The following is a 144,179-nucleotide window of genomic DNA, read 5'->3' as shown; positions in this document are numbered from 1 at the left end:
TCATCCAGGCGCAGCTCCTGGAGCAAATGGTGAAACTCACCAAACTGCTCACGCCTCTGAAGGACCTGATGGACCCAGGTACGGCGAGGACGTCTTTTACGCCGCTGCTCTGCTCTCCACAGTACATAGAGAAGGGAGACTCTCTTCAAGCGCTAGCTCGACAGCTGCCATCTTGCAAAGATACCGGTCTGGCACAACTTCCTCCCACATTCCTCTCCCACATTTCCGGTTCACGCGCGTTAAAATATGATATTTTGGGGCGCGATGGATTTTTCTTGGACACGCGTGGAGACGCGAATGTGCACGCGTCAAATTAGGGGCGTTTGGGGCGTTTTGTTCGCGTCCATCGCGTTCGGTGTGAACACACCGTTAGCCTCCGCGAAACGTGTTAGTGACATTCGCGAACTTTCAGTGCACCCATCATCGGTTTACCCTGGGGCAGACCAGGGTGTCACTGAAGCCCAACCCGGCCTATGTGCTTAAGGCAGTTGGGGCACGTGTGGTTATTGTCCTGTCAGCATTCTCCCCACCCCCTTCCTGTTCAAATTTTGTATGCATATTTGGACAGGACTAAGGAGTTTCAGAAAAATGACCAGGTTTTCCTTTTATGGGCAGGCCCTTATAAGGTCAGGCCTATAAGTAAGCAACATCTCTCACTTTGGATTGTGGAGGCGATTGCTCTTTGGTATAGGAGTATGGGGCAGCAGGGACCAGACGGCCTGTGGGCTCACGCCGCTCGAGGTCTGGCAGTGTCCTAGGTCATTTTCAGAGGGCTGTCAATCCAGCAACACAACATTAGATTTTTTTGCATTGTCTCACTGTCTGACCTTTTTCATTTTTTTTCTCATTAATTTTACAATTGCAACAAGAAGTCATGTATATATTTTAGGGGTGCAACGATACTCGTATCGATATTGAACCGTTCGATACAGTGCTTTCGGTTCGGTGCACATATGTATCGAACAATACAACATTTTTAATTTATTTTATCAACTTTCCTTCTGACGATGCTGTCTGTGTTGAGAGCTCAGTGGATCTGTGTTCGACTACTCCGCCTAGGCTGCACTGTCGAGCGCAGATCCACTGAGAGCAGCGCAAGCTAGCGAGACAGAAGTTAAGCTCGTTGCAACATGGCACATTGAACCTCCCCCACCCTCATTCAGATCTGGCGTTTGGAACTATTTTGGTCTTCATGTGACATATGACCCTGAAGGTAAGCGCGTCATGGACAAAAGTAAAACAGTATGTCGGATGTGCCACACAATGCTCAATTACATGGGTGGGAACTAGTGTGTTAGCGCAGTTAGGTCGTTAACGTGTTGGCTGTCCACCCCCACGCACGGGGCTGGTAGCGTGTAGCTCGTTAACGGAGATTTGCCGTATTGTGGCGTTAACGTCATTTCAGATTAACGCTGACAGCACTAGTGGGAACACAACGAATATGACTGCACATTTACGCCGACATCATCCTAGTGCAAAGACAAGTGGAAGCAGACAAAAACAACAAGCAGCATGCTACAAACTTTACCCGAGTCATTTAGACAGCCGTTAGCACATGACTCTCCTTATGGATGTCATGGTCCTGGGTAGGTGACCCAGCTCTTTAAGTTTATTATTAGCATTTTCCAATTTATTATCATGATTATTATTATTGTTTGAGTTCTACGTGTTATATTCGGTCTGTGTCTGTATCTGTCTGTCTATGGTGTCACCCCGTCTGTTTGTGAATCTGTCTGTTTAGTTCAATGTCTTGTCTGGTTCCATGTGTCTGAGTTTCCTGTTTTATTGTGAAGGTCTGTGTCGTATGTGAGTGTGCTCAGTTTACGTTTCCCCTGTCTCGTCAGCTGTGATTTCTCCCAGGTGTGTTCCCCTCCTGTCTCTCATCCCTTGATTACTGCCATCTGTGTATTTAAGCCCTGTGTTTCTCTGTGTCAGTGTCGCGTCGTACCCTCAGATTATGCCTGTGTGTTTCTGTTCTCCATATTCCGTGTTCACTTCAGGTTTTGTTTTTGTACCAGCAATAAAGCTGAGGTTTTGAGTTTCACGTTTGTGTCTGAGTCCTGCGTTTGGATCCTCCTCTCCGCCTGCCCGCACACAGAGCCCTGACAGAACGACGCGTCCAGTAATGGATCCAGCGGATTCACTGAGGAAGCGCAGCTCCCGTTTTGACGGGACCCGGCTTGCGCTTGGAGGGCCTCCGTGCTGCCGTTCCTCGCTAGCAGCCTACCCTTCAGCCCACGTACCTGCTTATTCCCCCCGGACGCCCCGGTCTCACAGAAAACGCTCCAGCCGGTCCCGGGAGGAGTACTATGAGACCGCAAGCAATCAGCTCACGCCTGCACAAGCTTTTTACAAGATGTTAGGGATTATTATCGTGCCACCTGACTCACCCAGCATTTCCACATCACAGCAGGAGCAGCCACAGCAGAGTCCTCCCTCGTCACATTCCGCCAGCGCTGCTCCCTCTTCAACAGGGAGGCAGCGAACACGCCGCCAGCACTCACAGCTCCAGCAGGAGCCTGGGATTCTTTTCAAACAACCACCTAGGGTGAGTGACAGAGTCTCCCTTCATTCACTTTTTGTGCCTAGGGATAAACAGACTGTTTCCCCCAAAGCTGTGAATGCCAGCTTCGTGAACCCTAGAGCTCATGTTGCTCCTGTTTGGAAAAATAACAGTATTAGTTCTGAGAACGTGTATTTTCCTCCTGGTTCAAGAGACTGTGCTCCTGATGTTCCTTCGGACCCAGGAGTTAGGACTGTTTCGTCTGGAACTCTTTATTCTGGGGCTATGTTTATTCAGTCAGCTGATCAGCAGCCACCTGTAGCCCAGTCACCAACTCCACCACCATCACTTTCATCTCAAGTTCAGTCTTCACCCCCGCTGTCCATAGCTCAGGCTCTACCACAATCAGACTTTCTCCAAACCTTGTTACAGTCCATAGCCCAGTCAGTAGCGCAGTTAGTGGAGGAATCATCAGCTTTGTCATCTGCTAAGTCAGCCACTCATCTTCACCCTCAGTCAGGGGTCCCTGTTGCCTCTGGCCCTGCATCTGCTCCAGCTGGAGGGCTCAAGGAGCCCGTCCAGCCCCAAGTTTCGTCAGCTGGAGGGCCCAAGGAGCCCGTCCAGCCTCAGGTTTTGTCAGCTGGAGGGCCCGAGGAGCCCGTCCAGCCTCAGGTTTTGTCCCTGCCAGAGGCCCCTGTGCCTGCTGGTTCTGCCCTGTGTGTTCCAGGGGCCCCTGTGCCCACTGGTCCCGAGACTGTTTTCGCTGGAGGGCCCGAGGAGCCCGTCCAGCCTTTTGCATCGTCAGCTGGAGGGCCCGAGGAGCCCGTCCAGCCACCAGCTGCTCCACCAGCAGCCTCATCCACGCCTGCAGCAGCAGCCGCATGCACAGTTTCGTCCATGCCGCCGCCTGCTGCAGCGCCTCCGTCTCCAGCTTCCACGCCGCCGCCAGCTGCAGCGTCAGAGTCTTCATCCTCGCCAGCTGCAGCCTCCGTGTCTTCATCCTCGCCAGCTGCAGCCTCCGTGTCTTCACCCACGCCGTTGCCTGGTCCGGCCTCTGCATCCGCTTCAGCCTCGCCTGGTCCGGCCGCAGCGGCTTGTCCTGCCTCGTCTGGTCCGGCCGCAGCGGCTTGTCCTGCCTCGTCTGGTCCTGCCTCGTCTGGTCCTGCGGTTGCCACACCATCATCAGTTCCAGCTCGTCCTGTTCCACCTCGTCTCTGCCGGCCGCTTTCCTGGCCTCTAGTTGGGCGTCGTCGCCGCTGTGGACGACCTCCTGAACGCCGCCGCTGCCTTCCACGTGGCCGGCCCCCGGACTTGCTCTGTTGCCACCGCTGCCATGCGCACGGTCGGCCCCCAGAACTGTTTGCCCGTCACCGCCGTTGCCGTCCGCACGGCCGGCCTCCAAACATGCCCCGCTGCCGCTGCCTTTCGCACGGTCGGCCTCCCGAAATAAACTGTGCTGGCCTTCTGACCTATCGGTCCCCAGGCCGACCTCCTGACCTACGTTTTGGACTCTGCTCCCCTGTGTGGTTTTTGGACATTTTTTTTTTGGTTTTCTGGGGGGGCTCTTCTTTTGTTCTGTTCTGGGCCCTCCGTCCTGTGCCTCCCGCCGCCCGCCCTGGCTTGGTGGTCTGTTTGTCTTTTGGGGCTGTCGGGGGCCAGCCCTTGAGGGGGGGGGGGGTACTGTCATGGTCCTGGGTCGGTGACCCAGCGCTTTAAGTTTATTATTAGCATTTTCCAATTTATTATCATGATTATTATTATTGTTTGAGTTCTACGTGTTATATTCGGTCTGCGTCTGTATCTGTCTGTCTATGGTGTCACCCCGTCTGTTTGTGAATCTGTCTGTTTAGTTCAATGTCTTGTCTGGTTCCATGTGTCTGAGTTTCCTGTTTTATTGTGAAGGTCTGTGTCGTATGTGAGTGTGCTCAGTTTACGTTTCCCCTGTCTCGTCAGCTGTGATTTCTCCCAGGTGTGTTCCCCTCCTGTCTCTTATCCCTTGATTACTGCCATCTGTGTATTTAAGCCCTGTGTTTCTCTGTGTCAGTGTCACGTCGTACCCTCAGATTATGCCTGTGTGTTTCTGTTCTCCATATTCTGTGTTCACTTCAGGTTTTGTTTTCGTACCAGCAATAAAGCTGAGGTTTTGAGTTTCACGTTTGTGTCTGAGTCCTGCGTTTGGATCCTCCTCTCCGCCTGCCCGCACACAGAGCCCTGACAATGGGGACCTGATATGTTTAATATGCTGCTGAGAATATAGCCCAGAAGAAGCGTATAGTAGAGCTTTTATTTTGGAAAGAGCCATTTCTCTGTAATAAACTCTCTTTTCCAAAGATGAGTGATTTCTCAATCAGATTTATTTTTTTTATTACTTTGTTGTTTCAGCAACATTAAATTTAAAAACTGTACTTTCGAGTTAAAATATATATTTATAATTTTAATAAATGACAAATTAAAAAGGCATGAACATTTTTTGTATCGAAAAAAATCGAACCGTGACACCAAAGTATCGAACCGAACCGAACCGTGAATTTTGTATATTGTTGCACCCCTAATATATTTGTATGTGTGTGTCCCAAATAAAGGAATTTCATGTACATTAATGGTTGTCTTTACCCATGGGACATGATAAATTTCTGTATCATTTTTGTAATTGCAACTATATTCACATGAACAAAATCCCAACTAATCATGTAACTCATATATGTACTGTGAATGTCTACTCCAGTGTTTCTTTACATTTCTTTAGGATTTTTTGGACCGATGGCTAGAGATCCAGAGCAAAACATGGAAAACTTGTGCTTATGTATTGAAGTGTTGAGTGAATGATGTGGGAAATGTCAGGCATGCTGTCGCTTGATGTTTGTGTTTTCATGTAGGAAGAAGGATCACATGCAGAGGTTCCCCTTGCCTTTGATCTGCAGAGAGTCAAAGGTCACTGGGAAAAAGGCTTTCAAGTAAACTGAGACAAAATTAGCTATGATGTAATCCTGATTAGGACACTCCAGCGCTATATATCAAATAGATAAAAACAAAAAACAGGACTTCGCTAACTCACAGGAAACCCTCGTAGAGCAGCTGTCTTCCTTTAATACTCTACCTGCCTGCAGTCAGCTGAGACTGAAGAAGTCACTTGGATGAGTGACAAAATGTTTCTCCCACAAAACGCTACGTCCAGATGAACAGAATCCACTTTTGGAGACTACCTCAGGTGAGTTTCTGGAATAGCCTACATCTGAGGTTATCAAACCATGTGAAAAACTACATGACACAATAAATACATATTTCAGTATATACAAATATACATATATACAAAATCCCTATGAACAGCACACATACTTTAATCAGTTACATATATAACAACACACCATGACAAAACTCTACTAACCCTGTCACAGAGGCTCTTAAAGAGGTGACTGAGCTACTGCAGCCATCTATCACAACCAGCTGGGAATAAAGGGAGGAGGCAAACTGGGCATTTGACTGGTCAGTTAACTGGAGTTTTCCACTTCACCTCAGTTCATCTGTAATTAGCTCAGAAAAAGTGAATGCACTTCATATTATTATTTATAATTTTTTGCATGGGTTGAACTTGCACAATGAACAACAATAAACTACACATTTAAAATAACAGGTGACTGGTGAGGAAATTATACTGTGAGATAGAGCAGGAATTTATATATATACAACAGTGATAAAAAACAAACAAACCCCAAAGACAATTAAAATGAATTTAGTTAAAAACAGTGAAAGTAAGACTGACGTTGTGTATCAGAGAAGTGCAAATTGCTTTAATAAATAATCTGTACACTATAGATGTAAGATAAACGGCTGCATGAAGCTATAATAAACAATATGTTTGGCATCTTTTGCCTGACAGGCGTGTAAACCTGTCCCAGAATGAAGTTATTTTACAGCTTTATAGAGAGAGGTTTTCTAAAGTGTTCTTTATGGCAGCGAGGCTGAATCACTCTGCTGCCTCAGAGGTGTGGAGTGGGTGTGATGGGCTGTCTGTGATGGAGAGGGTAGGTTCAGTGACCTCCTGGCCCAAATTCTGACCAATGATGCTTCCGGCCTCGCAGAGTAGTTTGTTCATCCTGCTGGCATTTCTGGCACTGACGCTGCCCCCCAGCAGACAGCAGCAAACTAGATGGTACTCACTACCACAGAAGAAGATCTCCATCATCAAAGGATATGAGCTTCATTAGAAAGTACAGTCATTCTTGATCTGTTTAAAAAATGTTCTCTCAAGTTTTGGCAATGAGAGTAGGAATAATCAGGGATAGCTCAGTAGGTAGAGTGGTGGCCCCATGATCGGAAGGTCGGGGGTTCGACTCCACTGAACGGCTACCCTGAGGTACCCCTGAGCAAGGTACCGTCCCTACACACTGCTCCCCGGGCGCTGCATTGGTGGCTGCCCACTGCTTCACTGGGTGAATGGGTTAAATGCAGAGGAACTATTTCCCTATGGGGACTAACAAACACATACACATTATCATTCCTACATGCCTGAGTCTACTGTCTACCATGTATAGTCCAGTTTGGAGATCCTTCCCAGATGCCTTAACCCCCCCCCCCCCCCCCCCCCCCCCATCTTGGGTCAATTGTTCTCAGTAAATCACATGACAGGGTGGGGCAAGGTCTCACAGTGGGTTCACCTGAAGCCTTGGCTGATTGTGACCCACACCCGTTTTCACACCTTGGCTCGTGTGATTAGGCAGAGGATCAATAGGGGGTCCATGACCCTCTTTGAGACACTCCCGATAGGGCTTAAAAATCAGGGACTCTTAAAACTAAAGAAGCTTCTTGGATAAGAGGTGAAACAGCTTCAACAAACTTAAAGACGTCCAGAGACTTTTCTTTCCAAGCTCCTCAAACAATGCCTGAGTCTAAATTGTCTCCAAAAAGTCCTTTTTGCTTGTCACTGAATTACAGGTTTGGCATTGGGGTAGTTGCTGATGATAACTTAAGAGGGATGGTCGTTTTGCATTAAATTTTTTATTGGAACCCATTAACAGCAAAGCCTTCTTAAACCCTAAACCTTAATCTGACCTCCACCTACCCATTACAAATGTAACTACATGTTGTGTTGACACAGTCCTCTCATCCATTTCTGGCCACTCAGCAGTTTTTTAATTGACTGGAAGGAAACAGAGAGGTAAACTCCACCAACAGTTAGTGTTTTGGCAGAAAACTGCAGTGCAACAAAGAAACACCACACACAAGTAGAAATGCTGCCAATGGTGTCGGCCACTTGTGTAGGCTCTATGGATTCGACACTGAAGTTAAAGTCTCAAATGAGATCTCGGTGTTAATGAGCACATTCATTTCTTTGTATAGGTTTCCCATCATTCAGATCATGGCAGACTTAAGCACTTGAGTTGAAGGCAACTGGACTTCTTTTTTAGGTTCTTAGGGATGTTTCCCCTACTCCTCTAAAGTGTTTGATGAAGTAGCCTTTTGGATGAGAGGTTACACCTCATGTAACCTTACTGCATTTCAGATCTCCAATTGTCTACCTCTCCCACTGAAGATTTGACTAAATGCAGCTCATGTTGACTGTTGTCCAGAATGCAAAGAGTTCTGTGCTCCTAAATATTTGCCTACAGCGGCCAGTCATACACTGGCAAAACAGGATACATTGTTCTGCTTTTTCCCTCTTACTTCCTTTACCTCATTGCCTCCATCATCTGACTGAGCAAATGAGGCACATCATGATGTCTTGAAGCCTGACTGGAGAAATGATGACTGTAGGGTCTCTACCTTACTATGTAGAGGCAACTATAGTTGTGATTTGCCACTAGATAAATAAACTGAATTGCGTGAGCATTGCCCAACAATTCTTGCTTTTGGGACCAAGGTCACCTCTCTAATTGTTTCTCTCTTTCATAATTGAATGTACAGAACTTCTAGGCTCACCCAAGTAGGGGCTGACTCTGGTGGCTTATCTCTGCTACGTCTCTGCTTTTTGCAGATGATATGGTTCCTTTGGCCTCCTCGGGCTGTGATCTTCAGCTCACACTGGGATAGTTTGCAGTCAAATAGAGCTAAAATGGAAAAAAATAAGCTGTTGAATGACTGGTCAATTGTTTATGTTCCTATGTTGTATCAGTCTGTGTTTCTACCCTGAACTATGGCCATGAGCTGTGGATGGTGTCCAGGACATGCTGGCTGATTTGTGGTGTCCACCCAGTAGATCTGGAGATGATGACCAGGAAGAATGAGATCTGGGTGTCTCTGTAGAAAATAGATGGATAAATGGACATCTATATGATGGCTCACGGGTGTTTTTAGCACCAGTTTTCTACACTGTACTTATTTCTAATCAATTATGCTGATTATTCTGTGCCTTTGGGCTTTACCTGCATTTAATAAACTTGAAAATACATGCTAATTTTAATGCAACTGGGTATATTATCACTTTAAATTTAATGGCTTTCTATTACTATCATTTTTAAATACTTTCCATTTCTATAATATTTTACTTCAAAAAGTAGGTTTTGGTTGAATTACTGCCAGTTGTGTTATTGCTTTCTATTGCTATAACTATTCATACCAGTGAGAGGAAAATGATCATTTCAGCTCAGCAGAAGTCTGAATAGAAGGGAGGGAGGTCTACAGTTTGCCTGGTAACAGCAGCTTAATTCTGGGATTGGCTTCTGCAGTGTTGATGTCAGATGTGCCTGGCAACGAGACTGGAATGCAACAGAAGGATTTAACACCCACTCAGCGTCACACCGATCTCCTAAACAGAACTGCTTTAACACTTGTTGCCTTGACACTGCAGAGTTGATTATTTAAATCCGACGATTATTTTTTCACTGTCTGCATCTTTGGTATTTAGAAAAACACTTGGAGCCCTGCAGACAAAGATAAGAATTGAATGAAAAGAGGTCCCACTCTGCTTCAAACTCCACGCATCCCTTTTCAAACCAAGTATAATATGTCGTGAAGCAGGTCGGTGCCGGTGTCATAAAAAACTGCATTTGGAACCAGACACAGCCTTGTTTGTCATGTTATTGTCTTTTTACATGTGTAGTGTCATTATAATAAATTTAAATTACACACACAGTGACTGTATTTAACTGGTTGTTGCGATTTTAATGTTGTTGTTTATATTTTTCAGGTTATAAGATAAGATAACCTTTATTAGTCCCACACGTGGAAAATTTGTTTTATACTGTTGTATCTCTAATGTTTTGCTATTTTACCACCAATAGAGAAAGAGTTAAATTTGCATATTAGTACAACAGAACAAAGTAAACATGGCACCTCCGTGTTGGCTTCATCTTTCAGCTCTGGACGTTCCTGCTTTGTAAAAACACTCTGTAAGGTCTGAGGGGTGTCTTACAAAGGAAGTTCAACACAGCCGGGCTTTCTTTGTGTTAACTGGTTTAACAAAATCTCTCAGGTCACATGGCTCAAGGAACACCTTTCAGAAAAATATCCTTTGAATGCTGCTCACTCCATCGAAGACATTATCAGATGATGATAAATTGAAATCTTTAAAGAACATTAAAAATTAACAGTAAAAAGAATCAGTGTTGCAATGAAGATAAGAAATTGGTCTGTTTTCCTTCTCTCAACCGGTCGCAGCAGATGGCCCCGCCCCTCCCTGAGCCTGGTATATATATATATATATATATATATATATATATATATATATATATATATATATATATATATATATATATATACATTCTGTATGTATTATTGTAGGGTCTACCTTACAATATAAAGTGCCTTAAAGCAACTGTTGTTGTGAATTGTATAAATAAAATTGAATTGAACTGAAATTAATGCTGGAGAAAATCTTTATTCTAGTGCTGTGAAACTTTAAATTGGATCATTTAAATATGAAAGCTTACAGTCCCACAGGCTGGCAATGTGGAAATGACTTCAGTTTGACACAGATCAAAGTGAAATGATTTTTCTTAATTGAACAGGTGTTTTTGGTGTGTTTTAGGAGCCGCAATTCCTGCCGAGTGAAAGAGACCCAGCAGCAGATTAGATTATAATCAAGTATACACACTTTCTGCATGTAATGTGACTATGTGTGTTGCTTTTCAACATGCTGTAAATAACGGGGTTTTTTTATATGATGAAAAGCAAAGTGAGCCGGAGTCAAATTCCTTGTTTGTGTGCACAAACTAAAAAATAAAGATAATTCTGGCTCTACGATCGCTGCCGTGTTTTATTACACTCCCAATAAAACACAGAGCGGTCCCTCTTCGCGGGTATACAATATCTTCAAACGTAAACGCTCCGGACAAAGGGTCCCGCATGCGCGTCGTCGAAGAATCCAGTAAATAGAACCCAGGAGCACGAGCAGTGTCTGTGCTGACGTCACGGCCGTACGTTGAGAGCTGGAGCGGAGTTGTAAGCGCGAGCTCAGACGGAGGCGCGCCGAGGGAACAGCTACAGCTATGGTGCTCTGTTCTTCTTCGTGAGGACGAAATCAGCCAATTTTATTCTCGTTGACGTCTTTTTCTCCGTCTTCTCCGCGACGTTAACAAGCCGTCGGACATTTTGAAATCGCTTCGGGGATACAATATGTCTTCCACGGTGGTCGCTGCCTCCAGAAGGCAGTCCTGCTATTTATGCGATCTGCCCCGCATGCCGTGGGCGATGATCTGGGATTTTACCGAACCCGTCTGCCGTGGTTGTGTGAACTACGAAGGTGCCGACCGGATTGAATTCGTTATCGAGACTGCCAGGCAGCTAAAGAGAGCACACGGCTTTCAGGAGGGCCGCTCTCCCGGCCCGGGGAAGCCCCAGCACGCCGGGAAAGAGATCAATCACTCGGTTGGGGACCTGGGCTCTCGTCCCCCTCAACCTCTGGATCGTTATCCGCTGTCAGACAGGCCGCCGCGGCTGGGCCCGGAGTACCAGGCGGGCAGGCAGGCGAACGGCCTCCCGATGCCCAACGGATTTCCCAAACCCGACGAGCCCCCTGAGCTAAACCGCCAAAGCCCCAACCCCCGCAGGACTAGCACGGTTCCTCCTAACTTGGTGCCTTTGGTAAACGGCGCGATACCTGCCATACATCCACTCAGCGGCCGCCCGACACAGATCTGTCTGCCCGGCGCTCTGATCGCGCCTGTCCCCGGGGAGCACGGCAAGCGCCCAGAGGAGCTGAAAGACAAGCACCGGGCGGACAGCATGTCGGACATGTCGGACAGCCACAAGGACTGGATAAACAAAGGCAAAACTGTCAGGGACCTGATGCTGCACACGTTCGACGGCAGGGTAAAGAAGGACCACACCGCCATGCAGCGGGTCATGGCGTACGAAATGAGTGGCACTTCCTCAAAAACAGGTAGGCTGTTTGTTTTGTGTCTGCACTAGAATGTGGTGAGCTGGCACGCGCCATGAAAACGGGAACTAAACAGCAGGGAACTAATGTGTCAGCACTTCACACACGGTGTGTCGTGGATTTACGCCATCGTGACGGGTCCGCCCAGCCACGCTGCTGGCATGCACCCGTTCACCTCTTGTGTGAGACAGCAGTACGGGAGCAGGTGTGTGTGTGTGTGTGTGGTTGTTGGGGGAAGGGTGTTTAGAAATTTCCTGCCTCGTAGTCTGCACAGGCCGGGATGTTAGTGTGGCTGTTAACCCTGCTGCTTTTCCTTTGCACAGACAGAGGGAAGCACCCTCGGCCTGGGAAGAGGAAGGCCTCCCCTGAGCCAGACTGTGAGAGCAGTGTCCCCAAGATGAACGGCAGTGAGGGCCAGCCATGGCTCCCCTCACCCTCTGAAGTCCTGAAGATGCCCCCAGCTGCCCTGCCAGGCTTCTCTGCAGCGCCTCCATCAACCATCTCCCCCCACTCCCGCACCACACCACCTGAGGCTGCCACAGCGCAGAATGGCCAGTCTCCCATGACTGCACTCATCCTCGCCACCGATAACGCAGGCAGCACGGGCTCACCTAAGGACGGCAGCCAGGTACATTCCACCGTGGCGGGGGCACGACGGAACAGCGGGAGCCCCCTGTCACCCTCACAGAGGAGGTTGGCCCAGAGAGAGGGGCCTGTGAGTGCCAACCCCTCTGCTCCGCATGGTCCCGGCAGTATGGAGCCACCGCCACAGAGCATTCCGGATTCCTCTGTGCCGCCGGGCAGCGTGCCGCTGTGCTGCACTCTGTGCCATGAGCGGCTAGAGGACACTCATTTTGTCCAGTGCCCTTCAGTGCCCTCTCACAAGTTCTGTTTCCCCTGCTCCCGGGAGAGCATCAAGCAGCAGGGGGCCACCGGCGAGGTGTACTGTCCCAGTGGTGAAAGGTGCCCGCTGGTTGGCTCCAATGTACCCTGGGCCTTCATGCAGGGGGAAATAACCACCATATTGGCCGGAGATATAAAGGTAAAAAAGGAGCGGGACCCTTAAAAAGTTCTCCGACTGCTTCTCGTGAACTTGTTTCCCTCTTGTAACCCAAGTATGGCAACAACAGCAGGACATAAAGTAACAGACACAGCTCACCCAGCAAGCCTCAGAGGAGCTGGCAGACATGTACATAGTGAACACAGGGGAGTGTATACTTCATAAATGTGGCTGTAAAATTTGACTTCTTTCTTTAATACATTGTGTTTCTTACTGTGTTTCCAGTAAGACTTTTCCTTTTTCCCACCACAGCTGTTTCTTCTCAGTCTGTCGTTGTACTTTAGGTCTGCAGACAGTCCCTGTCGAGCATAGAATGTGACTAATTTGAGCACTTGGCAAAATCCTTTAATAAATGAAACAAAAAATGCTTCTAGCTGTACATGTATGCACTTGCCAAATACAGTTTCAGAACTTGTAATAATACCCCCAGTGTCTCTGTGGTTTGCTTATTTTCCATTATCCTGGAGTTGGTCGGAGAGTCATGGCCTGATTGTGAATCAGTCATGATGCAATCCCTCCCAGCAGGAACAAATTGGCTTCCAGGGAACAGTGGGTGGAAGGGAAAAGTCAGGGAGCGAGGGAGATGGAGGAGGGGGGATGAAGGCCGCAGTAGAAGTGCGTTGCATAAATGCTGTGTACTGTAAATCGCACGTGGGTGAGCCGAGGCTGCTCAGCGCTGAGGCCTCGTGCCCCATGAGTGCGGGGGGAGATAAGGAGGGCCTAAAAATAGTCACCGTGGCTTCAAAGTGACGCCCGCTCCGGCGTTTGTTGATGTCAAAACAACTGCCTCACATGTCCTGTTTGGGCACTTTGTCTGGATCTAGAGGTTTTCTCTTTGCTTCTCCTCCATGCACCCAAATCAGCCTGACATCTCGTCAGATGCTGGCAGCAGATCAGAGCTGTTGCTGACTGAACACACCCTGATTCCAATGAAAGCACATGGGAGACGTGAGGTCATGAGCGGCGGAGGCCCACTGGGACTGTTAGCGCAGGAACTGAGCGATCAACCCTTTGCTTTCCTCCTCCTTTCCCTTCTCTCTCCTCACGTTACACCCTCTGTCACGCTGTCAGGATGACGGAAATACCTCAGGGCTCTCTTTTCTGTTTCAGACAGGCTTCGTTCTCCACAACAAAGCGGCTTCATCAGACAAAATGGCTGCTGTCAGAGCGGATTTGGACGAACCTTAAATCCCCCCACGCTCTCGCCCCCGTGTCAGCGACGTTTATTTGTCTTATTTGCTTTGCTTTCACTTAAACGTGTATATCGAAGCGTCATCTGTGGATACTCTCTCGCTGTCACGTTTGACTGCTTTGACTTCAGGAAGAAAATAAGGAGGGGGCCCTGCTTCAGAGTAGGGGGGTGGGAGTAAATGCCTTGCTCAGGGGTCACGTGCTCCTTAGTGGAATTCCTGAGTCACTGTCCTCCCTCCCTCCTCTTCTAATGTCTCCTCCCCCCTACTGCAGTAACTTTTCAAGGCTGCTGAGCGCACAGACAGATGAATGGGGGCCTGTATGTGTTTATGCCAGGACACCGTGCAGGGAGGAAAACGTTAACCCTTCCCCAGCTTTCTCCCTCCACAGACAGCGTGTTTAGTTTTATCCTGCAGCACATTTAAAAGGAATGCAGTTTCCTTCCTGGTAGAGCTGTATCTGTGCTGGAGGGTAGACTGTTCTTTCAAACTTTCCTGATTGTCAAACTTTCATTTTTAAATCAAGATTTTCAGAAAATTTTATACCACAAACATCTATAACTTGTTTTTGAATGTCTTAAATGGGCTTAAAGAGGTTTTATAATAATTGCGTGCTGACCTGAACTGCGATTAAATCAGTCCAGGTCAGCAGACTAGTAGGTCAGTGGTGGGTTTGGTTATGCAATGGCTCTTTTTCTTTAATGAAATTCCTCTTACTTTGTAATCAGCAGTAGACAGGCTTTTACACTCCTGTCAGTCTGTCACTGGGACTTGCAGACAGCGTCTTAGGTCTAACAGAGTTCATATGAGTCACAGTTATTTGATACTTAGTGGTAATAAGGAACATCACGCTTCTGCATCACTCCCGCGTGTAGTGGGGAAACCTGAAGTAACATTTAATGCCTTGCATTAATATCATGGCCAAAGTAACCTCAGGATTCACTGATGTGCTTCTCATTGCACCTTTAACATTTTACAAGTTTGTCATCAAAGTATAGTTCAATAAATGCAAGTACTTAAAAAAGAGGTCAAGTAAAGACTGATAATTTCAAATTGTGTTCCAGTACAGTAGTACAGGTTTCATCCTGTCAGCGGGGAGAATATTGCTTTTTTAAAATCAGAAACACTTGGAGATGTGCAGCGACAGTTACCCAAAACCCAGTTTTTGTTCTGTCAGACGGACAAGTTCACAGACTGATAACAAAGCAACACTGATGTCAGTTTGTAATGATTTGTTTTCTTAAATTTAATATATTATTCATGTTAAGATTGGTGTCAGGTCTGCCACTTCACTCTGTGATTTGGCTGCTGAATATGGAAGCTGCTGTTTGACTTCAGTAGTGAATGAAACCCAACAACCCCCCCAAAATAGAGACTTGTTAAAGTTTTTTGCAGATAATGACGCTTCCCTTTTCACAGTCCTGAAACCAAACAGTAGCCTTTGAGTTAAAACTACTCGGACTTCCTCCAAGTTCTGGAGAGTCTGGATTATTCTTCAGTGCTTCGTGCAACACTTTCACTTGAATGCATTTTTGGTGTTTCTTTAGTAACAATTGTTCCTATTTTTGTTGGCCTGTAAGGTTGTGATAACATGCCAGTTAAGACCATAATGAAATGTTTACAATTAACTTTCAGCTTTGTGAAACTGAGTCGTATCTGTAAATGCTTAAAAATAAACTTCAACCTGACCACACCAGGTGAGGTTCAGCTCAGACCTCAGGCCTGTGCTACGAAGAAACAAATCTAGAGTAAGTGATTATTAACTCATTGTGAGGTCATACCGTGCAAAGGTTTATTATACTTCTGAGAATTTCACACTTTAAGTTGCAAAAAGTTGATTACTGTGAACTTGAAAAAGTTCTAACGGAACAATCCTGAATCGGAGCAGTCTTTGGTTTGTCCTCCATCTTCAAAATAACACCAAACCTTTCAAGGTACTTTTAAGGATTTTAAACTTGCCACAGCTCTTCTGTAAACTCAGGCAGTATCAGTGCCTCCTGTCTCTTCATGATGCTGGACTATTATCTCTATGGGGATCTTCCTCTTCTTGTGACTGAAGTTCATCTTTTCCAGGCTCTGCCTGTTTACGCTCATTGTTTTATGTACAAATTAATTTGGGAACATCTACAGTATCTGAAAGTTTAGTCACAGTGCTGAAATATTTAAAGGAAACTTCCACACAGTGCTACTTGTTAGCTCCTTGTGTTATTGTCAGTTATGCCAGCCTTATGTTGCAGAAAAAATCTACTTGCAGAGTGGGAGCCCTGCCTCGATACAAAGGCCCTTCAGCCTACGGATCCTTTTGATGTCTTTCAGCCAATCAGATGACCATATCAAAATAGATCCAAAACTCCGCCCTCTCTCTCAGGATGGTTCATTTTTGGCACGAGGTCGGCCTCAGATTCCAGTCGAACCAGCCGCGTTTTTTTTCATCTGTCACAGAAACTCAACACCCCAAGGGCCCGAAGAGCCAACGGCCCCAGATTAATGGGTTTGCTCAAATTACGTGGCGCACACAGGAGAAAAACTCTGGGTTTCTCTCTCCTCCTGTCTCCCTCTCTACACTCTGTTTGTTCAGCTGTTCCTCACCCAAAGCTCAACCCCCTCCAGCACCAAACCGCCTCCTCTTTCCTGACTCTGAAGTCCAGGATAAGGCTGTTGTCTTGATTTTACATCTGCAGAACAGCAAACACACCGAGAGCAGGAACAACAAACCTCAGCTCTTCACACCTCCGTGAACACTGCCAGTGACAGTAGCTTGGATAAAAAACACTGTGCCATGCAGCTATTTTTAATAGGTAGGAAACTCTACCTGCAGGGCAAATAAAGAGACTTATGATGCTTGGAAACTAGGTCATAATCGAGTGAAAAAGACAGCTCTGTGATCTTATATATAAAACATATGAAAGCTGTTTTTAACTTTGAAGCTTTGTGGTCTGTCCAAGCTGGAGTCAAACTGTGAAGTATAGTATACAAAATAACATGGCAGTGAGCTTTTACTGGATTCACATTAACATTACAAATGACTTAAGAAAGTCATTTACACAACAATGATTCATTTTATGTTATTTAGAGGCAATCATTATGATTTAAACTGGTCAATAGTAGTTGTTGGTGGTGGACGGCTGTTTACATCCACTTATTATTGGTCGTAAAGGTCAGGAACATTTTTTTTTAATGGTTTTCTTAAACTGTTGTTTTCCAGGGTGAAATGATTGTACAGCATTCATGTTTAATGACTTCAAAAAACATGAGTCATGGTGAAAAGCTTTTAGCATAATTTTTGCTGGATATTTGACCACTCCTCTCGACGGAGTTGTTAGAGTTCATTTAAAGTGGTTGGTTTCTTGGTTCGAGCCGGCTCAGCCCTACTTTCAACAGGGTTGAGGTCAAGATTTTGGGAATTCCATTCCAGAAGCTTAATGTTAGCCTGCTTTATCCTTTCCAAAACCATCTTTAATGTGTATTTGGTATCATTGTCCCGTTGGAACTTCTCATTGTATCCCAAGTCTCAAACTGCACATTTAAGGTGAAGCTGAAGAATTCGAAGGTAACCTTCCAGTATTCCATCTACTTTGTGCAGCATACCAGTGCCACTGGCAGCAGTACATACCCCAAGCATGATGCTGCCACCACCATCCTTGACAGTTTATAAAGTGTTCTTGGGTTTCAAAGCTTCAACTTTACTCCTCCAAACTTATCTCTTGTCATTGTGGCCAAACAGTTCCATCTTTGTCCGTAAGGTAGTTAGCTTGTCTATGTGGGCAACGGCAAATATTAGTGTAGTTTGAAGGAGCGGAGCTTCGTTCCTGGTCCCTACGCCCTCGGTCCTGACTTCACTGTGAACAGTGCTGCTGGTGTTCCGGCAGGCTTGAGGCTTGATAGTTTCTGAACAACCTAACCAATTTCTTCTCATTTGAGGGTAGCCATGTGGGTCTTGATCCACTGACTCTTATGTTAAAATGACCAATTTTACTTTAAAAAAGCATGTACACACTGCTACAAAAGGCTTCTTGGGGCTCCACAGATAGCTTACCCCTTCATAGCAACTGAATGTTATTTCATAACGTATCTACTGGGATACAGTTGAAGCTTATAGAGAGGGGGGTATCTGCTTCAAGCGACAGTGTTTCTGTCTACTAGGCCTCACCACTTGTTGGATTTTTCACTGTAGTGGATCTCTTAATTGTATTTTTTGCTGCTGGTGAACTTTTTGAAGCGTTTTTAAAGTAATTATCTTGCAAGAAGTTTGTGCTTCAGTTTTGGTGAGTATAATTCCAGTATGATATTATTCCGTTACCCACCAATTAACCAATACGTCTGTCTGTGAGACAGTTTGCCTCAGCCCAAGGCCCAGAGAGGAAAGCAGCATTTCTAAATGTCATGTGTATAATAGCTTGCATTTGTATTCACTCACACAGGTGAAATAATAAAATGAACAAAAGTAGTTTTGTAGTAATTCTGTGGAGCAGCAACTGAAAATAATTTTTAAAAACTTTAATTTTAAACGTCCAGTTCTCTGAGAACTCGGTCCTTGCTAGTTGCCTAATTTTGTCAACTAGCAGCTAAATATTAGCAGTAAGTGTTGACATCAACCCCATGCTGATGTGCTGTGCTGGCTTTAGGGTGAGCTTGGGTTAACCATGTGCTCCAGGGTCATTGTGTCCAAATGAGTTGTTTGTACATCCAGGGCTGGGGCCTCTCTTCATTTAGACTGTGTCCAGATCCTAATGCTGTTCAAAAGGTCAATCAGTCCCCGCGTGAAAAATGACCCGAGCTTAGACCAACATGCTGCTGTCACACAATTCGTTGGTCAGGCCCCCACCGCGTCAGCACTTTCCTGTGTACCCTGGGGCATTACAGACCACCCCCACATCCTTACCTCGTGGCACACACATACATTGTGTTCTGTCAAAATAAAGGCCTGAATTCTTCTGTTTCTTTCTTCTGCTGTGCTGCGTTTTTCCAGCCCAGGCTGCCATTTCAGGTAAACCTTTTCTTCATCTTTGGTATTAGTGGAAAAACATGCATGAAAACAAACATTTAGATTAAGAAAATAAGAATACATATAAATACTAAAGGTAAAACAGAAATGCTAATGTAAGACGTAAGAAACTAATGACACAAATAAAAGTTAGAATAAAGGTCAGAAGAAATGTGACGTCAATTTGTAGAATCAGCAAAAACATCTGAAGACATTTGTGTCAGAAAAGACAGTTTTGTTGTAGTTTTTCCACAAGTCAAACTTTTGTCTTTGTTTTTCTTTTTTTTTTTAGTTGGTGTTTGGTGATTTTTACTTGGTAAAATGTAGGAAAAGCAAACAAGTAATAATTAGCAATGCACTAAACCACTGCAGCTCAATCACCATGCAAAAGCAAACATACTTCACAACCTCTTCCCCATCATTCCAGAGAAAGGTTGGTCACCAAACTTCTAAACAACACAGTGTTTAGAAGTTTGACTTCGTTTTTCTTGGTTATTAATGTGTTTTGCAAGTTTTTCCAAGTCCATGCACTGATATCCACTAGAGAAGATCACAGCCTTTCAGAAATGGTTTCTGGTCGTATTTCTTGCATACAAACATTTCTTGTTACTAGCTTGTCAACATTAGCCTGTAGCTAAAGTTGTCCACCCACACAAAAAATGAACACAGTTGTGATTAGTTGCCTGAAAAGGATCAACAATGAAGACAACATCATCTTTCTGAGAAGATAGATGTGAATCAATAGTAAAGCTCAACATTAAAACTTATAGACCTCTCTGGTGAAACGTTTTCTACCCTCACTAAATTTGACATAGATTTACTAATTCATATTTGTATACAGTTTAGTCCACATAGATTGCAGGGTAATACAGGTTACGGATAATGAAGTAATAACACCAAGTGCATCAGCTGGGTTATAAAATGTGCCACGTGTTAGTTTGTAGCCAAGTGAAAGTATATAGCTAAAAAAAAAACTAAAGAAGACCGAGAATAGAGCTTTGAAGTACTCCAGTGCTTACAGCAGACTTTCACTTCCCAAGAAATACATGTAAGTAGAATCAGTTCTGTATGTTTTTCAATAGTTGAATGATTATTACTGCTGCATGATATTTGCATACAAGTAACTACATGCACATGGGATCAGCTGTCTAGTTAAAAATTTCACTTTGCTAGAACTTTATCTTTAGATAATCAAGTGTGTTAGAAACCAACAATAGATTTAAACTCCCAAAGTTTAACATAGCATCTGTAAAACCTGTCAAAATCATAAAAGGGGTGGAATGTGTGTGCTCAGGTTTTTTCAGGTGGAGTTTTTTCTGTGGAAACACAAATGGAAAGTGACCAGTCTCACTCAGCATCCAAAGTGCTTTTACAGCTCATTCACTCAGGCAACTGTCAGTGTAAATAGTTGGCACTATTTAGAGAATTGAGTTGTTTACATGGCACTGCAAGAGCTTTGTCCATCTTACTAACACACCCACAGCTAGTTTAAGAATCATCAATTAACTTAACAATTAGCAGTTTTCTAAAATACTTTGTTTTTGCTGACAGTCATCGTTTGGATCGATGTAACTCTAAATAAATAAGCTTGTTAGTGCCACAACAGTTACTTTTCTTTGGTTTCACTTCATTTGAATCTTGCAGCCCCAAAATCCCCAAAAGTTTCTACTACACAGCAGAAAAAGAAGATAGCGAGAGAGATGAAGATGTGAAAGGTGTGTGATGTTTCCTGAGGTTGCAGATAGACACTGCCATCTAATTTTAGAGAGTGCAGCTGCTGTTTGATCCACCAAAGGATCCTGTGCCTTTAATCAGCAAACACCCAGCAGTGAGCACCAAGAAAGGAACACAGTGTTATGTTGACTCTGTATCTGGAAAAGAGGTTTACAGAGCAAAGCCCAAATATAGCAGCTAGTTCTCAGAGCCGCAACCCTGTTGCCTGGATATCCCTGCTGGAAAGTAAACAGAGGGGATGTTGGATTTGCCACGTCAATGAACTGGCAGGAAGTAAAGGCCACACTGAGGGGGGAGGGGGAGGCAATCTCTTTTATTAATGCTGAAACTTTATAACCTGGGAACAGCAGGCTGGACTGTTTCCTGGCTGGAGAGGGAGTTTTACAGTAGAGCTGTGTTTAGAGGCAGTACGCACCTTATCTGGCACTTTTATTACAAAGCACAGGGAGCCAACCAAATGTGATATTGATGACATCACCCTGCAGAGATACAGAAAAGTCTCTGCAGGTTGAAAACACACACAAATTAAAGGACAAAGGAGAGCTGTGTCATTCAGAGGAGACTTGTGAGTTTCTGTAAGTAGAATGGGAGGCAGAGCCAGCTCACAGTTTGGATACGGGTTAAAACTTTCCTTTTCAAATAAGGCTTGAAGACTTCCGATGATGAACTCTGTATCTGTTTATACACTGCTAATGCAGCTCATTAAATTATGTCTTCTCTGTCCCACAGTTGTCTTTTGTCCGTCTCCCTGTGCTCCCGCTTTATTCTTCTCTCCTCTCCCAAACTGGTCGCAGCAGATGGCCCCGCCCCTCCCTGAGCCTGGTTCTGCCGGAGGTTTCTTCCTGTTAAAAGGGAGTTTTTCCTTCCCACTGTCGCCAGGTGACAGATTTTGATTTTCGAGGTTTCCTCTAACATTATTAAGATAAGATAAGATAAGATAAGATAACCTTTATTAGTCCCACACGTGGGAAATTTGTTTTGTCACAGCAGGAAGTGGACAGTGCAAAAGTTATGAGGCAAAAATTAGAATACAATAAGAATAAATACAGTACACAACTGTACAGAATATTACTGTTACCTTTCAGTACTAAGCACCTTAACCCTCCTGTTATGTTGCGGGTCAGATTGACCCAGAACAGAAGAGATGTCACATGTCATCTGCATCACTACAGAAAATGAAAAAAATCAAAATTATAAAAGAAAATTGTAAAATAATCAATGCCAGTGTTTCTGACACTTGTGGATGAGTAAATTTGCCCCGGGTCAAATTAACCCAGGAGCATAATTGGTGTTCCTGGAAACCAACATAACAGGAGGGTTAAGGCAACTTGTATGATATATAAATAAAATCTAAAGAAATATTACTCACTCACCGCTGGTGCTGTGCTGTACCTGCTGTTTCAACACCTCTGCCACCTTATTATCCACCATTTAATGTTAATTTATTGAAGTATTTAAGTTCCCAATTTTATTTACAACATATTTTTGGAGAGTGACAAGCTCACTGTTAATTGTTAATTGCCCCTTGGGGATAAATAAAGTCTTTCTGCCTCGATACAAACCTCATTAATTATAGTTAAACATTTCAAAGACATTACAAAGACATAATAATTAATAAAGTCTGGTTAACTATATCATCCTGGGTTAGGTCATCCATGTTGCTAATCATGTTTAAACATTAATTTTGATCATAAGCTTTCACAAAGAGAAAATCACACTTTCCCTGATCCAAGGAGCATCCCATTTTTCTTTTGTCAAATTTACCCTTCCTTGTTTTTTAATCTGCTTTTGGGCTAATGTCTCGGAGATGTGCTTTTTAAAGGGGAACACTCCCATCCTTCCAGCTCTCTGTTTAGCCTTAGCTTTGAGCATTAACTTTTAAGTACACTGTGGTTTGTGCTGTGCAGGGCGGAGCTGGGCTCTTGGCTGTGTTTGGAAGGCCTGGATCTTCTTCCTCAGATCTGCTTTGTAATTAAATATCCCCCACAGCAGCACAGGGCCACTTAAAGAAGGGGAAGAGCCGCTTCCCTGCCAGCCTTCCTCTGTTAAATGTGTAACAGCTGCTCAGCACTTTCATCCTTGCTTGCTTAATATTTAGTTTGTTTTTAAAATCAGAGCCGACCTTTGATCCTCCACCCTCGCCTCCAGGCAGTTCTATATTTGATCTGCTAACGTCAGCATGCTTCCTCTTATCTACACTTTCACAAGTAACGCTAAAATCTGTTTATGTCATTTGTGTATTGAGGAGTCACGGGGTTTTCCTGAGGCTTCTTTTAGACTGCTCTCCACACAGCTGAATGAATAAGATGTTTTGTATTGTAACCTGATTTAGATCCTATGTGCAAAATAAAATTATGAAGATGACTTTCAAAGGAGACTAAGAAAAAGATATTTTGAAATTTAAGCAAAATATGTTAATTCCATAGCAAACTTATGCCATGCCCTACTTTAAAGCAGGAAAAATCCCTGCGAGACAAACTGGAATAATTAGGGCACTAAAAGTGTGGAGGATCCATTGTATCCGTGTAATAATAATTACTCGAATTAATCACGCTAAACATGCTCAAAAAGTCTTGAAACGTTGCACACACATGTGTAAATGTATGTGTTTCATTGGTTTTGGACATGGATGTTTTAAAACGGCTCTAGAGCGCCACCCTGTGCATTGATTTTGATGGATTTTATAATTAATCAGTGTAAACTACAGTTTGTATCGTGGGGCGTTTCCATGGCGCCACAGTGAAATTCAATGATAAATTATAATTTTCTGTCAATCACACATACATCGTCCAATCCGGACCAAACTTTTCACATGTGATAATGACTGGCTTTTACATTTCAATACAACATTTGAAAATGGGCACAGCGCCACCTGGTGGAAAAACATAAAATTACATGTTTTACACTTTGAGGTACAGCAAGTGAATGACCCAAGAAATCTCAAATTTGGTGAGGAAGCCTGAAAAAGTTGGTCGTATGTTACATTGAAAACTGTAAGTTTTCGCAAATGACCGTGAACCTGGTGGCAAGGCAAATTTCAATGTTTTGCCATGAAGAATGAAAGTACTCTTGTTTAATGTGCCCAAACTTCACAGATTGATGAAAGCCCAGCCCTGAACAGACCTTGATGACATGCCAGTGCTAAACTTGAGTTATCACTATCGGGTACGTACAGGAGCAGCCGCATCCAGCTGCATCCAGGAGGCTTCATGGTGCTTCCCTAACTGGGCCAGCGGCCATTTTCTGTATCTAATCCCTTTTTTTGCCTGTGTTTTCTTTTCTGGTCCTGGTAGCTATGGACACTTTGCCCCACTCACTGGGAGCCACATGAATGTTGGGGCAGTAGTGCTGGAGGCGTGGGTGCCTAGGTCAGCTGTTCAGTGTCACCGGCTCATCCTATTGGCTATGGTGGACTCCATCCAACCCTGGTTCAGCTGGGGGCTTTTTTTGGAAGTTAAATGAGTGGGAATCAGATGTGTGCCAGGGGATATTCACAAATATCCCATTGTTCCAGTGGAAGACAGCTGGGAGGTCTGGGCAGCTGCTGTACTCTTAGGCATCCCTTTCTTCAGCTCTGATAGTTGGCTTTCTTCAAAGATGTAGTCCACCTGTGTGTACCTCCCTCCACTCTTATACATCATCCTGTGTATAAAACTTACATCTGTTCGTACGATGGTCTTTCGTTCTACACGGTGCATTTCAAGGTCCTGCACCCATCCGTCGGTAAACTGTACCTGGGCTTGTTGCAGTGACCTGAAGTTACTAAACTTCATGAGTGTATGCACTCACTCCAAGAACCGTATGATTATAAATCTGAGCGTGGTGAAAGTTGGGCAGCACGCTGACGTCTTTTGTCCACTCTGTGTGCTCGTAAGGGTCTGACCCTTTCACTCCTTTGATTTTTTTCCTCGTATCTTTTCTTTGTCTTTTCGTCGAGTCTGTCTTTGTACGGACCGGCATTGTTCTCCTTTTGTTTTGTACATTCCTTTTTTGTGCGGCAAAGAAAAAACAAGAAGGTATTGGAACCGGAGAATGAACGTTTTGCGGTGCTGCAAATGTTGGCCAATCCAACACCTTTCATTATATATACCCTTCCTAAAAAAATTTTTAAAAAAATCCACCGGCCCATAAAAACAAAAAATCGCCAGCGGCCCACCGGGCAAATGCCCGGTATGCCCGATGGCCAGTCCAGCTATGATGGGTGGTGACCATGGTGGCCATTTAGAAGTCGGCCATCTTGGATACAACTTTTGTTTTTTCAATAGGAAGAGGGCCATGTGACACATCAAACTTATTGGTAATGTCACAAGAAAAACAATGGTGTGCTTGGTTTCAATGTAACTTTATTCTTTCATGAGTTATTTACAAGTTTCTCTTTGTTCACAGCCATTGACATGTCGAAGAGGTTAACACGTGAGGAGCGGATCGAAATTGTGTTGATACAGTTGTGGTCAAAAGTTTACATACACTTGTAAAGAATAGAATATAATGGCTCTACCGAGTGTCCCGTTATTTCTAAAACTCTGATTTTTTTTCTCTGATAGAGTGATTGGAACAGATACTTCTTTGTCACAAAAAACGTTCATGAAGTTTGGTTCTTTAATGACTTTATTATGAGTTAACAGAAAAAAGTGATCACATTTGCTGGGTCAAAATTATACATACAGCAACATGAATTAGCAATTTTGGTGACTTAGAAAGTTGTCAGTGAACTGAGCTTCATAGCATGGCCTCTTAACTTCTTGTGAGTGATTATGAGTGACTACAGCTGGTGACTTCTCTTAGGCCAGTTAAATAGGGCTCATTGGATAGAAACGCCCACAAACGCTACAATGGGAAAGTCAAAGGAGCTCAGCATGGATCTGAAAAAGCGAATTATTAACTTGAACAAGTCAGGAAAGTCACTTGGGGCCATTTCAAAGCAGCTGCATGTCCCAAGAGCAACAGTGTAAACAATTGTTTGTAAGTATAAAGTGCATGGCACTGTTTCGTCATTGCCAAGATCAGGAAGAGAATGCAAGCTATCACCTGCTGCTGAGAAAAAATTGGTCAGGAGGGTGAAGAGTCAACCAAGAATCACCAAAAAGCAGATCTGCCAAGAATTTGAAGCTGCTGAAACACAGGTGTCATTGTCTACAGTCAAACGTGTTTTGCATCTCAATGGACTGAGAGGCTGCCGTGCAAGAAGGAAGCCCTCGCTCCAAAAGCGGCACCTTAAGGCTCGACTGAAGTTTGCTGCTGATCACATGGACAAAGATAAGACCTTCTGGTGGAAAGTTCTGTGGTCAGACGAAACAAAAATTGAGCTTTTTGGCCACAATGTCCAGCGATATGTTTGGAGGAGAAAAGGTGAGGCCTTCAACCCCAAGAACACCATGCCTACAATCAAGCATGGTGGTGGGAGTATTATGCTGTGGGGCTGTTTTGCTGCCAATGGAACTGGTGCTTTACAGAGAGTAAATGGGACAATGAAGAAGGAGGATTACCTTCACATTCTTCAACATAAACTAAAATCATCAGCACGAAGGTTGGGTCTTGGGCACAGTTGGGTATTCCAACAGGACAATGACCCCAAACAGACATCAAAAGTGGTAAAGGAATGGCTAAGTCAGGCTAGAATAAAGGTTTTAGAATGGCCTTCCCAAAGTCCTGACTTAAACATGTGGACAATGCTGAAGAAACAAGTTCATGTCAGAAAGCTATCAAATTTAACTGAACTGCACCAATTCTGTCAAGAGGAGTGGTCAAAGATTCAACCAGAAGCTTGCCAGAAGCTTGTAGATGGCTACCAAAAGCGCCTAATTGAAGTGAAAATGGCTAAAGGACATGTAACCAAATATTAGCACTGCTGTATGTATATTTTTGACCCAGCAGATGTGATCACTTTTTTCTGTTAACCCATAATAAAGTCATAAAAGAACCAAACTTCATGAATGTTTTTTGTGACAAAGAAGTATCTGTTCCAATCACTCTATCAGAGAAAAATCAGAGTTTTAGAAATAACAGGACACTCGGTAGAGCCATTATATTATATTCTTTACAAGTGTATGTAAACCTTTGACCACAACTGTATGTGGTGAACGCAGTAACCGGGTCATTGCAGCAGATTTCAATGCAAGACACCCTACGAGACCACCCATCTCCCATGCTACAGTCAGCAAACTGCTTGCTAAGAAACTGGTTCAGTGTTGGATTTGCCAAAATGTGGACGCAAGAAAACTGTCACTAAATCAAATCAAATCAAATCACTTTTATTGTCACATCACATGTGCAGGTACATTGGTACAGCACATGTGAGTGAAATTCTTGTGTGCGAGCTTCACAAGCAACAGAGTTGTGCAAAATACAATAACATAAACAGGCAAAATACAAGAATGGCTACATCTGAAACTAATAAATATATGTACAATATATAATAGTATATGCATTTCTGGATGTGTATACTAAATATTTTTCTACGTGTGTGTGTGTGTGTGTGTGTGTACACATATTTTACAAATTAAATAGAGTAAACAATAAATAAAATATATAAAATAAATAAAATAAAATATACAGAGTGAGACATGTGCAAAACAGTGGCGTTACTGTACAGTATGGAGTGCATAATGTTAAAGTTCCAGTAGTGAAGCTGAGGTGTCTATGAAGTATCAGTGGCTGTCCTAGCTTCATTCAGCAAGAGCCCACAGCGTAGCACTCGCCGCATGTCACTGGAGAGTGGCATTAGTCGAACATCCCTTCGGCAGATATTAGCTACTCACAAATGTCACCCTTACAAACTCCAGCTACTGCAGCATCTCAACGAGGATGACCCACATCGGCACACAGAATTTGCAGAATGGGCATAGACTCACAAGTTAAATGGGCAGGGGATCTTGACTTGTTCGTTTGTCTTTTGTTTTTTTGGCAGGATTTTCTCCAACTTTGCTATGGAATTTATGTAAATCTAACCATGTGTGAAGACTAGAGAACTTTTGATTATCCACACACATCTGTGACAATTGGCACCTTACACAGTTTAAAGTTGCATTATAGAAATATAAAATATAATCAATCTGTCTCTATTAATGTGCCACATACCACAGGCCTTTAAGGTGCAGTAATTAAACCTTTACTTAAAAAGCCACCATTTGACCCAGCTGTCTTAACCAATTATCTCCAACCTTCCTTTCATATCAAACATCCTTGAAAGAGTAGTTGTCAAACAGCTAACAGATCATCTGCAGAGGTTTATTTGAAGAGTTTCAGTCAGGTTTCAGAGCTCATCACAGCACAGAAACAGCTTTAGTGAAGGTTACAAATGATCTTCTTATGGCCTCTGACAGTGGACTCATCTCTGTGCTTGTCCTGCTAGACCTCAGTGCAGCGTTCGATACTGTCGACCATAATATCCTATTAGAGCGATTAGAACATGCTGTAGGTATTACAGGTACTGTGCTGCAGTGGTTTGTATCATATCTATCTAATAGACTCCAGTTTGTGCATGTAAATGGAGAGTCCTCTTCACACACTGAGGTTAATTATGGAGTTCCACAGGGTTCAGTGCTAGGACCAATTCTGTTTACATTATACATGCTTCCCTTAGGCAGCATCATTAGAAGACATAGCATACATTTACACTGCTATGCAGATGGCACCCAGCTCTATCTATCTATGAAGCCAGATAACACAATCTTCACTTCACTTTTTTTTTTTTTGAAGAATTCTCACGGCACTCTTATGTCCCACATCGGTGTGGGTATAATCCCAACCCTGTGTGTGGTGCAGTGATTGGAAAACACTGATCTAGAGACAGCCACCAAAACAGTCTCTGCAGAAAGCTAATGATCTGCTGGACTCCAGGATGACATATCTTAGACCTCAGTTAGCACAGTACCTAGACTGATGATAGAATGATCAAGCGGTTATGTGGGCCACTCTCTGGATCAGGCTCGTTCTGCTGTGCTGTATGGATGACTTAATCTCATAGGTAAGGGACCCAACACTAAAGCATGAAAGAAGGATGGGTTCTTTTTCAATGGGAGCATCTGGGGTAGAGAACTGGCGAGAGAGGCCCTCCGGCTTGGTGTTGAAATTAAAGCAAGCAAAAAACAAGTACCATCAGACTGGACATGCATTTTATAAACACTTATCAGTTTGAATTTAAGCCAAGTTTTTCTGATCTGTACAAACAACAAAAGGATGTTCTGCCCCCTCGAGCCAGTGCCTCCATACCACTAAAGCTACCTTGATTGGCAGCTGCTCCCAGTCCTCTATGTCCTAGTTCCATTCTGCAGGGGATAAACGGCAGAATGCTCCACTGTAATGGTCCCAAGGGAAGCTGAAGTCCTGCGAGGTGAAATTTCCTGAACCTGGTGGGTCCTGCAGCTTTGGTGTTTACTCGTGTGGTCATCTAAATAGATGACATTGGAAACAAGTCTGATCAAGGGTCTCATAAAATTCTTTGGTTGCTAACTCACTTGTGATATTGTCATTTAATTGATAGAGGAATGCGCCCTGAAGAGCTCTGTCTTCTCCACCACCAGAATCCAAAAATTGATGGAGAAGTCAGCCACACTTTGCTTTCCTTCCCTAGTTCCTTTCACAAACACACACGCTCAGGGGGCTCCGATGGAGTGGATCATGGCAACTAGGTGAGTGGGGCCAGCAAAGCTGATTCAGTGGGTGGATCTAATTGTGCACCTGGAGCAGTTGGAGCCTGACAGACACCAGGAGTGGTGTGTGAAACTGTGGAAACAGACTGGAATTGTCCAAAACACACCTGAAACGTTCTACTTGTTTCTACTAAGTAGTCCTGAAGTTCTTTGCCCAGTTTGAGACCACCCCTCCCTGCACCCCCTGCACCTATCACCGTCTGTAGTCATGGAGTGAAGAGCAGATAGTTTCTCAGTACATCAGAGAATGCCTGCCCTCCTCTCTCGACTCCCAAAGGTGGGACCAAGTCACTGTTTGCAAGTCTCAAGTCTTTGTCCTTGGGTCTGGATTGACACATCACAAGTCAAGTCTGAAACTTTGAATTTCAAGTCTTTTTTCTTTTAACAATGTTGCAGGTATATGTTAAATGTAAGTAACAGACCATGTGTTCTTTTTTATATCTGTATTTATCTCAACACATGATGAAACAGGTGTGACTGAACCCACAAAATATACACAAAGTCATTCTGAAATTGCACCTCTATATTGGTCAGCTCAGTTAAACTTAGCTGCAAGAATAGTCTTCCTTTAAACTATAATTTCACAGAATAAACATTCAATGAAAAATACAAAAGCAGAACCTGAATGCACAGGAATGTGCACTTTAAGTCATTTCAGTTAACTATTCTGCGTTGCATTTCCAAAAGACCAAACCATCCAAAAGTCTGTCAGTCATTTGTGCACGATGAGGCCATAAAATGATGCTGCCATAGCTGAAAACTCGCTCCACAGCAGCTCTACATGCAGGCACTGCCAAAACTCTGGTGGCCACATGAAACAGTGAAGGAAGAACAAGAGGGTGCTCTATCCATCAGCAGTATCCAGGTAGTGACTTAGCTGCAGCACTGGACTAGTCCCTGCATCCTTCTTCGGCCTCTTACAGGAAGCAGCAGAGTCCTCCGTCTTCACAGTCCTCTGATGTTCCTCACCAGGAGTCACAGGTTTGCAGGATCTGCAGCATCTTGCAGGATCAGATCTGACAAAACAAATCAACAACAGCAAAAGAGCCCTTATTAGAATTTTAGACAAAAAAAATACAGAAAAAAATACACACTAAATTTAGTCTCTACCTTTAACTTTTTGTGCCACCTCTATCTTTATGTCCCGACAGCCCAACACATGGTGTTCCACCCGTAACAGAGAAACTGAAGGATCCAAAGCAGCTGCTTTGAGCTACACTGGATCTGAGGGGGCAGTGATCTTCTGCTCTAGCCATTCGCACACGATAAAGATTCCAAGAAATCTTTTGTTCACAGACGCTTGGAGACTCCTGACCAGACCCTTCAGGAAACAGACTTGAGGCTTCAGTTTCTCCAGGTGGTGATTGAGGGACAGCATGGATGGAACAACATCACTGATCGTGACTATTTTCTCACTTTGTGTCAAATCTGTTTCTTCTCCGAAAGGCTTCTAGATGTCCACCATCTCGTTCAACGGGTTCCACTCTGTTAAAGGAGATGAAGGAGTTTTCAAACGAAAACGCATCGTTTTCTCTCCGTTTCATCTCCCGTCCACACTGAGACGGCGTTTTCGCTTATGGAAAACGTATCATTTTCAGCAAAAGATTAGTGTGGACGTAGCCTATTTTGTCAAGTCATAAAATGAATGAGTCCAAGTCATGTGACTCGAGTCCACACCTCTGTCAACCCCTATCAGTTTGCATTACCCTTCACACCCGCTCCCGGATCTAAGCTTTCTCCACCAACCAGCCCCAACCTGTCAGGCCTCCACCTCTCCCCTCAACTGTCACTCAGCACCAGATCTCTGCAGGGCCACATTCTCAGCTACCCTACTGGACGCCTGTAGCTCTATAACTGTACAACAACACGCCCAACTAGTGTCATCGTGTAGTATGCCAATGAAACTGCTGTGGATGAGATAGAGCTCCAACAATTCTATTCTATTCTCTAACTGTAAGTTTAACACATGGAGTCACTTCCAGATCTCTTATTTACTTACTTTGGAAACAGGCCCATCCTGGTCATGAAAACATTTGTTAGTCACTTGCACAGTCACTTTGTGTGTGTGTAATAATGGTACTTCCTAACGAGTTGATGCAGTATTTTTGTTAAAAAGTGATATAAAGCTGATAGTCTGCACTTCAACCACATCTTGACCGTTTGATTTGAAATACATTGTGATGGTATAAAAAGAAAAATGAGTTATGGAGCTAACTTTATTTAACCCCATCAGTGTGTCAGAGCTGCAGTCTCTGGCATTTTAACAATAACTAAATTTGTTAGATAGATTCCTTTTTAAAATACATTTTAAAGCATTAAATTGGCTTTAGAGCCAACCTGCTCTGACAGTTTTGCCACAAAAAGAAGAAACTGGGCCATTGTACAGAATAACTTAGACGTGTTGTTTCTAATACTATGACAATGTGTTGCTGCTGTGTGTAAACAAACTCTCACGCCATTTTTCTATTCTCCCCTCTCCGCGGTATTTTATCTGGAGGAAGTGAATACATGTGTTTCTAATTGTGCTGGAGGTTGAAGCCAACCAGCCAGTCTCCTGCTCTGATCATTTCCTACAGTCTGGTACCGTAAATACGGAGAGAGAGAGCTGAGGTGAGGGGAGCATTTTCTCCACGGCTTGTTTCACTTCATGTCTCATTTCTGGAAGCTGGGATGTTTCAGACAGACATCAAAGAGCTGTGGCTGTTCCCGCTCAGCTTTTTGTCTTTTAGGCCGCCCATATGCTGCTCACGCTGTTCTCCTAACATAAATCAAGGGAACGTGTCCCTGCTGGATGTGCAGGATGGGGTTGGGGGTTGGGGTGGGAGGTGTTCACCTGGTCTCACTTAATGCCACATTTCATTTCCCTGGTTCTCTACAATGGTGGTGGACAATGAGAAAATGAGGACTTTACATGACCCACGGAGTAAAAACGACCTCATGTGAAATATGCCGTGTAGACACTGAACTCTAAGAGAAAATATATATATTATATAATATATATATATTTATATAATATATTTCTATAATATATATATTATAGAAATATATATATATTATAGAAATATATATATTATAGCTCAGTCATTGCCTGCTATCTTTACTCACTGAAACCAGTCAAGAGATTTTCATCCTGTCCAGTGTCATAAAATGCTCTCATGGCTCTGGCTCGTCAATGAAACTGAATTCAATTCTAACTCAACTGATGAACACAGACGAAAACTGTATAGAAGAGAATACAATGCATCGTGCCTTAAAGCTGTATTATGGATGGGACAACTCCTTTGGTTGCAAAAACCCATTTTGGTTGTACAGAAATCTATGGGAATATGTCCGTGTAGGTCCGAGTCATCCAGGTCATGGTAGTTTGAGGACCTTGTGAAACCGGTGTGTTCCTGCGTTGTGTCTGACAATGAAAAGTAAAAGAAACAAAGACCTCCAAGTCATTAACTTGCCCACTCCAGCTCTTACAACCAAATGCAAACAGTAGGGAAGAGGGTTAGCTCAATCCACCACAACTCCCAAGCTACCCAGAATTATCTATTCATGCTAGCATTAACTGTGCCTATAACACATATGCAGACTCGACTGTACACCGTGTTCGTGTTTTCCTCCGAAAACAATAAGTTCCGTTGGAGCAGTCTTTCAACGCCTCTCTCTGTCTCTCGCAAGAAAAATTGACCCACACAACAAAGTAAAGCTATTTTTCGGCTATGAGCCGACAGGGACCCCGCCGTATTAGTCAGAGGTCCCTTTACTACAGTTCGGAGTCGCGGACCTTCAGTAATAGTAATAAATCACAGCAATAGTACATTCATGTTGTTGTAAAAAGCACGATAATATATTAAGTAATCCAAAGTATTCAGAATACGTTACTGTCATTGAGTAACGTAACGGAATACGTTACAGAATACATTTTGGGGCATGTATTCTGTATTCTGTAACGGAATACATTTTAAAAGTAACCTTCTCAACACTGCACATATGTGGCACACACCTACTACACATTTACAGCATCTAGCAAAGACAGGCACAATGATGACAATAATTGAACTAAAGACACACAATCAGAAATATCAGGGTGGCTAAATATACATTATATGTGTGTTGTACAGTGTCTGGAAAGAAATGACATCCACCTCTCCCACAGGGGAACTGTAGAAAAGGGGAGAGGCCAAAGGGGTACACTGTATTTATAGGGTTGCACCAAAGAAGAAGAAGAGCAATGACGAGGGGCTCCAACTGATAATGAACATAACTACAGGCTTGAAGGTCCTAACAGTCAGGTATAACAGGAATGGTTTTGGGTCTAGAACACGTTTTGTGTAATTATAACAATATGTAATTTATGGCCCGGTTACACTTGGAAAGAAAGCGATTGAAAGAAAGTGGTAGAGATTCTCAGGTATTTAAACCCTAGTGGGAGTTGTTGACCCACTGTTGACCATGTGTCTCATTACTTGAGCCAATGTGCCGAAAAATGTATGAGAGCTTGCCTTACCCCACCATGGGACCTTAACAGGTCACATGATGAAAAGTGGTAGAGATTCCCTTAACAGGTCACGTGACCTGTTAATGCAATTCATTCGTGCTTGGAGAAAACTCTGCCGAGTTTCTCTGATAAACCTGCTGCATAAGAGATGACAGTGTTGTTCTGTTTGTCCTTCCGTTGGTGTCTGACCTCTGACCGTGCACCTTCACTGATTTGATGAAGGCCACGTGTTTTATGAGCTTTACTCATATGTGTTCCTTTTCTTTCCCATTTGTCTTAGAGGGAACATATTCTGCCCGGGTCCCGATCACCCCAAGTTTGTATTCCAGAGAATAATGGTAGTATGTACTGGTCTGTGTGTGTGTCTGTGTGTGTGTGTGTGTGTGTGTGGGGGGGGGGGGGGGGGGGGGGGGGCTTCTGGTAAAGTTTAATGCTGAGGCTTCCAGCCTCCTCTGTGTGCAGCACATTTCAGAAACAGCAAATTATTTTCAAATATATTTTCTCTGGTGATGTTTCTATCATCTGAGCTGATGTGAACTCTGAAGGCTTTTACCTGTTGTGTTTGGATTTTGACCGGGTGTCATCCAGATATCGGTACCAGTGTACAGGTGCTGCCTCTTGATCCTTGGCACCCTGTGGATCTGTGAGCTCAACTAACACTTTCCTGTTAGTAGACTTCAGTTAGTAGTTTCAAGTCACAATCATTACTAAAGGATTCTCATTTTATAAACTATGGTCCTGTTAAATTTGAAAAGAAGACTAAAGTATTCTTCAAAACAGGAAATCAATTGTGTAAAAATATATAGAAAAACTGTAAACCTTCTTGTAACAAGGAAAAATCAGTGGTTCCTCAGTTACTGTGTTGAATTGTTTTCACATTTAGTAATCAATAGCGAGTAGTTGTGGTGGTCAGCAGGTCACCCAGAGGCTGAGTGTCCAATCTCCTAATGATCATTTTGTTTTGCCAGGTCACCTGTCTCCAAACAGTCATGAATAGTGACTGCTATTCAGAAAGTGATATTTGCTGTCTATAAACTGCAAGACAAACAACTGTCATCGAATGTATTACAGCAGACATATTGCAAACACACAGCAGTCAGTCTGAGGCATTCTGCACCAATGAACCAGACTTTGTCTCTGATGCATCTCCTTGGGGACACGACTCAGCTGGTTGCCAACTCGCTGTATTCTGGTTATATTCCTAAAAAAAAAAGCAATCTGAGCGTCATTTACAATTTCATTTGGCAGCAAATATGTCACTATAGTGACCTAGTAATCTATTCCAAATCTGTGAGGTTGTGGCTAGACACCAAAATCATTTCATGTGCATGTAATTACCACTGACTGTCTCGATCCCATTTTATCTATTTTACAGGTCAGAGTCACTCTGTGAGTGTTCATAGCCCTTGTTACAGTCTTTCAAGCAACCGTTTCAAAGGTGAACAGATCTCAAGTTGATTGCACACAGTTGCAGTTGTTTTGGTTGAGCTGTGGTCTTCGATCCCGGTTTTCTCCAGTGTGACTTTAGAATAAACAAATGGCAGCTGTCACAGTGGCCACATCACAGTTTCATATTCTATCCCAAAAGATCAACAGTAACACCCAAGTTTGAAAAAGAAAACATTTTTTTAAAAAGTAGGTAAACTCGGGGTTAAACGAAAAAGAAAAATGTAAGTTAAGGATAAGTTCTATTGATACGGCCCGATATTACAAATCAGGAGGAGAGGAGGTTTAACTTGTGATGCCAGGCATGCTTCGGTTCTTCTGCTATTATGTAACCAGCTGCCTATGAATAAAACTTCCACTGAAATTCCACCGTCGTCACAGATCAAAGGCTCGTCCCAGCTTTCTGCTGCTGCTGCAGGCAATATGACTTCTTTTCTCCTCCCACTCTTCATCCATGTGTGACAATTTGACAGCCACAACTGTTAACTCTGTGTTTGTGTGTCTGAGCATGTGCGTGAGTGTGTGCGTCAGGTTGGTGTGTGTGTGTGTGGGGGGGGGGGGGGGGGGGGGGGGTATATCCTCCAGTTTTCAGCTCCAAGTGTTATGTTTCTAAACTTTGGTTGCTTTTTTTGTCTGTTGTTGTGTAAGAGCTGCAGCCCACACAGCTGAGCGGAGAGCCAAGAAAACCACCAGTAATCAACCCCAGGACGAGTGCATTTGGGTCAGGGTTACTGCTCAGCACTCATGACCAACACTGGTATTTGTAGCACTCATACAGTCAGGGTTAATAAGGGAACAGTGTTTGGTGACACTTGTTAGAATGCAGTGTCATTGATGAATGCATATGAAACGAATAAATGGCACTGTCATGGAGAAATGACTTTGAGTTGAACCCGCTGATCTTTTTCTTTTCACAGATGCACGGATAGATCTACAGGCCAATCATTTATTTATTTATTTCATAAAACAGCACAGACATTGAACAAGACAGATAAGGACGAGGAGACAGAATACTGGAAACAATGAGTGGAATAGGAGGGTAGGAGGGATATAACGATGTGTGTAGCGCATGTGCTATGTGAGGGTTTAACTATATTTAGTCATCACACAAAAGATGGAGCAACATAAATGCTAACAGTCACAGTAATGAACTAAAAACAAACATGATGGTAACATGACTGGTACCTACAGAGCACTTCAACTTTGACAAGATCCCAAATACCACCAGCTGAAATGCAATGTTTGTGTTTCAAATGGAAGTAGACTCACTGTTGTACCTCTCACCTGACTAGGGATGGGTATCGTTTAGGTTTTATCCGATACCGGTGCCAAACCGGTACTTTTGAAACGGTGCCGGTGCTTAAACGGTGCTCGAACTGGTGCTTAAACAATGGAGAACACAAACTTTGTCCAAAAACCTCTTATGTTTTTATTTTTAGAAGTCTCTTTTTTTCTGCAAAATGATAACCAAGTTAGCCTTTTCTGTTGATACAACATACCTCCTTTGGTTGGAACCGGTGCTTAAACAATGGAAAACACAAACCTCTCATGTTTAGCTGGGTTTTTTTTGTATAAAGGTAACAATGTTAGCCTTTTCTGCAGCTATAGGGCATATATGGTATCACTCTATCAAACAAGAAGACAGCCGCATGTAACTACAACGGTGTTTGCTAATTCACCTTGCATGCATTAATGTAATAACGTGTTTAGCCTTATCAACGTAAATTACACACGAACAACATTAAGCTACTCACGCAGAGAAGAACGGCTGCTGCTGCATCATCATCCTCATCATTTCTGCTACACTGGCAGGGCTAGGGGCCAGGACTCTCCTCTTCGTGTTTTTGGGGGAATGTTGCTAACTCCGGGTCCGATAACAGGCAACCCACCCGCAGTAGATGTGCTCGGTGTGAGGTCTCGCAGCAAGCTATCAAATACGGCGCATTTCTCGGCTTTAAAAAAACACTATGCATCGCCAGGTGTTTCATCGGATTCGAGGTTTTACCTCCTTTGCACAATATCACAGTATCACCTTAAAGCACTTGTTGCTGCTGAGTTTGCATCTTTAGCTGTGAAGTACAGCCAGACTTTGACCGCTTCGCGTTGGCCTTTTTAATCTGTAGCTCTGCTCTAAAAGAACGTACGCACCTGGGCCCGCCTACTATGCTTGGAAAAGTAAAATGATTGGCTAGAATCCAAAGTGTATCACAGCTCAGGAAAAAAAGCACCAAAATGTGCGCTGCTTTTCGGTCTGGTTACTACCGTTTATGTCAGAACCAGTGCCATAATGGCATATATATATGCTGACTATATACATATGTGTATATGTGTATGTGTATATGTATGTATATGTATGTGTGTATGTGTGTATATATATATATATATATAGCTGCTGGATAGCGTAGTGGTTAGACTACACGCCTTTGGAACAGAGGACAGAGGATCGCAAGTTCGATTCCTGCCTGGGGCATCTGTATCCAGTAAGGGTCCTAAGGCTAGACCCCCTATGCTAAGCAAGCCTACCGCAGACATGAGCGAGACAGATAAATATGAAGGCATGCCGGCTCGGACGTCGCCCGGATCAACAAGGTCCGCGTCAGGTGTTGAGGAACCAGGGCACCCTGACGAAAAGTGGGCTACTGGAACAAGAAGGCATCGGTGGGCAAGAGACGAAAACAGGGCGTTGTTGGAATGCTACTACGCAAGTAACCCCGGCGGAAGGGGCTACATGAATAGGATGAGGGACCTATGGATTCTTCGATACCCAACATCCACAATGACGGCGAAACAACTAGTAGCTCAGTGTTCCAACATTCGAAAGAAGGGACTGCTCTCACAGCTAGAGATTGACGAGGTACAACACAAATGCTACGGCAAGGAGGAGTCAGGACGCCAGGTCAGGGGGGCGATATCACATAGCCCCAAGTGCGATAGGAGAAGGAGCGTTGAGTGCGAGAGGAACTGACCTGAAAAATAGGATCATGGCCAAGCTTGAAACCTGGATCCCCCGTAGCCGGTTACCAAGATTACGTGAAGTACCCTCAGAAGGTCTGCTAGATGATGTTAATGCAGCACTACGGGCAATACCTACAACCACGATTACCGACACTAACAAGCTGATCTACAATACGGCAGCAGTGATCAGTGAGATGCTTGGCTACAAGTTGAACAGCGACAAGGGGCAGTACCCTCCATGGAGAAGGAGGCTAGAGGGCAAGATCAAAGTAGCACGGAGGGAGGTTAGCCAACTAACGGAGTTGCAGAAAGGTGCGACAAATAAGGTGCCTAAGAAATACAGCAAGCTGTCCATACCTGAGGCCTTGGAAACTGCCAAGCAAAGACTCACAGCCTTGGCCAGCCGCTTGAGGAGGTACACCAGAGAGATAGAAGGCAGGAGAATAAACCAGCTGTTCTCCACAGAACCAGCAAAGGTGTACTCTCAGTGGCAAGGGAACAATAAGAGAACAGCACCACCAAGGCTGGAGACGGAGCAATACTGGAAGAGCATATGGGAGAAGGATGCAACCCATAACGGCAATGCTCAGTGGCTAGAGGATCTGAGGGCAGACCACAGCGACCTCCCTGAACAGGGTCCAGTAACCATCACAGTGGCAGATATCAAAGAAAGGGTCTCCAGTATGAAGAGTTGGACAGCACCAGGGCCCGACATGGTTCACGCCTACTGGCTGAAGAAGCTGACTGCACTCCACGAGCGTCTGGCAGCACATATGAACCAGCTGCTAGTTAACGAGAGACACCCGGAATGGCTAACCAAAGGTCGGACGGTCCTGATCCCCAAGGACCCCAAGAAGGGACCGGTCCCCTCCAACTACCGACCAATAACCTGCCTCAGTACTACATGGAAGCTCCTGTCAGGCATCATATCGGCTAAGATGAACAGGCACATGGGTCAATACATGAGCGGGACACAGAAAGGAATTGGCAAGAATACCAGAGGCGCAAAACACCAGCTACTGGTAGACAGAACAATCAGCCGAGACTGCAAGACCAGACTGACCAACCTGTGCACTGCCTGGATTGATTACAAGAAGGCCTATGACTCAATGCCCCACAGCTGGATACTGGAATGCCTAGAATTGTACAAGATCAATGGGACCCTAAGAGCCTTCATCAGGAACTCAATGGGGATGTGGCGTACAACACTAGAGGCCAACTCCAAGCCCATAGCACAAGTTACCATCAAGTGCGGGATCTACCAAGGAGATGCTCTGTCCCCACTGCTGTTCTGCATAGGCCTGAACCCCCTCAGTGAGATCATTAACAAGACTGGCTACGGATACCGACTACGGAACGGAGCAGTTGTCAGCCACCTCCTGTACATGGATGACATCAAGCTGTATGCCAAGAGTGAATGAGACATCGATTCACTGATCCACACTACCAGGCTATACAGCAATGACATTGGAATGTCGTTCGGACTGGAGAAGTGTAGTCGGATGGTAACAAAGAGAGGGAAGGTAGTCAGAACTGAGGGGATTGAACTACCAGAAGGCAACATTGCAGACATAGAGGACAGTTACAAGTACTTGGGGATCCCACAGGCGAATGGGAACCATGAAGAGGCCGCTAGAAAAGCTGCAACCACCAAGTACCTGCAGAGGGTCAGGCAAGTCCTGAGGAGTCAGCTGAATGGTAAGAACAAGATCCGGGCCATCAACACGTACGCCCTGCCCGTGATCAGGTACCCTGCTGGGGTAATAGGCTGGCCAAAGGAGGAGATAGAAGCCACTGACATAAAGACAAGAAAGCTCCTTACCATGCATGGAGGGTTTCACCCCAAATCCAGCACCCTGAGGCTGTACGCTAAGCGGAAGGAAGGAGGCCGGGGACTGGTGAGTGTCAGCACCACAGTCCAGGATGAGACAAGGAACATCCAAGAATACATTGGGAAGATGGCCCCAACTGACCGAGTGCTCAGTGAATACCTCAGGCAGCAGAAACCCAAGAAAGAGGAGGGAGACGAGGAACCATCATGGAAGGACAGGCCCCTGCACGGTATGTACCACCGGCAGATAGAGGAGGTGGCTGATATCCAGAAATCCTACCAGTGGCTGGACAAAGCTGGACTGAAAGACAGCACAGAGGCACTAATCATGGCAGCACAAGAACAAGCTCTGAGCACAAGATCCATAGAGGCTGGGGTCTATCACACCAGGCAAGACCCCAGGTGCAGGCTGTGTAAAGATGCCCCAGAGACAATCCAGCACATAACAGCAGGGTGCAAGATGCTAGCAGGCAAGGCATACATGGAACGCCATAACCAAGTGGCCGGCATAGTGTACAGGAACATCTGTGCCGAGTATAACCTGGAAGTCCCGAGGTCAAAATGGGAGATGCCCCCAAGGGTGGTGGAGAATGACCGAGCTAAGATCCTGTGGGACTTCAAATTCAAATTCAAATTCAAATTTTATTTGTCACGTACACAGTCATACACAGTACGATATGTAGTGAAATGCTTGGACAACTGCTCGTGACCTAAAGAAAACAAAAAAGGAAAAGGCTATGAATAAGATAGGAAATAAATATGAAAAATTAAAAAGGGTAAAGGGGTCTTTCTGTGTGGAGTTTGCATGTTCTCCCCGTGTTTGCGTGGGTTCTCTCCGGGTACTCCGGCTTCCTCCCACCGTCCAAAGACATGCAGCTTGTGGGGATAGGTTAATTGATTAATCCAAATTGTCACTAGGTGTGAATGTGCGAGTGAATGTTAGTGTGAATGGTTGTCTGTCCCTATGTGTTAGCCCTGCGGCAGACTGGCGACCTGTCCAGGGTGTACCCCGCCTTTCGCCCTATGACAGCTGGGATAGGCTCCAGCGCCCCCCGCGACCCTGAAAAGGATAAGCGGAAGCGAATGGATGGATGGATGGATGGATGGATGGTAAATTTAACTGGGAAGAATAAGATAAAATATATAAATTAAAGTTGAAAATAAAATAACTGTACAACAAAATACACAATACACAATATAGAACTATATAAGAATGTATGAAGAAATCTAAATATAAATAAATATATAGACAATAACAGCAGCTGTACAAGTATTAACCGGAAATGAAGAATATAGTGACCAGTGTTGTGCAAAAACAATGTCCAGAAAGTCCAGTGTGTGTGTAAGAACCATATGTGTGGGTCAGTACTGTGTGGTGGTGTGATTGAGAGACCGTATCGACTGCGGGAAGAAGCTCCTCCTCAGTCTCTCTGTGTTGGTCTTCAGGGAGCGGAATCGCTTTCCTGACCTCAACAGAGAGAACAGTCTGTTGTTGGGATGGCTGAGGTCCTTCACGATCTTCCTGGCCTTGGTCCAGCACCGCCTGCTGTAGATTGAGTGCAGGTCAGGGAGCTCGGAGCGGATGGTGCGCTCAGCTGACCGCACAACCCTCTGTAGAGCTCGTCTGTCCTGCATGGTGCTGTTCCCGAACCAGGTTAAGATGTTTCCCGTCAGGATGCTCTCTATGGTGCACGAGTAAAAGTTCCTGAGCACCTTGGAGGGCAGTTGGAAGTCTCTCAAGCGTCTGAGGTGGTAGAGACGCTGACGGGCCTTTTTCACCACGGTGTTGATGTGACAGGACCATGACAGGTCCTGCGTGATGTGAACTCCGAGGTATTTGAAGCTGTCCACTCTCTCCACTGGGCACTCGTTGATGACGGGGGTCTGGTAGTTCCTCTCCTGCTTAGTGCTGAAGTCCACTATCAGCTCCTTTGTCTTACTGACGTTTAGAAGGAGGTTGTTCCTCTGGCACCAGTTCTCCAGATTCCTAATCTCCTTCAGGTAGGCCGTCTCGTTGTTATCAGAGATCAGGCCCACCACGACGGTGTCGTCAGCAAACTTGATGATGGTGGTGGAGCTGGTAGTGGCCACACAGTCATATGTGTACAAAGAGTACAGCAGGGGGCTCAGAACACACCCCTGGGGGGCTCCAGTGCTGAGAGTGGTGGAGGCTGAGACATGTCCGCCCATCCTTACTGCCTGTGGTCTGCCAGTTAGGAAGTTGGAGATCCACTGACACATAGATGAGCTGAGTCCCAGATGCTCCAGCTTGGTGGTGAGTGTGGAGGGAATTATGGTGTTAAATGCAGAGCTGTAGTCTATGAAGAGCATTTTAACATAATTCCCCCTTCTAGTGTCCAAGTGAGTGAGTGATGTGTGGAGGAGATGAGAGATGGCATCGTCTGTGGAACGATTTGGACGGTAAGCGAACTGTAGTGGGTCCAGTGTGTCTGGTAGTGAAGAAATGATGAAGTCTCTGACCAGGCGTTCAAAGCACTTCATCACTACTGAGGTGAGGGCTACAGGGCGATAGTCATTGAGAGAAGCAGGGTGGGGTTTCTTCGGGACAGGAACAATGATGGACTCTTTGAAGCATGTGGGGATCACCGACTGAGATAAAGAGATGTTGAATATCTCAGTGAACACAGGAGCTAGCTGGTATGCGCAGTCTCTGAGGATACGACCTGGGATGCCGTCTGGTCCTGCTGCTTTCCTGGTGTTCACTCTCTTGAAGGCTCTCCTTACTTCATGCTCGGAGATGACGAGCACGTTTCCGGTGCTGGCAGTATCTTCCTGTCTGCAGCCGTTAGCGCCGCTAACACTAGCATTGTTGGAGACCTTAGCTGCAGCCTCGAAGCGAGCATAGAAAGTGTTCAGCTCGTCTGCCAGAGTCACGGCCGCGTTCGTCATACCGGTTGTTGGTGCTTTATAGTCCGTTATTGTCCTTAGTCCCCGCCACAGGCTCCTAGAGTCACTCTGTTGGAGTTGTGACTCTAGTTTCCTCCCGTAGCGCTGCTTCGCCTCTTTCACCGCCCTCCGCACATTATATGACGCGGCTTTGTACGGGTCCATGTCCCCCGTTGTGAGTCCCGTGTTGTAGGCAGCGGTGCGGGATCTCAGAGCGTTGCGGATGGTTTTATCCACCCACGGCTTCTGGTTGGGAAACGTTGTGATAGTCTTTGTCTCGACGGTATCATCCGCTAGTTTCCCGATGAATCCCACAACCGCTTCCGTAAACACGTTGACGTCATCGTCGGAGCTGTTTCTTGTTTCTGAACATGCCCCAGTCTGCGTCATCGAGTGCGTCCTGTAACGCGGCCACCGATTGATCCGTCCAGCGCGCGACCTTCCTCTGAACCGGAACTTCCAGATACAGACGGACAAAATGGTGGTGGCTAACCAACCGGACATAGTGGTGGTAGACAAACAGAAGAAGACGGCCGTAGTGATCGATGTAGCGGTTCCGAATGACAGCAACATCAGGAAGAAGGAACACGAGAAGCTGGAGAAATACCAAGGGCTCAGAGAAGAGCTCGAGAGGATGTGGAGGGTGAAGGTAACGGTGGTCCCCGTGGTAATCGGAGCACTAGGTGCGGTGACTCCCAAGCTAGGCGAGTGGCTCCAGCAGATCCCGGGAACAACATCGGAGATCTCTGTCCAGAAGAGCGCAGTCCTGGGAACAGCTAAGATACTGCGCAGGACCCTCAAGCTCCCAGGCCTCTGGTAGAGGACCCGAGCTTGAAGGATAAACCGCCCGCAGGGGCGTGCTGGGTGTTTTTATATATACACTCAACAAAAATATAAACGCAACACCTTTGTTACTGCTCCCATTCCCCATGGGATGGACGTAGAGACCTAAAATTCATTCCAGATACACAATATAACCATCCTTCCCAAACAGTGGTCACAAATCAGTGTGGTAGTGGGCACATCTGCTATATTGAGATAATCCATCCCACCTCACAGGTGTGCCACATCAGGATGCTGATCTGACATCATGAGTAGTGCACAGGTGTACCTCAGACTGCCCACAACAAAAGGCCACCCTGGAATGTGCAGTTTTTTGCGCTATTGGGGGTCTGGGGACCCAGAACCGGTCAGTATCTGGTGTGACCACCATTTGCCTCATGCAGTGCAACACATCGTCGCATGGAGTCTATCAGATTGTCAATTGTGGCCTGTGGAATGTTGGTCCACTCCACTTCAATGGCTGTGCGAGGTTGTTGGATATTCATGGGAACTGGTACACGCTGTCGTATACGCCGGTCAAGCACATCCCGAACATGCTCAATGGGTAACATGTCCGGTGAGTATGCTGGCCATGCAAGAACTGGGACATTCTCAGCTGCCATCTGCCCTGAACAATGTGAACCATGATTCATCCGTGAAGCGCACACCTCTCCAACGTGCCAGACGCCATCGAATGTGAGCATTTGCCCACACAAGTCTGTTACGGCGACGAGCTGGAGTCAGGTCAAGACCCCGATGAGGACGACGGGCATGCAGTTGAGCGTCCCTGAGACGGTTTCTGACAGTTTGTGCAGAAATTGTTTGGTTGTGCAAACCAATTGTTCCAGCAGCTGTCTGGGTGGCTGGTCTCAGACGATCTTGGAGGTGAACCTGCTGGATGTGGAGGTCCTGGGCTGGTGTGGTTACACGAGGTCTGCGGTTGTGAGGCCGGTTGGATGTGCTGCCATATTCTCTGAAACACCTGTGGAGACGGCTTATGGTTGAGAAATGAACATTCAATGCACGGGCGACAGATCTGGTTGACATTCCTGCTGTCAGCATGCCAATTGCACGCTCCCTCATTGCTTGTGGCATCTGTGGCATTTTGCTGTGAGACAAAACTGCACATTCCAGGGTGGCCTTTTGTTGTGGGCAGTCTGAGGTACACCTGTGCACTACTCATGATGTCAGATCAGCATCCTGATGTGGCACACCTGTGAGGTGGGATGGATTATCTCAATATAGCAGATGTGCCCACTACCACACATTTGGACTGATTTGTGACCACTGTTTGGCAGGGATGTTTATATTGTGTATCTGGAATGAATTTTAGGTCTCTACGTCCATCCCATGGGGAATGGGAGCAGTAACAAAGGTGTTGCGTTTATATTTTTGTTGAGTGTATATATATATATATATATATATAAAACACCCAGCACGCCCCTGCGGGCGGTTTATCCTTCAAGCTCGGGTCCTCTACCAGAGGCCTGGGAGCTTGAGGGTCCTGCGCAGTATCTTAGCTGTTCCCAGGACTGCGCTCTTCTGGACAGAGATCTCCGATATTGTTCCTGGGATCTGCTGGAGCCACTCGCCTAGCTTGGGAGTCACCGCACCTAGTGCTCCGATTACCACGGGGACCACCGTTACCTTCACCCTCCACATCCTCTCGAGCTCTTCTCTGAGCCCTTGGTATTTCTCCAGCTTCTCGTGTTCCTTCTTCCTGATATTGCTGTCATTCGGAACCGCTACATCGATCACTACGGCCATCTTCTTCTGTTTGTCTACCACCACTATGTCCGGTTGGTTAGCCACCACCATTTTGTCCGTCTGTATCTGGAAGTCCCACAGGATCTTAGCTCGGTCATTCTCCACCACCCTTGGGGGCATCTCCCATTTTGACCTCGGGACTTCCAGGTTATACTCGGCACAGATGTTCCTGTACACTATGCCGGCCACTTGGTTATGGCGTTCCATGTATGCCTTGCCTGCTAGCATCTTGCACCCTGCTGTTATGTGCTGGATTGTCTCTGGGGCATCTTTACACAGCCTGCACCTGGGGTCTTGCCTGGTGTGATAGACCCCAGCCTCTATGGATCTTGTGCTCAGAGCTTGTTCTTGTGCTGCCATGATTAGTGCCTCTGTGCTGTCTTTCAGTCCAGCTTTGTCCAGCCACTGGTAGGATTTCTGGATATCAGCCACCTCCTCTATCTGCCGGTGGTACATACCGTGCAGGGGCCTGTCCTTCCATGATGGTTCCTCGTCTCCCTCCTCTTTCTTGGGTTTCTGCTGCCTGAGGTATTCACTGAGCACTCGGTCAGTTGGGGCCATCTTCCTAATGTATTCTTGGATGTTCGTTGTCTCATCCTGGACTGTGGTGCTGACACTCACCAGTCCCCGGCCCCCTTCCTTCCGCTTAGCGTACAGCCTCAGGGTGCTGGATTTGGGGTGAAACCCTCCATGCATGGTAAGGAGCTTTCTTGTCTTTATGTCAGTGGCTTCTATCTCCTCCTTTGGCCAGCCTATTACCCCAGCAGGGTACCTGATCACGGGCAGGGCGTACGTGTTGATGGCCCGGATCTTGTTCTTACCATTCAGCTGACTCCTCAGGACTTGCCTGACCCTCTGCAGGTACTTGGTGGTTGCAGCTTTTCTAGCGGCCTCTTCATGGTTCCCATTCGCCTGTGGGATCCCCAAGTACTTGTAACTGTCCTCTATGTCTGCAATGTTGCCTTCTGGTAGTTCAATCCCCTCAGTTCTGACTACCTTCCCTCTCTTTGTTACCATCCGACTACACTTCTCCAGTCCGAACGACATTCCAATGTCATTGCTGTATAGCCTGGTAGTGTGGATCAGTGAATCGATGTCTCGTTCACTCTTGGCATACAGCTTGATGTCATCCATGTACAGGAGGTGGCTGACAACTGCTCCGTTCTGTAGTCGGTATCCGTAGCCAGTCTTGTTAATGATCTCACTGAGGGGGTTCAGGCCTATGCAGAACAGCAGTGGGGACAGAGCATCTCCTTGGTAGATCCCGCACTTGATGGTGACTTGTGCTATGGGCTATATATATATATATACACAGTGGGGCAAAAAAGTATTTAGTCAGCCACCGATTGTGCAAGTTCCCCCACTTAAAATGATGACAGAGGTCAGTAATTTGCACCAGAGGTACACTTCAACTGTGAGAGACAGAATGTGAAAAAAAAATCCATGAATTCACATGGTAGGATTTGTAAAGAATTTATTCGTAAATTAGGGTGGAAAATAAGTATTTGGTCACCTCAAACAAGGAAAATCTCTGGCTCTCACAGACCTGTAACGTCTTCTGTAAGAAGCTTTTCTGTCCCCCACTCGTTACCTGTATGAATGGCACCTGTTTGAACTCATCATCTGTATAAAAGACACCTGTCCACAGCCTCAAACAGTCAGACTCCAAACTCCGCCATGGCCAAGACCAAAGAGCTTTCGAAGGACACCAGGAAAAGTATTGTAGACCTGCACCAGACTGGGAAGAGTGAATCTACAATAGGCAAGCAGCTTGGTGTGAAAAAATCAACTGTGGGAGCAATCATCAGAAAATGGAAGACATACAAGACCACTGATAATCTCCCTCGATCTGGGGCTCCACGCAAGATCTCATCCCGTGGGGTCAAAATGATCATGAGAACGGTGAGCAAAGATCCCAGAACCACACAGGGGGACCTGGTGAATGACCTGCAGAGAGCTGGGACCAAAGTAACAAAGGTCACCATCAGTAACACACTACAACGGCAGGGAATCAAATCCCGCAGTGCCAGACGTGTTCCGCTGCTGAAGCCAGTGCATGTCCAGGCCCGTCTGAAGTTTGCCAGAGAGCACATGGATGATACAGCAGAGGATTGGGAGAATGTCATGTGGTCAGATGAAACCAAAGTAGAACTTTTTGGTATAAACTCAACTCGTCGTGTTTGGAGGAAGAAGAATACTGAGTTGCATCCCAAGAACACCATACCTACTGTGAAGCATGGGGGTGGAAACATCATGCTATGGGGCTGTTTTTCTGCCAAGGGGACAGGACGACTGATCCGTGTTAAGGACAGAATGAATGGGGCCATGTATCGTGAGATTTTGAGCCAAAACCTCCTTCCATCAGTGAGAACTTTGAAGATGAAACGAGGCTGGGTCTTCCAACATGACAATGATCCAAAACACACCGCCCGGGCAACAAAGGAGTGGCTCTGTAAGAAGCATTTGAAAGTCCTGGAGTGGCCTAGCCAGTCTCCAGACCTCAACCCCATAGAAAATCTGTGGCGGGAGTTGAAAGTCCGTGTTGCTCGGCGACAGCCCCAAAACATCACTGCTCTCGAGAAGATCTGCATGGAGGAATGGGCCAAAATACCAGCTACTGTGTGTGCAAACCTGGTAAAGACCTATAGTAAACGTTTGACCTCTGTTATTGCCAACAAAGGTTATGTTACAAAGTATTGAGTTGTATTTTTGTTATTGACCAAATACTTATTTTCCACCCTGATTTACGAATAAATTCTTTACAAATCCTACCATGTGGATTCATGGATTTTTTTTTCACATTCTGTCTCTCACAGTTGAAGTGTACCTCTGGTGCAAATTACTGACCTCTGTCATCATTTTAAGTGGGGGAACTTGCACAATCGGTGGCTGACTAAATACTTTTTTGCCCCACTGTATATATATATATATATACACACATGTATATATATATATATGTGTGTATATATACACATATATCGTCAGTTGTCCAAGTACGCTAAGAAAGGAGTGGGAAGGCTGTATTTTTTGGATGAAGCTCCTCATTTTTTCTCATGCTATAAAAAAGAGCCTGCACTGCTCTAATAACAGCCTAGGCATAGTAGCAGAGAGTTTTCTCCTTCTTTCATTGTTAGTTGTGAACATCTGGTTCCAGGCCATGATTCGTGGAGAAGTGTTTTTCTCCTCCTTTTCTTTCCCAGTGATGATTGGGGATAGGATTGGTTTTGTGGGAAGGAGGGAAAAAAGTCTCTGGTGTCAATCAAAGGCTCATGGAAAGTTATCCAGTGAGCCAGGGCAGGATATGTTTAGATGGTGGTGGTGGTGGTGGTGGTTTGGAGGGTGGTGAGTGAGAGGAAGAGGGTTAAGTGTATATTTGTGAGGGGGGATGTTTGAGTCCAGGCGCTTTGCCAGGAGAGACAGAGAGGAAGGAGCAGGGATGAGGTGGTAATACTGAAAGATGGAAAAAAATGTGACCAGGCCTCAGATTTCAGGATGGTTTAAACTTATTTTCCTTTCTGTTTCCAAGGAACTTTTGCAGTACTTGTTTAACTTTGTGGGTTTTTCTTCATATCAGATGTATGGCTGAAACTGTTAGGGTTGTGTTTTTGGCGATTCAAACTCAGTTTAATCCCAAACTAAAAAATTATGACAAAAATCACGTCATTCTTAGTTTCCTTTTAATGATTTTACAACATATTAGTGATTTTATATGTTTGTATTTTTTTGATGATTCTTTTTTATTGCTTTTAGTGTTATTTGATATCTTTAAATTCTGCAGAGCATCACTCTAAAGGTGTTTTACATATCAAGGCATCAACAGGCGACACATATACATTTTGACTGACTGTAAGAGGAAAAGGGTAAAAAGATTTATTGTTTGGCAGTAATAGAATAGAATAGAATTCAACTTTATTGTCATTGCACATGTCACAAGTACAAGGCAACGAAATGCAGTTTGCATCCATCCAGAAAGTGCTTTAGCAATAATATAGATATATTACAGAATATGGATCTATTATTATGTTACAATGTACACGGTATGAAGGTATATTATGAATATACTATAAGTATGTACAGGCTATAGTGTATAAGCTATGCACAGGCTATGAAGAGGATATAAATATGGTTAAAAATATGAAACTATACAGATTGTAGATATACAATTCTCAGTATTAATAAACAGCTATAAACAGTTGTAAACAGTTGTAGAACTATAATTATTGTATTGTAGAAAATTATTGTCTATACAGCATTTGAAGTTGATCTAAAATAATTAAGACTTTATTGTTCTTAGCTGTAACTCCTCCTTTAAACCTGAAGCGTTATGATGGAGCCAACGAGCTCAGCACGTGCTGAGGGTCAAAGCTGACACGAATCCTCCTCAAAGCTGCTAGTCTCCATTCTTGTTGGGCCTTATGAACTTATATTTACAACATTAGTGAATTTTACCGTTTCCTTTAACTGGATTATCAATGCTAACACGCAGAGCGAAGATTTTTATTATTTTTATTAAAAAAAGAAAAGAAGAAGAAAAAACAAGCTGAAGACAGTGGCTGGGGGAAGTGGAAAGGCTTTTTGAGTTCATCTCACAAACCCAGTGATGCTCAGATTTGTTTTTGTCAAAGAGCCTAGCCAAGCACAGTGAGAGCTTTTTCCTCCTGCAGAGAAAACCCAAAGTGAGGAAGCGTCTGTGAGGAGGAAAGCCAAGCTTCCACTGTGGTCGACCTACTTTCACAGGAGCCAACATCCAAAGAGGGGAAAATGGCAGAAAATATGGAAAGCCAGCCTCAAACACTGCACGCAAAGCCAGGGCTCAAAGGTGCGTAAAGAAAGGTTTGAATTGCTCTAATTCTGGATGACTGGAGAGTCTGAAGACTTTCGGACATTTTGTTTGTACATTCCATGAGATGCTTTTGATTCCAGTTTAGTTTTTACTTCACCACACGGACTAAAAACACCGAGCCACAGCCAGAGGAAAATATTGGATCCTTTTTTCCAGATGGAACTGAATATAGGCTGTCCTCAGTTTTTCACTGTAACTGGGGAAGACATCGGAAAATGTTTCAGAGTGGTTTTTAAATCATAGTGAACTTTCACTGGCTCAACGAAACAGTGAAATAGACCATAAGGACATCTGCAGAGAGGCAGGTCGGACAAAGGTGATCCGGTTTAAGCTTTAGGATGCTTTAAAAGAAGAGCATATCCAATCGCACAACAAATCCAAATCTAACTTTCTGATGGAAGCAATTCAGAATTGACGTTTTTATTTAAAACTTCTGTAAATGATAGATCTTTAGAAATACGCTCTGAATAAGAACATGCATGACCTGCAGTAGACAACGGATGAAAACCTGGAAGCTTAAAGGTTTGAGGCCTTTAGTCATCGACCGGTTATGTTGGGACAGCTTTGTTTACATTCAGCTGGTGAGCAAAAGAAGAACAGGAAGAAGCTTTGGTCTTCATATGTGTTATCCATTATTCACATACCATTACACTTTAAGCTCACATGTTCTGGACGGTGAGTGTATCCACACAGAAACCCAGCTGACCACATGGTTCAAACAGAGACTACAGCCCTCTGCAACCAGCGTACCGCTGAAATGTATTCAGTTCAATGTATTCAGTAGATCCTACAATAATAGATACAGACGAAAACCCAACAATCATATGACCCCTTTTGAGCAAGCACTTTGGCGACAGTGGGAAGGAAAAACTCCCTTTTAACAGGAAGAATCCAAACTGGAAGCTGGTTCCACAGAAGAGGGGCCTGAAAACTGAAGGCTCTGCCTCCCATTCTACTTTTAAATACTCTAGGAACAACAAGTAGGCCTGCAGTGTGAGAGTGAAGTGCTCTAATAGGGTGATATGGTACTACAAGGTCATTAAGATAAGATGGGGCCTGATTATTTCAGACCTTGTATGTGAGGAGCAGGATTTTGAATAATGGATTTAACAGGGAGCCAGTGAAGGGAAGCCAAAACAGGAGAAATCTGCTCTTGGTGCAGCATTTTAGATTAACTGAAGGCTTTTCAGGGAGTTTTTAGGACTTCCTGATAATAATGAATTACAGTCGCCCAGCCTGGAAGTAATAAATGCATGAACTAGTTTTTCAGCATCACTCTGAGACAGGATATTTCTAAATTTAGAGATGTTGCACAAATGGAGTCTTACATATTTGTTTAATATGTGCATTGAAGGACATGTCCTGGTCAAAAATGACTCCAAGGTTCCTCACAGTGTTACTGGAGGCCAAGGTAATGCCATCCAGAGTAAGAATCTGGTTAGATATTTCTAAGATTTTCAGGGCCGAGTACAATAACCTCAGTTTGATCTGAATTAAGAAGCAGAAAGTTAGCGGCCATCCAGGTCTTTATGTCTTTAAGACATTCCTGCAGTTTAACTCATTGGTGTGTGTTATCTGGCTTCATGGACAGATAGAGCTGGGTGTCATCTGCATAGCAGTGTAAATGTATGCTATGTCTTCTAATGATGCTGCCTAAGGGAAGCATGTATAATGTAAACAGAATTGGTCCTAGCACTGAACCTTGTGGAACGCCATAATTAACCTCAGTGTGTGAAGAGGACTCTCCATTTACATGTACAAACTGGAGTCTATTAGATAGATATGATACAAACCACTGCAGTGCAGTACCTGTAATACCTACAGCATGTTCTAATCGCTCTAATAAGATATTATGGTCGACAGTATCGAATGCTGCACTGAGGTCTAGCAGGACAAGCACAGAGATGAGTCCACTGTCAGAGGCCATAAGAAGATCATTTGTAACCTTCACTAAAGCGGTTTCTGTGCTGTGATGAGCTCTGAAACCTGACTGAAACTCTTCAAATAAACCATTCCTCTGCAGATGATCTGTTAGCTGTTTGACAACTACTCTTTCAAGGATGTTTGATATAAAGGAAGGTTGGAGATTGGCCTATAATTAGTTAAGACAGCTGGGTCTAGAGATGCTTTTTGAGTAAAGGTTTAACTACAGCCAGCTTGAAGGCCTGTGGTACATAGCCGATCATTAGAGATAGGTTGATCATATTTAAGATTGAAGCATTAATTAATGGCAGGACTTCTTTGAGCAGTTTTGTAGGAATGGGGTCTAAAAGACATGTTGATGGTTTGGAGGAAGTAATTATTGAAGTTAACTCAGAAAGATCAATTGGTACTAAGAGTAGCTGTAGATAATATTACATCTGTGGGATGATTATTGGTATTTTTTCTCTAATGATTAAATTGTTATTTGTGAAGAAGTTCATGAAGTCATTACTAGTTAACGTTAAAGGGATGGTTGGCTCAACAGAGCTCTGACTGTTTGTCAGCCTGGCTACAGTGCTGAAGAGAAACCTGGGGTTGTTCTTATTTCCTTCAATCAGTGACGAATAGTAAGATGTTCTGGCTTTGCGGAGGGCTTTCTTATAAAGCAGCAAACTATTTCTCCAGGCTAAATGATGATCTTCTAAATTTGTGACATGCCATTTCCTCTCCAGCTTACGAGTTATCTGCTTTAGGCTACGTGTTTGAGAATTATACCACGGAGTCAGGTACTTCTGATTAGAGACCTTAGTTTTCACAGGAGCTACAGTATCCAGAGTCGTACGTAGTGAGGAGGTAAAATTATTAACAAGATAATCGACCTCTGTTGGACCAGCGTTCAGATAGCTGCTCTATGTTGGTACAGGGCATTGAAGATGATAACAGTGGGTGGATTATATTCTTAAACTTAGTTACAGCGCTTTCAGAAAGACATCTACTGTGATGAAGTCTACTCTCCACTGCTGTGTAATCAATTATTGTAAATATATATGTTATCAGGAAATGATCAGACAGCAGAGGGTTTTCAGGAAACAATGTTAAATGTTCAGTTTCGATGCCATATATTAAAACAAGATCTAGAGTGTGATTAAAGTGGTGGGTGGGTTCTTTTACATTTTGAGAGAAGCCAATTGAGTCTAATAACAGATTAAATGCCATGTTGAGGCTGTCATTTTAGCATCTATATGAATGTTAAAATCACCCAAAATAATTATTTTATCTGAGCTGAGAACTAAATCGGATAAAAAGTCTGAGAAATCAGACAGAAACTCTGTGTAAGGCCCAGGTGGACGATAGATGATAACAAGTAAGACTGGTTTCTGAGTTTTACAGCTGGGGTGGACGAGGCTAAGCATCAGGCTTTCAAATGATCAGAGCTTCCTGACCTGTTGTCCATCTACACCAAGCGGTGCAAGGTCAAAACCAGGAAGATTATGTTGGACCTCTCCCATCCCAACAATGGACTCTTCTCACTTTTGAGGTCTGGGAAGCGCTTCCACTCCCTTAAGGCCAAAACTGAGAGAATGAGGAGGAGCTTCTTCCTCCATGCTATTCAGGCCCTGAACCAGGTGTAGGACATGACTCTCACACACATCACCACACGCACTCTGGTTTTTCTTCTTGCACACTTCCTGTAATTTATAATTCTTTTGACTACTAATCTCTTACGTAAACTGTTATTTGAACATTCTTACTGTAAATTTCAAAGTTAAAGCTGTAAATTTTTTTAGTAAGCTCTGAATTTTTATATCTTACTGGAAACCTACTGTAATTTAATTGTCTGGCACTGCACAGCTACAAGCATTTCACCTCATGTCATACTGTGTATGGTTGTGTATGTGACAAATAAAATTTGAATTTGAATTAAAAGTCTGTCTGGGTCTTTGGTTGATTAATAGGCTGGTGTGAAAAATTGCTGCCACACGGCCCCCTCGGCCTGTGCTTCGAGGTTTCCGGTAGTTAGAATGACTCGGGGGTGTTGATTCATTTAAACTAACATAATCATCCTGCTGTAACCAGGTTTCTATAAGGCAGAGTAAATCAATTTGTTGATCAATTATTAAGTCATGTACTAAGTCATGTATCTCTATTCCAAGATGGCTGCGCGTGAACAACGCGAGGCTCAGTGTCTCTCCAGAATCTGCTATTTAGCGGTTTTTTATCTACTTTTTACCGGATTATTCGTCCAGAATTGCTGTGCGTTGCTGACCTACAGCAGACAAGAGCTTCTGGACATCTGGGCTCACAACTCCAACAGTTTTATCGCCGATCTCCGACTCATCCCAGAGATCTCCAGAACACCGGAGGCTGCCCACTCTCCCCGGCCGGGCGGAAGTGCACGCAGACAGCGCCGAGATCGTAAACAAAGGCGAGGTAGGCGCGGAGGGCTACGGGCTAAGCTAACGCTAACACCACACCGGCTGCCTTTACCCAGTATTTTTCTCGCCAATGTCCGTTCTCTGGCAAACAAAATGGATGAGATACGGCTCTCCATCACTAACAAAAGACAGATTATGGACTCAAATGTCATGTTTTTCACCGAAACATGGCTGAACAACAGCTGCCCGGACAATGCTATCGAGTTAGCAGGACGCCACACACACCGAGCCGACAGGCTAGCAGATGACTCCGGCAAGACCAGAGGTGGAGGTTTGTGCATTTATATTAACAATGCTTGGTGCATGAACTCCACTACTACTGAGAGTCACTGCTCACCTAATGCGGAGTTTTTAATGGTCAAATGCAGACCTTATTATCTCCCCAGAGAACTCACTTCAATCATACTCACTGCCGTGTATATCCCCCCCGACGCTAATGCTAGGTTGGCCATGAAAGAACTTTCTGCAGCCATTAACAAACACCAGAATAAACACCCCGAGGCTGCTTTTATTGTTGCTGGCGACTTCAACCACACCAACTTAAAGACAGTCCTCCCCAGATTCCACCAACATGTCTCCTGCCACACCAGAGGAGACAAGACTTTAGACCATGTGTATTCCAACCTGGCTAGAGCCTACAAAGCCACACCCCTCCCCCACATTGGACAATTGGACCATCTCTCCCTGTTCCTCACACCTAGGTATTCACCACTCATCCAACGTGTGAAACCTGCTGTGAGGACAATTAAAGTGTGGCCAGAGGGGACAGACGCAGTGTTCCAGGACAGATTTAAAAACACAGACTGGAATATGTTCAGCCACACAGACCTGGACCAGTACGCCTCATCTGTACTGGATTACATCTCCGAAACCACAGACAGTGTCACCACCCAGAAACGGATCACCATGTACCCCAACCAGAAGCCTTGGATGAACCGGGATGTTCGTCTCCTCCCGAAGGCCCGCAACACCGCCTTTAGGTCAGGAGATGCACACGCCTACAGCACAGCCAGGGCTAATCTAAAGAAGGGCATCAAAAAAGCCAAACACCATTACAAAAAGAAGGTAGAAGAACACTTCTCCAACTCCAACCCCCGACGCATGTGGCAAGGACTCCAGACCATTACAGACTACAGGACCACCAAACCCTCCCCCGCATCCTCTGATGTCTCCTTCCTCAACGAGCTCAACAACTTTTATGCTCGTTTTGAGCGAGGGAACCCCACAACCACAACCAAAGCAGACATGACGCCAGACCACCAACCTCTGACTCTCTCCCCCACCGATTTACGAGCGGTGCTGAGCAGGATCAATGTCCACAAGGCTGCAGGCCCTGATGGCATCCCCGGGCGTGTTCTCAGAGTGTGTTCTGGGGAGCTTGCAGGAGTGCTGACAGACATATTCAACCTGTCCTTGGCCCACGCTGTGGTACCGGCCTGCTTCAAATCCACCTCCATCGTCCCGATACCCAAAAACTCCAACCCATCTTGCCTCAATGATTACCGCCCAGTAGCACTCACCCCCATCATCACTAAGTGCTTAGAGCAGCTGGTCCTAGCACACTTCAAATCCTGTCTCCCCCCCACCCTGGACCCCCACCAATTCGCATACCGCCAGAACAGGAGCACAGAGGATGCAGTCTCCATCGCACTGCACTCTGTCCTCTCACACCTGGACAACAACAACACCTACACCAGAATGCTGTTTATAGACTTCAGTTCAGCATTCAATACAATCCACCCCTCACAACTAATCAGGAAACTGACAGACCTGGGCATCAGTTCCCTCATCTGCAAATGGTTACTGGACTTCCTGACCAACCGTCCCCAACATGTCCGGCTGGATAACCGCTGCTCATCTACAATCACGATGAACACCGGTGTACCACAAGGCTGTGTGATGAGCCCTTTCCTCTACTCCCTCTTCACCCACGACTGCAGACCTGCTGATGGTTCCAACACCATCATTAAGTTTGCAGATGACACCACGGTGATTGGCCTCATCAGTGACAACAATGAGGCCGCCTACAGGGAGGAGGTGGATCGTCTGGCTGAGTGGTGCGACACAAACAACCTGCTGCTTAACACCGAGAAGACCAAGGAGCTCATCGTGGACTACAGGAGGAATGCTGACCCACATCCACCCATCCACATTAAGGGGACGGCTGTGGAGCGTGTGAGCAGCTTCAAGTTCCTGGGAGTCCACATCTCCGAGGATCTCACCTGGACGACCAGCTGCTCCAAGCTGGTCAAGAAGGCTCACCAGCGCCTCTTCTTCTTGAGGACTCTGAGGAAGAACCACCTGTCCTCAGAGATCCTGGTGAACTTCTATCGTTGCACCATCGAGAGCATCCTGACCAACTGTATAACAGTCTGGTACGGGAACTGCTCTGCCTCGGACCGGAAGGCGTTGCAGAGGGTCGTGAGAACTGCCCAGCGCATCGCCGGAGCACCACTTCCTGCCATAAATGACATCTACAGGAAGCGGTGTCTGAAAAGGGCTTGGAAAATCATCAAAGACCCCAGTCACCCATCACATGGACTCTTCACCCTCCTGCCCTCTGGGAGGCGCCACAGGAGCCTCCGGACTAAGACCACCAGGTACCGGAACAGCTTCTTCCCCACAGCTGTCAGACTCCTGAACTCTGCCTCCTGACATCTGACCCACGTTAAACTCATGGACTGAACATACACACACCCACAATGGACAACTGTACCTTCAAACACACAATAATAACATGGACTGAACCACCACTCACAACCACTAGCACTTTATATAGCCTCTGTAGGAATTATATCTCACTTATCTTAACTGCACTACTGTATAGCTCTGTGTAAATAATCATTCTGTACATTCGATAATCTTTAATCCTACAACTGTTTACAACTTGCATAGTTCCCATTTCTGTATAGCTGTATATCTCAGATTCTGTAAAGTTATTTATTTCATATTCTGTATAGTTTTTCATATTTATATCCTGTTCATAGCCTGTACATAGCTTGTACTCACTACAGCCTGTACATACGTATAGTTATAGAATATTCACAACATACTTCATACTGTGTACATTATAACATACCATAATAGACCCATTTCTGTAATATACTCACATATCTATATTATTGCTAATATATATTGTAATATATCTATATCACTAAAGCACTTCTGGATGGATGCAAACTGCATTTCATTGCCCTGTACCTGTGCATGTGCAATGACAATAAAGTTGAATTCTATTCTATTTCTATTCTATTCTAACAGAGACTTGGAGGAGAGAGACCTAATATTTAATAATCCACATTTCACTGTTTTACTCTTTGGTACACAGCAAATCCAGCATGTCCAAATTAACACTGTCGGATTTGATTTCAACACTATTAAAGTGTCTATATGGGTCCACACCAGAGAGTGTTAATTTAACTCTTTTTGGAGAGTTGGTACGTTAACTCTGATTTAGTGTTAAACACCAAATCTGTCTGGAGTTGATAATTTAACACTTGGTGTTAAGAGTTTATATATTAACTCTCAAAGAGTATTTTAGTTTAACTACGTAAGAGTTATCTTCTAATTCATTCTAAAAAGCGGGAATTTTACTGTTCTGAACTTCTAGAAATTTCTTTTGGAAATAAACATTTACTAAAAAGATGCAATGGTTTTTGAAAAACATTTATTCTGAACTGTGCACCACAATTTCAAAACATTTTCTGAAAGATGTAACAGTATACATGTTCTCACTTTCATTAGAATTTTGTTTATCAAAAGGTCTGACATGGTAAATGCAAATAACAGCATTCTCATCACTTATTTCTTCAATACAATATGCATGTCCTTCATTCATCCCTTTGTGGAACTTCAACGCACTTCTGCTCTCCCACATATTCCATCTTCACAAGCATATCCTGTGCGGAGATTGAATAAAAATTAGTTGACACTAATTAATGGCACAAATAATCCAGTAAACAATTGCAGCACAGTAAAAGTAAAAAAAAAGGAATCCTCTTTGAGCCATTACTTGTGTAGAGTATTTTCCCAAAAGACAAGGACACAGGCAACAGGTAATACTGAACTAAATGTAAAACCTCAACCTTTTTCATTTTTACCTAAACCGTGTGCACAAAACTCTGGAGGGATCTATGCTAACATAGAACCCAGTCAGGACGTCTGCTACTGCTCGTGTTTTTTTTAATTTTTTTTATGGGCGATCGTTTTCAGGCTTCAAGTAGCACCATTATACCAACATTTCACATTCTACACATTGTTTTAGGTGTATTTGACCAAAGGTTTGACTGAAAATTCACATGCAAGCTTTTTTCAAGGCTGTGGTATTTGCCCGCAAACAATACCTTTCAGCTAGCTAAAACATAATATTATGCTATCACCGAGCAACATGGCTAATGCCTTTCACACAGCTTTGTCTCAACTCCAAAGAGCCACAGAAGTAAAAGCTCATAATAATAATTGAAACAATCTTTGAAAAAATGACTTACCAAGCATGGCAAATAACTCAAATATGTAGAGCAAAATGTTCTGAAACAGCTTCACTTCAGCTTCGATTGGAGCCGTGCTGGGGGCGGAGTCTGTGAATTTACTCTATTGGTGTCATAGCCCCTGTAGGAGTTCAGAGTTAAGAGGTCAAGAGTTAATGTTTCCATTGTAACACCTCCAGATTTGACAGAGAAACACTCATTTTTAACACTCGATTTTAACTACTATCAATTTACACCTCAGAGTTACATTAAAAGAATGTGACTCTGCTTAGAGTAAAATTAACTCTACTTTTGCAAGAAGACTATTAACACCAAAACATTTAACACTTTTGAATTTGCTGTGTACAGATGTGGATACTGTATTGTTCTTTCTTTGTAATTGTTGATGTTTAAGTTGTTTGTTGCTGGTTTTTAGTTTGTAACCGGGTGTCATTACTGCCAACGTGAATTATGATTTTACTAAATTTGCGTTTACCCTTGGCCAGCAGTTTTACATTTCCCCCAGTGTCGCCTGCTCTGGCCCCTGGAAGACAACTGACTATGGTTGCTGGTGTCTCTAGCTTCGCATGTCTGAGAACAGAATCACCAATTACCAGAGTTTGACCCCCAGTGGGTGTGTCGCAGAGTGGGGAAAAACGGTTAGACACATGAACATGTTGGTGGTGTACCTGGGGCTTCAGTTTAAGACCGAAATGTAGAGCAGTGTTTATTCATTAGAATCTTTGGGAATATTTATATTCAACTTTGTTTGGTTTTGTTGTTTTCTTTTATCCAAAGTTTGCTGAAATGCCCACTGATCCACCTTCAACAGTTTATCTGTGTGTGGGTCAAAGCAGAGATGTTCTTTCCACCTTCAGCAGTTCTTATGGGAGATACCCAAGCACCTGTGTGACCAGAAACACCTCATTCAGGCGGTACTACAGTGGGGCAAAAAAGTATTCAGTCAGCCACCGATTGTGCAAGTTCCCCCACCTAAAATGATGACAGAGGTCAGTAATTTGCACCAGAGGTACACTTCAACTGTGAGAGACAGAATGTGAAAAAAAAATCCATGAATCCACATGGTAGGATTTGTAAAGAATTTATTCGTAAATCAGGGTGGAAAATAAGTATTTGGTCAATAACAAAAATACAACTCAATACTTTGTAACATAACCTTTGTTGGCAATAACAGAGGTCAAACGTTTACTATAGGTCTTTACCAGGTTTGCACACACAGTAGCTGGTATTTTGGCCCATTCCTCCATGCAGATCTTCTCGAGAGCAGTGATGTTTTGGGGCTGTCGCCGAGCAACACGGACTTTCAACTCCCGCCACAGATTTTCTATGGGGTTGAGGTCTGGAGACTGGCTAGGCCACTCCAGGACTTTCAAATGCTTCTTACGGAGCCACTCCTTTGTTGCCCGGGCGGTGTGTTTTGGATCATTGTCATGTTGGAAGACCCAGCCTCGTTTCATCTTCAAAGTTCTCACTGATGGAAGGAGGTTTTGGCTCAAAATCTCACGATACATGGCCCCATTCATTCTGTCCTTAACACGGATCAGTCGTCCTGTCCCCTTGGCAGAAAAACAGCCCCATAGCATGATGTTTCCACCCCCATGCTTCACAGTAGGTATGGTGTTCTTGGGATGCAACTCAGTATTCTTCTTCCTCCAAACACGACGAGTTGAGTTTTTACCAAAAAGTTCTACTTTGGTTTCATCTGACCACATGACATTCTCCCAATCCTCTGCTGTATCATCCATGTGCTCTCTGGCAAACTTCAGACGGGCCTGGACATGCACTGGCTTCAGCAGCGGAACACGTCTGGCACTGCGGGATTTGATTCCCTGCCGTTGTAGTGTGTTACTGATGGTGACCTTTGTTACTTTGGTCCCAGCTCTCTGCAGGTCATTCACCAGGTCCCCCCGTGTGGTTCTGGGATCTTTGCTCACCGTTCTCATGATCATTTTGACCCCACGGGATGAGATCTTGCGTGGAGCCCCAGATCGAGGGAGATTATCAGTGGTCTTGTATGTCTTCCATTTTCTGATGATTGCTGCCACAGTTGATTTTTTCACACCAAGCTGCTTGCCTATTGTAGATTCACTCTTCCCAGTCTGGTGCAGGTCTACAATACTTTTCCTGGTGTCCTTCGAAAGCTCTTTGGTCTTGGCCATGGCGGAGTTTGGAGTCTGACTGTTTGAGGCTGTGGACAGGTGTCTTTTATACAGATGATGAGTTCAAACAGGTGCCATTCATACAGGTAACGAGTGGGGGACAGAAAAGCTTCTTACAGAAGACGTTACAGGTCTGTGAGAGCCAGAGATTTTCCTTGTTTGAGGTGACCAAATACTTATTTTCCACCCTAATTTACAAATAAATTCTTTACAAATCCTACCATGTGAATTCATGGATTTTTTTTTCACATTCTGTCTCTCACAGTTGAAGTGTACCTCTGGTGCAAATTACTGACCTCTGTCATCATTTTAAGTGGGGGAACTTGCACAATCGGTGGCTGACTAAATACTTTTTTGCCCCACTGTATAGAGCCAAGAACTCCAGTATCCATGTATGGAGCATGGATTCGTAGGCTTGTAGTGAATGTAGGAGGCAATCAGGTCGACGTGCCCTGGTAATCTTTTCCATCAACCAGGAGCTGGGGTTTTGACCATCTTGTGTTACTTCCAGTCCTTTGTGCTGTGGCCATCCATGGGGGGTTTCTTCAGCCAGATAACTTACAATAAGCCAACGTTAAGTGTCCACAGTTTTATAAATAGGTTAGAATCCATTACTATTGTAATGCCAACATATATCTGTCATTCTTCACGTTTAGATTTTGTTCAAATGTGAAGGTAGTTTTTGAAAAAAGGTCAAATTATTTTTAAATGCATGCAGTATGTGAAAGGTAAAGGTATTTTTAAAACTGGAACTTTTTGTCTTTTTTAACCCAACAAATTAAGGGTTAGAATAGTTTCAGCCAAAGATTTCTCACAAGGAAGGAAGCAGCATGAGCGTGTGTTAAGAGTACATGAGGTGTTAGTTTCCACTAGGCTTGGTTCAGGAGTTTATTTTAAATATAACTTCATGTGCCGAGAATAAACAGTTCACATACATAAACACATATTTGTGTTAGGAATCTATGGGTAATGTTATTTATAGGCTCTCGCTGTGACTTTGGTTAAGTAGGGCAACCAGTTTACCCAGCAACACCCTCCGCCCTCAGGTGATGGTCACCATAAGTGAAGATGGAGCAGTGAAAAGCAACAGTACAGATATTTCTACACACATCTCCTAAAATACTGTGGTAGAAGATAAAATACTCAAAATATTTAACTTCTTCACCTAAGTAAAAGTAAAAAAGTGTTTGTGTGTGTTCGCACACCTGCGCAGGTAGCTTCTCTTTCTTCACACAACACACAGCTCTCCTATCAGGTGTCAGCATCCTACTCCAGTCCTACTTTCACAGTTAAAGATCAGCAGTGCTGGTCAGCCTCCCCTCATACTACCCCTTCACCCACTGCTACTCCCCCCTCCTAAAAACAAATGCAATGACGAAAACGTAATAAACACTATGATCTGCTCGATGTATACAACCTAAACATCTGGTGAACCTACGATTACCTGGAGAAGCTAGCTCCTGATATCAAATGGTTGATTTTCAAATGACTTTCTGTTGTCAGTGGTAATTGATTTATAATAGTGTTCAGTAATGAGAACATGTTGAATGCGTTAGTGCATTTTTACAGTGGGGCAAAAAAGTATTTAGTCAGCCACCGATTGTGCAAGTTCGCCCCACTTTTTTTTTTTTTTTTTTTTTTTGGCCTGTCCCGTTTGGCTCTTTTGCCATCAGAATTGTTGTCTAAAGGCAAAGAAAGATGCCCAACGGATTTACTTTACCAAACTGACCATCCCAGCCTTGCCGTAATGGTCCATTTGATTCACCTTTTATTGTTTATTTTATTTTCACTTACTGAATACGGGACAGACTTGACTGGGGGAAAGAAGGGGAGAAAGAAAGAGGGAAAGAGAAACAGCTGAGAAGAGGGACGGGGGAGAAGGGCAAAAGACAAAAACCAACAGAACGGGCAGAGAAAAAAAAAAAAGTTCCCCCACTTAAAATGATGACAGAGGTCAGTAATTTGCACCAGAGGTACACTTCAACTGTGAGAGACAGAATGTGAAAAAAAAATCCATGAATCCACATGGTAGGATTTGTAAAGAATTTATTCGTAAATTAGGGTGGAAAATAAGTATTTGGTCACCTCAAACAAGGAAAATCTCTGGCTCTCACAGACCTGTAACGTCTTCTGTAAGAAGCTTTTCTGTCCCCCACTCGTTACCTGTATGAATGGCACCTGTTTGAACTCATCATCTGTATAAAAGACACCTGTCCACAGCCTCAAACAGTCAGACTCCAAACTCCGCCATGGCCAAGACCAAAGAGCTTTCGAAGGACACCAGGAAAAGTATTGTAGACCTGCACCAGACTGGGAAGAGTGAATCTACAATAGGCAAGCAGCTTGGTGTGAAAAAATCAACTGTGGGAGCAATCATCAGAAAATGGAAGACATACAAGACCACTGATAATCTCCCTCGATCTGGGGCTCCACGCAAGATCTCATCCCGTGGGGTCAAAATGATCATGAGAACGGTGAGCAAAGATCCCAGAACCACACGGGGGGACCTGGTGAATGACCTGCAGAGAGCTGGGACCAAAGTAACAAAGGTCACCATCAGTAACACACTACAACGGCAGGGAATCAAATCCCGCAGTGCCAGACGTGTTCCGCTGCTGAAGCCAGTGCATGTCCAGGCCCGTCTGAAGTTTGCCAGAGAGCACATGGATGATACAGCAGAGGATTGGGAGAATGTCATGTGGTCAGATGAAACCAAAGTAGAACTTTTTGGTAAAAACTCAACTCGTCGTGTTTGGAGGAAGAAGAATACTGAGTTGCATCCCAAGAACACCATACCTACTGTGAAGCATGGGGGTGGAAACATCATGCTATGGGGCTGTTTTTCTGCCAAGGGGACAGGACGACTGATCCGTGTTAAGGACAGAATGAATGGGGCCATGTATCGTGAGATTTTGAGCCAAAACCTCCTTCCATCAGTGAGAACTTTGAAGATGAAACGAGGCTGGGTCTTCCAACATGACAATGATCCAAAACACACCGCCCGGGCAACAAAGGAGTGGCTCCGTAAGAAGCATTTGAAAGTCCTGGAGTGGCCTAGCCAGTCTCCAGACCTCAACCCCATAGAAAATCTGTGGCGGGAGTTGAAAGTCCGTGTTGCTCAGCGACAGCCCCAAAACATCACTGCTCTCGAGAAGATCTGCATGGAGGAATGGGCCAAAATACCAGCTACTGTGTGTGCAAACCTGGTAAAGACCTATAGTAAACGTTTGACCTCTGTTATTGCCAACAAAGGTTATGTTACAAAGTATTGAGTTGTATTTTTGTTATTGACCAAATACTTATTTTCCACCCTGATTTACGAATAAATTCTTTACAAATCCTACCATGTGGATTCATGGATTTTTTTTTCACATTCTGTCTCTCACAGTTGAAGTGTACCTCTGGTGCAAATTACTGACCTCTGTCATCATTTTAGGTGGGGGAACTTGCACAATCGGTGGCTGACTAAATACTTTTTTGCCCCACTGTACGGGGCTAATAGTGTCCGAACAAAATTCATCAAGAACTCACTGGCACTGTGGAATACATCACTGTTCAACATCACATCGTTGGAGGTCAGCTCAAAGGAAGTTGCACAAGTTAGTTCAATGTGGAAAATGGGTGATGCACCTTAAGCCAACTCATCACAAAAGTTTGGATACAGATATAGACTCAGGAAGAAAGTGAGACATTGAGTGATAGTCACCGATCCACCAAGATCTACAGCAAGGATATCGGGATTTCATTCATACTGTGGCTGAATGGCTGCAAAAGAGGAAGGGGTGGATCTACCAGAAGCCCTGTGGATATACAGGACAGCTACCTGGAGAATCCACGGGATGTGTGAATTCATCAGAGAGAGAGCCTCAAACACCCGGGAAAAGAACAAATCAAAGAAATGTACATTAAAAGCCTAGACTCACCATGACATCATGTTTGCCATTGAGAAGTGTGCCATTTGTTGAAACCTTCTAACTTTCCATAAATGAGTCCTACTTGCTAAAAGTGACATAATGAAGACAGTCAGTGTAGGAAGCGAGAACCCTCAGATGTAAAAATGACTGTGAGCTAAGAAAGCAAGAAATAAAAATGTAAATTAAGAAAAGTGAAGAAAATGTGATCTGATTTCTACCAGCTGCTGAATTCTTTTTTCATCATTTGCTACTTCAAGTAAACAGTGTGTTGACTTGTTTTTACAGTCTGACCCACTTTAATATCACAGAGAAGAAGCTGAGTTGTTTTCCTCTCTTTAAAATCAGCTATGTCAAAGACTCGGCTCAACCTTGTCCTCATTAGTGAATAAACATAAATGGTCAGTGATGTTAAGAGCTGCTGTTGTGTCAAAAAGGATCAAACTCTGACCTTTGAGCTCGTGTGACACTGCAGCTGCTGTGTTTCTGCAGAGCATCAGCAAACATTCCTAAAAGGCCAGTGTTTATTTTGGTCTTTAACAGCTTCTAATGTGAAGTTCGTGAACAGGACCTGTAGTCACCTCTTGGATGCTCCTTCTGGGTTCTTTCTTCAGAGTTTTTTTTATCAGGATCATACACTTCAAATGTAAAGTTCATACCTTTAAAAACTCATTCAAGTGCTGATGCATTCACTCCTCTAACATTTTTTTTAAGTAACTCGTTAATTTGGATTTTTACTAAGTTTTAAAATTGGTGTGACCACTTTTGGTGCCTTGTGGTATGGCCCACCCAAAAAGTTTGTACTTTTTGATAACTGAAATTCTCCCATTTTATTAGTCTATTAGTTAGCACCACCATGTATCTGTGTTACAGCTTAGGACAGTCAACCAGTCTTATTGCCTGCTTGTCAATTCCAGCTGCAAAATGAACAACATCACAGTGACAGGACAAAAATGTTAAAACTGGAAAATGCAATCAGAATCTGATTTGCACTCTTCCAGTACAGACCAGGATAGACATCAGTCCCACTCACTTGTGTGAGTCACAGGATTCAAAAGTCTGGTGTAAATTCCTAAAATGTGAATGGAGGTTTGGTTGAGTGTAGCCTCATTGTGACATTCAGACATGTCTGGACATGTTTTTCCACCAGCACAGCAAGCATTTCCTTTTTTTTTTTATCTTCGTCTCCAACTAATGCATGCTAGTGTGTGCAGCTGGCACAAAAACAGCCAGCTGGAAGCAGTGAAACTCAATCACCACATGTTTTCCTGTAGCTTGGAGCACATGCCCTGGTGTGCGCCCTATGGATCAGGTGTCGTGGAAATCAGAGGAGCCTGGGGCCATGCTCATGTAAGCTAGCCATGAGATGGTTATATTTAGATGAGGCGATCAGCACGCCTTAACCCCCACAGCTACACAAACTCTTTGCCCCTCACTCTGGTTACAAGCCTGCTCACTTTAGCACAAACAATGCGAATGGTGGGGATTTATCAGAAGGAGTAAAAAGAGTCAAACTACACCAAGAGTAGTTTGACTCCTGGTGGTGCTGTCACTTGGGGTTCGCTCTCTCTGCGGTAGAATATCACTTCCTGTTCCTGCTCAAGCACAGTGGTGTTTTTGAGTAGCTTATCTGCTTAGCAAATTAAATAAAAACTTTTAGATACATCCTTTTTTCATACACTTTCTGTGTACTCACTACCTAACATATAGCCAAAGTATTCACTCACTGTGTTTTTACTGTTTCGCTAGCTTAGCTTAGCTCATAGCCGACTCGCTAGCAGCATGGCCTCTTCACCTGTCCCTCCTGCACTTTCCTGCTCATTGTGTCAGATGTTTAGTTACTCCTCGGCCTCCTTTAGCAGTAATGATATCTGTAACAAATGTAGCATATTTGCAGCTCTGGAGGCCAGGATTACTGAATTGGAGACTCGGCTTCGCACCCTTCATTCACCCGTAGCTAGCCAGGCCCCTGTAGCTGGTGCAGCCGAAGATAGCGTAGGCCCCGCTAGCTGTTTCCCGGCAGACCCCAAGCAGCTGGGGAAAGAGGGCGGCTGGGTGACGGTGAGGAGGAAGCATAGTCCTAAACAGAAGCCCCAGGTACACCACCAACCTGTTCATGTGTCTAACCAGTTTTACCCACTCGGTGACACACTCGCCGGGGGTCAAACTCTGGTAATTGGTGATTCTGTTCTCAGACATGCGAAGCTAGAGACACCAGCAACCATAGTCAATTGTCTTCCTGGGGCCAGAGCAGGCAATATTGAGGGAAATGTAAAACTGTTGGCTACGGGTAAACGTAAATTCAGTAAAATCATAGTTCACATTGGCAGTAATGACACCCGGTTACGCCAATTGGAGGTCACTAAAATCAATATTGGTAAATGGCCTGCATTTGTATAGCGCTTTTCTAGTCCCTAAGGACCCCAAAGCGCTTTACACTACATTCAGTCATTCACCCATTCACACACTGGCGATGGCAAGCTACATTGTAGCCACAGCTGCCCTGGGGCGCACTGACAGAGGCGAGGCTGCCGGACACTGGCGCCACCGGGCCCTCTGACCACCACCAGTAGGCAAACACGGGGTTAGTATCTTGCCCAAGGATATTTGTCATGCAGCGAGGAGGCAGCCTGGGATCGAACCACCGACCTTCTGATTAGTGGCTGACCTGCTCTGCCACCTGAGCTACAGCCACCCATTGAATTGATGTGCAACTTTTCCAAAACAATGTGGGACTCTGTAGTTTTCTCTGGTCCCCTCCCCAATCAGACCGGGAGTGACATGTTTAGCCGCATGTTCTCCTTAAATTGCTGGCTGTCTGAGTGGTGTCCCAGAAATGATGTGGGCTTCATAGATAATTGGCAAACCTTCCGGAGGAAACCTGGTCTTGTTAGGAGAGACGGCATCCATCCCACTTTGGATGGAGCAACTCTCATTTCTAGAAATATGGACAAACTTATTAAATTCCCCAAAAATATGACTATCCAGAGTTGGGACCAGGAAGCAGAGTTGCAGTCTTACACGCCTCTCTGCAGCTTCTCTCCTCCTGCTATCCCCCCAAAAACCCATCTCCATAGAGACTGTGTCAGCTCCCAAACAGACAAAAAACAAACTAAAAACCAGCAACAAACAACTTAAACATAGAAAATCACAAAGAAAGAACAATACAGTATCCACATCTGTACCAAAGAGTAAAACAGTGAAATGTGGATTATTAAATATTAGGTCTCTCTCCTCCAAGTCTCTGTTAGTACATGACTTAATAATTGATCAACAAATCGATTTACTCTGCCTTACAGAAACCTGGTTGCAGCAGGAGGATTATGTTAGTTTAAATGAATCAACACCCCCGAGTCATTCTAACTACCAGAAACCTCGAAGCACAGGCCGAGGGGGCGGTGTGGCAGCAATTTTTCACACCAGCCTATTAATTAATGAAAGACCAAGACAGACTTTTAATTCATTTGAAAGCCTGATGCTTAGCCTCGTCCACCCCAGCTGTGAAACTCAGAAACCAGTCTTACTTGTTATCATCTATCGTCCACCTGGGCCTTACACAGAGTTTCTGTCTGATTTCTCAGACTTTTTTATCTGATTTAGTTCTCAGCTCAGATAAAATAATTATTGTGGGTGATTTTAACATCCATGTAGATGCTAAAATGACAGCCTCAACATGGCATTTAATCTGTTATTAGACTCAATTGGCTTCTCTCAAAATGTAAAAGAACCCACCCACCACTTTAATCACACTCTAGATCTTGTTTTAACATATGGCATAGAAACTGAACATTTAACAGTGTTTCCTGAAAACCCTCTGCTTTCTGATCATTTCCTGATAACATATATATTTACAATAATTGATTACACAGCAGTGGAGAGTAGACTTCATCACAGTAGATGTCTTTCTGAAAGCGCTGTAACTAAGTTTAAGAATATAATCCACCCACTGTTATCATCTTCAATGCCCTGTACCAACACAGAGCAGAGCAGCTATCTGAACACTACTCCAACAGAGGTCGATTATCTTGTTAATAATTTCACCTCCTCACTACGTACGACTCTGGATACTGTAGCTCCTGTGAAAACTAAAGTCTCTAATCAGAAGTACCTGACTCCGTGGAATAATTCTCAAACACTTAGCATTAAGCAGATGACTCGTAAGCTGGAGAGGAAATGGCGTGTCACAAATTTAGAAGATCATCATTTAGCCTGGAGAAATAGTTTGCTGCTTTATAAGAAAGCCCTCCACAAAGCCAGAACATCTTACTATTCGTCACTGATTGAAGAAAATAAGAACAACCCCAGGTTTCTCTTCAGCTCTGTAGCCAGGCTGACAAACAGTCAGAGCTCTGTTGAGCCAACCATCCCTTTAACGCTAATTAGTAATGACTTCATGAACTTCTTCACAAATAACAATTTAATCATTAGAGAAAAAAATACCAATAATCATCCCACAGATGTAACATTATCTACAGCTACTTTCAGTACCATTGATGTTAAGTTAGACCAGGGGTGTCAAACTCAAATACACAGTGGGCCAAATTCAAAACTGGAACAAAGTCGCAGGCTAATGTTAATATTTATTGAAATATATATATATATAAATATATATATTTATTCCTCCAGATATAAGAATGAATCTTTTCTTATGGACTCAAACACGTTTTGCTGAAAAACTGAATATGGAACAAGCAAAGCTTAATACTAAACAATATATATATTAGCTGTATAATACCAGTAGGCCAGCTCTGAAAGTAATTTGGTATGGCTTCGTGGGCCAAATGTAAGTAGGCTGCGGGCCAAATATGGCCCGCGGGCCAGAGTTTCACACCTATGAGTTAGACTCTTTTTCTCCAATTGATCTTTCTGAGTTAACTTAAATAATTACTTCCTCCAAACCATCAACGTGTCTTTTAGACCCCATTCCTACAAAACTGCTCAAAGAAGTCCTGCCATTAATTAATGCTTCAATCTTAAATATGATCAACCTATCTCTAATGATCGGCTATGTACCACAGGCCTTCAAGCTGGCTGTAGTTAAACCTTTACTCAAAAAGCATCTCTAGACCCAGCAGTCTTAGCTAAATATAGGCCAATCTCCAACCTTCCATTCATATCAAACATCCTTGAAAGGGTAGTTGTCAAACAGCTAACAGATCATCTGCAGAGGAATGGCTTATTGGAAGAGTTTCAGTCAGGTTTCAGAGCTCATCACAGCACAGAAACAGCTTTAGTGAAGGTTACAAATGATCTTCTTATGGCCTCTGACAGTGGACTCATCTCTGTGCTTGTCCTGCTAGACCTCAGTGCAGCGTTCGATACTGTCGACCATAATATCCTATTAGAGCGATTAGAACATGCTGTAGGTATTACAGGTACTGCACTGCAGTGGTTTGTATCATATCTATCTAATAGACTCCAGTTTGTGCATGTAAATGGAGAGTCCTCTTCACACACTGAGGTTAATTATGGAGTTCCACAGGGTTCAGTGCTAGGACCAATTCTGTTTACATTATACATGCTTCCCTTAGGCAGCAGCATCAGAAGACATAGCATACATTTTCACTGCTATGCAGATGACACCCAGCTCTATCTATCCATGAAGCCAGATAACACATACCAATGAGTTAAACTGCAGGAATGTCTTAAAGACATAAAGACCTGGATGGCCGCTAACTTTCTGCTTCTTAATTCAGATCAAACTGAGGTTATTGTACTCTGCCCTGAAAATCTTAGAAATATGGTATCTAACCAGATTCTTACTCTGGATGGCATTACCTTGGCCTCCAGTAACACTGTGAGGAACCTTGGAGTCATTTTTGACCAGGACATGTTCTTCAATGCTCATATTAAACAAATATGTAGGACTGCTGGGTCTGCGCTTCCACAGGCCCCGCTGGTTTAGAAACTTATTCCCGTTAACGACAAGGAAGCAAGACAAATATCTTTAACCGGGTTTTTACTTGCTAGCTGGTCAGAACCAGGCTCTTGGAGCTGAACACTCCTCACCTGTCTCCTAGCCAACTTCAAATGAACAGCCTTCCTTGCAGCCTTTTATTCTGAGAACACAAGCACCACTCATTGTAAAAAAAAAAAACCCCTATGGTCACAAAAGGTTAAAACACTGCGTGTTTTGGGGGTGCGTTTGTGTGACCTCCTGCCTACAAAAGGGTCATAAAGCTGGAAGTTTACTAAACAAGAAAACAGAACCCTCACATAGGATGTCCCATAATAAAACACTATAGCCTCCCCCACCAACAAACTGGCTGGGGAGGTGGTCAGAAACAAAGGAATGTCTTTGATCATGCTGCTTGAACTAAGACTTACAAATTTAAGTAACACAATGACAACATTTAACAATTTGACTCCAACAACTGCTTTCTTCCATTTGTGCAACATCTCTGAAATTAAAAATATCCTGTCTCAGAGGGATGCTGAAAAACTAGTTCACGCATTTATTACTTCCAAGCTGGACTACTGTAATTCATTATTATCAGGAAGTCCTAAAAACTCCCTGAAAAGCCTTCAGTTAATCCAAAATGCTGCACCAAGAGCAGATTTCTCCTGTATTGGCTTCCCTTCATTGGCTCCCTGTTAAATCCAGAATTCAAAATCCTGCTCCTCACATACAAGGTCTGAAATAATCAGGCCCCATCTTATCTTAACCCTGGAGAAACTGCGGGGTCAAATTTGACCCCATGGGTTCTCCAGGTTTAATGACCTTGTAGTACCATATCACCCTATTAGAGCACTTCGCTCTCGCTCTGCAGGCCTACTTGTTGTTCCTAGAGTATTTAAAAGTAGAATGGGAGGCAGAGCCTTCAGTTTTCAGGCCCCTCTTCTGTGGAACCAGCTTCCAGTTTGGATTCAGGAGACAGACACTATCTCTACCTTTAAGATTAGGCTTTAACCCTTACTTTTTGCTAAAGCATATAGTTAGGGCTGGATCAGGTGACCCTGAATCCTCCCTTAGTTATGCTGCAGTAGACGTAGGCTGCCGGGGAATTCCCATGATGCATTGAGTTTTTTCTTTTCAGTCACCTTTTTCACACACTATGTATTAACAGACCTCTCTGCATTGAATCATATCTGTTATTAACCTCTGTCACCTCTTCCACAGCATGTCTTTATCCTGTCTTCCTTCTCTCACCCCAACCGGTCACAGCAGATGGCCCCGCCCCTCCCTGAACCTGGTTCTGCCGGAGATTTCTTCCTGTTAAAAGGGAGTTTTTCCTTCCCGCTGTCGCCCAAGTGCTTGCTCACAGGAGGTCACGTGATTGTTGGGTTTTTCTCTGTATGTATTATTGTGCGATCTACTGTACAATATAAAGCGCCTTGAGGCAACTGCTGTTGTGATGTGGCGCTATATAAATAAAAATGAATGTAATTGAAATTGAATTCAGGCAACTCTCATGGACATCTCCCTGCTCTACGTGACACTGCAACAACCTGCCCAGAAAAAGCCAGGAAGTTCAGAGGCAGGAAACACAATCAGGAGCACAGGGGCGATGTCAGCCTGTTGACTAAGCAGAGATGGTTGACATCCTATTCCTTGGGGGGATTACGCTGTGGGTTGTTTTCAAGGAGTGTGTTCGGCTCCTTAGTTCCACTGAGATGAACTCCTAATACTTCACATACCAAGGCATTTTGGACAATTTCATGCTCCCAGTTTTGTAGGAACAGTTAGGGGATGGCTCCTTCCTGTTCCATCATGGATGTGCTCCAGTCTACAAAGCAGGATCTATAAAAACGTGGATGCGTGAGACTGGTGTTGGAGAACTTGACTGGCCTGCACACAGTCCTGACTGAAACCTGAAAGAAGACCTTTGGGATGAATTAGAAAAGGGACTGTAAGCCAGGCCTTCTGGTCCAACATCAGTGTCTGACCTCAAAAATACTCTTCTGGAGGAGTGGTCAAAAGTTCCCAGAAATACACTCCTCAACCTTGTGGAAGAGTTGAAACTGTTATGGCTGCAAAGGGTGGGCCAACATCATATCAAACCCAATGCATTAAGAACGGGATGTTGCTCAAGTGAGGACAGATGAGATAATACTATTGGGAAAGTAGTGAATTTTTATTTCAGTGATTATTTTTTCATTGTAACCTTGTAAACGTTTAAATTCTTTCTTCTATAAATTATGTCAACCCCCTAAGTCAGCAAGAGTGGATGCAAATATAGATTCAGGGGTGGAATAGCCATCAGCCATGAAAACGTCTTACACTGGATGGTCTCCACCTGAAGTCTAACTCACTGAGTCTGTGTGAGCAACAGAAAGAGTGATGGCAAGCATTAGTGAGTGCCACAATCCAAGATGAATTTCATCCTCTTATATATCAGCAAGATGACCCCCCTGAGATGGCTCGCGGAAGTGGATGACATTCTACCAGTGGCTTGAAATATCTAGCTTACAGGACAGCACAGCGAGCCCTGGAGTCTAAATACTAAGAGACTATCTAATACATAGCAGCAGGATAGTGTACAGTCAGGGGCACAACCAAGTGGCTGGGATAATGTCCAGGAACATCTGTGCTCATATGGACTCAAATCCAATAGAAAACACCACCAAAGGTGGTTTGGAACAACAGAGTAAAGGTCTTGTGGGTTCCAGACAGACAAGGAGTTGCTGGACAACCAACCAGACACAGTGGTGGCTGACAAGGAGCAGAAGACCAATCACAGTGGACAGAGACATCGGGAATAAGGAGCATGAGAAAACAGAGAAGCATCAGGGACAACTGGACCAGATGTGGACAATGCAGTCCAAAGTGGTCCCAGTGGTAATAGGGGCAGTAGGAGCTATGCCCCAAAACAGATTCCAGGCACAACTTCAGAGGTCACTGTCTAGAAGAGTCCAGTCGAAGGAAACAGCTAAGATACTGTGTTGAACCTTAAAAACCTTTAGTAGAGAACCCAAGCCCGAGGATCACGCAGGCATCTTTTTAAAAAAAAATGCACGACCAGGTCCTCAGTCAAGGCCCACCATACTACCCAAGCCTGCCTCAGAGCATGAAAGCAATACTGGCTCAGATGGCACCCGGGTTAACAGGGTGTGCATCAGCTGCTGAGGATCCAGGACACACTGATGACAAGTGACAAGGATATTCTATACAAGGATAGAATTACTGCAATACTGCAACGCCAGCCAGCCCAGTGAGAGGGGTTATATGCAGTGCATGTGGAAAGTATGAATGAGCAGAAAGCCAACATTCACACTGAACACACCATCAAAAAGGCACTCTGTAGTGCTGCTCAGTAAAGAAAGATGACAACGCTTCACCCCAGTTTGTTCTTTCCGGATCCTTTCAGTTTCATTTAATTCAGTTTTATTTATATAACTCCAAATCACAACAACAGTAGCCTCAAGGTGCAAACATTGTACATTGTTCAGACAACAAACTGCATCTTCTTTAAGGTTTTCTTCATGTTTTGAACACAAACACTATTACATACTGAAGAAATAGACCCAAGTACAAACACAAGTCATCCACGTCCTGATTTTCCCAAAAGTCTCAGGATCAAGATGTTTTTGGCAAATGTGAGTCTTTGTGTTTTTTTTGGTCAGCAGTGACGTTCACCTTGGAACTTCCCAGGGGATATCAGTTTTGCTCAGTCTTCGTCTTATTGCTGAATTATGGACTTGGACCTTAACTTGGCCAATTTAGACCTGCAGTTCTTTAGAAGTTGTTCCTTGTTCTTCTGTGGCCTCCTGCATGAGTCATTAATGTGCTCCTGTAGTAACTTTGTTAGGCTGGCCATGCCGGTTCCCCACTGTTCCAAGTTTTCTCCATTTATGGGTAATTGCTCCATGAATGCCTTAAAAAAAACCTTTGTAACCCTTTGCAAACTGAAAGATGTCAATAATAGTGATGGGAGGTCTGGCTCTTTTCAAACATTTGGCTCTTTGGCTTGGGTTCCTTACTGGAGCTGGCTCTTACAACTCCCAAAGGGCTCCTCATTTGGGAGCTCTGCTTTTGCTCCTCTTCTATCCATCCATCTTCTTCCGCTTTATCCAGGGCCGGGTTGCGGAGGCAGCAGCCTAAGCAGAGAAGCCCAGACCTTCCTCTCCCCAGCTGCCTCCTCTAGCTTATCCGGGGGGACACCAAGGTGTTCACAGGCCAGCCGAGAGATATAATCTCTCCAGCGTGTCCTGGGTGGCCCCGGGGCTCTCCTTCTATTTCAGCCTAATTTAGGAAATATGAATGGTCTGTGTGTTGGTAAGCAATTATGTATTCAGTGTATCCTTAAACACTGTATTTTCATGCATTCATTACTACTGGGTAAAAACATATATGGGGTTTAAGGCCTGCACAAAAGTTTGAAACTTTTTGTCCTCCACGATCTAAGATACCGAACAGGAAGTAGTTATTACATTCGCTGGGGGGATTGCTTTGGAATAAATGTGCTGACTTTAGTTTGAGTCTACTTAGTCATTATGCAATGACTCGTCTGCTCTTGACTTTCTCGAGATTCTGGCATAATTTGTTGGTTTTTTAGCCTACCTCTCTTTGTCAGACAGGTTCTGTGATTAGCATGTGGTTACTCACAGTTAATTCATGATTTAACAAGAGGGGTATTTACTTTCTCACACAGGACCAGAGGATACCTTTTCATTAAATAAATGAAATTGTCAGGGTCGGACGGTGCCCCGACCGGTCGACCTGCCTGTGTGTATATGCGTGTGTGTGTTTTTCTCTCTCTCGCTCTTTCTCTCCGGCTCTGTTGCGATTGTTTACGGAGGTTGCGTAGCAACGAGGGACCCGGAAAAGCTGTCGCCCTGAGCTGCCTCACCCAAGAGCACCTGGCTGCAGCCACTGGGGAGCGCCATATTGTGACCTCCACAGTAACCGGAAACACGTGACTTCGGTTAAATTGACTTTGACATCGAAAACTAAATTGCGTTTTTGTTGCTATTGATGCTGCAGAGAAATAAACATGACCAGGTCGGTCATGTCCCTTCAGCTTGTGCATGGACAAAAGTGTCCATCTGTTATGTTTATTGTTTTTGCCTTTTTGCTACTTTTTTGGCATAATATATATATATTTTTTTACATCACATTGTGTTGTGCATTCTGATTGCTGTAGACCATTGTCAATCAATCTATTGCTGTGTTTCCTGTACAGCAGCGGTCCCCAACAGGGCCACGGACCGGTACCGGGCCGCGAGAGTTGAGGCTCGGGTGTGAAATGTATGGTTGTAGTTTTGTGTCTTATCTTGAAAGAACTATTTATGTGTTACCATAGTGACCAGAGAGCATTAAGAAACAGAGAGGAGGATGTTAGTCTCAATGTTGTTGGCGCATTTCAGGAGGACGCTGCTAATAAAGTTACATAATTACAATTTTTTTTTAATATTTACAAAATACCACTGTTGTTGTCTTTGTCTGTATCATTTTATTTTTTGTATTAACCGCGACACCTTGAAGGCTGGTCCGTGAATATATTGTCTGACATTAAACTGGTACGTGGTGCAAAAAAGGTTGGGGACCGCTGCTGTACAGTACAGAATGAGTTTAGTTTGTCAAATTTACATATACCTTTGATCGCTAGCAGTGAAGTGATGTAAGTTTTCTCCCCAACAAACACAACAATGCTGACAAAACGTTTTGCACGGTTTCATTCTATAATACTGGACTTATGTTTCTATGAAGGTTTGAACTTTAAGAGTGTTTAAACAAAAGAAAAAAGTGTGAAAATGTTCATGCCAGTCTGAGAAAAGTGTATAAAGCATGTAGTGAGGGGTTTTACAGTCTCAAAACATCTAAAATAATTGTAAAAAATAAAGTTGGCTACTTCGCGGATTTCATTTATCGCGGGTTATTTTTAGAACGTAACTCCCACGATAAACGAGGGACCACTGTATCATTAATAGTGTCTGGGACATCTAATTGATTAACATCAACACTGATTATCATGCACTGTTATTTTTGTTCAAGGACAGCAAAAAATATAAAACTCTCTCCCAGCTTGTTCGTTGGCCACTTTTTTGGCCAATGTTATAAAAAGCTATAAAATGTATATTTATTAAAACATTTATCGACTTTTACCGATTTGACACTTAAAATTAGTTCCAGTCCTTTTCATCAAAACCAAAATTTTATCTACATTCTTTTTTTTTACTCTTTAAATGCCAGTTAGGTTAGGTTATATATTACCAGTAACTTTTCAGATAAGCAGGTGATGAAGTCCTAATGTTTTCATGAAACTTCCTTTTTTTTTTTTCATCTGAGCATCGCGGACAAGGCGCTCTTGCAATTGTTGAGGTCACTAGTGTGCGCCCCATTTCTTCCAGGATCACTCTTCATTTGTAGGTTTTAGAGGACTCCTACTGTGAAGTGGTTTTCATGGGACAAAGGCTTCTATTCCAAGATGTGGGAGATTGTAGAAATGAGCAGTAATGCCCTTCTTGCCATCTTTCCAGAAAAATAAGTGATCTTGAAGCTGTTACAGCAGTAGCACTTATTGCACCTGCACAAACTCCAGGAAACATTTACTAACAGTGTTTGTTGCTGTATGTGCTGCAGCTTTGAATTTTTTTTTTTTTTTTTGAGAGTTAATATTTTGGCTATGCTATCTTGTTATGAAATCTACAAGAGTGAAAGTGTTTTTAGCATGTGTTTCAGAGCTAAGTTTGACTGGGAAACTCAAAGCTCAATAGCCTGTATCAACAGAGATTCATTGCAGCCTGTGTAATATTTGATGCGTCATAATTTATTGTCTAAGGAGCTTGGAAAGAAAAGCGTCTGGACTTCTTTGAGTTGCTTGAAGCAAATCTAGACCCATTCATTCCATTTCCATTAACGCAGCAAAAATGGTCAAAAAAGTGAAGTGGCCACAAATGGCCAGGATAGTTGCCCAGAGGGTTAATGCGTAAAATGTATAAAAATATTATTGATTGCAGGGTAGTACATTAATGTTAATAGCAACTGTAAGCTTTTTATTTTGAAATTGCATTGTGTTAGTTTAAAGCAAAAATCTTTAAGTCATCTATGTTGTATGAACATAAATGATACATTTACAGGTTAGATGGTTTAGATTAGTTACTTAAACACATTTCTTATTTTTGGCAGTAAAATGTTAAATTTAAGTTAGATTAATTCAAATATTATATTTTCAGCCACCTTATGCTTTACTAATTAGTTTTACATAAATCTATTTTGTCAACAGATTCCACACAAATGAATTAAGTACATCCAACTTATTTTTTTTTAATTTCCTTTAATTTCCAACACATTCAGTGAACATTTCTGTAAATCCAGTCTGAAACAAAACACGACAGCTCATTCGGGTCAGTAACTAACATCACTGAAGTCTGAGTTGACACAATGTTCCTACCATATTATAAGGTTACATTTGCTAAGCTCGGCAGTAAGCGTGTACTTACTTTCTTACTTACTTACCATTTCCATTGTATCCATGCAGGGAACGTATTTCTGCCTACTGTGGAGGTCACATGTTTCCGGCTACTGTGGAGGTCAGGTGTTTCCGGTTACTGTGGAGGTCGCAATACAGCGCTCCCCAGTGGCTGCAGCCAGACCCTTCTCACCTCATCTGCAACTTATTCTTCACCAGCTGCTGCCAATCATCCACCATCTTAGGCAGGACTATTTAATGGTGTGGCTGAGCGACAGACAGCGCTGGAGTATTGCACTAAGCCTAGCAGTGTTACAAGCCGTTCGTGTAGCTAAGTGTTGTCAGCTATATTTGGTAATTTACTGTTGTTGTCTGTGTGCGACTAGGAATTGGGACGGAGGATACACGAGCACAAGGAGACACTTGGAGGAGAGACGGGCACCCACTACCACGCACAGTCTGAGCACCAGCCACTATTGCACAGTCAAACTATTGTCAGCCTTTATCCACTGTAAATAAATGCACTGGTTATATTCAGAGCGCCGCACCTGAGTCCACTCTATCCTCAACCGTGACAGAAATGATCATTTGAAGCTATATTTTATATTAAGTCTGGCTATTTTTGTCCAACGTTAGAAATGCTTAGATGATCTGAAACATGTAAGTGTGACAAGGCATCTTCTCACTATGACACCAAGAAAACTGCTGCTCACAACAGCTGAGAAACAGCAGACTCAGCAGGGCCTGAGGATGGGCACACACATACTGTTTGTGTGTATGTGTGTTTCTTAGAAACATCCTGATCAGAAGGCAGCCGTGGGTCACTTGACTCAGCACATTAAGCTGTCACTGTGCACACATTACACCTCTGCAATAAAAAAAACACAATTATTTAAAAACACAATTATATACTAAATCTTCATCAAACACACCAGAGCAGTGATGCAGGCTCGACCAGACTACTTGTACATGAACTTTGCCCTTCTCTCCATTGATTGGCAAATATTTGAGTGATTTCTGATTAAAGACAGTTATTAGATAATTGTTTGTGATGGATGTTTTCTTCCTAGCGCCCTCCCATGTCGACCCACCCAGGGTGGGAAACACGCAGCTTCCATTTTGCATTAGCAAATTAATGATAAAATAAATAGATCAAATCCTATTAAATTTCTGTAATCGGTATTTTTAAAGAAATGCTGGACTTATCCCATGGTGTGAATCCAAAGATTTTAGAATTGGTCTCAAGATCAATTTTCCTCCAGTTCAAGGTGAGTGATTGAAATGACTGCACATGTAAAACACCTCTGACTGAAGGGTATATCTATTATTGTGTGTATGATAATGAATACAGGACAGAAGCTCTGGTATTTGTGTATTTTATAATCATAGATTTTTTAAAGGCAACATGCCAAAAATGAAATAAATAAATAAACTATATTCACAATAAGGTGTTTTCTTGCACCTATCCCGAAGCCTGTTCTGTGCCCGGTCTGCTCCGGTTGTCATAGATCATCTGGCTGATGTCTCCCCGGCCTGCGCAGCCTGCTGCCTGCTTCTGCAGCATCCTGTCCATCATCAGTGAATCCCTGGCTGTAGTGCTAAAGCTTTGTTATGAATGTTAACTGTTTCTCTGTAATATAGCACAGTGTTGAACCCAGCGCTGAGATGTGATGTATTTTAGCTCATCCTCTGATTTACCCACAGCTGTGAAGAAGCTTTTACTGGGTCACACAGAGGTGTGGCTGATCAGAGGTGACTGTTGCCTCTTCAGTTATTGCTTCAGCCAGCCCTTCCTTCAGAACTGCTGACTGAGGTGAGCAGACGAAACCCCATCAGCGCTGAGTCAGCACATTTCCACCTCTGAACATCAGGTCAGCGGCCGAGCCTGACGTCTGCACAGGGACACTTTTAGTGTGTCTGTGACACCAGTGGAAACAGCATTACTGATCCCCAGAATAGAGACATAGGTGTTTGATTACAGTGACATTTTCAGCTGCTGTTAATTTATAAAATTAGAATAGCCTGGCATTGTCAGTGTTGATCTCCAGCACTGACGTTATCTTAGAGCGCTGAGGTCGCCTGTATCTGTGAATAGAGCTGACATTATTTTAATTAAATCAAGCAAAGGGTGAAGAAAGAGCAATAACAGAGAGAAGCACAAGATTAATGTTCAAAATGTTTGAGAAGCAGAACATGAGGTGGCACCAAGAGCAAATGGTCTTCATCCCGATGAAGCTGTTCTTACATCTACCACAGCAGAAAGGTCTGAAGAATGAAGGCACAGCTTTGTTTCTTCTTGGCCAAAATGTCTCCTTTCTGTCACTTTGTAAAAAGGTTTTTAAAAAAGTCCCAAAGTGGTTTGAAAAATCTCATTATTTTTTATTTACACTAATGTCATTATTTGAATATTGTTTTATATGAGTATCCACTAATGCAAAAAATAGATGTGACAGAAATAATAAGAAAGTCGCGATAGGTCAACATTAAAATAATCCTTGCATCACTGGTTTTGCTTCCTGTTCCATTTATCTGCCTTGTGATTGGTTGCCCCTCACAAAAAACAGGATTTGAACATAAGTCAGGCTCTGGAGCTGAAAACTGTGTTAAGAGAGATGAGCGCAGGGGCGCTGCTCTTGTGGCGACCTGCAGCAGGTGTTTATTGGCGTTTTCTTTCTCTTTTTCTTTTTGTTTTTAACTTTGTTTTAACTCTGTTCTTAACCGTGGTTTTAACTTTTTTTGCCGAGATGGAGATCTTCTACACCTTAGTCTTATTGTTGTTGGCGATATTCACCTGGAGTCATTCACTCTCACTGACAATCACTTATACACGCGAGGAACTACTTGGATTACGGTGGTCCTGTTTGTCTATGTACGACTCTTCTAATGCTCGGACAGATGTGCTTCTTGGTGAGGATTTATTTTCCCGGTCAAAGACTAATTTTGGAAAGCCCCGCCGCTTGAGAAAACGCGGAAAGAAAGGCGGCGTGCGTCAGCGTCTAAGAAAACTTCGGAGAAAGAATCGTGTTCCTCTGCCTTCTATGATTCTGGCCAACGTCCAGTCTCTTAGGAACAAAACAGATGAATTACAAGGAAATGTGCTTCATCTACGGGAATACAGGGAGGCTTGTCTGATGGCGCTTACCGAGACATGGCTGACCAATATGGACAGTGACACTTCACTGCGAATCAGCGGCTTTGGGACCCCTGTCAGGCTGGATCGGAACTGTGGAGTATCACGCAAATCTCACGGAGGAGGGGTTTGTTTATATATCAACCAGGGCTGGTGTAATAATTTTACTGTGTGGGAGCGGTTGTGTCTTCCTGACATCGAGCTCCTTTCAGTATCTGTCAGGCCTTTTTACTTACCGAGGGAGTTCCCTCAAATCTTTGTCACTGTTGTTTACATTCATCCTAAGGCTGACGTTAAAGATGCTGCAGATGCCATTTTTAAAGTGGTACACAATCTGCAGACTCGCTCACCGGATGCTCCTAATTTTATTCTTGGTGATTTTAACAATTGTAATCTTAAGAAATCACTGAACAATTTCTTTCAATATGTCACTTGTCCTACAAGGAATAACAAAACGTTGGATTTGTGTTATGGACCAATTAAGGGGGCATATAAGTCTGTGGCTGGACCTGCGCTAGGTTCTTTGGATCACAATGTTGTTCACCTCCTCCCTGCTTACAGATCTGTGGTTAGGAGGGAGAAGGCCTGTGTGAAGCGGACTAAAGTCTGAACAAAAGACAGTTGTGTTGCCCTTCAGGGGTGTTTTGATTGCTCTGACTGCTCCTTGTTTCAAGAGAGCACTTCTGATTTGGATGAACTCACCGATGTGGTGTGTAGCTACATCTCTTTTTGCAAAGACTCTGTGGTTCCAGTCAGAGAATTTAAGACTTTCCCCAATAACAAACCGTGGCTCTCTAAAGATATTAAGGATCTGATTCTTAAAAGGAAATTTGCTTTTAACGAGGGAGACGTTCCCACTATGAGAATATTGAGGAAGGAGGTGAGGGCTGCAATAAAGATCGCCAAGATGAGGTACAGAAATAAGATTGAGGCAGAACTCAGCAGTAACAACCTCAAAAGAGCTTGGCTTGGTATGAAAACAATGGCAGGGCTACAGATGAAAGGTAAAAGTAGCATTACCTTAGAGGGGTTTACCTCTGACAAACATCTGGCATCAGTCTTAACAGTTTTTACCTTCGTTTTGAGAACTTTGACTGTTCTAGGTAGACCAGCACACTGAGGGAAAAGACCATCACTCCCCAATCTATTTGTATTGATGAGACAGGGGTAGCTAATCTTTTTAGACACACCAAAAGCAAGAGTCCTGGACCTGACAACATCTGTGGACAGGTACTGAGAACTTGTGCTGATCAGCTGAGTGGGATTTTTCACTATATCTTCTCACTTTCTTTAGAGCTACAGACAGTACCTAAGATTTGGAAACATGCGATCATTGTTCCTGTTGCTAAGGGCAGTTCTCCTAAGGCACTGAATGATTTTAGGCCTGTGGCTCTGAATTCTTTAGTGATGAAGACATTTGACAAGATAATTAAGAAGGAGATTTTAATACATGTTGAACACCATCTTGACCCCTTCCAGTTTGCTTATAGAGCAGGGAGAGGTGTGGAGGATGCTGCTGTCACACTCCTGCATCTCTTGTATAAGCATCTTGAGGCCCCCCACACCCATGCAAGATTATTATTTGCTGACTTTTCATCTGCATTTAATACAATTCAACCCCTCTTACTTGCTGACAGGCTCTACAATCATTTCAAGCTTGACACTAGTCTGGTCGGCTGGGTGACAGACTTTCTGACTAATAGGTCACAATGTGTGAGGGTGAATCATGTCTTTTCTGATGTGCTCTCCTCCTCTACTGGATCACCCCAGGGTTGCTGCCTCTCTCCCCTTCTGTTCATTCTGTACACGAATGAGTGTCGCAGCAATTTCACGAACAGACACATCCTGAAGTTTGCTGACGACACAGTGATCGTCAGTCTTCTAGTGGGGGACGAGTCAGGCCATGGGCAGGTTGTAGATGATTTTGTGGATTGGTGTGATGAGTCCTTCCTTTCACTTAATGTGTCAAAAACTAAAGACATGATTATTGATTTTAGGAAGTCCTCTTATAGCTCATCGCCCACTATCATTAAAACTGCCGATGTTGGGATCGTTGAGAGTTATAAATATCTAGGTGTGGTACTTGACCATAAACTGTGTTTTGAATCTCATGCTGATGCCACTACTAAAAAGTTCAACAAAGACTGTTCTTTTTAAGGAAAATGAGATCTTTGAATGTCTCATCTGAGATGTTGTCCTTGTTTTATAGAAGTTTTATCGAATCTGTGATGTCTTTTTGTATCGCTGCCTGGTTTGGTAACCTGACGGTGAAGAATAAGAATCGGTTGGGACTTCTGGTAAAAACTGCTAGCAAAATTTCAGGGTGCTGGCAAGATAGACTTTTGGCCATTTACAATAGAAATGTGCTTAGAAAGGCTCATTCTATTATTAATTGTGTGAACCATCCACTTCACAGTGAGTTTGAGTTGTTGCCTTCCGGTCGCCGTTTTAGAGTACCTCCGAGGAGGACTAAAAGACTCCAGGTCTCTTTTATCCCTACTGCGTCTTGTCTCCTAAATGGCAAATAACTGTCCTTGAACTTTCTATCATTATTATTGTTAATATTATTTTATATTATTGTTCTGTTTATTTTTATCCTCCTGCTGCTAAACTAATTTCCCCATGTGGGACAATAAAGAAATTGAATTGAATTGAACTGAAGCTAACATGTAAAATGACACGACACCACTAAAAGTCAGTCTTTATGGACTCATACTTTCTGTTATTAAAAACCATATTAAAAACCAATGTACAGTTCATGAGATTTATCATTGTTGGAGCCATCCATGGCTTCATTTTCATGCTGTTGGAGCCTTTTGTTCATTTTCTGTTGTTTTTGATTATATGACCAAACATCCGAGAAGTTTGTGTTTTAGTTTTGTTGAGAGAAGTTTTTTTTGTCAACTGTTGCTTATCAAGCTAGCTAACGTTACCTGAGAAATCAGCTCTCCAACCTCATGAGATCATTTCTGAGAAACACCACGACCAAAATGCTAACACTAAAAATCCTAAAGGTAGGGCTTTACATCTCAACTGTTTGTGGCTACATTTTTTATTAAATTTCTCTGAATTGCATTTTTATAATATTGGTCTCACAACAACAGTGAGCTGAATGAGCCTTTCAGAGGAGAATCTGCGTGCACCAGCTCGATCCCCGACGGTTCAAGGGGACGATCAGCTGGTGAAAGCCTGGATAAAAGAAGACATTGCTGGGATGCTTTTGCAGGGCGAGTGGGTACAGAGTGGAAGACTTCAGTGGATGTAAACCTCAAAATAGCCACTGATTACCGGCTCAGACCCTCAGCAACAGCCCAGTGTTTACATGCAAACAGCTAATAAAATGCCTGGTGATGACCCACAATGACCCCTCTGAAATATACAGACGTGTGTGTCCGCAAGAAACACATGATAAAACCTGTCCGTCTGCACATGTTAGCATAAACATTCACATGTTTACATGAATTCCACTAGACTGAAACGTGATCTGGCAACCATGATGTCTGGCTCTGCTTGTGAGGACTCTTGTTGACACAATGCTACAAATCTGGTTCTTTCCTCCATCCTAAAAACAAGTCAACCCCCCTCTGAGCTCCGGCAAAGCTCATCAAAATAGTCCTGCAATGGACCATTGTCCTTGCAAAGACTACGAACACACAAAAATGGATTATTAACACACCTCACGCGTGGTTTTGTCTCACTCTGTTCAGGCCCAGTGGAATCACACAGCCATCGTCCTCAGCTAAAGCAGACGTGTGACGGTCAGCCTGCAGGCATCTCAGCAGCTGCCTGAGTGTTGGGCCATAAATAAATATGGGGACAACATGAGAGAGAACACGCACACACAGACACGCACAGAAACACACATACACACTGCTCAGTGCCGTAGAATGGGTCCCAGACCTGAGGACTGGGTCGATTTCTGCTGCTCACTCCTGCGTCCTGTGTTCACTACATGACATGAAACGACCATCATGCGGTTACAGTGTAGACTAACACAGACTAAGTGACAGTTTGGTACGAAGGATCCCATTTTCACAGGCTCAGAAGTGCCATGACAAATGAAGATTACTTTGCTAGGTTTTGCTGGAGCCTCCTGCAGTTGCTGCTTGGCTGTAGTCACAATTTTTTCTTCATTAAATACAAAACAGGCTCAAAGAAGTTGAGATCAGGTGAATTAGGAGGATTTAATTTGTGTTCTGTCGTTGCTTTCACTGTGTTTTTGGTCTTTATCCATCTGTAACATCAAGCTCATCGCTTACATCGGTGTTTTTAATCTACAGTCCTGCCACATTTGCGTGGAGATAATGGAGTTTGCCAGCAGCCCCGCCTCTCTCTGAACATCTCCTCCATTATCTTCACTCATCTTGAAGACCTTAGTCCACACTCCTCTGAGAGACGCTCAGACTCACAACTGAAGCTGAGCCACATCCAGGTTTTCATCACTGGAAGAGACAGTAACTGTCTTATCTTTGATTTAAACAAAACAAACTGAAAACTACCAGAAACATGATGTAATGACAAACAGCTGCCAATCAGAAATATTATTTTGCTCATGTAAAATATTTGTTCTGATACTTCCACAGGTTCGTTCTTCTTATGCTTGGCATTGATCTGTTTTGGACGTCTGTCCAAGGATCGATTCAGGCTGGACTCCAAGACTGCCTTTGTAACGTTATACAATTATTGTAATAAATAAAGACATTCAACATTTAACATACATTTTATGCACATTTAGTAAGAAATGAATGAAGAAAAACTGAAACTAAAGAAATCATTTATGTTATTTGCATGATTTGAATTTAGACTTCTTGTGAATCAGACACTCGTCTCCACACTGCTCCACACACACGTGTGTGTGATGCTGACAGAGCGTGGAAATGACATTATTCACACAGCAACGCTTTATGTTACTGCAAGTGCAGGAAACGTTTCCAGAGATGTTAGACTGAATATAATGACCCCGCTATGCTGAGCCTTTTTACTTTAGCTTTAACATAAGTGTGTGTTTTGTCCTCTGAGGCGTCACAGACGGAGATGAGTTGGCACAATCGACAGCAAAGTCCAGACGAGATGTCTCACCAGTGGGTAAAGATTCCTGATAGCACCACTCAAGTCTCCTCCTCTGCTTCACCTCCCTCAAACTGAAATGTAGCCTCCCTCCGTCCTCTTCTCTCGCTGTCTAACTCTCCAAACTTCATGGCCTACTTTTTCAGCCCTTTGAAAAACTGTCTTTGGCAAAGGTTGGATGAAAGCTGTCAGGGTGGGGGGAGGCGCTGGAGCACTGGGCAGAGGAAGCAAGTGATGGCTTGCTCCCTTTATCTCTCTGGCCAGACCTCCATCATTTCCACCCCACCCCCACCCCCTCTCTTCTTCTCTCTCTCCCTCACTCATGTTATGAGATTACTCAACAGCATAAATTGTTATTGGGGGCTCAGGCTTGTGTAATCAGCTGATCTGAAAATGTGAAAGCATGGCTGGAACACAAACCATCTCTTTGATGCTCTATGAGGACAACAAACATTAATAACATAATTTAATTTGATTCATTATAAAAATAATTCAATAATTCATATTCACGTACAGCACAGTGACAAATCCAGTTCTCTTCAAAGTCCTGCTGTGACCACATTCTTCAGGACCAGCTCTCCAGGCTGGTTGGAGGAGCAGCGCTCTGCTGGGTTTAGGCTCAGAGGAGGTCTGTGCAGCACTGATAGGGTGTATTTGCTTTCATTGTACTGGCAGTGCAGAAAAATGAAGCAACTGGCAATCAGATGCTTTCCAGATGGTGTTACATGGTTAATCAAAATCTGACTATACTTGTCTCCATTCAACCAATTTTGAAAAAGATCCCCAACCTACGACAGAGCCTGCAGTGTGCCGTACACATGGAGGCCTGACTCTTACACACACTCACACATCTGGATCTATCAAAGCCTGCTGATGAGGACTTTCAGCCCAGTTCTGGTTTAATTTGGGAAAACTCGGCCTCTCATGTTTAGCTGTTTCCCTCTTTTTCTTTGGTCATTTTAGCCTTTTTGGCCAGGGTGAAGGGAGTATCTGCCATCAAACAAGAAGACAGCCGCATGTAACTACGACGGTGTTTGCTAGTTCACCTTACATGCATTAATGTAATAACGTGGTTAGCCTACTCAACGTAAATTACACACGAACAACATTAAGCGACTCACCCAGACAAGAACAGCTGCTGCTGCAGCAAGCTATCAAATACGACGCATTTCTCGGCTTTAAAAAACCGCTATGCGTCGCCAGGTGTTTCATCAGATTTGAGGTGTTACCTCCTTTGACAGTATCACAGTATCAGCTTAAAGCACTTGTTGCAGGCTGCTGAGTTTGCATCTTTTGCTGTGAAGTACAGCCAGACTTTGACCGCTTCGCCTTGGGCGTTTTTAATCTGTAGCTCTGCTCTAAAAGAACGGACGCACCTGGGCCCGCCTACTATCCTCGGAAACGTAAAATGATTGGCGCGAATTCAAAGTGTATCACAGCTCAGGGGAAAAAAAGCACCGAAATAAAGCATCGAAATGTGCTCTGCTTTTCGGTCTGGTTACTACCGTTTATGTCAGAACCGGTGCCATCATGGCACCGGATACCGGTACCCATCCCTAGCTGTGACCTCTCTCTCTAAAGTTTGCCTCCCACATTTTTACAGAGCTGAACATTCGCTGCTTTTGTTGCAAGGAAGTCACTTCTTGCTAATACTTTCATATTACAAAAAATGAAAATGAATCAAGTATCTTAAAAGTTTGTGTTCACCAGGTTACAAAGGTCAGTGAGAATCTATCAGGCTGGCATGTCAGCAAACAGGAGCAGCAAGGTCTTTGTGTCATGAGCTCCGTGTTCTCAGTCATACATCTAATGTTCATGAACGACAAAAACTAATATCTGCTAATCACGTCAAGATATATGTGTGTTCAGACATTTCAAAACTGGCATGTGAAAAATCACACCACATAGCAGGAGCTCTGTTGTCTGTCCATTCAATCAACATTCAAGTAGTGTAATTATCATCAGGTATTACACTGATGGCTGCATCGGAGGATATTTTGCATGTAGAGTGGAGCAGACAGGGATTGAATCGAGTCACCCGCTTGACCTCCGTCCAAACAGGTCAAGCTTATTAGGCCTTTCTAACTGTATCCTCATGAACTTGAGCTCATTCCTCTGAGTATGACACAGTTACTCCAGTTTGATGAGTCTACTTAACCTCCAAAATCATGTGCAAACAGTAGTTTTTCTAAACTTTATTGTTCATATGAACACATGTATCAGTCTGCACTATGTTTAATGCAGTGAGAGAAAAAAACTAACAGCTAACAATGTTTAAATTCATCACATGTATATGTAAATATATTATATAGAGATATATATGTATATGCATGTTGACCCATGACTCTGATTCTGAAACACAGTCATTGTTCCTCATGCATATTGTGGCAAAGCCTGTTTGCAAGCATCAGTTTGTAAATGTGCTTTGTCATGCTGCAGCTCACTCTGCTCTCACTTCCTGTTTTGATTGTTATTGCTTGGCTGGGCAGACGACCGTTTTACTACAGGAAGTGAGACAGAAGTTGGCTTGTGTTTTTTTCCTCCAACCACAGTGTGACAGAAAGCTGAGTTCACCACAGTTGAGGAGGAAGCAGACGTTGGGTTTGTTTTCATCATCTTCTGTCCTGTAAGGTCCCCCATAACAGAGCTGCAGAGTAAAGCAGCAGTGTGTTTGAGCAAAGCTAAAATCATAGTTCTGGGTAAGTTTTGATGTCCTTGTGACTGGACAGGGCTACGAAAGCCCCTCACTTATTTTAGAGACACTCACCAGCTTTGTTTGACACAGATCATCAAAGTCCATCCAAAAACATGCCTGTTATGCCCCTGACTGTGTTTTTGTGATACGCTCATGTTTCCACTGTTCTAGCTACTTAACACGAGTCAGTACAGCGACACGCTGTCACCGCCATGTAACTGTTCATAGTTGGCCTCTTTCTAGGGTGTGTGAGGAAGGACCTTTATTGTGAAATCAATACACTTACAATGGTAATCTTTATTTCTCTTACACACTCAGCAGTCATCAAAAGCTAATTTACAATCAGCAGCAGCCTGAGGTGTTATCATCTGCAGAGATCTGGACATGAAACGTCTCCGTTATTGAAATAAAGTTTTAACTCGACCTGTAAGAATCTGCAGCCTCTGAAAGCCTTCCTGTATTAGTCTGCACTCAGAACAAACAACGAGCAGCAACTCACAAATGTGTTCATTATTGTTTGTTCTTTGATATCATCAATGTTCATATTGTTCATTGTGTTATTGTTCTGACAGTCCAAAGTAGCATCTGGAACAACATGCTTCGTATAATGCATGTAAGAATGCGCCTGTGTCAGCGTGGCAACATTGGATAGCTAACTGGCAGAAAAGAGCGAGTTCTTGTCATGTAAATTGTACTTTAGATTTTAAAATGTATCTATAAGCTAATCACGGTCACTCTGAGGTAAATTAACAGGTCTGTTTCAGGTTATGGGACAGATGAGATGTCACCAATATCAACTCACTATGTGACGAGATGAAGGTAAACGCGGGTCAATGTACAATAGGCTCTGTGGACAACATAACCACCAACTCAAGCTAAATGCAAAATTATACATGTGAGTAGGAAACTCTAATGTTATGTTTTGTTTTATTTTTCATGTAATGTTACTTTTTTAAAATTGCAATGTAGCCATTTGTTACAGTATAGTAAGACAACAAAATACCTTTTTCTACACTACACTAATCTAGTTCTTATATGTGTGTGTGTGTGTGTGTGTGTGTGTGTGTGTGTGTGTGTGTGTGTGTGTGTGTGTGTGTGTGTGTGTGAGAATGCTGTTGTGATCGAGCCCTGATGGGTATAACAACAAAAATGTACTGCAAGAGCAGCACAATTGTATACAGCAGTGCAACATGTGTGAACACTTATGAAGAGTGTTGTCGTTGCAAATCCTCGGTCGGACCTGTGAGACGGCCTGTGGTCTGACCGACCATGTCAGGACAGATTAGCTCCACCAGCGTCTTCATTCAGCATTATCCTCCAGAAGCACGCCCAGATACCTGCTGCGAAAGGTAACCGTGAGGTCACAGAGATTCCCCTCTGTGCTAATGATGGAAAATGTTAACCAGGGTTTAAAGTCACTGCTGTCAACATGTTGAACATCACACTTACGTTTTGGTCTTATGTGCTGTCAAGTAACATGATTTGGGGTATGTTAATCATTAACTAAAATATTATAGATCCGTTATCCATATCAATACGTTGGTTACCAGAGCTTGGAAAATCCTTCTTAATAATTCTCCATTAAACTGACTGTTTGACCTGTTCTTGACCTACAGGATCGTTTGTAGAAACAAGTTCCATGAAGCTGAAATTTTATTACTTTTTGTTAAAAGAATTTTTTAAACCACAAACTTCAGGTGTCCTTAACATTTACAGATGTGAAATCTGAAGATATTAGTTTAGGTTACGTTTCAGGCTTATTTGGCAGTAACACAAATTTTCTTACAATTATTTCACTCTACAGAGGATTGGTAAGAATGGTAGGAAATCCTACCTACCATTATGAATAATAGTTAAATCAAATACAGGCTGCCCCTTAGGCCCTGCTTGCCCAATTTTCAATCAAAGTGAATTGAATACAAACGTACAGGTGCAAACCACGTCTCATGAGCAAATCTGCTGGCACTTACGGTGAAGCGATACAATATTTGACTTTGTCTTCAGTTCAGACAATAAACACTGAAAAATGCTTGCCCCTTGTTTTAATAATAATAATAATAATAATAATAATAATAATAATAATAATAATAATGCAGATTAGTGTACTGGGAACTGTTGGTGCTTTCGGATGGTCCAGGGATATCAAACACAAACCTCATGTGAGAGACAGAAACTGTGGCTGAGGAATTAAATGTACTCCTTGGTTCCTTTGCTGGAAATGATTGGAAAGTTTTCACAATGGAAAATTACCACAGACTGAAGCAGGTAAAACCTAAAGTATAGAACATTTTGTGATACATTCAGAGAATATACGTACTGTTTGTGTTAGTTAAAAATCCTTTTTAAACCTTTGTGGTGTCCTCGGGATTCCCATATGCTTGTTTGCATTCACCTAGGGACCATTTTTGATGCGACGACACCATTATGGACTTACCTGTGATTTAAAGGGTGGATAGTTACCAGCATGTACCTCTGAAAAATGACCTTTTTTTGTGCTCAGTCACACTAAAGAAATTAATATATGATGGAAACATCCTTTGCACTCGGAAAAATGAGTTGTTAGATAGCTAGATGCTGAGCAACAACTATATCTAGGTAATCACTTCCACAGGTCACCCAGTGGAAGGCGTCTCCAAAGAACGGCTGGCCGACTCAGACGGATTAACGTTTCAAGGTTCAAAGTTGCAAGTTCAGTGCATGAGGTTGGCAGTGCTGCTGTCTCCAATCACTGTTTTAATTACTGTGTGACTGTAGCAGAACTCCAAACACATCACCTCATGCTACAGTGAAAATCATTTTACACCTCGTTTAACGCTCTTAGACGTTTGTGTTGCTTATTTCATTCTAAAGAATAATAAAGCAGTTTTTAATACCAAAATATATGATGTTCAGGGTGTGTCAGCTGATTTTGTTTGTTTCTTTGTTTGTTTCTTTGTTTGTTTGTTAGTTGTAGAGGTCTCAAGAGTGCTGCTGCAGATTCTGTCCTAACCTTGAATCACTTTGTGTGCAGGTGTTGCCTGAAGTAGGAAACTGTATTCAGAAGACATGTTTGAAACAAAAGGAGTAATTTAATTAGTAATTTTAAAAATATGATTTAACGGTTTGAATCAGTAACTGACACACAGAAATGTTGCATGCTGAGTAGTTTGTTTGAAGTAAATGTGTCACTATTGCTGCTAAACCTTTCTTAGTTTCAGGACAGCCTTGTTGTTCTGAAATATTCATTTTAAGGGGAATAAATAATCATCACAAAGCTTTTTCTCTGAAAATCTAACAATTTTTATATTTGAATAACATTTGCACTGAGCTCAAACTTGCAGTCAGAGATTTCTTGTGTTTTACCAAGATTCAAATCCCAACAGTCAGCGTGCTTTTATTTTACAATAAGTCTTAATCATTGCAGGAGAAGTGAGACTCATGATCAGGAAGTGAGAGTGTTTCTGAGGTGAGTTGATGACTTCAGCTCAGCTTTGACGGTTGCAGGATTTTCCCGCTTTTGTCCTTGCACACATGACATAGTTACTCAGTGTTATGTTGATGCAAATGCAGAAGGAAATGCCCTGTGTGGTTGAGATGGGTTACACACTCACTGGTATGTCCTGTACAGTCAGACCACAAAGACTTGCACAATAAATGCAGCACAGTATGCAGCTTCATCGTTTTTGCTTAAAATATGAAAGAGGACTTCTGACAGTTAAAGTTTTGCGTTATATATTTAGTATATTTTTGTTATGGGTGGGACTCGATTACAAAAAATTTATATAATTAATTAGAGGCTTTGTAATTAATGAATCTCTATTAATCACATTTAATTTAAGTAAATTTGCTCCAAAGTGCAAAAACTTTTTTGAATTTAAAAGGGTTTTAGTGGGCAACAGAATAATAATAGACATTGACATGAACATTGTAATTTAAAAGGGTATAATTTGTAATTTAAAAGGGTTTTTTTTGTGGTCGACAGAATCAAGTAATAGACATGGACATGAACATTGTAAACTCCAGCTCTTTTAATTTATGAAAAAAAGCATTTAAACTGCATTTCAATTCAAAACAGAGAAACTAATATCCCTGGCCAAAATTGGGCAGACTTAAAAATAAAGTGCTATTTTAATTACATTTTCAAAACGGTATTGTCTTTTTATAATAATAATACAAATTTCACCATAAAGTGCAGTTTTTCTTCTTAAAAAATAAGGCAGAAACATAAAAGGTTTTTTTGAGCAGCTTCACCTTTAAGCCAACATTATTTTGTACATCAGGCTAAAATGATCATCGAACACTTTAGTGCAGAAAATAACAAAAGCATTGGACTCACAATACCTCCATGCTTATTTACTGTCTGTCTCTTCCAGCCAGTTGCTTAGAGAAACTAGCCTGTTCACATTTTCAGAGCAGCTTTGTTGTTACTACATGACCTGTAAGTGAGAACAGTCTGTCACATGGGACAGAAGTGGCTGGACCAATCAGATACTTGAAGGCCAGGACAGACAGCTGTGGGCCGGTCCCTGCTCGACTGGTCCACCACTGCAGCGGGCAGTCTGTCTGGCTGATGGTGGATTCTGCTCTTGTGACGTTGGCCCTTTGTGAAGGCAGTCTTAAACTTCACCATGTAGTTTGAGTCATCATCAGAGACCTCCATGTTGTGATGCATGTGGCAGAAAGCAGGTAAAACCACTGAACACGAGACGTATGTCTCACCTCCAAGAAGCTCAGTCACAAACCTGTAGCAGACAGTTCAACAAAGTAATTATTAATCTACACAGTAACTGTCAACTATAGACTTTTGAAGAAACAGTAACAATAAGTTGCATGGCTCAAGGACAGTCGCCAGCTTTTGGAGTTTTACCAGCTGTGATGGAGTTAAAATGAAAAGCTCTGTCGTGGTCCTGTGTCGGTGATCGCAGTACAGGCACTCCCCTGCTCGGAAACGCCGCTCCCTCTCCTCGGGCGTAAGACGTGAGCGTCCGATTTCCATGGGTTCAGGAGGGGGCGAAGGAGGACGCGAGATCGTGGGGGTGAAAAAAGGCGGAGGTGCAGGGGAAGTGAGCGGGGGCGCGACCCTTAACGGCGACTTCTGAATACGAGGAATACAATAAGCGCAGCGTCCCGGTGTTGTGTCTGGTGCTGTGTGAGTGCCTCATGCAGCTCGCATAAGGCGGTGACCGTGTCCGCTTGTGGTGGAATATAAACGGCACTTACAATGACCGATGTAAATTCCCGAGGTAGATAAAAAGGACGACACATGATGGACAGTAGTTCCAGATTTGGTGTGCAGGAGCGTGTGAGAGGAACAACGTTCGCACTGTTGCACCAGTTGTTGTTCACCATTAAACACACGCCGCCTCCCCTTGACTTCCCCGAGTCCCGTGTCCTGTCCATGCGGTGAACCGAGAAGAACTCGGCCGGCTGGATGGCGTGGTCCGGCACTGCTGGGTTCAGCCATGTCTCGGTGAAGCAGAGGAGATTGCAGTCCCGAATGTCTCTCTGGAACTTTATCCTGGCCCTGAGGTCGTCAAGCTTGTTCTCCAGTGACTGGACGTTGGCGAGCAGGATGCTAGGCAGAGGTGTGCGGTGTGCACGAGCTCTCAGCCTGTTCCTGACGCCGGCTCGCTTCCCTCTAGGTCGCCGCCGCTTCCCTTTGTTCTCCCTCGAGATCTCACTCGGCCAGCTCGGATCCGGAGTTAAAAACTTCGAATTGTGAGTACATTGTAAACCAATAGAAACAAGAGTGTCACTGTCATACCTAATGTACCCAATGGTGATGATTTTGCCGATTTAGAAACGCTGAAAACTAACTTAAAAAACAAAGACAAAGAAAAAGTGGTCGGAGCAGTCGTGACGGCAGCCGACCTCACCGGCGCCATCTTAAATTCTCGTGCACCATAGAGAGCATCCTGGCGGGAAACATCTTAACCTGGTTCGGGAACAGCACCATGCAGGACAGACGAGCTCTACAGAGGGTTGTGCGGTCAGCTGAGCGCACCATCCGCTCCGAGCTCCCTGACCTGCACTCAATCTACAGCAGGCGGTGCTGGACCAAGGCCAGGAAGATGGTGAAGGACCTCAGCCATCCCAACAACAGACTGCTCTCTCTGCTGAGGTCAGGAAAGCGATTCCGCTCCCTGAAGACCAACACAGAGAGACTGAGGAGGAGCTTCTTCCCGCAGGCGATACGGTCTCTCAATCACACCACCACACAGTACTGACCCACACATACAGTTCTTACACACACACTGGACTTTCTGGACTTTGGTTTTGCACAACACTGGTCACTATATTCTTCATTTCCGGTTAATACTTGTACAGCTGCTGTTATTGTGTATATATTTATTTATATTTAGATTTCTTCATACATTCTTATATAGTTCTATATTGTGTATTGTGTATTTTGTTGTACAGTTATTTTATTTTCAACCTTAATTTATATATTTATCTTTATCTTATTCTTCCCAGTTAAATTTACCCTTCATTCTAATTTGTGTTGAACAGTTATTTCATTTTTAACCTTAATTTATATTTTATTCCTTCCTAGTTAAATTTACCCTTTTTAATTTTTCATATTTATTTCCTATCTTATTCATAGCCTTTTCCTTTTTTGTTTTCTTTAGGTCACGAGCAGTTGTCCAAGCATTTCACTACATATCGTACTGTGTATGACTGTGTACGTGACAAATAAAATTTGAATTTGAATTTGAATTTGAATTTTTCATTCTCTCTCTCCCTCTGGCAATTATCCAGCCGGAGGGCGAGAGAGACCAACTCCTCAAAAGAAGCAGGCTCGTCTCGCGAAGCTAGCTGATCCTTCATTTGATCATTGAGCAACTGAAGAAATATGCCGCAAAGTGCCGGATCCGGCCAGCCTGCCTCGGCAGCCACCGTGCGGAAGTCAGTTATGTACTCCGCAATGGTCCTTTTGCCCTGTCGAAGCCCCAATAACCTTTTCGCGACGCTACCCTCCGTACTCGGGTGCATGAAAGTCCCCTTAAACTCTGTGAGAAAGTCGTCGAAGGGGTATCGCTGAAAAATATGCTTCAGCCCACGCAAGCGCCTTTCCCCTCAGTAAACCCACGAAGTGGGAGATCTTAGTAGCATTGTTGGGAAAGGCGTGTGGCGTTCGGCAGAAGAATAGAGCACACTGGAAAAGAAAACCGCTACACTTATCTAGATCCCCGTGAAACGGCTCTGGCGAGGGGGAAGAGACGCTGCGATACGCGGCTTCAGTCACCGGGGAGGAACCCGCCGGGACAGCGCTAGCGGCAGGTGTGGGCTCGGGTTGGCTGGGCGCAAGCGGTCTCGCTGCCAGAGTGTGATTGAACCAACTGATCTAACTTGTCGAGGATTCCCTGCTGAGTCTGACCAATAGCTCTATATTGTGCCTCTAATGACTGCAAAGCCTGCTCGTGGCGACCGAGCACAACGCCTTGCTTACTGATTATAGAGCGAACCGGGTCTGCTGGGTCCATTTCTTGGCCAGTTTGTTCTATCATGAACCAACAAGTTTGATCAGGAAAGTGGACCCAAAAATGCAGACAAACATGGGCGAGGAATGCTTACAGTGAATTTTAATTGAAAAAGTGACCTAACGTGACAATGGGGGACCAATCAGGCTAGTTGCAGGGACGGGGAGGAGGTCAGTGAGCCACGGGAATATTCTGTAACAGGGGAGGAGGTAGTTATAATCGGAAGGGAATGCTGGAGCATAGATAACTAGAAACTGGAGAATTGTTCGCCTTACTGTGCCATTCCGGGTTAGAATTACTGAAGGGAGGGGAGAGGTCCGTGGAAAGCGTCTGGAGGGTCCCAAGCTGAAGCGTGGGGGTTGGAGGGCAAGCGGACGAGTAGGCTGGGAGGCGGGGACTGTCCCCATAAGGTGAAAGCCAGGATAGGAACTCCGCTGTACGAAGGGAAGACAGAAATCACTCGAAGAGCTAAGTCACACAAGGAAAACCACAAAGGGAAACATCATTTACCACCGAGACGGGTAGAACAAACTGGCACGGAGGAGACGGTTGAGACAGCTGAAGTAGGTCTCCAGCTGATTGCTCACAGCTGAGGCTCAGTTGAAGCACCGAAGTCCCTGCCCCAAAGGGATGGTACAGCAGCCACAAAAGGAGACACCCTCCAGGTAACCCCACAGACCATGACATCTGGGAGTCCTGATCCGTAACTATCATTTTATTTTTAGTTTTTGTCTACATTATATTGAAATGTTTCATTATTGCAAACATTTTAAGTGATACTTATTATTCTTAACATCTTAACCGATACTCTGACCCGTAACTATCGTAAAATGCTTCAGCCAGAAGTAGACACCTTTCACACACGCGTGGTACCGATCGGGTTTCTGGTACGGATCGAGTAGTGACACAAGACAGGCTTCGGATGGTCCGTGTCATGGTCTGGGTGGGTACCTGCAGGTCTCCAACAGCGGCCCCTCCTCCTTTAGGCGGAGTTCGGTTGCTCCTCTCTGGCTGACCACCTGTGAGCAATTATTCCGGCAGTATATTAGACCTGCGCTCTCAACCATTCATCGCCTGAGTATCTGCTATCCCCATGTTAGTCAAGTGGAGCATCATAACTCTGTCCAGAATCCGTGTGATGACTTACTTGTTCTTCTTGTTCTCAGAGGTAGCACCTGGAGTGGAGGTCTTGTCTCCCTCACTCCCGCCTTCCTGGACCTGGGCCGCTTGCTGCTGATACGACGTGGCCTGCCGGCCCACCACTCACTTGCCTGCCTCCCCACGTCTCGACCGCTTCCGGGCCTTCCGCCCCACCTGTCCCCTCCACCTGAAACCAAGTAAGGCAACTCAATTCAACTGTGGAGGATCGTTGATTGTCTGCTGGATCCCACTGACCGTGATCTCCTCTTATTCCAGTGCCCCGGCCCCTACCTAGTCCTGTTTCCACCTCCCCGCTGCCTCTGCTGTTCAGCTGTCTCCTAGAGGTGTCTAGGTCACCCTCTGTTATCTTAGATTATCCTACGCGCCACTAGTGTGGTGGCGTCGTTTTGTTTTTTTGCTTGTGTTTGCCTGTGGGCGGAAATAAATCCTTTGTTCCCTTATCGTCTCGCTTCCGGGTTGGTTTCTGCACCTGTGTCCATCTCTGTTCCCTCGTGCCGCTGGGCCGTGACAGTCCGTGCGGAATTTTCTGTCATTTTGGTGAGTTGAGCCCATGTGTTGGATAAAAAATAATAACATACTAGTCTTTTGCTAAAATTTGTTTTTTCTATTCATGCTAATTCATGAGTGGTTATTTTCTGTTTGAAAGCAATGAAAATGCTGTTTCTCAAACATCCAATGACATGAATGCTTTGAAAGCGTCAGCATCAGCTTTTCTCTGACAGCATGGTGGGAGTTTCTAAAATTGACGCAGTCTTCATTAATCCCATGCAAATGTACACCTATCTGGAACAACCCTGACATATCACAAAACAATAATATGATTCCAGATTGGAGTGGTAAAGGAATAAAATATTTAGAACATATACTAGAAGGAACAGAATTTATTTCATTTGACAGACTAATTACACAATATGGGATCAACAAGAAAAGATTTTTTAGAATTTCAACAAATTAAATCCATAGTAAAAAATAAATTTAAACCCGGTCATGTTGACCTACAAAAAACCATAAAGTGTGGTACAATTACTTGCTCTTAAAACCCCCAAACTTACTTTCCAAAGTATACAGAATGCTTTCTAAAACAGATGAATCAATATCACTTCCTATTGCAAAATGGGAAGCGGATTTATCAGTTAACTTAGACCAAAACGTCTGTTCTCAGATATGCTTAAAAACCTTTCATTTAATTAGAAATCCCAGTCTTCAATTAATTCAATACAAAATACTACATAGAGTGCACTATACAGGTCATCGGATGTTCAAGATGGGTTATACGTCTACCAACAACTGCTCACACTGCCAAACCAACTCACCGGACAATTATTTCCACGCTCTTTGGTTCTGTCCACCGGTTCAGAAGTTTTGGCGCGAGATATGTGAAGACTTATCGAAGTGTCTGAAATGTAACATTCCAACTTCCCCTTTAACCCTTGTGCTCCCCTTTGGTACTCCCAAAATACCCCACCCTCAGTAGAGACAGGTGAATGAAAATGATTGGTCTCACCCCAACCGGTCGCAGCAGATGGCCGCCCCTCCCTGAGCGTGGTTCTGCCAGAGGTTTCTTCCTGTTAAAAGGGAGTTTTTCCTTCCCACTGTCGCCAAAGTGCTTGCTCATAGGGGGTCATATGATTGTTGAGTTTTTCTCTGTATCTATGAAGCGCCTTGAGGCGACTTTTGTTGTGATTTGGTGCTATATAAATAAAATTGAATTGAATTGAAAAAAAAAGAACGATCATTTGGGGTCCCCAGAGCGATTCTAATGGGTTCGTCAGGGGATCGGGAAAGAAAACTTAGCACTTGGGGGTCACGCACAGAAGCTGCTGCGGCAGCGTGGGGGTCATTGATACCCCAGTACATAAAAATGAAGCATAATCACAATAATGATAATAATGACAATAATAATAATAATAATAATAATAATAAGAAGAAGAAGAAGAAGAAGAAGAAGAAGAAGAATAGACGCTTCTTTTTTTTTTTTCTTTTTTTTCTCGCCTGTCCCATTTGGTTCTTTAGCCATCAGAATTGTTGTCTGAAGACCAACAAGGATACCCAATGGATTTACTTTGCCAAATGGATCATCGTTGCATTGCCGTATTGGTCCATTTGGTCGATCTTTGTTTTTATTATTTATTATATTTTATTTTCAGATGTTACAGACGGGACAGACATGAGTGAGAGATAGGAAAGGGAGAAAGAAAGAGGAAGGAAAGGAAAAACAGAAGGGGAGAGGGACAGTGAGAAAGGGGGGGAGAAAAAAAAATAAAAATCTCCTGGATCACCTGTTGAGAGAAGAATAGAAAACAAGCAAAAAAAGACAAAAAAAACAAAACAAAGCAACATACTAAACACAACACCATCGCATTAATCTAGCTAAGTGTAAACAGCAGTAAATACTAAATATTCAATGTTGTTGTGCAGCACGCAGGACAGATGTGCTTCGAAGTAGCAGCCAAGAAAGGTGTAATTTGGGTCTACGAGCAGTGAACACCCGTGTGCATACCTGTGTGGATCAGTGCGCTTGTATTCCAAAGGTTTCTCCATGTAACGATCTGCTAGGGAGTGTGGGGGGGCCACAGCCCCGTCCTCCAGGGTGTGAAGCAGGTATGGAGGAGATCAAAACTCCAGACATCCAGAGGCCCCCAGAACACAAGAGACCATGGAAGACCAACAGAGGGGCAGCCGCGCCACTGTTCCAGTAAGAGCTGAGAAGAGTCCCAGATGAGGGTTCACTCAGCAGCCGCGGAGCAGAAGCCAGGGGGAGTTGCAGTGACGCGCCCGTGAGCTCCGCCGGCCGCCAGCTGTGCCTGAGTGACCGGGGGCACCCCACCCCCGAAGGGGCCCGAGCGAGCCCCAGGCTCCAGGCCCCGATAAGCGGCCGCCAAGGAGTGAGCCGGTGTGTACCTGGACGCCCACCCCCAGACACAAAGAACCACCAACGCACCGACACCTGAGGGAGTCCGCCACCGGCAGGGGAAGTGGTGGTAGGTGGAGATAGGCCTCCAAACCTTGGAGGGCCTGAGGTGTCCCCAGAGAGGTGGCGTCTGATACCCAGCCTGACATATAGACACAGACATACAGGCACACACAGACACAAACATCCATTCCCCCCCTCATGCTCTCATATGCACTCACTCCACACTCAACCAACGTGGAGACAGACATAAAGAGACGCTGTACACACGATCACACTCCCCAAGCGTACTCTACAAACCGGGTCTAGGTACCCTTGCCCCTGGAGGGGGGAACTGCACCCAGACCCAGGTGGTGTTACCCTTTTCCCTGCGGTGGGGAGAGGCAGACCACCCCGACTCCGTAGCAGCAGGGAGGCCCCACACTCCAGACCGCAGTCGGAGGGCCAACTCCACCTAGCCCTCCCGCTCCAGCAGGCCGCAGAGAATGGGGGTGGGAGAAGACTCCAAACCTCCCTCCACCCGCTCATTGTAGTGTTGATGCATGTGTGTTCTAAGGTGCAATTAAAACCCAGGAGGGCATGGAGCTACCTGCCAAGGAGCAGTAGGTAAGCGCATAGTCCCTCCTGATAGCCCTCAATGTCTAAGTGTATTTAAAATTGAGAGGTGGGCAACGACGCCAGGGGTGAGGTGTACACCCTGATGGTAATTTGGACTCCGTGATTGTGCCCACCCCCAAGATCCTATATATATGTGTAATGAGAGTGTGAATAATGTGAATGTCTAAGTTGTGGGATAAAATAGACGCTTCTGAGTTTTATTTTATTTTATTTGAAATTACACTCACGATACAACTGAGGCAATCTTACTTTCATTCAAACTCTGTTCTATACATTGTAATTCCGTAGTTTTCATTCAAACTGTTCTGTACATTCTAATTTCGTTTATTTTCATTCAAATTCCGTTGTTTTCATTCTAATTCTGTTGTTTTCATGCAAATTATTTTGTTTTTGATCAAATTCTTTTCTTTTCATTGAAATTCCGTTGTTTTCATTCAAATGCTTTTGTTATCATTCTAATTCTACTCTTTTTATTCAAATTCCATTGTTTGTTCTCAAATTCTGTTGTTTTCACTCTAATTCTGTCTTTTGTTTTAAACTTCCATTGTTTTGATTCAAATTCTGTTCTTGTTGCATTTTCAAAAAATAAAAATACAATAACTGAGCCTTACACCGGAGCATCGTTGCAACTGGTTTACTGAACCTTTCTTTCAGGGCATGTACAGAACATGAGCATGCATTTTCTACTGCCTCCTACAGGACACACTCTTCTTCCACTTCCTTACACATTAATGTACCACAGAACTAATACTGCCTCTCCTGGCATTACCATTGTAACGACACACTCATTCTGTTTCTTTCAGAAGAATAACAGGAACTTAGGATGTAGGTATCTATGAATAATAACTATTATGCATACTAATATATTTATATAACCTACTAATTTCTTGCGATACCACAGTTCTGTTCATTCAAATTCCGTTTTTTTCATTCAAATTCTGTTCTGTTCATCGAAGTTCCGTTGTTTTCATTCAAATGCTTTTGTTATCATTCTAATTCTACTCTTTTTATTCAAATTCCATTGTTTGTTCTCAAATACTGTCGTTTTCATTAAAATTCTGTCGTTTTCATGTTAATTCCGCTGTTTTCATTCTAGTTCTGTTGTTTGTTTTAAACTTCCATTGTTTTCATTCAAATTCTGTTGTTTTCATTCAAATCCATTGTTTTAATTCAAATTCTGTTCTGTTCATTCAAATTTCATTGTTTTGATTCAAATTCTGTTCTGTACTTTCTATTTCCGTTGTTGTCATTCAAATTCCGTTGTTTTCATTTTAATTCTCTTTTCATTCTAATTCCTTTGTTTCATTCAAACTCTGTTCTGTACATTCTAATTTCGTTGTTTTAATTGAAATTTCGTTGTTTTCATTCAAATTCCATTGTTTGTTCTCAAACTCTGTTCTTTTCATTGAAATTCCGTTGTTTTCATTCAAATGCTTTTGTTTTCATTCTAATTCTACTCTTTTTATTCAAATTCTATTGTTTCTTTTACAATTCTGTTGCTTTCATTCAAACTCTGTTGTATACATTCTAATTTCGTTTTTTTCATTCAAATTCTACTCTTTTTATTCAAATTCCATTGTTTGTTCTCAAATTCTGTTGTTTTCATTAAAATTCCGTTGTTTTCATTCTAATTCTGTTGTTTGTTTTAAACCTCCATTGTTTTCATTCAAATTATTTTCTGTTCATTCAAATTCCGTTGTTTTCATTCACATTCCATTGTTTTCATTCAAATTCTGTTCTGTTCATACAAATTCCATTGTTTTCATTCAAATTCTATTCATCTCATTCTAATTCCGTTCTTTTCATTGAAATTCCGTTCTTTTCATTCAAATGCTTTTGTTTTCATTCTAATTCTACTGTTTTTATACAAATTCCATTGTTTGTTATCAAATTCTGTTGTTTTCATTCAAATTCTTTGGTTTTTGATCAAATTCTGTATTTTTCGTTCAAATTCCATTGTTTGTTCTCAAATTCTTTTGTTTTCATTCAAATTCTTTTCATTTCATTCTAATTTCATTCTTTTCATTGAAAATCCATCATTTTCATTTTAAATCCGTTGTTTTCGTTCAAATTCTTTGGTTTTTGATCAAATTCTGTTCTTTTCATTCACATTCCTTTGTTTTCATTCAAATTCCATTGTTTGTTCTCAAATTCTGTTTGTTTCATTGAAATTCCGTTTTTCTCATTCTAATACTTTTGTTTTCATTCTAATTCTACTCTTTTTATTCAAATTCTATTGTTTGTTTTAGAATTCTGTTGTTTTCATTCAAATTCCGTTGTTTTTGTTCAAATTCCATTGTTTTAATTAAAATTCCTTTGTTTGTTCTCAAATTCGGTTATTTTCATTCAAATTCCATCATTTTCAATTTAATTCTGTTGTTTTCATTCAAATTATGTTGTTTTCATTCAAATTATGTTGTTTTTTTAAAACTTCCATTGTTTTCATTCAAATTCTGTTGTTTTCATTCAAATTCCGTTGTTTTGAATCAAATTCTGTTCTGTTCATTCAAATTCCGTTGTTTTCATTCAAATGCTTTTCATTCTAATTCTACTATTTTTATTCACATTCTATTGTTTTTTTTTTCAGAATTCTGTTGTTTTCATTCAAATTCCATTGTTTGTTCTCAAACTCTTTTCTTTTCATTGAAATTCCGTTGTTTTCATTCAAATGCTTTTGTTTTCATTCTAATTCTACTCTTTTTATTCAGATTCTATTGTTTGTTTTAGAATTCTTTTGCTTACATTCAAACTCTGTTCTATACATTCTAATTTCGTTGTTTTCATTCAAAATTTGTTGATTTCATGCAAATTCTTTGGTTTTTGATCAAATTCTGTTCTTTTCATTCAAATTCTGTTCTGTTCATTCAAATTCCATTGTTTTCATTCAAATTCCATTGTTTGTTCTGAAATTCTGTTGTTTTCATTCAAATTCCATTGTTTGTTCTCAAATTCTGTTGTTTTCATTCAAATTCCATCGTTTTGATTCTAATTCCCTTTTTTTCATTCAAATTCCATCGTTTTGATTCTATTTCCCTTGTTTTCATTCAAATTCCATCATTTTGATTCTAATTCCCTTGTTTTCATTCAAATTCCGTTGTTTTCATTCTAATTCTGTTGTTTCTTTTAAACTTCCATTGTTTTCATTCAGATTCTGTTGTTTTCATTCAAATTCCGTTGTTTTCATTCAAATGCTTTTGTTTTCATTCAAATTCCGTTGTTTTCATTCAAATGCTTTTGTTTTCATTCTAATTCTGTTCTTTTTATTCAAATTCCTTTATTTGTTTTAGAATTCTGTTGCTTTCATTCAAACTCTGTTCTATATATTCTTATTTCGTTGTTTTCATTCAAACTCTGTTCTATACATTCTAATTCCGTTGTTTTAATGCAAACTCTGTTCTGTACATTCTTCTTTCGTTGTTTTCGTTCAAATTCCGTTGTTTTCATTCAAATTCTTTGGTTTTTGATCAAATTCTGTTGTTTTCATTGAAATTCCATCGTTTGTTCTCAAATTCTGTTGTTTTCATTCAAATTCTATTGTTTGTTCTCAGCGACCTTACTTTCCAGGTATGCAATTATTTTATCTTTTTCTGCATTTTGGATGCGGAGGAGCTTTACCTCCTCCACAATTTCAATGATATTTTTCTGCTGCAGTCTGATAGTAGAAATTTCCTCCATTATGAAGTCAAGAGACTTTTTAATGTCCTCGACTTCCTCAGCCGACGGTGTCCTCTTCGGCCCCATTTTATCTGGTTACCCTGGTAGCAGGTTCAGTCAGCTGATTCCTCAGTCAGCTGTTAGCCTGGTAACGTGTTGGCTAGCCTGCAATTACCTCGTTAACTCCGTTAGTCCAGTCCAATATCATGTATCAAAGTCGTAATCCAGACAGGGTTGTACAAAAAGTTCCAACAATTTGAGTAGTCTTTGCTCCAGAAATTGATGGCCAAATTTCAAAAATCCACAGGACACGATAAAAACACAACTTTCAAACAAATGGCAAACAGGAAGTGACATGAATGGCAAACAGGAAGTGAATTCTGTTCTGTTCATTCAAATTCCGTTGTTTTCATTCAAATGCTTTTGTTTTCATTCTAATTCTACTCTGTTTATTCAAATTCTATTGTTTGTTTTAGAATTCTGTTGCTTTCATTCAAACTCCGTTCTATATATTCTAATTCCATTGTTTTAATTCAAACTCTGTTCTGTACATTCTAATTTCGTTGTTTTCATTCCAATTCTGTTTTTTTCATTCAAATTCCATTGTTTTGATTCAAATTCTGTTCTGTTTTTTCAAATTCCGTTGTTTTCATTCTAATTCTACTCTTTTTATTCAAATTCGATTGTTTGTTTTAGAATTCTGTTGCTTTCATTCAAACTCTGTTCTATATATTCTAATTTAATTGTTTTCATTCAAACTCTGTACATTCTAATTTAATTGTTTTCATTCAAATTCCGTTGTTTTCGTTCAAATTCTGTTGTTTTCATTCAAAGTTCTTTGGTTTTTGATCAAATTCTGTTCTTTTCATTCAAATTCTGTTGTTTTCATTCATATTCCATTGTTTGTTCTCAAATTCTGTTGTTTTCATTCAAATTCCGTTGTTTTCGTTCAAATTCTGTTGTTTTCATTAAAATTCCATTGTTTGTTCTCAAATTCTGTTCTTTTCATTGAAATTCCGTTGTTTTCATTCAAATGCTTTTGTTTTCATTCTAATTCTACTCTTTTTATTCACATTCTATTGTTTGTTTTAGAATTCTGTTGTTTTCATGCAAACTCTGTTCTATACATTATAAACCTGTTGTTTTCATTCAAATTCGATTGTTTTTGTTCAAATTCCATTGTTTTAATTAAAATTCCTTTGTTTGTTCTCAAATTCTGTTATTTTCATTCAAATTCCATCATTTTCAATTTAATTCCGTTGTTTTCATTCAAATTCTGTTGTTTTCATTCAAATTCCGTTGATTTGAATCAAATTCTGTTCTGTTCATTCAAATTCCGTTGTTTTCATTCAAATGCTTTTGTTTTCATTCTAATTCTACTCTTTTTATTCAGATTCTATTGTTTGTTTTAGAATTCTTTTGCTTTCATTCAAACTCTGTTCTATACATTCTAATTCCATTGTTTTCATTCAAACTCTGTTCTATACATTCTAATTTCGTTGTTTTCATTCAAATTTTGTTGATTTCATGCAAATTCTTTGGTTTTTGATCAAAATCTGTTGTTTTCATGCAAATTCTCTGGTTTTTGATCAAATTCTGTTCTTTTCATTCAAATTCTGTTCTGTTCATTCAAATTCCATTGTTTGTTCTCAAATTCTGTTGTTTTGATTCTAATTCCCTTGTTTTCATTCAAATTCCATTGTTTTGATTCTAATTCCCTTGTTTTCATTCAAATTCCGTTGTTTTCATTCTAATTCCATCGTTTTGATTCTATTTCCCTTGTTTTCATTCAAATTCCATCATTTTGATTCTAATTCCCTTGTTTTCATTCAAATTCCGTTGTTTTCATTCTAATTCTGTTGTTTCTTTTAAACTTCCATTGTTTTCATTCAGATTCTGTTGTTTTCATTCAAATGCTTTTGTTTTCATTCTAATTCTGTTCTTTTTATTCAAATTCTATTATTTGTTTTAGAATTCTGTTGCTTTCATTCAAACTCTGTTCTATACATTCTTATTTCGTTGTTTTAATTCAAACTCTGTTCTATACATTCTAATTCCGTTGTTTTCATTCAAACTCTGTTCTGTACATTCTAATTTCGTTTTTTTTTTCATTCAAATTCCGTTGTTTTCATTCTAATTCTACTCTTTTTATTCAAATTCCATTGTTTGTTCTCAAATTCTGTTGTTTTCATTAAAATTCCTTTGTTTTCATTCTAATTCTGTTGTTTGTTTTAAACCTCCATTGTTTTCAATCAAATTATTTTCTGTTCATTCAAATTCCGTTGTTTTCATTCAAATTCCATTGTTTTCATTCAAATTCTGTTCTGTTCATACAAATTCCGTTGTTTTCATTCAAATTCTATTCATTTCATTCTAATTCCGTTCTTTTCATCAAAATTCCGTTGTTTTCATTCAAATGCTTTTGTTTTCATTCTAATTCTGTTCTTTTTATTCAAATTCCTTTATTTGTTTTAGAATTCTGTTGCTTTCATTCAAACTCTGTTCTATATATTCTTATTTCGTTGTTTTCATTCAAACTCTGTTGTATACATTCTAATTCCGTTGTTTTCATTCAAACTCTGTTCTGTACATTCTAATTTCGTTGTTTTCATTCAAATTTTGTTGATTTCATGCAAATTCTTTGGTTTTTGATCAAAATCTGTTTTTTTCATGCAAATTTTTTGGTTTTTGATCAAATTCTGTTCTTTTCATTCAAATTCTGTTCTGTTCATTCTAATTCCATTGTTTTCATTCAAACTCTGTTCTATACATTCTAATTTCGTTGTTTTCATTCAAATTCTATTCATTTCATTCTAATTCCGTTCTTTTCATTGAAATTCCGTTCTTTTCATTCAAATGCTTTTGTTTTCATTCTAATTCTACTGTTTTTATTCAAATTCCATTGTTTGTTATCAAATTCTGTTGTTTTCATGCAAATTCTTTGGTTTTTGATCAAATTCTGTATTTTTCGTTCAAATTCGATTTTTGTTCTCAAATTCTTTTGTTTTCATTCAAATTCTTTTCATTTCATTCTAATTTCATTCTTTTCATTGAAAATCCATCGTTTTCATTTTAAATCCGTTGTTTTCGTTCAAATTCTTTGGTTTTTGATCAAATTCTGTTCTTTTAATTCACATTCCTTTGTTTTCATTCAAATTCCATTGTTTGTTCTCAAATTCTGTTTGTTTCATTGAAATTCCGTTTTTCTCATTCAAATACTTTTGTTTTCATTCTAATTCTACTCTTTTTATTCAAATTCCATTGTTTGTTCTCAAATTCTGTTGTTTTCATTAAAATTCCTTTGTTTTCATTCTAATTCTGTTGTTTGTTTTAAACCTCCATTGTTTTCAATCAAATTATTTTCTGTTCATTCAAATTCCGTTGTTTTCATTCAAATTCCATTGTTTTCATTCAAATTCTGTTCTGTTCATACAAATTCCGTTGTTTTCATTCAAATTCTATTCATTTCATTCTAATTCCGTTCTTTTCATCAAAATTCCGTTGTTTTCATTCAAATGCTTTTGTTTTCATTCTAATTCTGTTCTTTTTATTCAAATTCCTTTATTTGTTTTAGAATTCTGTTGCTTTCATTCAAACTCTGTTCTATATATTCTTATTTCGTTGTTTTCATTCAAACTCTGTTGTATACATTCTAATTCCGTTGTTTTCATTCAAACTCTGTTCTGTACATTCTAATTTCGTTGTTTTCATTCAAATTTTGTTGATTTCATGCAAATTCTTTGGTTTTTGATCAAAATCTGTTGTTTTCATGCAAATTCTCTGGTTTTTGATCAAATTCTGTTCTTTTCATTCAAATTCTGTTCTGTTCATTCAAATTCCATTGTTTGTTCTCAAATTCTGTTGTTTTGATTCTAATTCCCTTGTTTTCATTCAAATTCCATTGTTTTGATTCTAATTCCCTTGTTTTCATTCAAATTCCGTTGTTTTCATTCTAATTCCATCGTTTTGATTCTATTTCCCTTGTTTTCATTCAAATTCCATCATTTTGATTCTAATTCCCTTGTTTTCATTCAAATTCCGTTGTTTTCATTCTAATTCTGTTGTTTCTTTTAAACTTCCATTGTTTTCATTCAGATTCTGTTGTTTTCATTGAAATTCCGTTGTTTTCATTCAAATGCTTTTGTTTTCATTCTAATTCTGTTCTTTTTATTCAAATTCTATTATTTGTTTTAGAATTCTGTTGCTTTCATTCAAACTCTGTTCTATACATTCTTATTTCGTTGTTTTAATTCAAACTCTGTTCTATACATTCTAATTCCGTTGTTTTCATTCAAACTCTGTTCTGTACATTCTAATTTCGTTTTTTTTTTCATTCAAATTCCGTTGTTTTCATTCTAATTCTACTCTTTTTATTCAAATTCCATTGTTTGTTCTCAAATTCTGTTGTTTTCATTAAAATTCCTTTGTTTTCATTCTAATTCTGTTGTTTGTTTTAAACCTCCATTGTTTTCAATCAAATTATTTTCTGTTCATTCAAATTCCGTTGTTTTCATTCAAATTCCATTGTTTTCATTCAAATTCTGTTCTGTTCATACAAATTCCGTTGTTTTCATTCAAATTCTATTCATTTCATTCTAATTCCGTTCTTTTCATCAAAATTCCGTTCTTTTCATTCAAATGCTTTTGTTTTCATTCTAATTCTACTCTTTTTATTCAAATTCTATTGTTTGTTTCAGAATTCTGTTGCTTTCATTCAAAGTCTGTTCTATACATTATAATCCTGTTGTTTTTATTCCAATTCCGTTGTTTTTGTTCAAATTCCATTGTTTTAATTAAAATTCCTTTGTTTGTTCTCAAATTCTGTTATTTTCATTCAAATTCCATCATTTTCAATTTAATTCCGTTGATTTGAATCAAATTCTGTTCTGTTCATTCAAATTCCGTTGTTTTCATTCAAATGCTTTTGTTTTCATTCTAATTCTACTCTTTTTATTCACATTCTATTGTTTTTTTTAGAATTCTGTTGTTTTCATTCAAATTCCATTGTTTGTTCTCAAACTTTTTTCTTTTCATTGAAATTCCGTTGTTTTCATTCAAATGCTTTTGTTTTCATTCTAATTCTACTCTTTTTATTCAAATTCTATTGTTTGTTTTAGAATTCTGTTGTTTTCATGCAAACTCTTTTCTATACATTCTACTTCCGTTGTTTTCATTCAAATTCTGTTCTGGGCCCTGTTTCAGGAAGCCGGTTTAGAAAACTCAGAGTGAAAAACGATACGCAGGGTTGAGTAACCCCGAACTGTCCAACTCGGAATATTCGGTTTCAGAAAGGCTGATAACAATTAGTTCAATCAACGCGGAGTTGCTTTAACCCCAAGTGAAGCGCGCGGACGAGGATACATAAAGCTCTGATAAGCGGAGCACAGATTAAGCGAGTCACCATGGAGACGGAGGGAAAGAAGGCGCGGTCAATGTATTTCACAGCGCTTGAGGCCGAAATTCTGATGGCAGCATATGCCGATAACATGCAAATTTCTCAGAAAAAAAGTAACACAGCCTCAGCTGCAAAACAAAGGGAGCATGCATGGCAAAACATAGCCGACAGAGTCAATGCGTGAGTGTTAATATAAACATTGATCTAGGGATTTCCACCCATTTAACACGTTATTTTATCATATGTTATTTTAGTTGTTATTTTATACATTTTATTTTGTGATGTGATGTGAGCGCAGGTGCAACCCAACAGGCCCCAAACGTTCCTGGCAGCAAGTAAAAATGAAATATAAAAATATAGTCCAAACAGGTAAGGTGTAATTGTATTATGAGCCATAGTGCTTGATCTGTTTGTCCCATGTAAATCAATTGCAGTTAGAGGCTACATTAATTTTCTTTCTTTAAGCACTTATTGAAATTATCTGAGCACATTACAAGTACATATTTGCTTACTCTGTATGCTCAAATGTGGCCCGTTATAGCCAACAGAAAAAAAGCGGAGGCCCAAAAAACAGGTGGGGGTCCTCCACCACCACCACTCACAGAGGCTGAGCAGTTGGCCCTCAGCCAAAACAGTGGGCGCCCTGTGGCCGAAGGCATCTCTGCGGGGACATCCTCTGAGGCAATAACCCCGCAAGACACAAGTGCCTACATAAGGGGTAAATTCAAAATAATACATGATGTGCATACATCCTTTCTTCACAGTCACCTTTGCAGTGCTACTCATTCATTTGATAAACTCTTTACCATAATGGATTATTTTGTAGTGAAGTTATTTTCCTACTGATTTTGCCTTCCCTCAGTCTTGGTTGTCTTTGAGAGCATAATGACAATGAAGTGTAAGGTGATTGGTATGTTTGTTAATTGCCATTTGGTCCCTTGTAAGTTATAAGTGACCTGTATAAACCTCATATTCTATCAGTTGATGGTGGTGGTGTACTGCATCTGGTGCAGCCTCCTGTTGAGCCAGACCAACATGCAGTTGTGAGTAATACTCCACAGATTATGAGTTTACAGTAGAACAGCAATGTTGTTTATTTCTTTACTACAGGAAAATAATGAAGAAACATTGACAGCTGTTACAGAGGAGGAAGCAACAGAGACACTTTATGAGGTCTACATCTTTTAATACTTTGTGTACAGGAAACACAGGCGACCAATAAAGCCAGTTGAACAAAAAATCTGTTTATTCTTCTTTCAACATGTTGAGGTGATGGGTCAAAGGAAATGATTGTGACATATGGTGTCTCTGACTGCGCTTCCATCTTGTATGTCCGTGGGAGGGTCAGGATGTTCATGGTTTGGATCACTGCTGATGTTTGGTTCAGAAGGACAGTGTTCTCCTCTAATTGTGGCAATGTTGTGAAGAATCACACATGCCACAATAATGTCACATGCCCTTTCTGGGGTGACCCTGAGTCTTTGAAGGCACTGGAACCGGGCCTTAAGCATTCCGATAGTCATTTCGATTCTGGCTCTTGTCCTGCAATTAGCCAGATTATATCGCTGCTGTGGGCCCGGTTCAGGGTCAGGGTAAGGGGTAAGCAAATAGGGTAAACATGGATACCCCCTATCACCAAGCAAGTAGCCAGTGAACTCTCCTAAGACAGAAGGATACACTTCAGTTCAATTGTCCCTGAAGCAATTGGTCTTTATATATTTTAAAGTATTCTCAACTCACCATGTCCAAATTTTGTGCTCAGTGTACATTCACGGAATATTTGTGAGTCATGGACAGAGCCTGGCCACTTGGCTTCCACATTTGTGATAATGTTGGCAGCATCACATGTGATCTTCACAGTGCAGAGAACACAAATTAGCATCCATTACTATAATGAAATAATCTGTTAGTTTGAAATGGTACAGGGAACTATGTACCTGCACATTAATGCTGTGGAAAGACTTCCTGTTCACATAGTCTCCTTCATTTACTGAAGGAGCAATGATTGGGATGTGAGTGCCATCTGTACAGCCAATCACGCCTGGGAACCGTGAAAATAAATGTAAAATTTAAGTAGTAGTCCAAGTATCACCACATCATAAATTAAGTTTTGGTCATCCTGATACCTGCAATTTTGTGGCATCCCTCTTTGATGAATCTTGTGGGTCTGTCACCGGGGAACACCACAAACGGGTACAGGAGACGTTTCAGTGCAACTGTAACATTCCTGACTGCCCGACAGACGGTAGCCTTGGAAACGTGCTCAGCGTCACCAATATTATACAGAAAGCTCCCGTTTGCAAAAAACCGAAGTGCAATACAAATAATATGTACAGAACTGAGAGGATGTCCACGATGTGTCACATGCGTAATATATGGCCTGAGGATGTTATCCAAATAACTTATAGATTGTGCTGAAGAACGGTAACGTTCACACAGAAAATCATCAGGAAATGATAAAATGTCCAAACGCGCTCTGATCACTCTCTCCCGGCGGAGAGCTCTGCGGAGAATTTGGGCTTCACGATCTACTGGCTCTTCAAGGACGGGGCACGCCATGTCCGACACTTCCTACTGTCAGGTTTCCGACAAAGGGGCGGAGACAGTCAGGGTTAGTTGTAGTAAACCTGCTAGGGGGCAGGTTAGCTTCACGGAGTGTGTCGTCATAGTGACTCACTGAGGCTTCATCTGAACTCGCTTTGTGAAACCGAAAACCCAGAGTTTTCGTTAACTCAGGGTATACTTACTCAGATTTTCCACTAAACCGGCTTCCTGAAACAGGGCCCTGTACTTTCTACTTCCGTTGTTGTCATTCAAATTTTGTTGATTTCATGCAAATTCTTTGGTTTTTGATCAAAATCTGTTGTTTTCATGCAAATTCTTTGGTTTTTGATCAAATTCTGATCTTTTCATTCAAATTCTGTTCTGTTCATTCTAATTCCATTGTTTTCATTCAAATTCTGTTGTTTTCATTCAAATTCCATTGTTTGTTCTCAAATTCTGTTGTTTTCATTCAAATTCCATCGTTTTGATTCTAATTCCCTTGTTTTCATTCAAATTCCATTGTTTTGATTCTAATTCCCTTGTTTTCATTCAAATTCCATTGTTTTGATTCTAATTCCCTTGTTTTCATTCAAATTCCGTTGTTTTCATTCTAATTCTGTTGTTTCTTTTAAACTTCCATTGTTTTCATTCAGATTCTGTTGTTTTCATTCAAATTCCGTTGTTTTCATTCAAATGCTTTTGTTTTCATTCTAATTCTGTTCTTTTTATTCAAATTCTATTATTTGTTTTAGAATTCTGTTGCTTTCATTCAAACTCTGTTCTATACATTCTTCTTTCGTTGTTTTCATTCAAATTCTGTTGTTTTCATTCAAATTCTTTGGTTTTTGATCAAATTCTGTTGTTTTCATTCAAATTCCATTGTTTGTTCTCAAATTCTGTTGTTTTTATTCAAATTCTATTGTTTGTTCTCAGCGACCTTACTTTCCAGGTATGCAATTATTTTATCTTTTTCGGCATTTTGGATGCGGAGGAGCTTTACCTCCTCCACAATTTCAATGATATTTTTCTGCTGCAGTCTGATAGTAGAAATTTCCTCCATTATGAAGTCAAGAGACTTTTTAATGTCCTCGACTTCCTCAGCTGTCGGTGTCCTCTTCGGCCCCATTTTATCTGGTTACCCTGGTAGCAGGTTCAGTCAGCTGATTCCTCAGTCAGCTGTTAGCCTGGTAACGTGTTGGCTAGCCTGCAATTACCTCGTTAACTCCGTTAGTCCAGTCCAATATCATGTATCAAAGTCGTAATCCAGACAGGGTTGTACAAAAAGTTCCAACAATTTGAGTAGTCTTTGCTCCAGAAATTGATGGCCAAATTTCAAAAATCCACAGGACACGATAAAAACACAACTTTCAAACAAATGGCAAACAGGAAGTGACATGAATGGCAAACAGGAAGTGAATTCTGTTCTGTTCATTCAAATTCCATTGTTTTCATTCAAATGCTTTTGTTTTCATTCTAATTCTACTCTGTTTATTCAAATTCTATTGTTTGTTTTAGAATTCTGTTGCTTTCATTCAAACTCCGTTCTATATATTCTAATTCCATTGTTTTAATTCAAACTCTGTTCTGTACATTCTAATTTCGTTGTTTTCATTCAAATTCCGTTGTTTTCGTTCAAATTCTGTTGTTTTCATTCAAATTCCATTGTTTGTTCTCAAATTCTGTTCTTTTCATTGAAATTCCGTTGTTTTCATTCAAATGCTTTTGTTTTCATTCTGATTCTACTCTTTTTATTCAGATTCTATTGTTTGTTTTAGAATTCTGTTGCTTTCATTCAAACATTCCTTATCAATCTTGCACCTTCTGCAATGGGTTGCTCGCGTATACAGACAGGACATGGCTGCGACAGACTTCCCAAATCCACCTTCGCTTTTATAGCCGTGGTCTCTCATCTTGATTACACGAAGTAATTTACTATTACTACTCTAAAATATGAATTACATCTGAAATAATCAAATACATGAAATAGAATGATTAATAGTACATTTCCCTTTTTTTAGGAAATGACCTGTATGTATCTGTATGAAATCAATAAAAGAATCAAATACTGCATTATCTTTAGTTACATTGATAATATTTATTTATGGAAAAATATCGCTGTTGCTTTCGTATAGATGAAGCGGACATACCTGAGTGGTCGCGATCTAATCCTGTTTACATAAAGTAAGCCTGCTCCCAAGCAGGTTTACGCTTACGGATCTGTTGCTATGACAGCAAGTCCCAGATGAGCTTCGGAGAACCGAACGATCCAGGATCACGCGAAATCGTCAACAATCAAATCCAGCTAACTTACTTAGCGAGGTACGAAGAACGGACCCCTGTTCATTCAAATTCCATTGTTTTGATTCCAATTCTGTTCTGTTCATTCTAATTCCGTTGTTTTCATTCAAACTCTGTTCTGTACATTCTGATTCCGTTGTTTTCATTCAAATTCCGTTGTTTTCATTCTAATTCTGTTGTTTGTTTTAAACTTCCATTGTTTTCATTCAAATTCTTTTGTTTTCATTCAAATTCCATTGTTTTCATTCAAATTCTGTTCTGTTCAATCAAATTCCGTTGTTTTCATTCTAATTCTACTCTTTTTATTCAGATTCTAATGTTTGTTTCAGAATTCTGTTGCTTTCATTCAAACTCTGTTCTATACATTCTAATTCCGTTGTTTTCATTCAAACTCTGTTCTGTACATTCTAATTTCGTTGTTTCATTCAATTTCCGTTGTTTTCATTCTAATTCTACTCTTTTTATTCAAATTCCATTGTTTTCATGTTAATTCCGTTGTTTTCATTCTAATTCTGTTGTTTGTTTTAAACCTCCATTGTTTTCATTCAAATTCTGTTGTTTTCATTCAAATTCCATTGTTTTGATTAAAATTCTGTTCTGTTCATTCAAATTCCATTGTTTTGATTCAAATTCTGTTCATTTCATTCAAATTCCGTTGTTTTCATTCAAACTCCTTTCTGTACATTCTAATAATGTTGTTTTCATTCAAATTCCGGTTTTTCCATTCTAATTCTGTTGTTTTCATTCTAATTCTGTTGATTGTTTTAAATTTCCATTGTTTTCATTCAAATTCAACTATCAAGTCAAGTCAAGTCAAGTCAAGTATTTATTTATTGTCATTGTCAAAGAACAATGAAATTGCGTTTGGGGCTTCCATACAACCCGTAAAAAAAAAAAAAAATACCCCTTAAAACCCAAGTGTAAATATTTAACCCAGTGTGACTTCAGTGCAATGAGACAATCCTTAGCAACAACATGAGAACAAGACAGGTAAATTCTGTTGTTTTCATTCAAATTCCATTGTTTTGATTAAAATTCTGTTCATTTCATTCAAATTCCGTTGTTTTCATTCAAACTCCTTTCTGTACATTCTAATAATGTTGTTTTCATTCAAATTCCGGTTTTTCCATTCTAATTCTGTTGTTTTCATTCAAATTCTGTTGTTTTCATTCAAATTCCATTGTTTTCATTCAAATTCTACTCATTTCATTCTAATTCCGTTCTTTTCATTGAAAATCCGTTGTTTTCATTCAAATGCTTTCGTTTTCATTCTAATTCTCCTCTTTTTATTCAAATTCTATTGTTTGTTTTAGAATTGTTTTGCTTTCATTCAAACTCTGTTCTATACATTCAAATTCGGTTGTTTTCATTCAAATTCTATTCATTTCATTCTAATCCCATTCTTTTCATTGAAATTCGGTTGTTTTCATTCAAATGCTTTCGTTTTCATTCTAATTCTCCTCTTTTTATTCAAATTCCATTGTTTTGATTCAAATTCCATTGTTTTCATTCAAATTACATTGTTTTGATTCCAATTCTGTTCTTTTCATTCTAATTCCGTTGTTTTCATTCAAATTCCGTTGTTTTCATTCTAATTCTGTTGTGTTTTTTTTTAACTTCCATTGTTTCATTGAAATTCTTTTGTTTTCATTCAAATTCCATTGTTTTCATTCAAATTCTGTTCTGGGGCCCGTTCTTCGTACGTGGCTTACTACATCCAAGATCAAATGACACATCCAAGACCAAATCATCGCGCTAACCGAGAGCTCACTAATCCGGTGTGATAGGTTTGTAGCTTGAACCTATCCGCTGGAACGTTGAGGACAATATAATTACACTGCAAAGCAAGACACCAGTAGGCAAAGTTCTTCATGTTTCTCGTGCACGGGAGAGACCGGACAAAGCACCGTTCCTTCGCCTGACCCCAGTTGCTCTCGTCCGTTCTCCTGTACCACTGTTCTTTTGTTGAGGTTACATGAATATGCATAGGTTCATTAACATATGACGTCTACATGGGTATACATGTGAACAAAGAATACTGTGTGTGTGTGTGTGTGTGTGTGTGTGTGTGTGTGTGTGTGTGTGTGAGGTCAAGGTGTGACCCTGTGAAGACTCTGGTGCTAGCTGGTGCCAGGCGTCTAGCAGATCTATCCGAACAAAGGGCTCTTATACTTAAACAGATATACGTGTGTTTGCTATACCATATATCAGCAAGAGAAGATACGACCTCTCCTAGGAGGTGTGATCTACGCCAGAACACTCTGTAGAGGGAGTGAACGCACTCCCCGTTCATGCTACACAGAGCCGTTACAGACCTCCTAGGATGAGACATTCTTTCAACCTACAAATGATTATATACTTCTAAGCATATATGAGTAAATGTTTCTAAGCATAAATGACAATCAACAATACAAAACCTATCACGGTTCTCCGAACACACCTGCTGTTGACGATTAGTACAGCTGGATGAAGTAATGTGAGATCACTGGGTGTCATAAAAGGGGCTACGCATCGATAGTAGAAACATTGATCGGCAACCCTCTGATTGGTCGGCGAAAATGTCGAAGGAGAGCGCTCGGTATTTTTCGGCAGCAGAGCAAGAACTCTTGATTGAGGGATTTCAGGAGTTTCAGAGTTTAATTAAAACGCAAGGGAACACTGCAAAGGCTGCAAAAGCAAGGAGAGAGGGCTGGCAGAAAGTTGCTGACAAATTAAACTCGTAAGTGATTTAATAATAACAATAATAATGGATTGGATTTATATAGCGCTTTTCAAGGCACCCAAAGCGCTTTACAATGCCACTATTCAGTCACTCTCACATTCACACACTGGTGGAAGCAGCCACGGTTGTAGCCACAGCTGCCCTGGGGCAGACTGACAGAAGCGAGGCTGCCATATCGCGCCATCGGCCCCTCTGGCCAACACCAGTAGGCGGTAGGGTAGATTTATTATATTACACTATATTATCCAATATTATATTACATTATATTATATTATGTTATATTATATCCCCTTACACATTAGAGCCACAACAGCACCCACTAGAACATGGGAACAGGTAAAAGTGAAATATAAGAATATTCTACAGAATGGTAATATTTATCACTTATATTGCTTTTCGTCTCTTGGAAAGAGACCCTGAAATAATCTGTTTGTTTGTTCATAACAGCAACCAAGAAAAGGGCACAGCAAAAAAAGACAGGTGGTGGTCCTGCACCCCCTCGTCAACAAGTTGGTTAAGTAAATAATACCCTCACGGGAAAATCGATATCTCTCTATGAGCACACTGTCGCGCTGAGCTAAAGGATCCTGTCTATCCCGCAATATACGCTGAATTCTGAGGACTCTCCTTATCAATCTTGCACCTTCCACAATGGGTGGCTCGCGTATATGGACAGGACATGGCTGCGACAGGCTTCCCAAATCCACCTTCGCTTTTATAGCCGTGGTCTCTCATCTTGATTACACGAAGTAATTTACTATTACTACTCTGAAATATGACTTACATCTATAATAATCACATACATGTAATAGAATGTTAATAGTACATTTCCCTTTTTTAGGAAATGACCTGTATGTATCTGTGTGACATCAATAAATGGATCAGGTGCTGCATTATCTTTAGTTACATTGATGTTATTTATTTATGGTGAAACAGTGGTGGAATATCGCTGTTGCTTTCGTATAAATGAAGCGGACATACCTGCGTGGCCGCGATCTAATCCTGTTTACATAAAGTAAACCTGCTCCCGAGCAGGTTTACGCTTACGGCTCTGTTGCTATGGCAGCAAGTCCCGGATGAGCTTCGGGGAACCGAACGATCCAAGATCACGCGAAATCGTCAACAATCTAATCCAGCTAACTTACTTAGCGAGGTACGAAGAACGGGCTCCTGTTCATTCTAATTCCGTTGTTTTCATTCAAATTCTATTCATTTCATTCTGATTCCATTCTTTTCATTGAAATTCCGTTGTTTTTATTCAAATACTTTTGTTTTCATTCTTATTCTACTCTTTTTATTCAAATTCCATTGTTTGTTCTCAAATTCCGTTGTTTTCATTCAAATGCTGTTGTTTTCATTCTAATTCTACTCTTTTTTTTTCAAATTCTAATGTTTGTTTTAGAATTCTGTTTTCATTCAGATTCCATTGTTTTCATTGAAATTCTGTTGTCTTCATTCACATTCCGTTGTTTTCATTCAAATTCCATTGTTTTGATTCAAATTCTGTTGTCTTCATTCACATTCCGTTGTTTTCATTCAAATTCTGTTGTCTTCATTCACATTCCGTTGTTTTCATTCAAATTCTGTTGTCTTCATTCACATTCCGTTGTTTTCATTCAAATTCTGTTGTTTTCATTCAAATTCCATCGCTTTCATTGAAATTCCGTTGTCTTCATTCACATTCCGTTGTTTTCATTCAAATTCTGTTGTTTTCATTCAAATTCCATTGTTTTCATTGAAATTCTGTTGTCTTCATTCACATTCCGTTGTTTTCATTCAAATTCTGTTGTTTTCATTCAAATTCTGTTGTTTTCATTCAAATTCCATTGTTTTGATTCAAATTCTGTTGTCTTCATTCACATTCCGTTGTTTTCATTCAAATTCTGTTGTTTTCATTCAAATTCTGTTGTTTTCATTCAAATTCCATTGTTTTCATTCAAATTCTGTTGTCTTCATTCACATTCCGTTGTTTTCATTCAAATTCTGTTGTTTTCATTCAAATTCTGTTGTTTTCATTCAAATTCCATTGTTTTGATTCAAATTCTGTTCTGTTCATTCTAATTCCGTTTTTTTCATTCAAATTCTATTCATTTCATTCTAATTCCGTTCTTTTCATTGAAATTCCTTTGTTTTCATTCAAATGCTTTTGTTTTCACTCAAATTCCATTGTTTTCATTCAAATTCTTTTCTGTTCATTTAAATTCCATTGTTTTCATTCAAACTCTGTTTTGTACATTCTAATTCCGTTGTTTTCATTCAAATTCCGTTGTTTTCGTTCTAATTCTGTCATGGTCCGTGGTCCTGTGTCTGTGGAATGCGTAATGCTCGGGTAGCCACACCCCCGGGCTGGGCCATCACCGGCACACCTGGGCCCTATTTCAGGAAGCCGGTTTAGTGCAAACTCTGAGTAAGTATACCCTGAGTTAACGAAAACTCTGGGTTTTCGGTTTCACAAAGCGAGTTTAGATTAATTCCGAGTGAGTTACTATGACGACACACTCCGTGAAGCTAACCTGCCCCCTAGCAGGTTTACTTCAACTAACCCTGACTTTCTCCGCCTCTTTGTCGGAAACCTGACTGTAGGAAGTGTCAGACATGGCGTGCTCCCTCCTTGAAGAGCCAGTAGATGTTGAAGCCCAAATTCTCCACAGAGCTCTCCGCCGGGAGAGAGTGATTAGAGCGCATTTTATCATTTCCTGATGATTTTCTGTGTGAACGTTACCGTTTTTCAGCACAATCTATAATTCATTTGAATAACATCCTCAGGCTTAATATTGCTCATGTGACACATCGCGGACATTCTCTCAGTTCTGTACATATTATTTGTATTGCACTTCGGTTTTTTGCAAACGGGAGCTTTCTGTATAATATTGGTGACGCTGAGCACGTTTCCAAGGCTACCGTCTGTCGGGCAGTCAGGAATGTTACAGTTGCACTGAAATGTCTCCTGTACTCGTTTGTGGTGTTCCCCGGTCATAGACCCACAAAATTTATCAAAGAGGGATTCCACAAAATTGCAGGTATCAGGATGAACAAAACTTAATTCATGATGTGGTGATACTTGAACTACTACTTAAATTTTACATTTATTCTCACGGTTCCCAGGCGTGATTGGCTGTATAGATGGCACTCACATTCCAATCATTGCTCCTTCAGTAAATGAAGGAGACTATGTGAACAGGAAGTCTTTCCACAGCATTAATGTGCAGGTACATAGTTCCCTGTAGCATTTCAAACTAACAAATTATTTCATTATAGTAATGGATGCTAATTTGTGTTCTCTGCACTGTGAAGATCATGTGTGATGCTGCCAACATTATCACAAATGTGGAAGCCAACTGCTCAGCCTCTGTGAGTGGTGGTGGAGGACCCCCACCTGTTTTTCGGGCCTCCGCTTTTTTTTTCTGTTGGCTATAACGGGTCACATTTGAGCATACAGAGTAAGCAAATATGTACTTGTAATGTGCTCAGATAATTTCAATAAGCTTACAGAGGGGAAATTAATGTAGCCTCTAACTGCAATTGATTTACATCGGACAAACAGACCAAGCACTATGGCTCATAATACAATTACACCTTACCTGTTTGGACTATTTTTTTTATATTTCATTTTTACTTGCTGCCAGGAACGTTTGGGGCTTGTTGGGTTGCACCTGCACTCAAATCACATCACAAAATAAAATGTATAAAATAAAAAATAAAATGAAATATAATAAAATAACGTGTTAAATGGGTGGAAATCCCTAGATCAATGTTTAAATTAACACTCACGCACTGACTCTGTTTTGCTTTGTTTTGCCATGCATGCTCTCTTTCTTTTGCAGCTGAGGCTGCGTTACTTTTTTTCCGCAAAATTTGCATGTTATCGGCATATGCTGCCATCAGAATTTCGGCCTCAAGCGCTGTAAAATACATTGACCGCGCCTTCTTTCCCTCCGTCTCCATGGTGACTCGCTTAATCTGTGCTCCACTAATCAGGGCTTTATGTATCCTCGTGCGCGCGCTTAACTTGGGGTTAAAGCAACTGAACTTATTGTTATCAGCCTTTCTGAAACCGAATATTCCAAGTTGGACAGTTCGGGGTTACTCAACCCTGAGTATCGTTTTTCACTCTGAGTTTTCTAAACCGGCTTCCTGAAATTGGGCCCTGCTCTCCATCGCGGTGATTACATGAAGATCTACTTAACCCGGCGCTGACGGATGCTCCACGCCAGTCCGTTAGTCACCCCACAGTGGTTTCGACTCGGCGTCTGCCACCTGCCTGTCCTCCGGCTCAACTGGATCACTCGGTGCATCATCTGGCCCATTCGCTATCCCCACGGACTTCCTGCTCACGGACACGGAGGATGTCTGGTCATTTGTTCTGACACAAGCTGTTGGGGAATTATATAATATTTTTAACCAGTTTATGAAAGAGGATCCAAAACCAAATTTGTGTAAAGTTGCAAATAGAAATTTCCAGTTAACTCTGTCAAATGCTTTTTCTGTATCTAAAGAAAATATTGTAGTTTCAATGTTTTTACTGTATGAGTAGTCTATTAAATTAACTAATCTACGTGTATTTGTTGATGAGTGCCTACCTTTTATGAAACCAGTTTGGTCAGGATGAATTAAGAGGGGGGTTATTTTCTCCAGTCTCTTCGAGAGAGCTTTGGAGATTATTTTAAGGTCTACATTTATAAGGGATATTGGACGATAGCTTGAGGGATATACAGGGTCTTTGCTTGGTTTTAGCAGGAGATTAATGTTTGCAGAATTCATATTTGATGGAAGTCTGCCCTTTTCTTTAATTTCCAACAACGTTCTGTAGAAAACTGGTGCTAGAATCGTCCAGAATTCTTTGTAGAATTCTGCAGGAAAGCCGTCTGGACCTGGAGCCTTATTATTGGGCATACTTATCAGGGCTTCCTGGAGTTCACCTGATGTCAGTGGTGAATCCAGTGCCATTGCTTGAGAGTCTAATAATTTTGGGAGAGTTATGTTGTCTAAAAACTGATCAATTTCCTTTTTAGATGGGTTTATTTGTGGTGAATACAATGTTTTATAGAAATCCCTGAAAATGTTGTTTATTTGTATCGGATCATATATTGTGTTCCCAGATTAATCTTGAACAGCACATATAGTTGTTTTTTCTTTATTTATTTTTAGCTGGTTTGCTAGAAATTGACCTGATTTATTACCATGTTCATAATTTTTAGGCGTAGTCTTTGTACTAAGAATTTTGTTTTTTTATCAATTATCTCATTTAATTCTAGTTTTGCTTCGCGTATTTTGTTCAATGTTTCCTGATCTTGGTGGGACGCGTAGGCTTCTTCTAGTGATTTGATGGTTTTTTCTAATTCCTGAATATTTTTGTTTTCTTTTTTCTTTTTATGTGATGAGAATTATTTTACCTCTCATCACAGCTTTCCCTGCTTCCCATAGAACAGAAGCTGATGTTTTGGGAGTGTCATTAAAGTCCAAATATGAAGTCCACTCTTTTTTAAAATATTTAATAAAGTCTTCATCTTTAAGTAGTGATATATTAAATCTCCAGTTTTTTCTTGGCGTAGTATTATTCTTGTGCATTAGTGTTAAAGATACAGGAGCATGATCGCTGACAGCTATAGGGTGAATCTCAGTGTCTGAAATGTCACTCAGCAGTGAGCTGCTGACCAAAAAATAATCCAGACGAGAGTAAGAGTGATGAACATGTGAGAAAAAAGTATATTCCTTACTGTTGGGGTGAAGGGAGCGCCATGCATCGCAAAGACCAAAGTCGCTCATATACTGTTTGATTATATTTGTGGATTGCCAATTACGCTGAGTTCCTGCTGTATTGAGCCTATCCATGTCTTCATTTAGTCCAAGGTTGAGGTCGCCTCCAAGAACAAGTGTGCCATCTAAGTGTTCAGAGAGTGCACTGAAAAAACCGTGAAAGAATGAGGGATCATCAACATTTGGACCATATACACTTGCAATACATAGCTTTTTATCAAGTATAGATAGTTTAATGATTAAGAATCTGCCCTCTGGATCTATAACTGTATCGAGTACCATGAAATTAATATTTTTATGTATTAAAATTGCTACTCCCCTTTCTCTAGAATTATAACAAGCTGAGAACACATTAGGAAACTCAGGTGTTTTAAGTTCATTCGAACCTCTAAGAGGTCTGTGGATCTCTTGTAATAGGACAACATCTGCCTGTAGTTTTTTGAGTTGGTTAAATATTTTTAACCTCTTTTCTCTGGAGCCAGCTCCATTTATATTCCATGTAACAAACCTTAGTGCACCCATAGATGTTTGTGTATAACTAGGGATGTATGCTGTGTGCGTCGCTTAGCCAGGTGGAGAGAATACATCACTTGTTCATAAATAAAGAGAAGGAGAGAGAGAAAAAATGTGTGGTGAGATGCTCCCTGAGTCTGACTTTGTGTTTGCATATTTACTAATATGAGTAGGCTTGGCTTAAGTGTGTGTATCCTATAGGTCTGTGTGCGCTGTCTGACTGATGTAAATGTGCTGCCGTTGAGCGCATGACTGTGCGTGATCATGCTGTGCCTATGTGTCGAAATAAAGGATGTTGTTTGTGGATGAGTGTGGAAGCAGGTGATCAAAGTAGTGAAAGAAATAAAGAAAGAAACCAAGGACAAGGGTGAGCAGCATAAAAACAAGAAGCGGAAAAAGAGAGAAAAGCGAGAAGAAAAAAAAACCCGGAAAAAAAACCACTGACAGAGAGTGACGGTGTTAATTCTGCTATGATATCACACTTAAGATGCGATTTGATACTAGTAAGTTAAACAGATGTTAATGCAAGTTAGTGTGAGTGGATGGGGAAAGGGTGCAGCGGATTCTTATCTGGTGTGTAGTTAAGATAAGATAAGATAAGATAAGATAAGATAACCTTTATTAGTCCCACACGTGGGAAATTTGTTTTGTCACAGCAGGAGTGGACAGTGCAAAAGTTATGAGGCAAAAATTAGAATACAATAAGAATAAATACAGTACACAACTGTACAGAATAGAATAAAATAAAATACTATATACAGTATTATTGCATATGTATGGATGTGTGTGCTTGATCAGTTAAAGTCTTTATTATGGAGTCTGACAGCAGTGGGGAAGAAAGACCTGCGAAATCTCTCCGTCCCACACCGTGGGTGCCGCAGTCTCCCACTGAAGGAGCTGCTCAGTGCTGTCACAGTCTGCTGCATGGGGTGGGAGATGTTGTTCATCAGGGATGACAGCTTAGCCGCCGTTCTCCTGTCACTCACCACCTCCACTGGGTCCAGAGGGCATCCTAGAACAGAGCTGGCCCTTCGGATCACCCTGTTCAGTCTCTTCCTGTCCCCAGCAGAGATGCTGCCGCCCCAGCGGACCACGCCATAAAAGATAGCAGAAGCCACAACAGAGTCATAGAAGGTCTTCAGGAGTGGGCCCTCCACTCCAAACGACCTGAGTCTCCGCAGCAGGTACAGCCTGCTCTGCCCTTTCTTGTAGAGGGCGTCTGAGTTATGAGTCCAGTCCAGTCTATTGTTCAGATGAACACCAAGGTACCTGTAGCTGTCCACAGCCTCAATGTCCATACCTTGGATGTTCAGTGGTTGCAGTGGAGAATGCTTGTGCCTGCGGAAGTCTACCACCAGTTCCTTGGTTTTACTGGCGTTGATCTGGAGGTAGTTCAGCTGGCACCAGTCCACAAAGTCTTGGGTCAGACCTCTGTACTCCTTGTCGTCCCCATCAGTGATGAGGCCGACTATTGCAGAGTCATCAGAGAACTTCTGCAGGAAGCACTGGGTGGAATTGTGGGAGAAGTCTGCAGTGTAGATGGTGAAGAGGAACGGAGCCAGAACCGTTCCCTGTGGGGCCCCCGTACTGCAGACGACCCTGTCCGACACACAGCCCTGAGTCCTCACATACTGTGGTCGGTCGGTGAGGTAGTCCAGGATCCAGGTAGTGAGGTGATGGTCCACTCCAGAGTTCACCAGCTTGTCCTTTAGAACCGAGGGAAGAATAGTGTTGAAGGCACTGGAGAAATCAAAGAACATGATTCTCACAGTGCTTCCAGCGGTCTCCAGGTGAGCGAGGGAACGATGTAGGAGGTGAATGACGGCATCATCCGCTCCAATGCCAGGCTGGTAGGCAAACTGAAGTGGGTCCAGTGATGAGCTTATTAGGCGCCGAAGCTGAGCCAGGACCAACCGCTCCAGGGTCTTCATCAGGTGGGATGTCAGAGCCACCGGCCTGTAGCTGTTGAGGTCCTTGGGGCGTGAAGTCTTTGGCACTGGTACAACACAGGAGGTTTTCCAGAGCTGTGGGACTCTTCCCAACCTCAGGCTCAGGTTGAAGAGGTGCTCCATCACCCCACACAGTTGGTCCGCGCAGGACCTGACGACCCTCGAGCTGATGCCATCTGGACCCGCTGCCTTCTTGCCATTAATCCTCCTCAGTTCCCTCCTAACCTGGGTGGTTGAGAGAGACAGGCTGGAGCCTTGTGTTGAGTGTGTATTGGATGCTGCAGTTGGGGGTGGGGGGGAGTGAGCAGGGTGAATAGAGGAGGTGTGAAGTGTCTGAGGTGGAACAGCAGCAGTGGGGGTGGGTGAGTCTGCAGCCGATGTTGCAGACTGCCTCATGGCTGAATCAAATCTGTTGAAGAAATGATTCAGTTCATTTGCCCACCTCACATCCCTCCCAGGCAGAGAGTTCTGCTGTTTGTGGCCTGAGATGGTTCTGAGGCCTCTCCAGACTTCGCCAACGTTGTTTTGTTGAAGCTGGTTCTCGATCTTCTGCCTGTAGCTGTCCTTCCCATTCCTTATCAGTCCCCTCAGCTCTCTCTGCACCCTTTTCAACTCCTCTTTGTCTCTGGATTTGAAGGCCCTCCTCTTCTGCTTGAGGACGGTTTTAATTTCTGGGGTAATCCAGAATGTGTTTGTTGGGCAGCTGTCACTACAGATAAGAATATAGCCCATATGGTTTTCACAGCCCTATGCATAGCCAAGAAAACAATCCTCATGAACTGGAAAAATAAAAATAATCTTAATTTTAACCAATATAGAAATTATCTAATAGATTACATTAGTCTTGATACAGCCTCTGCCACCACATCAGATCAATTGCTCTGGGCTCCTTTGATCAGCACCATCACCTAGTGAGGGTGTCATAGTTTGGTCCCACCTTCGCTGTTGTGTGGGGGTAGGGACAGGCTTACGGCATCGGGGGATTCCCCAGGAGCATTTTCCTTGGAGGGCTCAACCCGGGGTTGCGGTCATGGCCTATTAAGGGCTCTGTTGGCTCTTAGGTGATGGTTTCCTCGTGGCTGCGTGCAGCGGGGCTAGGGGAGGGTCTGTGCTGACGGACGTGGGTTACTGACCTGGTAGCCTGGCTGCCCCTGGGTGGGTGCAGGTCGGGTGTGGGGTTCTTGGGGTGCTCTGTCTCCTGGCTGGGGCCCTAGCTGGGCCTTGGGGTCTTGGGTCCTGGTTGGTGTGTCACCGGGGTTGTGGGTGGGTGGGTGTATGGGGGCTCAGCCCTGGCGCAGGGTGCTGCCAGTGCATTGAGCCACCTGAGGGGCTCTTCAACTGGTGGGATCAACTCACAGAGGGGCCACTTGCCCCTTCTTTCCCTCCCCATCCCCAGCTGTCTCCCTCTCTCTCCACCACAATCACCCATGCATGCAGCACCTTGGGGTGAAGGTGTGTCACCAGGGTGCAGGGGAGACATCCCCCACCCCCCAATTCCCCTTCTGGCTGCCTGTGCCTCAATTTTATCCCACAACTTAGACATTCACATTACTCACACTCTCATAACACATAGTCCTATATGTATGTGTTATGAGAGTGTGAGTAATGTGAATGTCTAAGTTGGGGGTGGGCACGCTACACGGCATCCAGATGACCATCAGGGTGTACAACTTCACCCCTGGCGTCGTTGCCTAACTCTCAATTTTAAATACACGTACACATTGGGGGCTATTGGGAGGGGCTATGCGCTTACCTGCTACTCTCTGGCAGGTAGCTCCATGCCCTCCTGGGTTTTAAATACACCTTAGAACACACATGCATCAACACTACATATGAGCAGGTGGAAGGAGGTTTGGAGTCTTCACACACCCCCGTTCTCTGCAGCCTGTTGGGGCGGGGGGGCTAGGAGGAGGAGTTGGCTGTCCGATTGGGGTCTGGAATGTGGGGCCTCCCTGCTGCTGCGGGCGGTCTGCTTCTCTCCACCCCAGGGAAGAGAGTAACACTACCTGTGCATCAGGTCAGTTTGACAGTCTAAGAGTTGACCTAAAAGATGCGATTAGCCAGGTGGAGGCACTAAAAACAGGTCAAATAAAACAGGATCAGTTTGATTCAATGCTCGCTGCTGTGGAAGGCAGAGAGGAACCTCTAAGTGAGTTTGTGCATACGTGGGATCATTGCGCGCTTGTCTCAAAGAGCTCAAGGAAACGAGGAGAGTAGCTATGGTTGTGCTGGCTACCACCCTAGATGGAAGAAGGAGATCTGGGTGTAGCTGATAGGTTTGTAGCTTGAACCTATTCGCTGGAACGTTGAAGACAATATAATTACACAGCAAGCAAGACACGAAGTAGGCAAGGTTCTTCATGTTTCTCATGCATGGGAGAGAACCGGACAAGCGCCGTTCCTTCGCTTGAACCCAGTTGCTCTCGTCCGTTCTCCCGTAACACTGCTCTTTTATTGAGGTTACATGAATATGCATAGGTTCATTAACATATGACGTCTACATACACACAAAGAGTACCTTGCCTTTGTGTGTGTGTGTGTGTGTGTGTGTGTGTGTGTGTGTGTGTGTGTGTGTGTGTGTGTGTGTGAGGTCAAGATGTGACCCTGTGAAGACCCTCCCCAAAGCTGGTGCCAGGAGTCCAGCGGGTCCATCTGAACAAAAGGCTCTTATACTTAAACAGATATACGTGTGTTTGCTATACCATATATCAGCAAGAGAAGATACGACCTCTCCTAGGAGGTGTGTGATCTATGCCAGAACACTCTGTAGAGGAGTGAACGCACTCCCCTCTTCATGCTACACAGAGTTGTTACAGACCTCCTAGGATGAGACATTCTTTCAATCTACAAATGATTATATACTTCTAAGCATATATGAGTAAATATTTCTAAGCATAAATGACAATCAACAATACAAAAACCTAACAGTAGCGACCTTAGAAGCCGGCCTAGCAGTGAAGGTGAAGGCAGTGATGAAGGTGGCGCTGACGGTGGAGTGACGACCAGCAGTAGCAAGCCCAGTGGGCCCGCTGCGACCAGTGGAGATGATGTGGGCAGTAGTAACCAGGTCATTGATGAAGGTGGCCCCGATGGAGCATGAGCTGCAAGTCCTTCCATTGCAACCCTTCAAGCGCCACCACAGGGACCACTATCCCAGGGACTTGTTAGTCCTGTGTTCAACCCTGGCCTCTCAAGCACGCCACAGCAGCTTTGAGGAATGCATGGTGTGAGACCCGATGGCGCTGGGACAGGACAGAGCACGTCTACCAAGGATCACTCGGAACGAGGATCGCACTCACACCCCTGAGCCTACCAAAGTTCTTTGGGGACAGGAGGAGCTACTGGTGCTGGAAGAGTAACTGGGGGAGCCTCCAAGCGTTAGCGGAACCCACAGGTTCCCCAGAGTGCAGGCTATTCCACCTGATGGACAGTATTTCTGATCCAGTAAAATGTGAACTTAGGCTGTCATACTGCCGTACTGCGAGCGAGGTTTTCCGGGTTTTAGAGGATTGTTATGGTGACATATCACAGATAGCAGATGACATTGTACTTGAACTACAGGAGTTACCAGGCGTGCGCACCAACAAACCCAGAGAGGTTTTACAGTTGATCCAAGCTGTAGAGAGGGCGCTGTTGGACCTAATAGACCTAGGTTGTGAAGATGCCATAAAAAATCAGTTAGTGATCCGGTCACTTGAGAGTAAGCTACCGGACAGTATGAAAGAAAGGTCGCTTTTGTACCGATGTGATCCTGTCAACGATGTCAGTCAACAGAACCGGTTTGATAAGCTATGGCAGTTCCTGAAAGATCAGAAGACAGTTCTGGTGCAACTGGAGCAGTTGCAATCCATCAGACAGTCTAATGCTACCAGGGCAGCTTGAAACCAAAAGAGAGACCAGATCGGAGGATAGAGAGACGTTCGTTCACCAAGGCTATAGCGAGCAAGACGAGAGGTTAGCTGTCACAGAATCCTTGCTGTTTGTGTGGCGAAGAAGGTCATACAGGGCGTTTAAACCGCTGTAAGACGTTTAAAAAGGCCAACCCGTCAGAGCGGAGAGCTTACGTGAAAAAGACAGAAGTATGTCCCAGGTGTCTGGACTCCCATGGGAGGGATGACCCGTGTAGTAAAAACTTTCTGTGTCACAATGTGGGATGCAGAAGGGGTGATGCCTCATCGGATCACCATTTCTTCCTGTGTCTTAAAACCCCAACTAGGAAAGATGCAGCTAGGCAAGGGACCAAAAGGGAAAAAAGGAGAGAACCCCGAGGCCCGATGGAAGAGCAAGAGGCTGTGTTTGCTGGCCTACGTCTGTCCCTGGAGCAGCTGGAGGCTGTTCGAAAGGCTTGCACAAACAAAGTGTCTTCAAAGTTGTGGGCTGGAAGAGGCTCGGAAGATGAAAGTTGTCTGAAGGAGCTCCCGGTCCTCATGATGTTGTTGGATGTCACCACCAAGAGGGGAGACTGGATTGGAGCACTCATTGATTTAGCCTCTGACACGAATTACATCACCCACCAGGCAGCGGAGAGGCTTGGTCTGCCTGATGAACCAATCACCTTAGTTGTTCATGGTATTGGTGACATGGAGGCAAAAGTAGAGACAAAGAGATACCTGGTGAGCATAAAAGTAGCCACAAAGAAGGGGACATGGCGACTCTATGCGATGGTTTGTTGTAGATTAGAAGATATTGCCAATGTGGGTCACATCGTGGACTCGGAGCGCCTGGAGAAGTTCTTCCAAGTCTCCGTCGAACTGGGGGAACTGATCAGCCCGGAAAAGATTGAGCTACTCATCAGCACCCGGGAGGGTCGTCTAGCCCCCCCAGAGAATGATGAGGTGCGGTGACTTGGTTCTGTGGGATGGTCTGTTAGGGAAAACCATCAGTAGCGCACACCGAGATCTGTTTGAAGATGTGGAGGTGACTGCACGACTCTCATCGACCCATTTTGCGTGCTCCATGAGGGCGGAGTCTCAGAGAGTAATGGTCCTCCGTAACTGCTGCCCAAAACCAAAGAACAGCGTAGAGGTCGGTACCACGGCTACATCCAACACTGAGATCATTAAAGGGCTGCAGTGGGACAGTATTGGTGCCGCCTGTGATCCCATGTGTGGCGGGTGCCGCTGCGGGAAGTGCGCCCCTGGAGGGAAGGAAATGTCACTTGCTGATGAAAGAGAGTTGGAGATCATCAGAGGAGGTCTAACCTTCAAGCTGAGTGACAATCATAGTGACAAGCCCCATTGGGATGCTAAATATCACTGGAAGGAGGACCATGCGACCCTGCCTAACAACCGCAACGCTGTGGAGGTGAATTTCCTGAAGTCAGAAAAGCGCCTCGAGAAAGATCCGCTATGGAAGGCAGCTTATGCTAAGCAGGTGCGTGACATGCTGGCTAGGGAGGCCGCTATCCAGCTTTCCCAAACAGCGTTGGACGAGTGGAAAGGAGTCGTGTTGTGGATAAACCATTTGATGGCGCCCAACCCACACTCCAACACCGCGTCGGTGAGGCTCGTTTGGGACAGCAGCCAGGTGTACAGAGGTGTTAGTTTGAACAGCATCTTGATGAAAGGCCCAGATGTTCTGAATCCCATTAGGGCAGTGCTGCTCCATTTCCGGGTGGGAGAGCATGCGGCAATAGGGGATGTCTCCAAAATGTATAACTCTGTATGGCTGGAGGATCAAGAGGTGCATGTTCACCGCTTCTTGTGGAGGCATTCCCTGGAGGAGGACATCAAGGATTATGCTGTAGTGCGTGTGAACATGGGTGACAAGCCTACAGGTTGTATCGCTCAGGTTGCCATGCGAGAGACTGCCCTCCTGCCACAGTTTGTCAACAGGGTGGAAGAAAGACGTGCCACTGAAGAGGATACTTACGTGGACGACATCCGTGTGTCCCACAATGACCCTAAGAGACTGAGCGAGATCCTTGAAGGGGTTGAAACCATTCTCAAGCATGGGGGGTTTTACCTCAAGCCTTGGCTTTAGTGGGAAGCAAGGTGCTGTTCCTGCCAAACCAGAAACCATCATGTTGCCCAGCCAGCTGCGCACCGAGGACAACAAGGCCTTGGGTGTGGGTTATCTCGTGGAAGAAGACAAGCTCTTCCTCATGGTGGCTATTAACTTCTCCACAAGAATGAAAAAGATGCGTACTCAAGTAGACCTCACTGAGGAGAACAGAGAGGAGAAGACGCCGAATCCCCTCACCCGTCGTATGCTTCTGAGTCAGGTAGCAGGGCTCTACGACATCCTTGGTCTGGCGACGCCCCTGAAGCAGAAAGCTGTTATTCTTGTCAGAAGACCCTTTCAGGAGGCCGAGATACTGACTAAGGATACATGGGATAAGCCGCTGTCTAATGAACTACGTGGGAGAGTGATCAAGCTCTTTGAGGAGTACATGCGGCTGAGTACCATCACCTTTCCCAGGAGTATTACGCCATCCGGCTGGGTGGGTAAGCCCTGGGGGATCACGTTCTCTGATGGGAGTTGTGACTCATACGGAGCGGTCCTCTACCTGCGCTGGGAAAGACTCGGCTCGTGGAGTCCAAGGCCAAATTGACTCCAATCGAACAAAAGGGAGATGCTGTCAAGGCAGAGATTTGTGGGGCTGTTTTTGCCACTCGCCTGAAAGGTTACTTTCTGAAGTACAGTCGGTTGGAAATAGATCGTTGGTACCATTTTCTGGACAGTCAGACTGTGTTAGGTGCCATCCAATGGGAAAGTTACAGGTTCCAGACCTTTGCCAATCGAGTGGGAGAGATACAGAAGGCCGGGCCTGTGACCGACTGGTGGTGGCTTCCTGGCCAGTTCAACGTGGCTGACCTGGTCACAAGAGGATGTTCCCTTGAGCAGCTTGGTGAGGACTCTTCATGACAGACCAGTCCCATGTTCCTAACCAAGCCAGTAGAGGAATGGCCCATAAAGTCGGCTGCAGAGGTGGCCTCTGGGACTAGAGAAGTTGTAAGTCGACTCCAAAGAAAGGCTTTTTCTGCCATCTTAACAAGGTCGCAGAAAAGGGTGCAGACTACTCCTGATAGCGTTAAAGCTGTGGTCGACGGCTGAGTAAGTCCAGAGCTTTTACCATTCAGCAACAAGGTTACATCTTTTGAGACTAAGGGGTCTCCTTCTGTTGTTTCTAATGTCTGCAGGATCAAGGAGTAATGGGGTTCAGACTTGATAAATCAAGTAGATCTTTCACGGTTCAATTCTCTAGCCAAGCTCTGTGGGGTCTTAGCTTATGTCCACAGGGCCTTGCGCTTTTGCTTATCTGGCAGGGGTCAAACTGCTGTAGGATTAAAGTGGGAGGCGTTTCAGGACTTGTGCCTCGCCGCCCAAGAAGGTGTGACTTTCCGTACGACAACGCTCAACCGCCTGGTTGTGTGCAATGATAAAACAACGGGGCTCTTGATGTGCTATGGCCGGATTCAATCTGTTAAGGAGGAGAGGTCCGGGGTCCCATTAATCCCCTACAGGTGTCGGTTAAGCTCTCTCCTCGCTGAGGACGCCCATCGTGTCAACCATGAAGGTGTTTCTGCCACCCTTCTTCGGATGAGGAAGAGGGGCCTGGTAGTTCAAGGTTCCAGGATCGTACGGAAGGTGATTGATTCATGCATACATTGCAGAAAGTGCAGGGCCAAGCTATGCACTCAGGTGATGAGTGATCTTCCTCCCGTACGCACTACGCCAGCAGCCCCTTTCGAGTGCACTACTTTGGACTTGTTTGGTCCGTATTTTGTCAGAGACTCAGTAAGGCGACGAGTGAAGAAGAAAGTCTGGGGCGTGGTTTTTAGCTGTGTGGCCTCAAGAGCAGTTCATGCAGACATAGTTGAAGATCTGTCAACTGAGGGCTTTTTGAAGGCATACCAGCAGTTTACTGCCCTGAGGGGTCACCCCAAGAAACTCTGGTCTGACCAGGGGACCAATTTTGTGGGAGCTGAACCTGCACTGAAGGAGCTCTACAATTTCCTTGCGAGTATCGACAAAGAAGAGATCCAAAGAAAGGCAGCCGTAGTTGGGTCTGACTGGATGTAGGAGTTTAGTCCAGCGGACTCCCCACACTGGAATGGAGCAGCAGAGGCAGCTGTTCGCGTGTTGAAAAGGGCGTTGAGTAACGTTGGTGAGGAGGGAAGCTTGACTGCTCTGGAATTCCAAACCCTCCTCTATTTGGCGGCCAACCTCACCAATGAGAGGCCAATCAGGGCCAGAGCTCAAGTTCAGGAAGAAATTGTAGATGTTTTGACACCAAACTCTTTGTTTGGTGTCAAAACATCTACAAGGGCCCAGAGGCGACAACATGGGTTTTGAGATCCCTGCCTACCCATTCAATCGTCTACGTGCAGTCCAGGTGGAAGTGGCAAGTTTTGGAGACGCTGGAGCCAGTTGGCCGGGGCATGCCATTTTTGCCGAACAAACTGGCTCCAGAGAAATGTCTCTGTTGGGGACCTTGTCTGGGTGGCAGATCAGAACGCACTTAGGGGCCATTTCAAGCTGGGCCGCGTGGAGGAGGCAGATCCAGATCACCGGGGTGTTGTTCGGGACGTCAAATTAAGGATTTGTTGTGGTCGTCCCATCAACTGGTCTCAGGCAAGGAAGGACAGGGAACCATGTCATTCCACCATTCTCCACAGGGACGTAAGGAGGTTGGTGGTGTTACTGCCAGTAGAGGAGCAAGAGGGACGTGGTTCATCCCCCTGAGTATCCGAGAAATACTTGCGGATTGGGGACTCTTTGGTGTGGGGACCAGGCCCAACCTGTTTAAAACATGGTTATAAGAGTTTTTTGTTTTCTATATTAGTGTTTACTGCTATTGGTTATTGTAGCCTACTTAGTCTGACACGTAGCCCAAGTGGGAGGTGTGTGGTTTTTTCCCATATTTTTAACATGTCGATTTATTTTGTTGTGATTTATTATCAGCCAGACCCATATTTGATTTAAATGACAAATTTATTTAAGACGGAGTGATTTATGTAAGTCTGGGATGATACGTGTTAACAGCCACTCATAGATCCTACCTGCTGGATCTTCTTTTCATTGATATTGCTGTTATGACTGATGAAGCTGAACTGGTGAGTTCCTGTGTTGACTAAATAACATGTTAAAGCTATAAATATGACTATTCTTTTTTTTTTTTTTTGCCTGTCCCATTTGGTTCTTTAGCCGTCAGAATTGTTGTCTGAAGACCAACAAGGATACCCAATGGATTTGTTTTGCCAAATGGATCATCATGGCATTGCCGTATTGGTCAATTTGATCGACCTTTGTTTTTATTATTTATTTTATTTTATTTTCAATCGTTACAGACGGGACAGACCGACAGAGTGAGGGATAGGAAAGGGAGAAAGAAAGAGGAAGGAAAAGAAAAACAGAAGGGGAGAGGGACAGTGAGAAAGGGGGAAAAAAAGAACAAAAAATCTCCTGGATCACCTGTTGAGAGAAAAAGAATAGAAAACAAGCAAAAAAAAACCAAAGCAACATACTAAACACAACACCATCGCATTAATCTAGCTAAGTGTAAACAGCAGTAAATACTAAATATGGAATATTGTTGTGCAGCACGCAGGACAGACAGCGCACAATGTGCTTTGAAGTAGCAGCCAAGAAAGGTGTGATTTAAGTCTACGAACAGTGAACACCAGTGTGGATCAGCGTGCTTGTATTCAAAAAGTTTCCCCATGTAATGGTCCGCAAGAGGATGTAGAGAGCCATAGCCCTGTCCCCCAGGGCATGCAGCAGGCATGGAGGAGATCCAGGCCCCAGACTTCCAGAGGCCCCAGAGTGCGAGAGCCCAAGGAGGACCACCGGAGGGGCATCCGTGCCACCCTCATGGGAAGGGCTGAGGATCCCCAGACGAGGGGTCACCCAGTAGCCACCGAGCAGAAGCTAGAGGGGGCCTGCACCGGCGCACCCGCCGGCTCTGCCAGCAGTCGGCTGTGCCAGAGTGGACCGAGCCGCACCCGCGCCCCGGAAGAGGCCTGACCGAGCAACAGGCGCCAGGCCCCACCAAGTAGCCACCGGGAGTGAGCTGGTACATACCTGAGCGCCCAGCCCCGGACACCAAGAACCACCAATGCACCGACCCCTGAGGGCATCAGTCACCGGCAGGGAGTGTGGTGAGGGGAGATAGGCCTCCACACTTTGGAGGGCCTGGGAGTTCCCAGAGAGGTGGAGTGTAAGACCCGACCTGACATATAGACACAGACAAACAGGCACACACAGACACAAACATGCATTCCCACCCTCATGCACACATATACAAAAACTCAACACTCACCCAACGTAAGGATTGACATAAATGGACATGTACACACAATCACACTCCCCAAACATACTCTATACCCCAGGTCCAGGTACCCTCGCCCCCAGAGGGGGAAACGGCAGCCAGACCCAAGAGATGTTACCCTCCCCCCCGGGGTGGAGGCAAGTAGACCGTCCCAGGCTCCGCAGCAGCAGGGAGGCCAATCGGACAGCCAACATCTCCTCCCAGCCCCCCCGCCCCGATGGCTAGTAGAGAACAGGGGTGTGTGAAGACCCCATACCTCCCTCCTCCCGCTCATGTGTAGTGTTGCTGCGTGTTGTTCTAAAGTGCATTTAAGACACGGGAGAGCATGGTGCTGCTGCCAGAGAGCAGCAGGTGTTAGCACGGCCCCTCCCAAGAACCCTCAATGTCTACATGGATTTAAAATTGAGAGGTGGGCACCGGCGCCAGAGGTAGGTTTGAATACACAAACCGTCCACTGGACACCGTTAACGTGCCCACCCTCAAGGCCCTACATGTATGTGTGTGTTATGAGAGTGTAAGTAATGTGGATGTTTAAGTTGTGAGATAAAATTGAGGCACAGGTGGCCAGAAGAGGACAGAGGGGGGGGGGGGGGGGGGGGGATGTCTCCCCTGCACCCTGGTGACACACCCGCACCCCAAGGCCCTACCTGTGTGGGTGGGTGTGGTGGAGCGGGAAGAGAGAGGTAGCCGGGGATGGGGAGGAAAAGATATGAATATGACTATTACTAAACTGTACTGTCATTAATAGTGTTGCTTTGTTAATGATGTATGGGTGTTTATTTTGTGTCTTTCAGTTGATTACCTGGCTTCTGTAAAGGCACGGTTACTGTACTGGTGTTAGCTTATGCTTGTGAAATAAAGCTTATAAAAGGCAGCAATCAGATGTCCGAGCCTGAGTACGACACTGTTTCATCAGTTAAAACACACCCTTACGGTGGGAGTTTGCTAAATTAAAGGTAGTTAGCTTAGTAAAAACCGTACAGCCTTGGTGCCACTGGATTTTAACATGTCTCACACTCATACAGTAAGACCAATGGTGGGGGTCTAGTAAGGAAGTTGGGGGGAAGCAGACAACTCCTCAGGAAGAATCTTTTGTCTCTTTGAGGACTCTGGGAGGTAGCAAGGGAGGGTGAACCTTAAGGTGTGAAACAGCTGTGTACTGCCTTTTGTTCCTGGAGAAGGTATTTAACTGAGAGCCATGTTAGACTCAGGGAGACTCGGCTGATCATCTGCCCCACGATCATGCAGGGACTTCATCAAGCTTGGTTGTCTGTTCTTTGTGTGTTTGATTAAAGAATGTTAGCTACCGCTCAATGCTCGTCTGCAGGCTTTATTTAATGGATGTTTGTATCTGTGTGTGCCTGTTTGACTGTGTCTATATGTCAGGTCGGGTATCAGACGCCACCTCTCTGGGGACATCTCAGGCCCTCCAAGGTATGGAGGCCTATCTCCCCCCACCACTTCCCCTGCCGGTGGCAGACGCCCTCAGACATCGGTGCATTGGTGGTTCTTTGTGTCCGGGGATGGGCGTCCGGGTACACACCGGCTCACTCCTTGGTGGCTGCTTGTCGGGGCCTGGAGCCTGGGGCTCGCTCGGGCCCCTTCGGGGGTGGGGTGCCCTCGGCCTCTGGGCCTGGGGCTCAGGCACAGCTGGCTGCCGGCGGAGCTCACGGGCAAGTCACTGCAATCCCCCTGGCTTCTGCTCCGTGGCTGCTGAGTGACCCCTCATCTGGGGTTCTCCTCAGTTCTTTCCGGGAGAGTGGCACAGTTGCCCCTCCATTGGTCTTCCTTCCTTCCTCTGAGGGTCTCTGGATGTCTGGAGCCTGGATCTCCTCCATACCTGCTTCATGCCCTGGAGGACGGGGCTGTGGCCCCCCCACACCCTCTAGCAGATCATTACATGAAGGAACCTTTTAAATACAAGTGCGTCCATGCTCACAGGTGTACACACACACAAACTACACCCTTTTTGGCTCCTACCTCAAAGCACACTGCGCGCTGTCGATCTTACGTGCTGCACAATAATATTCAATATTTAGTATTTACTGTTATATTCACATAGATCATCGCCATGATGTTGTTTATTATATTGCTCTCTTTTTGTTGCTTGTTTTCTCTTTTTCCTTTCTCAACAGGTGATCCAGGTGATTGATATATGTATTTTTTGTCTTTGTTTTGTTGGTTTTTGTTTGTTGCCCTTTATCACTGTCCCTCTTTCCCGCTGTTTTTCTTTCCCTCTTTCTTTCTTCCTTTTCTTTCCCCCAGTCAAGTCTGTCCCGTATTTAGCAGGTTAAAATAAAATAAAATAAACAATAAAAACAAAGGTCAATCAAATGGACCAATACGGCAAGGCTGGGATAAGTGTTTTGAATGAATAGAAATGTGAAACATAAGAAGGTGTGTCTTTGACTGTTCCTGCATAACTTATTTTCGGACTAGCTGACAAGTTATGCTCCGGTCATTTGGAAGAGCTGAAGCAGGCGGCATCAAAACATAAATCTACTCTACCCGGCTTAAATCACAAGACCATCTCTGACCAAAGAGCTGTAGATTTTTCTTGTTTGCACAAATTAATTCATATTCACACTAATTCTGTTCACAGCTCCAACAAAATGAGGAAGAGGAGGGGGAGAAACACAATTAGATTGAATTACAATTGGATGGAAGTTGAGGACAAGGAGATGGAAGCTTAGGATGAGGAGGAAGAGAAGCAGCAGGAGCATCTTTAGGGATCTCTATGATGTCATTGAGGTTTGTTTCATTAATATGGTCCTCTCACAAAGAAAGATGACTTGTTTTAGTTCACCTGTATTAAGTAGTGATGTGCAAAATGTTGTGGAAAACCACAGAGCAGCACATATAGGCCATCTGCAGGTAAATGAACATCGAATCTCTCAGACTAAAATCCGTATTATACTTTTAGTCTTAAGAACATATGTTGTATATTTATCACCCTTATGATAAAACCCATGTCGGCCATTGGTTTATGGACTTTGTATTTTGAAGCCACAACATTTGCTTTATTGCTATCGGTATGTGGGTTTTTGTGAGCCTTTTGGGACCATATTAGGATGAGGGATCAAAATCTGAAGTTGTGCACACTACTGTTTCATTTAGCGTGTATCCATAAGATTTGTACAGCAGATCCAAGTTGTGCCTTGAAAACAGGAACGTTGTCTGCATAAAGGAGAACTTTAATAGCAGGCTTGTACAAAGTGAGGCTTTGTGCTCACATTTGCTGCAAAATGTGAAGATGGCGCCGGGTGTCATGGCACGCCGTCTGTCGGTTCTGCAATATTTATGTTTTGTGTTCTTAGTGGTGTCCCTGCTAGTTTTAAAAACCCACTCTTTGTTGGCGTATGAGCAACAGACGCTGCTTAATATCCGTGACTCACTGCTGAAGCTTCCCAGCGTTAGCGAGCGATGTGGAGGACTGCCGCCGCCTCTGGCGTTGGTACCGGAGGAACTGCATCGCCATGACCCCCCTGGAATCCTTCGAAACGGAAGCGCTGGAGAAGTGGACGTGTGCGCAGAACGCACTCTGGGAAGCATGTTTGGGTCAGAACTCGCATGCGGCGGGTCCTTACCATCGGCGACCCTGGCTGTTTAGGACTTTATTTTAACTCTTTTACGCTACGTCCGCACCTACACGGGTATTTTTGAAAACGCAGCTGTTTCGTCCACGTAAACGGCGTTTCGAATCGTTCGTTTAAAAGATTTTTTTAAAACTCCTTTTTTGCGTTTACGTGTGGACGAGGAATACAGAGTTCGTCACGCAACATCAAAGGTATGTAACTTTTTTCACGTCACGCTGTGCACCACGCTATTGTTTACATGAGATGAATTGCAGAATGGCAGATAAAGACAAAATACTGTTAATCTGACTATCTGCAGGTTTTACACACTTACATACACACACGCAGTTACTGTCCCTCTATTTACAAAGGCAGAGGCGTCACGATGTGATTATTTTACATGTAGTTGTTTTTTCCTGTGTAATAATGTTCAACATTGCTGTCAATACATTTTTCTCTCTGTGCAAAATGTGTTCAAAAACATAAACAGCTGTGGGATCCTGTTTGTCTGTGATTTGAACCGGGGGAACAAATCGTGTCAGGATCAGCCTGATGTTATTTGTATCCCGCTGTAACTTTACTGTATAAAGAGCAAACATCTCCAACATGTCAGGAGTAGTTAGTGTGGGGATGGACAAAAGTATTTTACCAGCACAATATAATCTGCAGTATTATCATTGCTTTAACAATGTAACAGATAGCTTTAAGATGGCCTTAAGATGTTTATGCATACTGTTATCATATTAACCTTGTATTCCAGATGCAGTTATAACTATTTTATACACATTGCATATCTGTGCTTATTTTGAGTTGATGTTCGGTTCATTAATAATAATAATAATAATAATACATTTTATTTAAATAGCGCCTTTCAAAGCACCCAAGGACACTGTACAACAGATAAGGGTCTTAAGCTTCACTGGCGTGACTGTCCAGGTGATACATGCTGAGGGAAACTAGAACATAGAAGGAATTGCAATACATGCTTACAAAACACTTACAGTGGGGCAAAAAAGTATTTAGTCAGCCACCGATTGTGCAAGTTCCCCCACCTAAAATGATGACAGAGGTCAGTAATTTGCACCAGAGGTACACTTCAACTGTGAGAGACAGAATGTGAAAAAAAATCCATGAATTCACAAGGTAGGATTTGTAAAGAATTTATTCGTAAATTAGGGTGGAAAATAAGTATTTGGTCACCTCAAACAAGGAAAATCTCTGGCTCTCACAGACCTGTAACGTCTTCTGTAAGAAGCTTTTCTGTCCCCCACTCGTTACCTGTATGAATGGCACCTGTTTGAACTCATCATCTGTATAAAAGACACCTGTCCACAGCCTCAAACAGTCAGACTCCAAACTCCGCCATGGCCAAGACCAAAGAGCTTTCGAAGGACACCAGGAAAAGTATTGTAGACCTGCACCAGACTGGGAAGAGTGAATCTACAATAGGCAAGCAGCTTGGTGTGAAAAAATCAACTGTGGGAGCAATCATCAGAAAATGGAAGACATACAAGACCACTGATAATCTCCCTCGATCTGGGGCTCCACGCAAGATCTCATCCCGTGGGGTCAAAATGATCATGAGAACGGTGAGCAAAGATCCCAGAACCACACAGGGGGACCTGGTGAATGACCTGCAGAGAGCTGGGACCAAAGTAACAAAGGTCACCATCAGTAACACACTACAACGGCAGGGAATCAAATCCCGCAGTGCCAGACGTGTTCCGCTGCTGAAGCCAGTGCATGTCCAGGCCCGTCTGAAGTTTGCCAGAGAGCACATGGATGATACAGCCGAGGATTGGGAGAATGTCATGTGGTCAGATGAAACCAAAGTAGAACTTTTTGGTATAAACTCAACTCGTCGTGTTTGGAGGAAGAAGAATACTGAGTTGCATCCCAAGACCACCATACCTACTGTGAAGCATGGGGGTGGAAACATCATGCTATGGGGCTGTTTTTCTGCCAAGGGGACAGGACGACTGATCCGTGTTAAGGACAGAATGAATGGGGCCATGTATCGTGAGATTTTGAGCCAAAACCTCCTTCCATCAGTGAGAACTTTGAAGATGAAACGAGGCTGGGTCTTCCAACATGACAATGATCCAAAACACACCACCCGGGCAACAAAGGAGTGGCTCCGTAAGACGCATTTGAAAGTCCTGGAGTGGCCTAGCCAGTCTCCAGACCTCAACCCCATAGAAAATCTGTGGCGGGAGTTGAAAGTCCGTGTTGCTCGGCGACAGCCCCAAAACATCACTGCTCTCGAGAAGATCTGCATGGAGGAATGGGCCAAAATACCAGCTACTGTGTGTGCAAACCTGGTAAAGACCTATAGTAAACGTTTGACCTCTGTTATTGCCAACAAAGGTTATGTTACAAAGTATTGAGTTGTATTTTTGTTATTGACCAAATACTTATTTTCCACCCTGATTTACGAATAAATTCTTTACAAATCCTACCATGTGAATTCATGGATTTTTTTTCACATTCTGTCTCTCACAGTTGAAGTGTACCTCTGGTGCAAATTACTGACCTCTGTCATCATTTTAGGTGGGGGAACTTGCACAATCGGTGGCTGACTAAATACTTTTTTGCCCCACTGTATATCAGGTCATTTTTAATATCTTTTATATGTTCATATTCTTGTATTGAGTTTTAAGTAGTATCAGTTGGTTAAAACATTTATTCAATTTATATTACATCTATAGTTTTAGAAAATTGTTGACAGTGGCCTCTGTTTGACTGTGAGCGTTAGTAGGTGAGAGGTGACACAGAGTGCCACGTAAGGTCGTGACATCTCATGTTTGCTTGTAATTGTGGGCTTGCAGAAGTGCTCGCTCACTGCACAATCATTGTCTGCGGTTTTGAAGAAGCGCTAATCAGAAAGGTTGACAGGAAACATCTGCTATGAAGACGAAGACAATGTTCTTTTAAACTGTGTTAAAAGTCATTGTGGTTTTGATCTGACCTACGTATGAAATGGATCTGACGTTGAGGGGGCGTCATTAAATTTAAGCCCCGATGGTATAAAATATCTGTTTATGCTTTGATTAAGTCGGAGATCAGCCCTGTCTGCGAACGGAGCTGGTTTTCCCACGCGTGTATTTCATTAAAATCAATTGTTTGACCAAGCTCTTGGACCATGGTTGTTTGTACTCTCCTTCCTCAACATATACTGTGTATTGTGTATTTTGTTGTACAGTTATTTTATTTTCAACTTTAATTTATATATTTTATCTTATTCTTTCCCAGTTAAATTTACCCTTCATTCTAATTTGTGTTGTACAGTTATTTCATTTTTAACCTTAATTAGGGCCCGAGCACCGAGAGTGCGAAGGCCCTATTGTATCTACTCCGTTTCTTATTAGGGCCCAAGCACCAAGAGTGCGAAGGCCCTATTGTATCTGCTCCGTGTATCTGCTCCGTTTCTTATTATTATTCACCCCAAACAAGGGCCTTTTTGAGGGCCTAAACATGCTCAAAAACTCGTGAAATTTTGCACACATGCCAGGTTTAGTGAAAAATTTTGTATTTTAATGGTTTTACATATGAGCACTGGGAAATGGCTCTACAGCGCCACCTATGCCTTGTTAAATGCAGCCCTACGACCACATAGTTTGAGCTACATGTATGAAATTTGGCACACATGTGTATCATGCCGAGTCGAACAAAAAAGTCAGTGGGCCCATAGACGC

The 144,179-nt window shown here is 42.9% G+C and overlaps 2 protein-coding genes and 1 pseudogene across 2 annotated transcripts; 2 read left to right on the top strand and 1 right to left on the bottom strand.

Moving 5' to 3' along the window:
- The first annotated feature begins 10,823 nt into the window (after window positions 1–10,823).
- Window positions 10,824–17,308, top strand: irf2bp2b (interferon regulatory factor 2 binding protein 2b). The gene is made up of 2 exons (XM_085356694.1): window positions 10,824–11,819; window positions 12,140–17,308. Exons 1-2 carry the CDS (start codon window positions 11,054–11,056, stop codon window positions 12,880–12,882), a joined length of 1,509 nt encoding a protein of 502 aa, XP_085212820.1. The 5' UTR covers window positions 10,824–11,053; the 3' UTR covers window positions 12,883–17,308.
- A 12,789-nt stretch (window positions 17,309–30,097) lies between these two features.
- On the bottom strand, window positions 30,098–30,900 carry LOC146629869 (uncharacterized; annotated as a pseudogene).
- Window positions 30,901–67,159: 36,259 nt separating this feature from the next.
- On the top strand, window positions 67,160–129,736 carry LOC146629868 (uncharacterized). The gene is made up of 4 exons (XM_085355377.1): window positions 67,160–67,781; window positions 68,106–68,424; window positions 98,281–98,451; window positions 129,565–129,736. The coding sequence occupies exons 1-4, from the start codon at window positions 67,193–67,195 to the stop codon at window positions 129,734–129,736; spliced, it is 1,251 nt and encodes a 416-aa protein (XP_085211503.1). The 5' UTR covers window positions 67,160–67,192.
- The last annotated feature ends 14,443 nt before the right edge of the window (window positions 129,737–144,179 follow it).

The sequence above is a fragment of the Diplotaxodon limnothrissa genome, linkage group LG6 (assembly GCF_057381915.1).
Source record: "Diplotaxodon limnothrissa isolate DT_005_m linkage group LG6, D_limnothrissa_male_GT1.1, whole genome shotgun sequence".
In the NCBI taxonomy this organism is placed as follows: Eukaryota; Metazoa; Chordata; class Actinopteri; order Cichliformes; family Cichlidae; genus Diplotaxodon; species Diplotaxodon limnothrissa.
This window is presented reverse-complemented; position numbering and strand designations above follow the sequence as displayed.

What these genes read in the sequence shown, in the direction of transcription:
- irf2bp2b (XM_085356694.1), top strand. Translation starts at nt 11,054, where the DNA reads ATGTCTTCCACGGTGGTCGCTGCCTCCAGAAGGCAGTCCTGCTATTTA. An exon ending in TGGCACTTCCTCAAAAACAG is followed by an intron (nt 11,820 to 12,139) that starts GTAGGCTGTTTG and finishes TCCTTTGCACAG; the next exon opens with ACAGAGGGAAGCACCCTCGG.
- LOC146629868 (XM_085355377.1), top strand. Translation starts at nt 67,193, where the DNA reads ATGGCCTCTTCACCTGTCCCTCCTGCACTTTCCTGCTCATTGTGTCAG. An exon ending in ATTGGAGGTCACTAAAATCA is followed by an intron (nt 67,782 to 68,105) that starts ATATTGGTAAAT and finishes AGCTACAGCCAC; the next exon opens with CCATTGAATTGATGTGCAAC. An exon ending in GACCAGGAAGCAGAGTTGCA is followed by an intron (nt 68,425 to 98,280) that starts GTCTTACACGCC and finishes TCTTGTTCTCAG; the next exon opens with AGGTAGCACCTGGAGTGGAG.